At 41.1% G+C, this 143671-nt stretch overlaps 4 protein-coding genes across 12 annotated transcripts; 2 read left to right on the forward strand and 2 right to left on the reverse strand.

Annotated features, from left to right (window-relative positions):
* Positions 1 to 14607: 14607 nt before the first annotated feature.
* Positions 14608 to 26027, reverse strand: MRPL39 (mitochondrial ribosomal protein L39). Its single transcript, XM_038147237.1, has 10 exons — positions 25746 to 26027; positions 24278 to 24484; positions 23916 to 24055; positions 23173 to 23272; positions 21828 to 21895; positions 20442 to 20554; positions 18857 to 18922; positions 17498 to 17651; positions 16443 to 16490; positions 14608 to 15785 (listed from the first exon to the last, which is right to left on the reverse strand). The coding sequence occupies exons 1-10, from the start codon at positions 26023 to 26025 to the stop codon at positions 15699 to 15701; spliced, it is 1263 nt and encodes a 420-aa protein (XP_038003165.1). The 5' UTR covers positions 26026 to 26027; the 3' UTR covers positions 14608 to 15698.
* Positions 26028 to 39627: 13600 nt separating this feature from the next.
* Positions 39628 to 85475, forward strand: JAM2 (junctional adhesion molecule 2). 2 transcript variants are annotated; one of them, XM_038128884.1, is made up of 10 exons: positions 39630 to 39831; positions 66540 to 66605; positions 69284 to 69397; positions 70906 to 71058; positions 74083 to 74288; positions 76463 to 76565; positions 78000 to 78107; positions 79081 to 79096; positions 79841 to 79874; positions 80796 to 85475. In XM_038128884.1, the coding sequence occupies exons 1-10, from the start codon at positions 39777 to 39779 to the stop codon at positions 80826 to 80828; spliced, it is 888 nt and encodes a 295-aa protein (XP_037984812.1). In that variant the 5' UTR covers positions 39630 to 39776; the 3' UTR covers positions 80829 to 85475. The 2 variants fall into 2 exon arrangements, with proteins under 2 accessions (XP_037984802.1, XP_037984812.1); XM_038128874.1 differs by lacking the exon at positions 80796 to 85475 and having other exon boundaries at positions 39628 to 39831; positions 79841 to 80767.
* A 196-nt stretch (positions 85476 to 85671) lies between these two features.
* ATP5PF (ATP synthase peripheral stalk subunit F6) lies at positions 85672 to 89724 on the reverse strand. 7 transcript variants are annotated; one of them, XM_038128917.1, is made up of 4 exons: positions 89586 to 89724; positions 88800 to 88979; positions 87377 to 87501; positions 85672 to 85800 (listed from the first exon to the last, which is right to left on the reverse strand). In XM_038128917.1, exons 2-4 carry the CDS (start codon positions 88967 to 88969, stop codon positions 85772 to 85774), a joined length of 324 nt encoding a protein of 107 aa, XP_037984845.1. In that variant the 5' UTR covers positions 88970 to 88979; positions 89586 to 89724; the 3' UTR covers positions 85672 to 85771. The 7 variants fall into 7 exon arrangements, with proteins under 7 accessions (XP_037984845.1, XP_037984851.1, XP_037984872.1 ...); XM_038128923.1 differs by having other exon boundaries at positions 88800 to 88982; positions 89586 to 89723; XM_038128944.1 differs by having other exon boundaries at positions 89581 to 89713.
* On the forward strand, positions 89660 to 120305 carry GABPA (GA binding protein transcription factor subunit alpha). Of its 2 annotated transcripts, none has more exons than XM_038128848.1 (10): positions 89660 to 89859; positions 93742 to 93842; positions 102060 to 102204; positions 103074 to 103158; positions 108523 to 108768; positions 112345 to 112539; positions 113288 to 113344; positions 114385 to 114525; positions 115840 to 116032; positions 117456 to 120305. In XM_038128848.1, the coding sequence occupies exons 2-10, from the start codon at positions 93766 to 93768 to the stop codon at positions 117682 to 117684; spliced, it is 1368 nt and encodes a 455-aa protein (XP_037984776.1). In that variant the 5' UTR covers positions 89660 to 89859; positions 93742 to 93765; the 3' UTR covers positions 117685 to 120305. The 2 variants fall into 2 exon arrangements, with proteins under 2 accessions (XP_037984776.1, XP_037984787.1); XM_038128859.1 differs by having other exon boundaries at positions 89813 to 90154.
* The last annotated feature ends 23366 nt before the right edge of the window (positions 120306 to 143671 follow it).

The following is a 143671-nucleotide window of genomic DNA, read 5'->3' on the forward strand; positions in this document are numbered from 1 at the left end:
TCAATAATCTATAGAAATGTTCTTCTGATTCCCAAACATTTAATTCTGACTTTTCAGAAGGAAGTGAGAACTGAAGGATTTGATACCTGGTCTGCCCTCGGGGGCATTTACCTGTGACCTACACATTTTTCTGTGTAACTTGTATAAAAATCATGCAACTACTGTTCTGACTACTCAGGGTACTTATTCTCAAATGCCACACAAGGAAGGCATACAGTAGTAAATGGCCTACAGATAGAAGGAGGTCCCACAGCAGTGAAGGCAGTCAGAGTTTTCTGATTTCCTCTCCACTGTGAAAGTACAAGTGCAACAGTTGGGCTAGAATGAGAGAAAAAATTCTCTTTTAATTTTTGGTTGAAGCTTAGCTGTGATTCCTACTAAGACACATACCAGATGTTTTAGCTTAGTGAGTTACCTAAGGGGTTTGTAAAGGTCATTTCTCCAAGCTGGTGTCGTGGTGTCCCATGCCTACCAACACCAAGGGTAAAAAAAGCAATAGAAACATAAGACGTCCTTGCTTAAGTTTACGTACATATTTTTGTGGTCGCAGCTTGAACTAAACACATTTTGGGGTGATTAACTTCCTCAGTCATATTTTCAATGCCTAATGCAATTGTAGACTACATTATACAGCTGAACAGGAAAGCTCCAGTAAGTTCTTTATGAGGAGACACATGGAAATTCAACTTTTATTAACTCTGCTACAAAAGTATCTTTTGCTATTTCATTACACAGGCAGCACTTCCCTCTCCTTTCTCCTTGTTCCTCCTGCCAAGCCCAGCAGGGATTTCTCTTCTACCTGTACTATATTGTCCCTTCCTTCCTAGAAACAAAGTGGAAAAAGCATGGATGATAAGCATAATGAAAAATAAAGGACTGCAACACAGTCTGATAGAAATTAAAATTACTGAATGCCTGGTTCTCCTTTAAGAATGAAGGTCTGTAATAAAGAGAACATCCAGAAACTATGCAAGCTCCAACTGTAAGTTGAGGACTCCGTTAGGAAAAATGACATTATATAAATGCAAACATTATTCTTTGATGTCTGGATACAATTCAAAGCACTTAAAAATTACACAGAGTATTTAGGCATTAAAAAACATCTTTTTAATTATACCTGAATTCTATTCAGTCACATTTAAACTTATCCAGGATGCATTAAAATGTGTGTTTTATGACCATAGCCCATTCTGTCATGTAAAGTTAATCTCAAAAGCAATTCACATTAATATCCATTTCCTTCTTGTAATAAAAACTGCTTACTAGTTCCAGTTTTCATTGCTTCCTGGTACTGGGCCTTTCCTTTCCTTTCCTTTCCTTTCCTTTCCTTTCCTTTCCTTTCCTTTCCTTTCCTTTCCTTTCCTTTCCTTTCCTTTCCTTTCCTTTCCTTTCCTTTCCTTTCCTTTCCTTTCCTTTCCTTTCCTTTCCTTTCCTATTAAACCATATAGAATACTTTTTGACTAACTGAAATGCAATTGTAGACTACATTTATGGAACTTTTGTTCAAAAATATCTTGTCTAATAAATGTCAACATTTCCATGAAAATATTAAAAGGGTACTGAAAATAAAAATTTACAGGCAGCTTTTATTGCAAAGACAAGTTTTAGCAATTTTGAAATTTTTCAATGGAAAAGGCCTCATTAAGGAAAAAATCTTATTTCAAAAGGAAGAAGATCCGTCCAGACAGCCTGAAAAAAATTGCAGCCAATTAAAAGAGAAGCTTGCAACAGGTAGATTTCTATTACCTTTCCCAGTGACCCATATTTTAAAACTCTGCAGTTACTCATGAAGAAATTTTGTTTGAAAATAGTACTTCTGTCATCAAGCAACTTAAATTAAACCTAACATTTCCACCTCCTCCATTGTCTAATAGAGCCCAAAATGTGATTTGCTCCTGTCCCTGGTAAGTTGTTTTAAGCCTTAACCACTACCTCAAGTGAAGTTAGTGCTGAGTGTTATGGGTCCGACCAGTGTCATACTCAGCTCAAACTCACCTTGAATCCCATCGGTTTTGGATTGGAGTCTATTCCTTGTATGAATATATTGCTCATAGAAGACAGGAAACATAAGCATCTTTGCCTTGTTGGCCAGGAGATTTATGTTTCTATGTTAGCTGGGCAACTTGAAAGATTCCAGGGCTTTATTACATTCCTGCAAGGTGATACTGCTTTGGGCCTCAGAGTAGCCCCTGGAATTATATGAACACACTTGAAAATACAAATAGTGTTTATCCCTGGAAATTATGCTGCACCATACTCCAGTGCAGAACCATGTTGATAATTGCTGAAAGGTGCAAAATAGAGTTTAGGGAGGGAAACCCAGAGGAGCAGGAAGAGACCTTGGGACAGCCTCAGCATCGCCCCAGACCACAGGAATGCCACCAGACCACCTCACAGCATCTGTGGCCTGAGCATTTGGAGCTGCTTTTCTACCTGCCTTCAAACAAATGCACATACAGAACCCTAAACAGTCTAACCCTAAGTAGGCATCAATACCTAGTTGACAGTTATCCTGCTAAATTACCTGTGCATATTGTTCTTAGCAACATTAGGATTTTATATGTTGTTTAACCCAAAATTATGTATCAATCAATGTATCAAGTGGGGTTTTCATGCATTTAAAATAATCCCTTACAAACCTGGTCATTTTTTGAGTGGAAAAATAAACAAAATCTTCTTGCTTATAAAATTGCAAAATTGTGATATTTAATAAGAGTTGAACTCCAATTACATTCTTGCCAAAAAAGGGAATTTTAATAACATTTTGTCTAATCTACATATTTGTTTTCACAGAAATTACAGGAGCTTCATAGCCTTGAAATACCCCTTCATCGTGAAATGTGTTCAAATTAATTCCTGATTTCAAGTTACTAGAGAGGAGACCAACAGATATGCTCACAGACATACAAAAATAATTCCCTAAGTCTCATCTTCTTAGGGATATAGGTTTTCCATTTATACTGAAATCAAGCAAATCAAGCAAGTTAAAAAAAAAAAAGAATATGTGGTAAAAATTAAGAAATTGTCTTGCAATATGATCAGGTTGGAGACAATCTCAGTGTCTAATCTCACACTTCCTTCCCATAAAATCTGCCCCCAAGTTTTGGCCCTACATCAAGTACCACATAGGAGATCATCGGGGAAGAGAATCAAGTAGCTCAGGATTTTTTCTTTTTCCTGAGTAAGTGCCAAAGAGAAATCTGGCCTTGTTTCAAGTCACAGGTGCAGGAAGAACACAGAGAGGTGTGTGCCATAGCCTCCCCACCTATCCAGAGGCATGAGTACTAGAGCTCAGCCCAGCTGACCACCCTCCTCTCCTCCAGTGGCATGGGCAGCAGCACCGTGCCCAAAGAAGGGGCCCTGGGAGACAAAATTGTTTGTGTTTCCAAGAGCTGCTTTGCCTGGGATGTGGCAGGGAAACATCACTGCTCCAGCCACAGTTTCAAACTCGTCTCTATGGAAGCCAAACCCTATCCCATTGTTAATGAGCAATGGGGGTCTGATGGAAGCATGGAAGTGCAGATCTGAGAACAAACACCAGAAACTTATGTGGGCTTACTGGGGAAAATGAAGACATTTGTAATTACACATCTAAAACAAAGAGAACAATAGTATGTTTAAGATAGGATTTGACGGATTTTTTTCCTTATATTTCAGTGGTTGGTAAATGGAGCTATTGTATTACAGCCATCTTAGTGAGATCTGAAAGAAAATATTATTAAAAGCATCACAGAACTTCCAGAACTCAAGGCAAAATTATCCTGTATTCACAGTGAAAATGTATTAATTTTGAAAAGATACAAGCCTCAGTGTTTGAGAAAAATCGGGCGGTAGCAGCCACCATTTTTGCTGCTGGAAATTAAAATAAACTAGATTTTTCAGGGAATATATTCAAAACCTAAGGACTATATAATACTGTATCTCCTGTCCATTTAGACCATCCTGTCTTTCCAGTCATCTGCAGTGGTTTTTCAATGGTGTTAAAAAATGCTATATAATTTCAGTATCAGGTTTCCACAACCCACTGGTTTTCAGTCCTCCACATACACCCTAATTTCACTAAAGTATATCCTGGGTTTTAGAGGTTTTGCAGCTGTTCCAGCTACATCTGTCCAGTGTCTCTGAACATTTCTTGAGTTGGTTTGTTTGTTGTTGGTTTTTTTGCCTAGATCTGCCAGAGTTAATTGTTACACAAAAATTCCATGCAGAAGAGCCCTGGATGCAAAAGGAATATAGAGAAAAGTAGGAAACACCTCACCGCAGTGAACTCCCTCTTCAGTCAGAAGATACTGGCATGAACTCTCTCTCACACACAACATACCCGCAACCTGTTAAAGAGTACCAGCACCACTAAACAATCATTTGCATTTATTGTTATTATTACTCAATTCAAAGACTGATGTCAAGATGTCTGAGGCAAGGAAAGTACATGGTGCATTTTTAAAAAGTCCTCAATTTGATTGGAGTTTTCTGTTTTCCTTGGGGTTTCTCTACTTTTTTTCTTCTTTTTATTTTTTTAAGCTCTGTTCTAAGAAAAGGAAAGCGGGGGATTTACTAAAAGCAAGGCAAGTCGGTTAGTTATGAGTCACCTTCATGACTTATAAAGGGTCTCAAGTTGTTTGGAGCGGGCTTTCTTCACCTAAATCATGCTGAAGGGATATCAGGAGACCAGCCAGACCAACACATCTCTGTGGCAACTGTTCCTGCCTCATTTTTCATTTACCTTCTTTCTCTGTCTCTCTCTTTTGCTCTCTCTCTCTTCTTAAAAGGAAAAAAAAAAAGCCAAGCTGAGTGATCATGGTTAACCTGTGAGATGGAACAAAGGAAGTCTGTGGCCTTCTTGCTGCATTGGTTTTGCTTGTATCTCTGTGTAAAGACACTGACTCAAAGCAGGTAGGTTTTTCAGCTTGGTTCTTTGGTGTTTGTTTATTTTTGCATGCACTCTTTTTTAAAAACGAGAAGCGCGTGTGCTAAAGGAGACGGGACCAGGCCAAGGGAGGGGCCCCCGGGGCAGAGCTTAGAGGACTCAAGAGACAGGGAGGCTGAACTTCAAACTTTTGCACACATGCAGAAATACTCTAGTAGGCATCCTTATGGAATATTCCTCCAGCCATCCAGAGTCACACAGCCTCCAGAGAATGCAAAGGCAGTTCCCTTGCTGTTTTTGAATTCACCTTCATGGTGACCTCATTTATCTGGTGGGACAGCACACACAGGAAAGGTGCCCACATGCTGCTTGCTAGCTCATGCACTCCTCCTTTTGTTCTGAGGTCAATAGTTTAGAACACCATGCAACATGGAATAGAATTTCTACAGCATTTCAATTGCCTACTTGGAAGAGTTTCATTATGTATCTGCAGTTACCGTCTTGCCTACAGCTTGTCATAGGCATTTTGAGGCGTGGAAAACTAACTGTGTGATTTTTTTATATTTTGACCAAAGAAAAAGTTTTGGATAATATGTCAAGTTTTTGTCCTCATTTCATAAATAAGCAGCAAAGAAATGCCTTCTTTAAAATATAGACATTAGACTTGCATCATTTACTATGGTTTGTTTTAATTATTTTTAAAATTAACATGATTCAAATGCTGATATAAGAACTCGACATGGCTTTCTTGAAATCCCTAATCATATCAATAAAATAGGATCTCCATGCTCATCATTAATACCCATCTGGCAAAAACTCTCAGGTTTTATTTGATGATAAAAATTTGCTCTGGATTCAAATTTTGGCAGCAAATATCTAGGATCAATAATTTATTCTACTGTTTTTTCAATATGGCAATTCCTAATTTTACAAAGGAGCAAGCAAAGTAGCTGAAAGTAAGTATTAAAAAACCAGATTATTCAGCTACTGAGCCAAAAAGTGGAGGCATGTTTTATTACACAGGAACATTTTTGGCAGAGAAAAGTTTTTTCTATCTACATACACATCTTTGGAGCTCTTCCAGCATCTTAAAAACTTGAATTAAATATTTTTTAATGTTTTTAAAAGACTAGCTTTATTTTCTGAGAAATTAGATGAGAAGATTTAAAACCTCCTGAAAATGTAAACACGGTATCTGAAAATGGATGGTTGTATACTGTTCATATGTAACAGCCTTTTGTAGGTGATTAAAACATTCATAGAATTGTTAATTGTATTAACTCTAATTCTCTTTCAGTCAAAATTAGATTTCTGCTATTCAAAGCTAAAAACACCTCTGAAACTGGTACATTCCATTTTGGTCTTTTTTTTTTTTTTTACAAAAAATGGGGTTTTCCATGACTGCAGAACAATGAAGATTCAAAAGACACTCTCACACTACCAAAGCATCAGGCTTGGGGTCTATCACAGTCCGATTCTTCTAACACAACTGTGAGTTCACACACTTACACATGAGCACTGCAGATTTCTAGCCTTTGTGAACTGCCTTTCCTCCCACCAGAAAAGGGCTTGGTAGATGTGATAGCACAGCCCTAAGCATCGGCAGATAAGGCTTCCCAAAAGGCAAGTTCTAAATTATTTTTGCTGTTTGGAGAACACCTTTTATCTTTCTAGACTGACTACTGAATTTTGCAGAGTTGGCATTACTTTCCTAAGCTGCACATGCTTTTCATAAAAAAAAAAATATATATATATTTTGGGAAGTACTACCAAAGCTTGCATGTCTTCCTATCAACCCAGGGACAAAAAGTTGAATTTTATTCCAGAGTTGTGACAAAGAAGCCCCTGCAGTTGGGCAATAAGTATATAAGAATTTGGTCATTGGAACTAAAGAGGCAAAACTGGCTAAGATTCACATAACCTGACTAATGAGCTAGTTGCCTCTAATTCTTCAGTGGACTACTGTTAAGTCCCCTCAGAACCTTTAGGTACCATACAAAAATGTCCAAATAAAGGTAGAGATAGGGAAAGAAGCATTTGTCACAGTTTAAGTACTTTGAACTATACTTTTGATGATACTTCTGAAGGAAATCTGACTTTTAATTGGACAGCTTCCATGGAGGCAGTAGCAGTGAAAGCAGATATGAAGTCTGAAAATGAAAATAAAACACACACCTATCTGAGGTCGCTGCAACAGATGAAGGAACAGAGAATCAGATGAGTGGATGGGACCTAATGACCAGGGGTCAGCAGATAAGATAGGGATACATGTTTTATTCTGATTACAGGGGTCAGAGATAAGATAGGGATACATGTTTTATTCTGATTACAGAGGAAGAAAGACAGTGCTGGAAAAGGGAAGAAGAAAGTCACACCAGATCTTATGAGCTTTTTCTTTATTAATGTTGCAAGGGAAATAACAGGGGATTTTATTTTATTATATTTAAACCTGAGGAGATGGTCACTGTTTCCACTGATGTCAAGGCCACATTTTTAGAGCTGTTTGAGAAGACAGCAGGGAGTAATACAAGTATTTGTTCATGTAAGGGAAACCTGACAGCTGTACAAAAGGCTGTTACAAAGGTTCAGCAAGAGGAAACACGTGTCATTTCTCGCCACTTCCTGATAAAGCATGATTTGTATTTCTGCCTTTAGCACACAGAAGCTAGTTTGCAGTGTTGGAGGTGCTATGCAGCTTTTAAAGCCAAAACTGAAATACAAGTATAGCAGCCTAGGCAAAACTATTCCTTTACATAAATCCAAGATCATGGTAGTAGAAAAGCCCCAAAGTAAATTATCATCTGTGGTTATGGCCTTGTGCTTTTGCCAGGAAGGGCTGGCTCTGGAGTAAATCTGCAGAGACCAAGTGCTGCCCAATCTATCACTGCTCAACAATACTGCTAGAAGATGGCATGGGCAAGTACAGCACTCATGTAGCTTCTAGAGAAATAATTCTTAGATTATTTAAGTGGTCAGTTTCTAAACTATCCCTTCTCCAAGTCTGAGCTCAAGCAGACTGTGTTCAGAAGAGAAAAGTACTGTCAATCACAAATGGCTGCTGCAAACCACAGATAAAAACATTTGCTTTTTAGCAAAACCCATTTAAGACATTAAATGATTAGAATTTGGAAGTATGGTATAAAGAATAGCAACCTGGAGTACATTTAAGAGAGTTCAAATTAACAAACAAACATATTTTACAAATATTCTAGGGGCAGTAGACTCGAAGGTGACAGAAGCTTTTGGTATGAAAGCTCTTGTCCTGTTGCCTAAAGTGATCCTTATGCAAAGCTTGATGAAGACAAATTTAGTGTTTCCACAGTAGGAACTGATGTTTTGCATTGAGCCCTTCATACACACCTTTGCCCACTGGGTGACATCAGTGAATAAGGACTTAGGGGCCTAGAGACATTAAAAGCACAATATTTGAATTTAAGAATAATTTAGGTTAAAAAGATTCTCTGAAGATCATAAAATTCAAAGCCCTACTCAAAGAAGGTTCAATGCACAATGAATTTAGGTAAGACAATAACCTTTTGTTGACAGAAATTACAGGTTTGCCTTCTTCATTAAAAACAAACAAACAAACAAACAAAAACCAAAACAAAACAAAAAAAACCCCACCAAACATTAATACCTTAACTTGGATCTTTTATCCTTCTCCCCTGGCCTTTGTCCCTCATCTTACAAACACATACCACAAATAGACACACAACATTTTATCACAGGTTTAAAAACTGTTCACTTTACTGCCCACAAATTCAAATCCTACACCACAGCTCTCTGCGCCCAGCTTTAGTGGGAGTTTACTCTGAACACTCACCAGAGCTCTGAATCATCACTTTAAACCTGAGGTTTGGAAATTTCTGAACCGCTTTTTTTCTGCCTACCAAAATTTTATACTCACCTTGGAATTTTTGCTTGCCACTCACATATTGCAGCCATGTACGAGGCTGGTTTCACTTAGTGTGGCACAAAGTGAAAGGTAATTTCCCTAAAATCTCTAAATTAGATCACACTCTTACTATGACATTTTAACTTCCTCTTAAAACATGTGTTAGTAACAGTAAGGAAGTTATAAAAGTACATCAGTTTCTTTAAATTTACATACACAAAAAGATCTCCAAAACTGCCTCATATAAATGTCTCATTTCTCATACAAGCTTTCTTGCTACTTTTTGATTAAACAACAAAGAAGTGGTTGTTGTTTTTTTAAACGGTTACTGGGAAACCAAAGAGAAAACAAACAAGATTCAACTATTTATGCACTCTGCACAGGAGCTGATACTTTATTTCAGAAGGATAGATAAAGAAAAATATATTTCAATCAAGACATACTTAGCAGAGAACTGAATGGGCACTACTTAGGCCTTTTTAAAACTGCTTGGAAAGACTGTCTCAACAATTCAACCCTTATTACTGATGTAAGTAACTGAAAATTGTAAAAATAAATCAGGTAGTTTCATATATAATGATGATTCTCAACCCTTGTTTTTACTGAGTGTATTTCTCTTTCATTATGTGATTTCTTTGCAGATTTTTGAAATTGCTGTTTTCTAAAACTCTATCTCCTTGTTTGTTTCCAGAGGAGAACTGATAATAGGCTGAAAGAAGTAAAAAAGTGTTAAACTTTGGTCAAAAAATTCAGCACATTAATTTTATGGTAAAGGCATCAGTTAATAGACTGGTTTATATTATGAAGCAATTAGCAAATGGTTCAACACAGACAATTATATTAATTAATCTCATTCTAACGTACTGGTTAGAGGTAGGTATGAGGGTGTAGGAGCCCTGCATATGGATTCTAGACCAGCAACTAAATCTGTCCAAAAGGTTTTCTTTCTGCTCATTTATACCAGAATCCAAAGGAATATTTGTTGCCTAATCATCCACCTTGTATACTGATGAAACTATGATTGTGTTTTAGCTCTGTGTCACACATCCTGTTAAAGAGTCAGCTCTCCTGAGAGGCATTTTTTCTTAGTTAAACCAGAATAGATCATGTAATCTATTGGTTTTGCTTTTCTGGGGAGCTTAAAACATTCTGAGGAACTAAGCTTATATTAGAAATCTTCATTAACTGATATCTAAAGGGATACAAAATTAAGCAAGACATGTTGCAATGTGTATTCTGCCTGCTCACAGCAAGCTCAATGCACTTACTGCTCAATGCACTCGGGTTCTCTCTCTAACTAAAACAATGGCAAGTTTGACTGGGTTTAAATGTACAGTAGATGGTTCCTGTGTATTTAACTGCAATAATTCCCTCTCTGATATTTCTCCATCCTCTGCCATAATTTCTTGAAATGTATTTTTTTCTTTTTTTTTCTTTTTTTTTTCTTTAGGTATGTCAAGGGGAAAACCCAGTGCTTTGAGTTCTTTATGTCTCATACTCCAGTCTCTGGAGTTCTGTTGGCTGTATGTTGTTAATGCTAATCGTGATAGGGGTTTTTACCTATAACTGACTCCTACACGTTAGCATTAACACTGTACCATGCCTCTTACCAGAATTCACACGGAAAAAACTGTTGCTGTGGGAGGAGAACAGAAATCATGAATCAGTCAGTGCTATGCTGGGAAAACCTCTGCTCTACCTGTAAAAAGACAAGTTGTTCTGCATACAGGCAGGCTTGCTAGAAGGCTTGCTAGGTATGGAGTCTGGAAAAGCAGCAAAAAAATAGCAGCTCTGTGTATTAGGAAGTCCTTACTAGGATGTCAAACGTGTAACATTTTGAACGCAATCTGTGTTTTACTTTATCCTTTTTTAGCTCTTTTGGTTTTACTTCCTACACAAATATTTCATTTCTTCATTTTTATTTAGGAAAGAAAAATTATGGATTAAACTCTTGGTGTGTACAACTTCTATTAATTTCTATAGAATTTGATTATACATAAGAGAAAAACTGACAGAAAATGTTTCTTTGAGATTCCATTTTCAGTTCTTTAGGAGAAATGGGTCAATGGGTCATTAGGAGAAAATGAAAGTATCTGTAGTTTACTTTAGGATTACCCGGGCATTACAAACTTCAAGAAGTCTTAGAAAATTGTAGCGAAACAGGAAAATATTGTTATATTTATTTTGTGTAAGGTCAAAATAGTTCCTGAATATTCACAGTCACAAAACCTGAGTGGCAGAGTCAGTCCTTGAAACTCTCTCCCCTCTCTATTTAAATCTGCTTGGGGAATAGTTGAGCTATGAAACATTAATTTGATGGGAGAACAAAAGGGAAAACTAAAAATTCAAAGTATTCACCATAGATTAAGAAATATGGATAATGTTTGTGATGTATCACTATGAACACCTCTTTCTGTTAGCAGTGTTCTGCCTGTGAATCCCCAGTTCAAGGAATGATCACAGAGCACTCAAGACCACAGAAACTTACAAATCAGTCTCATAAAAAAAATGTCCCATACAAAGAGTCTCTCTGAATGTGATTTCTACACTCAGACAAAACTGCTGCAGGGCATAAATGTTTTCCAAATCAGGCTCTAGGTTAAGTGGCTCCCCCAGTATGCATACAGCTGGGGGGCCATAACCACCAAAAAGGAAATGCTACTTTTATCCCCTCCAAAGTCATCGCTGTAGCTCTTAGAGGGAATTCTCAAAGTGGGGCAGCATATTTTGGTAAAGAAAAGCATACTCCTATTAACTTTCCAGAGAAAATGGCTTTAAAAGCAGGAAGAAAACTGTGGCAAAAGAGAGGAGAGTCCAGAGATAATCTCATTTCTTGGGTGACACTGAATCTCAGTTTGATCTCCCTGTCCATTTGAAGCCACATTCAGCAGCACTGGTTTGCTAAAGCAAAGATGATCCTAGAGTGTCTGTCCTGTATAGACACATGTCAATAGAAGGTGTCCTAAGGAATAAAACAGGTCTTTCCCCTCACCATCCTGATTCATAGTCATGTCATAAAAATCACGTATTTTTCCCTCACATTTTCTCTCTTTAAAATGTGAGCAACTTGCAAACTTAAGAAATAGATAGCTATTGTATATATGGTCAAATGTTAGACCAATTATGTGTATTGTTTCTGCATAGCTGGTTCCCCAGGAAAGTGGATATAGTTAGGTTGTGGATATTATATTAGCAGATACTAAAATAATAGATTTTCTTTTCACTCTGAAAAAATGTTAATGCTGTCCATGACTGGGGTTAATTCTTGTGAAAAACCACAGCATGATAGCATTACCATTTTCAGATGTTTGGTGTTCTTCAAGAAATATCCACTGTCAACTCTCCCCATCAAACACCTTTATGCTGCCAAGTTCCTGTGTCTGTAAAAACTAATAAAATAAATGTAGCAAGTTCACTGTCTTCAAACATAACAAAGTACTGTGCTGAGTGGAATAGTGCTAGAGAAGTTACCAAAAAAGCAGTAGAAGATTACTCCTTGACAGAAGTTAAAATGGAAAGGGAAACTTGTTCTGGCTGCTGTCATGCAAGGACTTTATATCCACTGATGACTGTTTTCATCACTTGCATGTGTTCAATTTCCCAGGAAAGACCTTTACTGCCTGTAAGATTAAAAAAAAAAACAACTCTTACTTAGCATCTAACTCCTTCTGTTATGAAATAAGTCATACTATATCCCAATTGCCTTTTCTATCTCCAATATCCATGTTAACATGAAATACAGAATATTTCTTTGGGAAAAAATTTCTCAGTTGGCTATATGTGTCAGCTGATACCGCTCAACCTTCCTACTGCCACCTCTTAAGATTAAGACACCATGTAGCTTTAACCTTAATATAGGCTTTTCTTTTTTTGGATAAAACCAGTAAAGAAAAGGGAAAAAATAAAATTTCAATTCTTTCAAACAAGTTGCAGAAGGAGGAACAACTTGAATGTGAGAAGCCATGAAACTACTGCTGAGATGTGCAACAAGGAAGAAGGCTTCAGGCCTTTTGCCCTGTCACTATAGAATCCTGGAACGGGTTGAGTTCAAAGAGACCCTAAAGATCATCCTGTTCCAAGGCAGGGACACTTTCCACTAGTTCAGGATGCACCAAGCTCCATCCAGTATGACCTTGAACCAAGGCTGAGGTACTCACAAGTTCTTTGAACAACATGTTCCAGTGTCACACCACTTTCACCATTAAAAAAATTCTTATTTATTCCTTATCAGAATCTGGCCAGTATCAGCTTCTGCTCGTGTATGTTGGCCTATGCGACCCTGCCCTCCCCTTTCACCACTTTGCAGCATTGTGTCCCCCTAGGTACTTCCTTACTTTTAGCTGGTTCTGCAGTTCTTTTGCTGAGTAAAAATAGCCTCTTTACACAGAAATTTAATAAAAAGAAATAGCCAAGAAGGGGACTTGGCTAAATTCTGCAGTCTCTTTTGCCCATCTATCCACCTTTAATCCCTGCAGTTTCCTATAGGGTTCAGTATAGAAAATAACATCTACTTGTCTCTTTTTAAACTGATCAATGATGGTGTCTTCTGACTATTTCCAATAGAGAAGATTGGGCCAGGCCCGGCAGGAGAGTGCACAAACATCCAGAATCCACACTCAGTCAGAGCTTTGCCACACCCATTTTGTTATTTTATATAACCCCATATCTTTAAGTTTAGTATACAGTGAGTTTGGAACCACCCTGCAGTTCTGCTTAAGTTCAGAAAACCTAAGTCAAAAAGAGAAAGGAAGCATCACTCTAGCTCAGCTGCTGCAACAGCCTTCTCAGCAGACAATTTCGGCATTTTATGCACCAACAGTCAATGGTAAAATAAATGGCCTGGAGCTCAGGGACCTATCTCCCGGCTGCTCTGTGGTTGCCAGGGCAACTGAGCACTGCTTCCATTTGTTCTCAAGCTCGTTTAAGAAACGTTCAGGACTTTTCTAGCAGTGCCATCACTTCATACAGATCAGGCAGGGAGTACTCAAAACACTCTATGAGCCATCCCCCCCAAAAACCACAGATGTTCTTCTCATTCACATATGTGAATACCCTATTGGCAGAAGACTTCAATCTACATTCCTATTTCAAAATGTGCTATGGTGAGAAAGAAATTAACACCATTGCCCAGTTCTCTTAATTGTTGCTGTGCTTTGTGAGGATCCTGGTGCTTTTCAAAGGCATCCTCCAGCTACATCTCTCCCTAAAGACATGTCTTCTGGACCCCATGGAAGTCAAGGTGTGAGACAGCACAGAGTTCTACAGAAGTTTACGCTTCCATTTTATATACAACCTCCAGGGAAGGGTCTGCTACCGACGTCAATGTTTTCAGTATTGTAGTCACACACTTGCAAAAGTCCCTTTTGTGGGGATTCACCTGTGGGGCGACTTTCCTGCTGCTCCAACCAAAAAAACTCAAACCCCAAACATAACAACAACAACAACAAAAAAAAAAAACCTGTCTCCAGACGCCCAAAAAAGAACATGCCAGAAAAACTCTGAAATTCCAGACAGGGTTAAAAAAGGTATATGCCTAAGTGATAGCAGCCATCTCACCTTCCTCTGCAGCTGGTGGAATCCAGGAGGAATTCTGGATGCCCAAAATAGCAAGCAGACATCATAGCAAGCAGGGGGCTTTCTGGGTTGTAATAGAACAAGCTTAAGATTTAAAACAGACCACCTGGATTGGATCCCAAAATTCAGACAGCAAAATTTCACCAGTCTTGGGTCAATCAAAGATGGCAAGTACTGCATTAAACAACAAACAAAAGCCAACCAACCATGCAAGCAAAACTAAAATAAAACCACAACAAAACCCAATAAAACACCACAATGAGCGATCTTTTGTGTTTCTTAAGACAAGAAACAATGCCTTCTTCTTCAACAGCACCAGAACAACAGGTTCAAAACCAAAGTACACGCCAGCAAGTTCAATTTAATGAAAATATACAGAATGTGTAAATGCATATATGTGCATTGAAGGTAAACTTTGAATCAACAGTTTTATTTAAAAAAATAAGCATCTGATGCCATTATAAACAGTCCTCTGCAACATTAATCAAGAGGAAAAAAACCCATCTGTTTTCCAAGTATCCTGAGAAAACATGGGTTATACCTAAATGTATTTTACTGAACTACTACCCTGCTCTCACAAAACTGTGGTGTCAACTGATTAGGAACCATGTAAAAACAATAACTGGGATGAAATTCAGAGAAAATATTTGCACTTCAAAAAGTAATAAAAACTTCCTCTGGTATAATGAGAACAGTTCTAATGAGTTAGGGATGAAAATACAAACCATCAGAAAACATCATCTAACAAAACCCCCTTGCAAAATTTAATTGAAGTCACCATATTTAAATATCAAACAAAGAAAATGCATAATAAATCTTAGCACACTAGGGATCCAAGTAAGGAACTAAATTCTTGGTATTATTCTGGAAAATTATCTTTAACAGCACTTGTGCATCAGAAAGAAATCAGTAAACTCCAAGAACTTTCTGGCTTCTACATTCTACTATTTTTGTATTGATTTTGTATTTTTGTATTGATATCAATTTGTATTGATAAAACAATGGCAATTACACCTTTAGATACTTCTCAGGGTATCTTTTTAAGATACTATTTGTCTCAACTTTCGGTTGCAGTAGACAACAATATATGGATGGGTACATACAATTAGTGCTGTCACGGTAAGGACGGGGGCAACTTGAAAGTTATTGCAGATAAAAAATTAACTTCCCTCCACCCGCCCTTTTTTTCTTTAAGGAAACCTTTAAAGTGGACTGAAACATTTGTGTACACCTGTGTCTATACTTAGCTATGATTTATGTCACAGAATTCAAATTAATTACCCAAGACATTTTTGTAAGAGGTACAAATGAGTCATGTAAAAATACATGGTTTATTATGTACATTTAGAGGTTCAACTTAATTTAAATTGATACATGTTTTCCTTCTTCAGTTCCATCTTTTTCCTCAAGACATTGTGCTGCTGTTTCCAAATATTCTTCTTCAGTGACCTGCAGAAAGATATCAATTCTGTTATATTTTTAAAAATTATTTCACTCTCCTTGATCCTGAAAATCTTCCCCTCATACTGTCACTGTAACAAGAAAGGACAATCTACAAAGACTATTATCTTCTCGAAAATTAAACAACCTGAAGGACAAGAATAATCAAACTAAGTTCAGGGAAGATGCCACGGGGCAGGCTCAGAACATATCCATGGCTAACAAGTTTCAGAAGACATTAAGTACATTTTTTTCTGTCTCTTGCCAAACAAGCAAGTAAAATTGTTGATCGAAAGGCTCTACAACAGCTGCTTATCAATTCTTACAATGACTTCCTATGTTTAAATATATCTTGATAGTGGTTATTTGGTTACATGTGGGTTATAATATCTTATAGTTCCATTTACCTTGAAGTATTTTTTAATTGGACAAATCATATCAATCAAATAGTATATGTTTTTTAATTGGCACAATGCTTTTTAATAACAGACCTCAGAAACAGTACTACCACATCCTCTAATAAACAAGAAATATTCATCTGTGAATATTTCCATTCCCAAAGATATGTTCTTGAGTATACTACATACCTCTAATCATTCAAAGTGTCCTCTATCAGAGCATACCTCTGTATGTGGTAACCTGTACTGCACCTCTAGTGAAACTTACCAGCCTCTTTGATCTTTCCAGCAGTTTGTGCCACACAGTGTGGTGAGCCTGTGTGAAATGTCATTAAATGATGTTAGCAGAGGTAAAAGATAAGATTATCATAGAATAGATTTGACAAATGTATAGAAATGATGGCACAAAACTATAATAATGCCCAGTTCAAATGTTCCATTTTAACAACTTAAAATTTTGTAGTCCAATTTGCCCATATTCATGTGGAGGACTTGAATAAATGTCTACCCATCACATGCCCCACCCCTGAAGTGCTCATGACCAGGCTGAATGGAGCTCTGAGCAACCCAGTCAAGTAGAATGTGCCCCTCCCCATGGAAAGGGAATTGGAACAGTATGAACTTTAGGGTTCCTTCTAACCCAAACCATTTTATGATTCTATGATTCATCCACTGTGTGGAATCCTTGAGAAATTAATTGGCAAAAAAGGGAATTATGCTTAAGAAGCAGAGATCAGCTGAGGAACTCTTGAAAACTTCCCCAACTAAGACAATAGTACATGTGCTAGATCACAAGGTCAAAACCATGTAAGTCAACACAAATGGGAATAAAGACTCCTGCATCCACCTTCAGTTCTTTGCTAAATACTCGTTAGAGCTAGGACATTTTTTGTTGTTGCTACTTTTTACTTCAGTGTCATAAAATTCTTTGAATGGTATATTTATCATGAGTATAAATACAAAGTTCTCCTCTTTGAAGCACGGTCAGTAGCCTAGATGTCAGAATACTGGCATGCACAACTTAGGCAAGCAGAATGAAATATCCATGCAGGAATTATACAACCAAAACAACACCTTCCACACTGAAAAATAACATCATCGGACCTCTCATGCAAACTTTTCTAGTTCTGACTGCACATCCACAACTGTTTCAGGAAAATGAACCCCAAATATCCAACGTAGTCACCATCAGGAGCCCTCCCTTTCTATGGCTCTCAACTATGAATTCTGTTTAGCTACCAACACAGCACCTAACAAAAACAGAAACAAAGGTAAAATGCTCTAATTTAAAGAAGGAAAACCTGTGCAAAATTGATTACTTACCTTCAAATGGACTGGCAAGGACACACCCTGGAATCTCCTTATCAATTCAGACTGGTCAGTCTGAAGATTATGGGCTGCTGTTATCTCATACTGGAAACAAAAACTTGTCCTTGGAATATGAGGACCTTCACTAACATCTACAAAGTCACCAAACCTAGGGGGGACAAAAAAATTGAGTTTATATGCCAAATATATTTGGAGCGAAATACAAGGAGATTAGGTTTTATTTTTGATTAGCAAATTCCAATCAACAGCAAGAAAATCCAAACAAATCCCAAACCAAACCTAAACAAATCTCCAGCTCAGCATTTTTAAGCTTCCTAAACCAAAAGTACAGGTCACACAATTTCCTTAAATGAACTTAGAAAATTTAAACCTCATGTCTAGGAAAGGATCTTACGTTTAAAAAGTCTTTGATGCCATGTTGGCTCTAGAACTGGAGTAACTGTCATTCACTAGAAAAAGACTTGTCTCCAAGATTACCTGTTTTCCATAGTACAGTGTTTACAACCTGCAGAGTTATTTCCCTTTCTAGTTCTTGGAAAACTGGAAATCAATTAAGAAAAGAGAGACAGCATAGTACAGCAAAAAAATACTGAAAATGAACCTCTCCCAGAAAGCAATAGGTAAGCCCATTTTCCCCTTTATTGAGCAAATCAGAGTGGGAGGAAGGAAAGAATGACACAACATTGTTCTAACATTTCAAGAACCACCACTGCAAAGACATCTCTTCCTTTAGATAAATGATGCTCCTTAAGATAGAACAAAAACAAATTAGGAATTCTTTAGACATCTACACAACTGAATATCCTACAACAGCCTAAGACAGAGAACTGCCTGAGATACATTATCCTTCTTCCAGACTAAGAACTCTGTATCTTACACTGTATTCCCAGGATGCTGTTCTATTCTCATCTCCACCACTACAAAGCAGTAGATTGCAAGTTAGGAAGATTTCGACAACTTTGAAAGAAAAATACATTATACAATGCTAACTCTTGTTTTCAAACCAGTATTCAGTTTGGATTTTATTTAGCCTGTCAAGCTCCACAAATTTATTTAGTATTCATGTAAAAGTACTAAAAACAGTAAGACTTCTCTGGCACTTACCACCCTCAACACAGTAAGAAAGAGAAACGTAGTATCACAAAGTATCACAAAATAACAGTTATATTAAAAAAACCAAGCAGGCAAACCACACCAACAACTTAAGACAGACCACAGACAGTAATGAATACAAGTGACCTTCAAATTTAAAACCATCCCAAGTAACTTGCTCTTTTCCATTGCAGAGAGTACTTGAAATATACTCAAATGTTCCAGTGAATCATTACAGAATGGGAGTTCAGTTTTGCTTACCTATGTAATGGTACAATTCCTTCCATATTCTGAGCAGCTTTTCTTTCTATCATCTCCATTTTGTATCTGGACAAGAAAAAAAAATATTTTAAAAATCCTCACCTCTAACACCTTGTTCTTATAAGAGCACTTCAGAAACTAATTTAAGTCATTTAAAATTCCTAAAAATTGTGCTTGTATTAATGTGAGCTTTGAGGCTGGTTTAAATTCCTAATGAGAACACATAATGATATGCTTCATTAACAGACCTGTTAGTTAACCTCAGTTCATGGAAAAATTACAGGGATTTTACTGAACACTACTGAAAGGCACTTTAAAAATAGTGCAATCATCAGGCACAGCCAACATGGGATCCTGAGACAGGATGTTTGGGAATGGATTCATACTGTGCTGGGAGGCGGTCCAAACTGGACACTAGGAAGCATTTCCTTAGAAGACAGTGCTCAAACACTGAACAGGCTTCTTGGAGAGGTGGTTGATGCCCCAAGCCTGGTCACTGATTAAGAGGCATCTGGGCAATGCTTTTAATAACTTGCTGTAACTTGTCAGCCCCACATCAGTTAGGCAGCTGAACTAGGTGGTTGTTGTAGGTCCCTTCCTATAGAAACATCTATTCCAGTCTATTCTGTGCATATTTTATAGGAGGGCTATGCTCCCACAGCAGTTTTATTCAGAAAGATACAATGGACCTACTATTACAAATAAGAGTTTTTCAGGTCACCTGTAAGACTAGAAGACACCACGACACCACCTAAACTGACTTGATGCAATGTGTAGCCCTTAACAGCTGGTTGCTGCAATGCAGGGAAGTGTTCTCTGTGCTTTCTATACACAATATCTAAAGGGACCATCAAAAGTCAGCTCCCATCTGCTGTCAATGCAGCCAACAAAGTGGAGATGATGATCCATATGTCACATTAAAATGACCTTCAGCGTTAAGCTAAAAAATTTGCTATTTTGCAACTAACTAACTTTAGTTTAATTTTGGTTCACAAAATAATAAATTATTTCTCATTTTCTCCTACATCTCTCCAACTGCCAAAAAGCTGTGGACCAGAAACATGGCTGAGGTATTTTTTCCAGCAAAGAAGACAGGAGGTTTTGAACAAACCTTTTTTTGTATAGCACAGACCAAAGTATTTTAGCCATTTTCCCCTGCACAATTCAAAAACTGCATTTCATTAAACCTTCATTTGAAGATACGAGGTCATGAAAAATACACATTTCTTTAAATATGGAAGCATTTCAGAAAAGGCTACCATGTCAAGGCTAACCACCAGAGTTTCAACTTAATAGCTGTGGAATCTTGAAGCTCACTAGTGAACAAAAGAAGTCTTTCAGTTTGTCACAAAACTGCATCCAGTAAATGTGCCTGGTGTTAGCCTCTGAAGAGAACAACAAGAACTAAGTAAATTGGTGTGAGTAAGTTGGTGGGAAGAGAATGGAGGCAGGCTCATTCAGAGCAGCGGGAGAAGTACCTTCTTACTTCACCCATTACATCTAATTTTAGATTTATAAAACCAAGCAGAGATTTGACTTGATTTCTAATTGCCTCTTTGAAAGAAAAGCAAATTCAGACACTCACTTATTATGCTGAAACATTTCACATGCTACTTTTGCTTCAACATGCAGTGTTTCAAAGGGCAGGTCTTGATGGATTAGCTTTTTGGCATCCCTTGTAAGAGAACAGAAGTTGTCCTAATAAAAGAACATAAAAACTATAACCACCTTTTCACAGCTGTAGTAAACAGATAAAGCACAGCAAACACTAAATATTAGTAGAAGCAACAAAGATCATCTACTATAAACCCTAAATACAGTAATTTTGCTGTCGGAGTGTCTTACTATTATCATAAGAGCACTACAGATCATCACTGTTTTAATGGACAGACTCAATGGCCAGTCATTTCAATGAGAAATAGGCATTTTTTTCCATCAAAAACAATATATATTAATTAAACTTCCCATGTAGGCAGTTTAATAGTAGGTTTTCCCTACATGGTACTACATACACAGTCTTGCTACTGTTGAATACCCATCTATAAATCTTGTTTCCCAGAGTAGTGTCTTCACTTATAAACAAGCTCTATTATGATAGATCAAAGCAAAAAAAAGGTACTGAATATTTAATAAATAAAAATTTGTCAGCTTGGACCAGAATCTGAGGTTCTGCATAATTCAAATTTACTCGTAAATAAGAAATTGTTATGAGGTGGAATTACATTTAAATGTCATGTAGAAAATATTTCTAACTAAATTACTTCAGCTACAAGATCATACTGAAGAAAAATTCTGCATTGTACCAGTACCGCTTTGCTAGCCATACAGCCCTCTGCTGGTTTTTGGGCACAAGAACAAGAATGGGCCCTAGATGGGTAAAATCTGTGATCACAAATGGTTCTGAGATTTAGAGCATTCAGATTATTAGATTTACTGCAGAGCATGAAACATAAGCAAGCTATTAAGGAGAGCTGCAGCTGAATGTGCTCACAGGTTTTATTCAACAACAAACCGATTCTGCAAACTACCAGAAAATATGCCTTATACACACTTTCATTTTCAGAGACTCTACTCACACAACGACTGTGGCTGCATCTACATTACCAGGCAAGAGCAGCTGAGAAGGAACAGATCTGTACAATAACAAATGACACTGAGATCCCAACGGCCCCATCAACTGTTTCTGAACTTGTACTTCAGACTAGAATTTTCTCTAGCTCCACAGACCTAAAGCCTGAAAGCATGTGGAAGACAGCACAAGGTTTATTTTTGCCTGAAAGGAAATGTGAGAGCACTCCGCCACAGCACCAGTGTGTGGTAAATGCAGAGATCAGCTCCCAAAGACTACTCCAAATGTGTACTAACAAAAAAAAGAAAAAAAGCTCTGTCTCTTCTCCCCTATCAAAAAATAGCAAGTGGACAAGGACACAAGCTCTAGAACTTTTTGGGCTTATGCCTGAAAAGTGCTTACCTTTGTTGGTTTCCAGTCATTCAGTTTATTGTCCAAAACCACATCATAACAGAAAGCTCCAGAGATCACTGCAATTCCAATCCAAAGATAAAAATATTCATGTTTGTAACAAAGTATGCATTTCACAATCATACCATATTCTTACAACAAAACAAATTAGAAGAAAAACATAATTACTTCTATAAATTCATCATAAAACATAAGTCTTCAGCTCTGATTATACTATAAAATGACAGATTGAACTTGTGTTGTTTTATTTTCATTACATTGAATGAGAAAGTAATTTGAAAGGAGTTTTAATGCAATGTCAGTATAATCGAATCCCAAAAAAGATTGGAAAAAAGAAATTGCTTCACAAAACTGCATCTAACACTGCAGAAAAAAACCAAAACCACTTACTTTAAAAATACTTCACCATTTTTCCATTGTATGCCTCACACAATAAGTGTGAGCTATTAAATTATAATGAGGAATTTTTTGCATAGAGAAATCAGACCATATTAGAGCTGTTTATCCATGACACAGGCAATGCACAAACTTCTGGTAAAGGCAACACAAATTTATTTGACAGCTGTTAGGACATAGCTTTGTGTATATTGAGTTATGGCTATTTAGAAATCAAATCTATGAACCCAGTATCACACTATATCTATACATGCAGTATAATGATATAGTTGAGTATATCCAAGATTATTCCAAATTCTGGTAGAACTGAAATATTTACCTGTACTTATAAATCACAACAAATGCTAAAATTGCTAAAAAGAGAAGCAGTTATACCACTCCACATGACCAGCAATCAACATTCTCATATATTAAATGCATAATTACACAGGTTTTGTTATTGAAACAACCTCTTCTCTTGTGCATTTTCTCACTTTCCTAAATCTTAAATCAGATCGCAGATGAGCAGAAGTTGTTACTAAGTTTGTTTGTACCTCAATAATCTTCCAGTTTGGTGCAGACATTGTCATTTTTAGAAACTCAAGTGATGGACAAGGTTATGCAGTTATTAGAGCAAATTCCACAGAAACATATCTGTCTCATCACATCTAGAAACCTTGCTCATGTCACTTCACAATACAGAGGTTTAGTTACTAATTTCAGCTATGAAATCCTAAATGGTCTGAAACCCAGTGGCCACACATACCTATTTTTCTGAACATTGATAACAAAATTGTTTTCAGTGTGGTTATTATAAATTAAAGGCAACTACAACAGCATATAATACACATATCAATGCTAAGTACCATTCATCATTGGAAATAATTTTTTTCTAAGTTTGGTTATTAAACACACACTTGAGAAGCAGCAAAAGACAATCAATATAAAACACTTTTATCACCTGGCACTTCTGGAGCTTTAACTAGCTTGACTGAGTACTCATCCTTGAATGCTCGCTTTAGCACACAAGCCATGATCATGGCACAGGAACGCCAATATGCCTGCAATGAGAATTTCAGAACTGGAATTTAATGCCTAGAAGCTAATTATTCCAAAAAAAATCCCCCAAAACTTAACTGGATCATGCACAAACCTAGCTGCCAACCCAAGCATTCCACTTCTGGAAGTGTTCAAGGCTAGGCTGGACAGGGCTGTGAGCGACCTGGTCTAGTGGAAAGCATCCCTGCCCATGGCAGGGGGTGAAACTGGATGAGCTTCTAATGTCCCTTCCAACCCAAGCTTTTCCATGATTCCATGATTACTTTCTTTAGTATTTAAACTTCTATTCAGAGATGATTCTCCAAACAGAATCAAATAAAAAAAAAATCAAAACTGCACTTAGAATGCAAGTCAGATGCAACCCTGGAGATATTTAAATCTGAAATCCCAGAATAATACAACAGTTGAAAGGAAAGCCAACAATTCACCTAGCCCACACACTAGTCCAGCTAATGATAGCCATGGTGCACCATTAAAAAGACATTAAAAATGTCTGAACTTTAATGACAACAAAGTTCAAGAAAGCAGACAGGCATGGAACTGAAAGGTGCACACAGAACCAAGAGGTCATAATTAGGGCCACCTGCAATGAGACAAGGTACAGAGAACCAGGGTCACCTACAATGGAACAAAATAAGAACTTACCTTGTTTACTTCCTCTGGATCTTCATCTTTGAAGGTAAGGAATTGAATTTCACATGATTTGGTCAGGGGTCTGTACATGTCCCAGATTTCACCATCCACAAAAGCCAGAACAGAGTTTTTGCAATGCCATTCGCTTAAATCTAAAGAAAATTAAAAAACCCTAAAGTATTAGTTAGTTATTAACCATATTTTTCAGGATCAGCAGTTCAGACTGCTGCATTTCTAACAAGTGCAAGTTTCATATTTGTAAATGACCTGAAAGGATGAACTGTGAAATAAACCTCCAAAAATTAACCGCTTCTATTTCAATTGGCAGCACTACATTCACCGTGAGGGGCTAGTTCAGAAGTCTATCCACTTACGCATGGCACAGTTATACGGCGTAGACAGAGCCTTGTTCATGACAAACACACTGCCAGGGTGCAACTTCCCAGTGTATTTCACCTCAATTTTCTCAATCCGTGGGTGAAGAGACAGTTGTCTCTCTTTCTCTTTGGTGAAGAGCTCATTACGCATCCGAACCACCTCATCAGGCGTCAGCTGAGAGAAAGCTGGTGTGGAGATGTACCCTGGTGATGGGAGAGACACTGAGTGAGCAATAATCCTGGAGTAAGCAATCCTGGAGTGAGTCCAGCAGAGCAACCCTCTTATGAGGAAAGCCCAAGGGAACTGGGGCTGTTCAGCCTCAAAAAGAGATGAGCGAGAGGGGACCTCATCAGTGTCCGTCAGTGTCTGCAAGGAAGGGTCAGAGCAGGGACCAAGCTCTGCCCAGCAATAGGACAAGAAGCAAGGGGCAGAAACAGATGCACAGAAGTTCCACATGAACACGAGGAACTTTCCTGTTCAGTGACCAAGAACTGGAACAGATTGCCCAGAGAGGGTGTGGAGTCTCCCTAACTGGAGGTATTTCAGAACCATCTGGATGCAATCCTGTGCCATGTGCTCTGATGATCCTACCTGAGCAGAGAGGTTGGACCAGATGACCCACTGTAGTCCCTTCCAACCTCAACCATTCTGTGACCCATTCTGAGGTTTCAAAGCCTCTTTATAAGGTTTTGGTTTCTACAACACTACCTATCACCCACCTGTCTGTCTCAATATGCACAAGGTAGCACTCCTACAGCTCCAGCAAGTGGCCATGCTGGGCCCCTGCACTGCCTGCCCAAAGTCACAACAGGAGACTCTGAGGCAACAAAAGGGGTCAAAAAGATGATGAGGTGTCTCAAGCATCTCTCTTATGAGGAAGGACCGTGGGAACTGGGTCTCTTTAGTTTGGAGAGGAGAAGACTGAAATGGAATCTCATTAATGCATATAAATATCTGAAAGGCAGGTACCAAGAAGTTGGTGCCAGACTCCTTTCAGTGGCAACCAGTGGTCACCAGTGGTGACCAGTGATGAGAAGCAATGGCCATAAACTAAAACACAAGAAGTTTCATTTCAACATGAGGAAGGAATTCTTTCCCTGGAGAGGGGCAGAGCACTGGAATAAGCTGCCCGGGGAGGGTGTGGAGTATTTCCTGGAGACATTCCAAATCCACCTGGACATATTCCTGTGTCACCTGCTCGTGGTGACCCTGCCCTGGCAGGACTGGATGATCTCCAGAAGTCTCTTCCAGCCCTAACTATCCTGGGTAGCTGGTCCTATGCAAAGGTTAATGTCGCTCCCTGGCTGCAAAGGCCTTTCCCTCAGACAGGCCAACTTCCTCGGGGCCTAACAAGGGCACCTCAGCCCCTGAAAGCACGGCCGTAGTACGAGCCTGAACTCGGCCCGGCCCCGCACTCACGGCTCCCGGCTCCCTCCCTCAGTACCGGCTCCCTCCCGCACTCACGGCTCCCGGCCCGCAGCCCGCGGGCGGCCCACGGCGCAGCCATGCTGTCGCAGCCCCGGTGCCACCGCCCCGGGCTCGGCCAGAAACACCGGCCGCAGCCGCGCGGTTCCGCCGCCGTTCCGCGCGCGGCCGCCGGGCGGCGGGAGCCTGCCGGGTGCCGGCTGTCACCGCCGCCTTCAGCAGCCCCACCACAACCCGAGCAACAGAACGTACTCTGCGCTGGAAGGGACCCGCAACGATCATCGGACGATCTCGTCCTGGTGGGTGAGAGGCTGGACATCCCTCAGCCGTGTGCTCTGGGAGCCCAGAGCCCCCCGTGTGCTGGAATCATCCAAAGCCCCCTGGGCAGCAGGGCAGGGAGGGGATTCTGCCCCTCTGCCCCCTCTGCTGAGACCCCACCTGCAGGGCTGCATCCAGCTCTGGGGTCCCAGCTCAGGAAGGATACGGACCTGCTGGAGCCAGGCCAGAGAAGGCCACCAAGTTTATCAGAGGGATGGAGAACCTCCGCTATAAGGAAAGGCTGAGAGAACTGGGACTGTTCAGCCTGGAAAAGAGAAAGCTTTAGGGTGTCTTAGCTGTGGCCTTCCAGCACCTGAAGAAAACTTACAGAAAAGAGAGGCAAGACTATTTACCAGAGCTTGTAGTGTCAGAAGAAGGAAAAATGGCCTGAATTGAAAAAGAGTAGGTTTAGATTAGATATAAGGAAAACATTCTTCCCTGTGAGGGTGGTGAGGCCCTGGCACAGGTCGCTCAGAGAAGCTGTGGCTGCCTCATCCCTGGAATTGTTCATAGCCAGGTTGTATGGGGCTTGGAGCAACCTGGTTTAGTGAATGGTGTCCCTGTCCATGGCAAGGGGTTGAAAGTAGATGACCTTCAAGGTCCTTCCCGACCCCAACCATTCTGTGAATCTGCAACTGTGGTTGCAGTCCAGCTCCTGGCCCTGCACAGGACAACCCCAAGAGTCCCACCACCATGTGCCTGAGACAGAGGTTGTGGAGTCACACCATGTTTGCCCAGAGAAATTCTGGAGTCTCCCTCACTGGAGATATTCCACAACCATCTGGACATAATCCTGTGCCATGTGCTCTGGGATGACCCTGCTTAAGCAGGGTGGTTGGACCAGGTAGTGTCTTCCAATTCCATTCTATGATTCTGAGAGCATTGTCCAAACACTGTGTGAGCTCTGACAGTCTTGGTGCTGTTTTCAGTGTCCTTTCAGTGTCCAGAGAGTAGTTCTGGGCATTACTCTAGGCAGGAACATAATAGAGAATGTTGTACCTTCACCATTGGCCGCCTGCTCCCCTTCACTAACACTGCCCACCTGCACTGGGTTTGCATGGCTAGGCTTTGGGAAGATGTGGCAGTTTCAGTTCGAAATTGGGCAGAAACACCAATTTCGTGTAGTGGTTTTGGTTTGCTAATTTGAGATTTTTCGGCCAATGCACTTATTAGTGTGGTGGGTTCAGTGCTGGCCAATCACTAGTGCACTCACTAGAATGTACTTACTCGTCTCCTTCTGTGAAGTAGGATTAGGAGAATGGCAAAGCAGGCTCAAAACTTTAAAAGGGTATAAAGAAAAAATTATTAACAGCAACTAAAAGAAAGAGCAGTAACAATCAGAACAAAACCTTCAGGACACTTCTCCTCCCCCTACAACCTTTTCTTTCCCACTGACAATGTAAAGAGACAACCTTAAAATTTTCAGTCAGTTTACCACCTCTAGAATAGTCTTTTTTTGGTTCATTTAGGGAGAGAAGTCCCTCATGTTAATGTTATGGAGACTTCTCTACAAGAAAACAGTTATTTCATGGCTCTCAATTTGTCATGAATAGCAGTTGCCCGGGGAACTCTGCAGTTGTAAAATTGCTCCCATGTTCCACAAGCTTTTCCTACAGCTGCATTTACGGGCCATGTGAAATTATGGGGTACTGATTTTAAGGTGAGCTGTTCAAATACAAAGGTTCTCATTATCTATCTCTGAAATCATCCTCATCTCTAGGAACAGAGATCTTCTTCTTCTCTCCCTGGGGGTACAGAATCTTCATCACTCTTCTCTCTCTGTTCAAACTTCTTACAGGATCACAGCTACTTTAACATCTACTTACTTTAGCATGAGGGCCTTTGCTCGATATCTACAATTTGAACAATTTCATCTCCCCTTACCTTCATGCATTATAGCTTTACAAGAGGATTTCAGCTTAAAACTAAAGGCATCTCCTCATCCCTCCCATCTGGGACTTGACATCTTCTTCCCTGACATCAGTGTTTTCATGTTGTTTCTTTACGTGTCTGCACTTTGTCTTGTTCTCTCACTTGAGGGAGGATTGAAGCACTGAAAGAGATAATATCCTGCCCGGGGCCTGTAGATGGTCACTAACCCCAGCTGGGCTCACCTTGGCAGGAACTGCAGCTGGGGCAGGGGAGCAACTTCGATCTCAGCAGCCAACACATGTGGGCTTCTCCTTTCCCCCTGCCTGGCAGCCAATAGCGGGGCCCAGCGAGTGCCCTGCAGCAGGAGCCGCCTGGCCCAGCCTGGCTGAGACAAGGGCAGGGCCAGCCATGTTAGCTCCTTGCTGGCCAGGAGAGAAAAGAGAAAGTTCACGGCTTTCTTTCATCTTTAAATGTGTTTTTCACAGAGGGGTGTATAGCTTTCCAGTGGTTCAATAGATCGTCAATTCCCAAAACCAACCACTGATTAACTTTCTATCAGACACGAAAGAAGCTGCCAGCAGCCTCTCCCAAAACATCACTTCCATGATGCAAAACTAACACATAAGCAGAACGGCGGAGCTACAGGGGAGCACCCCTCTATTTTTATGTGAGAAGATACCAGAAGCTTTCCTGGTGTCCAGCAGAGCCAATGCCAGCTGAATCTAAGGCAGACCCACTGCTGGCCAAAATTAACCTTCAGTGATAATGGTAGTGCTCATGGATAACAGATTTAAGAAGGGAAAAGAGTTACTCTTCAGCAGCAATTGTAGGCAGATAAGGAATGACTGAGAATGCATGAGAGGAACAGCCCTGCAGATATCAAGGTCAGTGCAGATGTGTTGTGGTGCGTGGTTTCTTTCATATAAGTAGAGATTGGTATGTTCTGTTCTCCCCCATTGTATGGTTCTGCCCTGGTTCCTCCTCCTTATCTGTTTGCTGTCAATCTTCCTGCCTCCTCCCCAATTGTCATGTTGTTGCTGAATCATTGTTATAACCCCTCCCCGGGTTCCCATCCATCACTCAGCAGCTCCACCTCATGCTCTAGAAGTTTCTATCAAATCTGTCGAGTGCTTGGATGGAGAGCCAAAGTCCCACCTTCTGAGTGACTTCATTTGCTAGCCGCATAATCTATCATTTGTGACCCTCCGTCCCCTTGCTTCCCCATTGGACATTGAGTTGTCTCTGCCCATGTTTCCACCCCTGTTCATATACCCATGTCAATCCCTCCCCTGGGTCTTTGTTCAGCTGGCCCCCCTGGAGTTGCAATAAACTGCACTTGCCCTTGAACAGAGTCCCTCTTTTCCTTTCACCTTGTCTCCGCTGCCTCGCTAGCGAATCCCAGCTAGGCGCCCTCTGGACGCCCCTGGCACATCTGGAGAGTGCCCCCCCGCTGCTACCTGCATGTGGAGCTAGCTGGAGCTGGATCTCCTCCCCTGCCAGGGGAGTAGAGAAGACGCAGCGTAGCACAGATGGAGAGGGAGAACGTGCTTCAGGCACCAGAGCAGAGGATCCACTGCCCACACTGGAAAGGTGTGGGTCCTCCTTATGAGGAGCAAGCAGCAGCAGAGACAACGTGTAGACTGACTGCAGCCCTCGTTCACCATCCTCCTGCGCCACTGAGGAGGGAAGGAGGTAAAGTTGGGAAATCAGGAGTAAAGTTGAACCCAGGGAAGAAGGGAGAGATAAGGGAAGACTTGTTTTTATTTCTCAGTTCCCTACTCTGATTTGTCAGTAAATTAAATTAACTTTCCTCAGTTTAGTCTGGTTTGCTGCTGATGGTCATTTGTATGTGATCTCTCAACCCGCAAGCCTTTCACTATATTTTCTCTTCCCTGTCCATTTGAGGAGGGGAGTGATAAAGTGGTTTGGGGAGCACTTGGTGTCCAGCCAAGGCCAACCCCTCACACCTCCCAGCAGTCCTTCCTCCCCAAAAGATTGAATGCAAGTAGAAACTAGCTGCTGCCCATGTAGGAAAACCATGGTTCACATAAAAAAATAAATTTATGAAATAACTGAAGAGTTCATTTTGATGCTTTACAGTTTAGCTGATGATGGTCTTCATTGCAGTCCTCAGCTGGCAGTGACATAAGTAGCCATCATGAAGCCAATGTCAGACTGTTACACTGAATTAGTGCCACTAAGAGCTAAAGCATGTAATTAAACTCAGCATCAAAAAAATAAAAGACATGGCATTTTCCACTGTGGGAAACACATCTGTGGAGCAGTGGGAAAGCTGGGTCCCCTTGGTTTGGTACCTGGCACTGTCTTCCCTCTTTACCTGGTGTCCTGGGTTGACTATATGATGCTTTTATCCCCATTCATCTTGTTCTGTTTATGCTGAATAATAAGTTTTGCACCTTTAAGACTTGTTCTGAGAGTGAAGTGGGGAGAGAAGAAGCACGCTGTTTGTTTTCAGACACTGCACTCACTCCTCCACATTCCTTCTCCTGGACTGTGTTGTCTGCAGATGGACAGACAGCGGGGCAGAGCTCTCCTTTGTTATAGTTAGTTTTAGCTAGCTGAGGCAGAGAAGTTCCCTGGACTGCTTTTTTTCCCTTTTCTTTGGACCTGTTTAAACCTGCTCCAGACTGAAAGCTCAGAAGAGCACCGGCAGCTCACACCTGTGGCCCACCGGGCAGGGCCTGGGCTGCAGAATTTCCAGCACTGGAGGGACTGATAAGAAAGAGACTGAGTGAGCCAAGCTGTAACCTGGGGAGGGGACTTTTCTGAGTTTGTCATCTCTTGGAGCAGCAAGAGGTTTTATTGTTTAATATTGTTTAGGTTTTATTGTTTAATAAACAGGTTTTTTTCCACTTTTCTCCAAGGACGTATTTTCTCCCAAACCAGTTGGGGGGAGGGGTCAATTGAATCTGCTTTTCTAGAGGAGCCCTTTGGGGGTTCTCTCCCAAATTTGCCCTGAACCAGGACACCTGGGCTCTCGTCCATAAAACCACGGGTGTGAGTAAGGTAGCTATTTGTGCCCTTGGTTACATTATTTGATAGGTTAAGAATTTCAGCAACTCAATCATCCTGGTTCCTCATTTTTAAAATGAGTTCAATACAAGTTACATAGAATGATGCCAATATTTGTGTAATTACACCTTAACTATACCATTTCTCCTATCAACTCAAGGAATCACATGCAGTCAATGGTCACATGACATAATCATGTGGTTTAATAATTTTGGTTTGAATGGTTAAAAAAACATAAAACATAACATAAAAGGTTACTAGAGTAGGGTATAAAAAGAACACTTTTATCCTATAAGGAGATAATTCAGAATGTTCAGAGAATCAGAGACAGAAACAACCCTGTTTTGTCACTCTGAGGGAGTATTGAATGACAGGAGTAAAGTCCTGCTTAATACTGCACACTTTATTTTACATATCTATATTAAACTGGCACTTTCTAATCTCTACAAGTATTTGCAACTTTTTTTTCAGCTGAATCTTCAGAAAAAATGATGGTAGGATATCTGCTCTGTCCTTTTACTTGTTTGGTGTAGCTCTGGAAGCACAATGTAGATTTTAAAAAATGTGGGATTGGTAACACACTCAAGACTATAAAGAGGAACAAGGTTATCTGCCTTTTGGTAACCCTCAGCCAACAGAATGACAGTGCAAAGCTGTACCACCCAGAGAAAATCAAAATGCATGCAAAATTGCTGGAAATTTCACCCAGGGTTCATTGAGAGCAGCTTTGTGTAGAAGGACTTAGGGTTGATGGTTGATGACAAACTGAAGACAAGCCAGCAGTGAGTGCTCATAGCCCAGAAAGCAAATTCTGTCCTGGGCTGCATCCAAAGGAGCTTGGGCAGCCCACTCTCAATGACTAAAGAAAAACAAAAAAGAGATCATTTAACAGAACTGTCCAAGAACAATTACAACCTACCAGTCTTCATAAAGCCCTTTAACTTCCAGGAAAACCATGTCTGTTATTTTATAATGGTCAGAAAATATGGGGTTTCCCTCTGAAGCAGCAGGAACCCTGTAATTGCTCTTATGCCATGGTATGTGACCCAACAGAAGTGTGTAAGCAACAAACCATGATTGTTTATCACCCTCATAGTCCCAAAGCCAGCTCTGAGCTCACTTAAAGATTGCTTCAAAAGTAAAATTGGCTTAAAAATTCCTGTGCCTCCCACTGCCATTCTTGCCTGTTTCTCACTGCTCATCCTCTAGGTAAACAACTGTAGCAGCACTGTACAAGGCACTGAATGCAAGGTCGCTGAAGTGATACAATTTGCAGGATGAATACTGCTGAAAGATAATGTTTTATTCATATGATTAACATTATTTCTTATAGTAATTTTCCTGCACAAGCAAAGTGAGAGCAGTAATCCATGGCCACAAGCAGCAACAGCCTTGTAAGACAACATGCAGTGTAACTACATCTTAAGAGGTGTGTTCTTCATAACACCATAGAATTACAGAATCATGGAATCACTGAAGTTGGAAAATACCTCCAAGACCATCAAGTCCAATCTTTAACTGAATTCTACTACATCTACTAAACCGTATGACAAAGTACCACATCTACTTCTCTTCTGATCACTTCTACCACTTCCCTGTGCAGCCTGTTTCAATGCTTTACAACCCCTTCTGTGACAAAATTTTTCCTAATATCCAACTTGAACCTCCCCTGGCATGACTTAAGACCATTTTCTCCTGTCCTATCACTTGTTACTTGGGAGTAAAGACCAGCCTGGCTACACCGTTCTGGGAGGTAGTTGTAGAGAATGATAAGATCTCCCAGACTTCTTTTCTCCAGGCCAAACAACTCCAGGTTCCTCAGCCGTCCCTCATCAGACTTGAGCTCCAGATCCTTCCCCAGCTTCATTGCCCTTCTGGACATGGTCCAGCACATCAATGTCCTTCCTGAATTAAAGGGCCCAGAACTGGACACAGGTTTTGAGATGGGGCTCACCAGTCGTGAGTGCAGGGAGTGGTCGCTGCCCTGGTCCTGCTGGCCATACTTTTTCTGACACAAGCCAGGTGCCATTGGCTTTCTTGGCCACCAGGTGCTGCCTCATGTTCAGCTGCTGTAACCAGCGCTCCCATGTCCTTTTCCTGCTTTCCAGCCACTCTGCCCTAGCCTGTCCTGCAGGGGGTTGTTGTGACCTAAGGGCAGGACGTGGTAATTGGCTTGGTTGAACTTCAGACCACTGGCCTCAGCTCATTGATCTAGCCTGTCGTGTTTCCTCTTGCAGACCCTTCCTGCTCTCTAGCAGATCGACATTCCCACCCAGCTTGGTGTTTTCTGCAACTGACTGGGGATGCACTTGCTCCCCTCATCCAGATCAATACAAAGATATGAAACAGGGTTATCCCCAATAGTGAGCACTGGGGACACCACTGGTGAGCAGTTGCCAACTGGATTTAACACCACTCACCAGAATTCTGGGCTCTGCTATCCTGGCAGAGCATTCTTTTACCCAGTGACCAGTAAAGCATTATTAACATTGTGATAATAATTCTGAATTCTCCACCAGCAGCATTGTGGCCAATGCATTGTCCACTGTTGCTTAGGCTGAATTGTGTCCAGCAATGCCATCCTATGTGATGGATCTTTTTTGGAAATGGACCTTTAATTGCTACTGAGCTGCCTACTCAGTGGCAGTAATCTTGCAAATTCAGTTCAAAAAAAATAAAAAGGCATTGATTCTGTACTTTGCAAGTAAAATATAAAATCGTACAAGACATTCCAGAAAATGAAGGTGGGCTATAGGGGGTTTCACTGAAAAACACTACTGAGAACAAGTAATTTGTATTGCTCTTTACTTGTTCTACCCTTCTTGGTTCAAGTTTGGCAGTCCCATTAGGCATGAAATATTTTAACAGTCTAATAGCATTACAGGGTTCTATCACTACCCTAGTCCATTGCATTATAGCCAGGCAACTAATCCATGGCATGCTCTGTCTTTAAACAGCCATCAATGACAGCTTGGAGGAAAAAATAAAGTATCTGAAAATACTTTTTTGCTTCTTTTCTCAAAAATATACTTGCTCAAAAGCTTTGAAACTTTTTCATTTCAAATTATAAAACAAGCAGATAATCTGTCAGAAAAATCAGGTTTTTTTCCCCAGATATGAGTTAAAACAATTCACATGAATCAGCTATAAAAAATAATAAAAAGCCACAGAACTCAAAAGGAGACAAGGTCTTCTGTAACCAGGGGAGTGGACAGACATTAAAGCAATACCCCAGGACATTGTAAGAAACCTAGTGTGGTGATAACTAAAATTGCAAAAGAAAAAAGTGTCCCTTAAATTGGAAATATCAGCCAGTCTACACACTTACATATGGCTGCTGATTATTCTTTACACTAAAGGGCAAGGCTTTCAAGGTGATAAATTCAATGTACTACAGGCTGGCAGTCAAAGCTGCGCAAAAAAATGCATAGCATATCAATCAATGGATTTTAGAAAAAAAAATTGTGATACGGATTGTAAAATATGCACATTGGCAGTTGAGCTAATTTAAATGGAGTCTGTTTTAGCAGTTTTACAAAATAGTTTTCCATTAGCTTGTCCCATAGCTATGCCTAGGATCACATCAGAATGGTCACTTCACAGCTGTGTGCTACTGTATTTAGCATTTATTAGAGCAAATATATGTGACAACAATTTGGTGTGCTTAGAAAAAAAGATGTGCACAGAGATCTTACGCACAGGCTATGCACCAAATCTCAAATGGCATATCTGACCATCTCAAACATAACATTTCTCTTTTTAGAAATATGAAAAAATCTGTTTCTTCTTCATTAAATATGGAAAAATATTCAAAGGTGTCTTCTTGATCAAAACCTGAACCACGTGAGTTCCAACAACAGTAAGCTCTCGACTGTCCATACAAAGAATGACAGGCATGCTTATGCACAGGAACACTTTTTTTTCTGTGTCTTTCATTTTCTCCCCTTGTGGCTCCATATTCTACGTCTTCCCCACTGCTACACTTATCATTGTCAGGCACTGTTATCAGCAAACTTGCTGGGTTGTCTTCTATTACAGATGAACCAAGAGACACTAAAACATTTAAAGAGCAATCATGGTAGGAAAGCACAGGAAGAAAAAGGAAAAGCGGCACAGAACTGTAATCCTTTATGCTTTGACTGGCATTTCAGTCTGCAAACAAGAGAACAGCTACTCCCAGTTCATCAGACATCTATAATACCTTCTTATCAACAGGATAAAAATATGTGCTTTCCTACATGGTATGAGGGTTGCATTATTTAATCTATTTAAATTCAATGAGTAAACTTGAGATATGCCTGACTGACTAGGGAAACATTGTCTTTCATTAAACTTTTTTCTGAAGTTATTTTTAATGGCAATGCAGGGATGAACATTCATTATCTCTCCTGCAGCTATCTTCTAGTCTGGCATATGTGAGTCATAACAGAGAAGAGATTACATAGAAATTAGCATCTTACCCTTCAAGGTGGTAATTAAACAGCCAGTTCTCTTCATGTACTGCATTGCTTTTGCTCCTCTTGTATGCAGGTTTTTGAGAAGAAGAATAAGTCATCTTCCTTGGTAATCTATCTGTGATAGGTGTTTGAATATCTACATTGCAACCAAATATAGCAGTGCTAATTTATTATACTGATTTTTTGTTGTTGTTGTTTTACATTAAGGCTATTCTAGAAATCAGCGTGCAAATTGTAGAAGAATAAATCTAGAGAGATTTTGTTCCCTCTGCAAAATAAAATATATTTGGAGTGGACAAATCACCAAAAGGAGGATTCTCTTAATATAACTTAATTTCTCTTTATTCAGTTTTAGCTAGGAAAGATGAAATGTTTCCCAAGTGAAGAGCCAGAGGCTTATGGTCTTTCACAGAATTTTTACAAATTATTTTTCAAAAAGTTTTTCTGTTAGGTGAGGAGAACAGAACTCTTCGACAATGTGTCACAGACTGAAGTGGTTCATGCCTGAAACATTGTTATGAAGCAGTTTTGCCCGTTATAGCAAAAACTATATAAAGATGCTACAACCTCAGAAGCCCATCCCTCCTTGAAGATGCCTGACTGGAACTTTGCACTGTGAGTTAAGCAGCCTAGATAAGATGAATGCAACGTTATTTTCAATCATCTCAAGTCTGGGGAGAAACAAACAAGGCTGAGGGAAATGAATGCATCCACAAGAAAGCCAAACCCAGCAGAGAAACATCCCTGGCTGGTTTTGGGGTGGGGGATACCACAGAGGCCAGGTTAGCACAGACTCCCTCCAGCTGAGGGGTGAGGAGGAAATTTCGGAAGTGTGGTGTAACTTCTGGTCAGAGGCAGTGAACACCCACACTCCCTTACACAAACTGGCCCAGCTGTGAAACCCTTAACCCCACAGGCCACATCCACAGGACATTCACATGGGAGGCAGCTGAGTGGGTGTCATAACTGATCAAAGATCCTGAAAGCGCTCCCCAGAGGCCTTGCACCACAGGACTGCATGGATTCAAAATGATGCAACAGATCCAGAGTCTGCTCCAAGAGACTGCCTCCTTCCTGGGGAGGTACCTGGGCATTCTCAGCTGGCCTGGCCTGAGTGTATATTAATCCATCCTATGCTTTTCCGGGGGGAACCTTCACCACCAAGAAGAACAGCTGGAGAGGATCAACAGAACATCATCGGGATTCACACAGTTGTGATTTTTTTTTCATCTGTCTCTGTCACTCTTTCTGTCCCCCTGCCTCCTTTCTATGTCGTTTTTTCTCCTTCTGTATCTCATTCTATCTCTGTCTCTCTCATATTTATAATTAAATAAAACCCATATTATTGACTTTGGCATATGGTCTTGTTTGCACCTCATTTCAAGCAGAGGCATTTCTAATAACTCTAAAAATTGGACCATAACACAGTGATGGTGCAATAATAAAAGAGGCAAACTCATTATTAGAACAGATTATCATCAGCACTTCACGTTTCCAATAGAAAGTTTCATTAAAAAGAGGAAGAATTCCATTGCAATGTAAGAATGTAGATTTATCTGAAACATTGCCTAATAAAATGAGGAGGGCACTCTTTCATTTTATTAATTCCTGGGATTGTTACAAAACATCCAAATCTTGAAATTATGCTGCAATTACACTCAATTTTTCAAGGCTTTTCTATTCAAAGAAAGTAGAACAGCTATCACAAAATAAGAGAGCTATTCTTAACTAGCATTTTGTGTGCAGATGTTAATTATAGACTATTTTTATTATTCTAAAAAGGAATGTCTATGGAAAGTTCTCCAATAATAACTGTTAAACTGAGCATCTCAAACAAATTCTTCCATTTTGGGCTCTATGTGTTATTTAATGAAAACTTTTCTACTTCAACTTTAAAAGGTAAAAAATATGGATAGCAGTCTTGTGTCCTTCTAACAAAGTACTTAACAGTATTTTTAAGAATACAGTTGTTGAGCAAAGTACATAGAGAAAAACTGTATATATTGAATGAACTATATGTATTACAACCACTTTTCCAGTAATTCTGTAAATGCCTTCAAAATACTAACATTTAATTGCTGGTGTTTCCTGTAGTTATGTAAAGCAAGTGGAGAAACCATGATCTAGTAATTGCTGAAATAAAAGAAGGGAATGGAAAGAAAATATGAACTGTACTAGAAAAAAACAGAGAAATGTGGGGGAAACACTAGGAATTTGCTTCACTTGCAAGAGAAATGAAACAGTGAACAGAAGAAAGGAACTTTAGTCTGTCCTCATGCTTGTATAAAACCTTTTCATTTAAGTGGATTTACTATAGTATAAGAGCAGTGTTAATGAATCACAGAAATTGCAGAAAGCTTTAGGTTGGAAGGGACCTTAGAGTGCATCTCATACCACTCCCTGCCATGGGCAGGGACATCTTTCATTAGACCAGGTTGCTCAGAGCCCCATCCAGCCTGGCCTTGAACACTTCCAGGGATGAGGCAGCCACAGCTGCTCTGGGCAATCCATGCCATCATGCTCTTCCATATGTGTAAACCTAAATTTTCCCTCTTTCATTTTGAACCCATTATTCCTTGTCCTGTCACTACATTTTCTGATGAAGAGTCCCTCTCCTGCCTCCCTTCAAATATTAGAAAGCTGCTGTGAGTTGTCCATGCAACTTTCTCTTTTCCAGGCTGAACAGCCCCAAATCTCTTAGCCTGTCTTCACTGGGGAGGTTCTCCAGCCCCCCCATCACCTTGGTGGTCTCCTCTGGACTCACTCCAACAGGTCCATGTGCTTTCTGTGCTGGGACCTCAGAGCTGGATGCCGCACTCTGGGTGGGGTCTCACCAGAGTGGGGTGGAAGGGCAGAATCCCCTCCCTTCCCTACTGCCCATGGGGCTTTGGATGCAGCACAAGGGGGGAGGGGGGGGTTTGGGCTTCCAGCACACACAGCCAGGGCATGTCAGTTTTTCATGAACCATCAGTATTAATAACATCCTATTGCCTATCCTTTAATTTAATTCCATACTGCCATTTCTTAACATTCCCCATGTTTATAACTTTTCCCCCAGACTCTTGCTGTATTTAAATGTTATATCAAGACAACATTTCCATCATTGTCTGACTAAATAGTAAAACAGTCCTACTGAAATCAATGAACCTTTGTACTTGCCTAAAGCTATGATGTGCTGGGACACACAAAAAAAACTTTTCTGTTTTTAATGGGACAGTTTTGATTTTATTAAATGCATGTCATGATGCCAGTAATATATACTGGGCATACATACATACATACATATATGTATGCAGATTTTTTTTAAAGGAGTATTACTTGTATTCTGTACATATTTTTTCCATGTGAAAAATAAACTAAGAAGATTTTGCCACAAAGAGCATCATGGCATCCTACTTCCTTGCTCTCCCATTAAAATAGCTGTTAGAGATTTTATTTATAAATGATCTTTCTTCATTTTGTTGCCCTCTAACAAAATATAGCCGACATTGCTGTTCTGATTTCCAAAAAAATACTTGTGATACTTTTCTTGTTATAGAGCTGCTTTACATCAGTGGTAATGCATTTCTAAGATGTCATTGGAAACTACTCAGATACACAATTAACTGTCAAGATGAGTAATTTTCCTTGATTCATAAATTTAAAGAACCATTACACCACCTGTATATTTAACAAAAACCACTCCTGGTCTGGTATAAAATAACAACATTATAAAAATGTTTTGAAGGTCACCGTGTGACCCATCTCCTGCTGTAGGTGGGATTCTGTCCAATCCAGCTGTACAGAGAGGCACAAGGAGTCACTGTGACTTCTTTCGCCTTAAAACAGCGCCTCGCCCTCACATGGCTTTTTTGTTAGCCGGAATATCCAAATGTTTGTTCCGTGATTTCAGCCCGTTATCCCTACTTCCTCCCCGGGGGGATTTGCCTGAGAGAAACACACCGACAGGGACAACGCTCTTCTTTGAGATATCAAATCTTTTTCTAACGAAAAGTTTATTCTGTTGCAACAAATGTCCTTGAGTTTATGAACATGTCGCCGCTTAAAAAATAAATTAATTAACAAAACGGAGAGAACTTCTGAATTCAACACAACACAGTCCCCGGGATACGCGGGGGCATTGCGGGGGCGGTAGACGAGAGGGATGCTCTCGGAACCGCAGCCCGCCACGGCTCCCCGCTCCAGGGCGGGCGGGCGGGCGGGCTGGCGGCCAGGGCACATCCCCGCGTCAAGCCCCGGCTCCTGCGCTCGGAGCGGGGAGACGCCTCCTCGGACACGTTAAAAGTTTGGGGCGGCTCCGTCTTCGGAGGAGGCAGAGCACGGCCGGGTACTGAAAGAGCTCCGCGGGCGCTGAGCCCCGGGCACCGCCCCACGCCGCCGCCGCGGGAAGATGGCGAGCTGCAGTGTGCGCCTGCTGCTCCTCGTTTGCGTGGGGCTCTTGAGCTGTAAGTGGCCGCGTCCCTGTCCCGCGGGGCTGTCGCGAACCGCCGCCTCGGGAGCTCCCCGGGCTTCCCGACCCGCTACGGCGCGGGGCTGGGGGGGGACGGTCCCCGCGAAATCTCTGTGTGCATGTTGAGGGGGATGGCTCCTAAAGGTGCCGCTTCCCCTCCCTCATCCCGGAGCGAGAAGAGTCAAGTCGTGTCTCCAAGAACGAAACACAAACGAGCGCGTCCCCCGCCACAGCCGGGGCGGTATACGCTGATTCTTTCCATGTTTTCGCGCAGATGTAACCTGTTTAAGGCCGGCCTGGTTAAGTGCGAGTCAGCGGCCGTCTGCCGCCGTGCAAACTTTAGGATGCGGGCTGCCTAGTTTGTTTTTCTGATGGCCTTTGCAAGGTGAATGAACAAGGGACGGGAGCACATTTTCTGTTGCCAGCACTGGATGCTACGTCTTCGGAACAGACTTGAGTTTCCAGTATTGTTAAGGTCCTAACTCCTTAAAAACAAAAGGGTAAGGTTGGAATAAGATGAGCAAAGATTCCTCAGCTGGAAAGCACGCATAAATAATAGGGAAAAGGAGATATGTGCAGCACATATCTGCAGAGAAACACCGAATTAAAACTACTGTTAGTAGTGCCAGTTGTGATAAGGCTGTCACTTTCAGATCATGTTTTACAGTGCTTCTGTTCTATTCTTTTTGTGTCTTACTGATGTTTGGGGAAAGAGCTGTACATGAAAATAGTGCTTTGAAAATACTTATGTAGCACTGTCTTCCAATAAAATGACCACCTAGGACCAGCCCAGGATGGGTTCTCAATCCATTGTAGATGCGGAACATCCATGGTACTGATGCTGAGTATATTTTGAGGTTTACCTTTCATTCCTCTTAACATTACGTTACCTAAGAGAAAGCTCTGTGTGTGTAAGCTCCCTTTTTTTTTTTTTTTCATAGTCCTGCAGTGGAGATGCTTGAAGTTATGCATGTCTGATAGGTCTTTGGCTAGGAAAATTTTTTTTCCTCTCTTTTTTCTCCTACAAGACCTTACGGAAGTTGGGCTGTTAAATGAACAGCTAGAGCAGAAATTCTCGTTCACATAGTAACTAATAATAATAATAGACATGGTTTTCTTTTCTTTTTTTTCTAACTTCATTTCTTCTTAATTGCATGATATATCTGAGCAGGTGAAACTGCTGTGATTTTTTTTTTTTTTTTGGTGACAGGTTTCAGTGTGTTCAGGCTGCTCAGCCTTCTGGTTAGTCATCTGTTGGCAGTGCTGGCTTTGACTGCTGAGGAAATGATAGTGCATCAGAGTCTGGTGCCTACATTGTTACCAGACTTGGAGGTTTCTTCTTGGTGGGCTTTTTTTCCCTTCCTCTCCCAATTCCAAAGAAACCTTCGGTGGAAAGCAAGTTTACAAGCAAGGTGCTGATGAGAAGTCTTTTCGTGAAGAAAGTGATTGTAGGTGCATGGGTGTGCAAATTCCTGCTGTTTGTGGGAGCCAGAGGAAACCCAGGAAGAAATCCAGGCAACCAGAAGTCTGCTGCTGCTCCTGTGGCTGTAGTGTGTTTACATGAAAGTAAGGCTGAGTAATTCAGGTGTCCAGGTCAGGCATATGGGCTGAGCAGTCTCTTATGTGGGACCCATGTGCTCTGGAGATGGTAGGGAATGGGCAGAAACTAATGAGGAAAAGGAAGTAGTGGTTGATACCTCACAAGCAGCATAGGTGTTGGCCTCTTCTTCCAGGCAACCAGCAACATGGCAAGAGGACACAGCCTCAGGCTGAGTCAGGGGAGGACATCAGGAAGAACATGGAAAAGGTTGTTAAGCATTGGAATGGGCTGTCAGGGAGGTGGTAGGGTCACCATCCCTGGAGGTGTTCAAGAAACAACTGGACATTACACTCAGTGCCCTGGTGTAGTTGTGAAGGTGGTGATTGGTCAAAAGTTGGACTCAATGATCTTAGAGATCTTTTCCAGCCTAAATGGTTCTGCAATTCTGTGGTTAAATTGTGGAGCAGGTATAGAGAACTTTCTTGGTAGCTGAGCTGCCGAAATCAAAAGCTGTGTAACTTGGTCACAGGGCATCAGCATAGCCAAGGCAGATGATGTTTGAATTGCTTTACATTGAGAACTTGCTAAGAAATATTCATGACCTGCAGAAATTGCAGTTTCTGTGAGCTAATCTTCCCTTCCACCTTTAATTTAGGGAAGGTAAGGGAGTTGGGAGTCTTTAATCATGTTCTCTCTCAGCACAAGCTTCTGGAATTGACATTTCAAAGTTGTAAAAGGTGCCACAGCATAAGACTTATGAGCTCTGTTGGCAAGACAGAATGTGTACAGAAATTGTTATTAACCATCATGCCTTCATGGGAGGAGATGGCATGTACTGACCAAATGGTCTTTCTGGGAAGCATCTAGGTGTGATTTTTCTTAATATTAGTGCACATTGAAATTATACTTCAGGTGGTGATGCTGGAAGCAAATGCAGTACAGTATGTGTGTGTGAGGACAATGCAGAGGCAATAAATAGTAGTCTTACCTAAATATTTGATGGAGCTCACTGGGGTAGTTTGAGCAGTAAGTAAGGTGATATTTTGTTTATTTGTTTTGGCTCAAGAAAACCCTACTCCTTATTTCTCAGAAATCTTTCACTCAGATACAGAGATTCTAGACCAAAGAAGCCTTTTGTTTCTTTTCCCCCTCAACCCTGACAAAAAAAATCATAAAGCATGACTGCATTGCTGTAGGAATTGTCAGTGGAAGTGTTTAAACTATGCTTTCTTGACTATATGTGATACACAATTGATGTATTCAAAATTGAAACTACTGTCAACCCTCAGCCTTTTGTGGAACCCTCTTTGTTTGCTGGATGAGCTTGGTAGGAACTGATTTCTAAATTAGGCCATATTCAGGTGAGATGGGATTTCTTAAATTTGTAAGACTGCATACTTCTCTAGTAATACCTGTTCAACATAATGCTATAAAGCAGACAGCCTGGTTTTGGAGGAGGAGTGGGGGAAGAGACATCAACTGAATGTTCATTCTCTTGCTGGTTTAGGTGAGAAGTAGTATTTCTTTGCTAAAGGCTGCTCAAGGTTTAGAAACACGCACAGACTCTTAAACACTACAACATAACTTGTAGCAGGATAATAAGCTGCTAATATATAAACAAACAAGTGAAAACTAAGTACAAAAAAGCAATGTTTTTTTCTAGCTTTCAGCCTAACATTTTCCATTTATGACTGTGGTGAGACTGCACAAGATACCCATATGCTTCTAAAACTGACACAAATTGACATGGTAGGAAAGACTATTTCTGTCTTTAAATGGGATACATGCTTCTCTCCAGCTTATTTAATAACCTTTACAATTTTCCCCTCTTGCTTAGATCCTCACGCCTCAGAAGAAACTGGCTGTGAGTTACTGGCATGTCTCTCAGAAATCATGGCTTTTGCTGCATTTCAGCAAGTCATGCTGTTTTCCTTAAACCTGGGCATGCTGCTTAGAAGGGGCTCTGTATTCCAGAGAGGGCTCAGCCAGAAGTGTTGCTGTTCTGTCTCACTCCTGTCTCTCTCCAGCAGAGAGGAGGCAGAGAGAGCTCTTCCTTAGTTGGCCCCATGCTATCATTCTTCTAGGTTGCTGGCCCCACAGACTACTATTCAATGTGCAAAAGAGTAAATGAGGGTGGCTGTCTTCCCTTACTGTATAGAGGAGACAAGAAACCTGCCTGAAAATGTTACATCAAGACAGTTGCAATTCCCTGTTTCTTTTTTAAGGCGGACAAATGCAAGAGGAGGACTTGCTTTTGTTATTGTTTGGCCTCTGAGGTCCTGTTTCCATAGCTTTAAAGTTGCAACAATTCTTTGTTTATGTTGTAGGATACATATTCTGGTAATTGTGAATATCATAGGGCATCTGGCATTAATAATGACAGTTAAAACTACCACTGTGATTTGCAGATCTAATTAGGCCTGGATGAGGTCTTCCCATTGGCTATTTAACTGAATTACACAAAGATATTTATGTGATTATTTCCTGTATTACACCTGTAATTCCTGCTGCAGCCTGTTTTGGTAGCTGCCAGCCTCTGTTTCAGAAACTGGCTGATGCCAGTGCAAATGATTTGGTGAGAATACAGAAGTAGCTGAATTTTGATACCATCTTTTCAGTTGATTGATTTAACAGAACACCTGGTTTCATCTTTCATGACCTAGAGCAACCAAACTTGTCTGTGTTCACTGACTAACTCCAAATATTATTTGGGGTGTGTGCAGATCTGTTTTTAAAGAAGTGAACTAAGAACATTACGGGACAGCAGACACCCTTCCTCCAAGGGTGCCCCAGGTGCTTTAATTTCTTCTCAAGTGCTGGTGGTCACTAAGGAGAAGTCCTTTTGTGAAGTATGGGAGAATCTTCTTGTACATCTGATATTAAGAAAATTCAGTTTCCTCATAAATTCACATGAGTAAATAATAGTAGTATTTCTTCACTGAAGGTAGACAGTGGCATGCATGTGAACCTTCTGCAGTAGCAGTAAGCAAGCTCCCTTTGTTTGAGGGGGAAGAGATTTGAGTTGGTGGAGCTTTTAGAGAGCCAGGAACAGCTAGCAATATAGTTCTGCAGTTGGGATGTAGAAGTTTCCATCTGGTATGATCTTAGATCTTAGAATCCATCAACAACCAAAATGTAATCCTCGTGTTGGAGCACTTCTGAAGACACTTGCTTCCTGCATATGGTGAACCCTTTTAGGAACACTTTTCTTAAAGTAAGGCTTAGTGTCATAAACTTTCTCTTAGAAATGCTAGACGTGACTCCAGTACAAATGCTTATGTAAAGGAAGGTTACTTAGAAAATAAATATCTTGTACATTAAAGCAATTGAAGTACAAGGCAGACATATGTATTTGTCCTTCCAGACTGTTTGCCAGGGCCATATGGAATGGCTTGAAGTTATATAACAATATCAAGCAAAACAAAATTTGCATAAAATAGTGTCCTTGTGGATGTGTACAATGAGCTGTCTTACTGCTGTTTTTTCTTGTTTTTCTGAGTTTTTTTCTCCACCATGTTAACTTTGTGGCAGTTTTGCGTATATGTAGGAAAAGAGATGGTTTACAAGTTCTTACTGTCTAGTTCAGGGGCTAGTTTAGTTCTAGTTCAGTACCATGGGGAGAGCACTTTAATGAAAACTGAGGGAAGTGTTATGTGGAAGCTGTTTATTTTATTTCAAGTCATTCATTCTATTCTGGTTAGCTCAACCCCTCTCCCACCCTACTTTTGTTAAGCTCACTTTGCTACAGTTTTACTTTCTAGCATGTCTTCTCCCATCCCCAGTACTTTTGAAAGAACCATCAGTTTCAGCAAAACATTTCTGCAGAAAAGCCTGTCACATCTTCCTCAAAGCACTGTGATTGTTCTGTAATTCAACTTCAGGAAGCTTAAAGCAAATATTATGGTGTCTTGTAATCAAGACAAATTATTTGTTTCCTTCATCTAAATGCTGTTTTTTTTAAGAGAATGGAATGTGTATTTCAAAGGATGAGACAGCAGATGAGGCTGGAGAAGCATTTGGCTGATTGCCATTGCTTGTGCTCACCTATATTTCCACAGTCAGTTTTTTTCCTGGAGGACTCCAACTAGTTTTGTGACCTCTATGCTCACAATATATCATCAAGCACTCAAGTGCTTACATAAAATTTCTTAAACTGGGCATAAAGTAAGCTTGGCAGCTGAACATCTGGTCCTGTTCACTTGTTGGTTTCTAACACAGTGGGAGGTGGAGGAGCTTTTGGAGAAATAAGAAGAGGAAAATGGCAGTTTCTGAAAAGAGCAAGTCATAACAGTCATAGTTGTTGAGCCACTAGTACGTCTGTAAACCTTTCTGGTTAATAAAAATTAAAGCAGACATCCAATTTCTCCCAAAGATTATTTGCAGGGGAAAATATGAAAAAAAAAAAAAAAACTGGTACTGAACCTTTTTGAATTATTCCTCTTTAGAAGTTCAAAACTTAGCAGTTTTCAGTAAGAGATGGAAAAATAAAACTTGAATTGAAATAGCTACAATTTGATTCTGATTGTTTAAAGAGGTACAAAATGGTGAGATTTGAGCTGGAAAGAACAGACCCTACAAGTATGAAGTTTCAATACATATATTTCATAGCTCTTAGGTGGATTAACATCTTAAGGATTGAAAATGCTTTTGACCCCATCCAAACTACTGGATCAGATTCAAAGGGGAACAAAACATATTATTGTCTGGATGGAAAAATGATGTATTATATGTTTTTTTGATACTAGATAGTTGTAACAAAACAGGCTATATTTGTTGTTCACAAACTTCTAATATACTACTTGGAGGTAATGATGGCAAATTCCTGAGAAATTACATTTGCTCAAATTAATATAATATACAAACTATAATTATTGTATCTCAGCCTGTAGAAACTGCCCAGTGTGAACTGGCAGACAGTCTTGGGGGTGCTATGAGGACTTGTGTATGTTTGTTAGAGTTGGACAAGTGTGGGGTTTCACCCCCGGATTGGGGTGACCCCAAAAGATGGAAAAGTCCCTCCTCCAACCCGTGCCTTCGAAGAAAGACTCAGTAGTCTTCTGTTGTCTGTTCTCAAGGTAGTTTATTGTTGGTTATCTAAAAGATTCTTCTCCTGAACTGCTGTGGCCCGTTCAGCAGGTCAGACAAAGGCACACTGCCCTCCCAGGGGGCTGGTGCCATCTTTTATATCATATATTACGTACTACATGTTTATACTTTTTCCCCAATACCTACTATCTATATTGAATGGTGACTTTCTACTCTAGACCAATCTGTGAGTGCCAACATCACCAAAGACATGGAGGCTAGGAAGGAGAAAGAAAGAGGACAGGGCACACCCAAATCCCTCCATCTTAGAATCCCTGACCCCCATGTACAAAACTTGAACCCCTGCGTACAAGGCTTAAAACCCCCCTGTACAGCACTCAGAAATCATACCCTTCACTTCGTGACTACTTCTACTACAATATCTAAACTTTTGTGACTTCTTGTTCTTCCTGCAAAGTTGGTAAACTGTTCCATGGGTCAGATTCAAAGCCACAGGGGTCTCTGGCTGCATGCCAGGGTCTCAGATGCTTTTGACCTGGGTCTGGAATGTCCGAGAATGTCTGTGGGACATTCTGAGTTCTGACAGACAAGCGTTTGTGTTTGGCATACTTGTAAAAATTTGAGGAAAATATATGCAGTATGAGAAACAACCTCTCACTTTGAAATTTCAAAGGTTTACTAACCCTTAACAAATACAACAAATGACTGAATAAGGAGAAAGTGCAGCACTGGGAGCATAGAACTAAACCTCCACGTGCTCAACCACAAAATGGCTGCTCCACCTTTTGTACTGCTGGTGTTGCAGCAGGTAACCCCAGCCCCTCCCAAAGTCCATCAGTCAATTCTTCTTCAGTGTCCATTGGTGGAGACTCCTTTCTTGCAGTTTGATTGAAGGTCAGGTGTTGCCATGCCACGCCTCCTAGCAACAAGCCTGCCCTCCCCCCAAATGCCCTGACTACCAAGGCCATCCCATGACAATACGAGAGGGAGGGGAAGAAGACTATGGGGAGAATATATCACAATAACGTAACTATACATAAATAAAACTTCTCTTAGCATACACATAATATTCATCCCTTAATTGCGAAAGCCAACCATCGTGTTACCCATCTATAACATGCAGAAAAAACGCATTTTAATGCCTGTTATGTGAGGCAGACAGCAGTTTGCCACTAGAATGTATAGACAATACTTGTCTCTGGAGGCCCTGTCTCATAACTGAAGCCTTCTAGTAGCTAGCAAAAATGAGTAGAAAAATGTTGGAAGTTAGGATTTTTCATTTTTTATTCTTCTTTCTTTCAGGGAATTATCCTCCATTTGTTGCCTAAGAGATGATAATTATGATACTTATGAGACAAAAGATGTGGCTGAGAGGAGGAAGAGGAGGAGGGGGAAGGGTGCATCTGGCCACCCTCTTAGTTGGGTGGCTTTCTCTTGGGAAGTACAGAGATACCATGTGATTTTGGCTGAGAGGAGGATGGTCACTGGAGGTAGGCTCAGCTCCTTGCTCACTCTTGGGACAGAGAAGAATGGGCAGGCTGGTGCTGCTGGGAGGAGAATTTGCTACCTCCATGGAGTTCTGCCCTCCACTGCTTCTCTGACTGGGGGTGAGCGTTTGATCGTAAGAGGGGCCGTTGTACTGGTACCTTTTCAACACCCGACCTCGCTGGAAAGGATCCTCACCACCAGGTCGGGTGCCTTAGGAGAAAACCTGGGACCTCGGCCCATTGCGGAGGAAGCATCTCCTGGCTGCCACTGCGCAGCTCCACTGTCTTCTACGGCTTTTTGCTATACTTTAACCTAACAGCCCCTGCCCGCCCAGACATGCCGCAGCTCCAGAGTTTTTGCTACACCTTGTTTTGTCACCCCACTTGTGCTGGCCTCTGCTGTTCCAGCCTTCTGCTCTGAGGTTCCTGCTATAGTCCATATTGCCATCTGGAAGGGCCCCAGGACTGGCTGCCCCTACTCCTGCCATGAGTTTTTAAAGGAAGCCACTTTTCTATCTCTCCCGCCAGCCCACCCGCCATTGCCGCTCAGCGAGGCGGCGGAGCTCGCGCAGCGCCCCCTGCAGCTGTGGGGGAATCATCGCACCTGCCCGGCCAGGGGCCACCAGTGCCCCTGCTGGCTGTGACCGGAACTGCACAGAAGGGGAGATAGCTGTTATTGGGTCTTGAGGGTTTTTTTCTGTTTGTTGCTGCTGATGTTGTTGTTTGTTAGCATTTGTGAGAAACGACTGCTCACTTTAAAAATTTTTAAAGGTTTATTTCAACCTAAACAAAAAATACAACAAAAGGACTAAATAAGGAAAAACAGAGCTGGAAGCCTCCCTGTGGCTGGCTACCACGTGGCTAGCTCATCTTCAAGATGGATGCTTTGTCTTTTATATCTCTAGCCCCTCCTAGAGCCTTGTCAGTCAACTCCTTCCTTGCTGTCCAGTGGTGGAGATCACTTTCTTACATTCTGATTGGAGGTCAGGTGCCGCCATAGTAACAAGTCAAACTTCCCAAATGCCCAGATTGCCAAGACCGTCCCATGATAACACATGCTGGGGGGGGGGACGACACGACGACGACACATTGCAGTAACATAACTATACATTTATTAAACTTCTTTAACATACATATAATGTTCACCCCTTAATTGTGAGAGCAAACCATCTCATTGCTTATCTATAACATGTTGTGTTATATATATTTTTTATTTTATTTTTATATATATATATATATATATATATATATATATATATATATATATATAGTTATTCCTTTTCCCATATCTTTACCTGAAAGCCCTGTAATTTCTAAGTTATAATAATTTGGAGGGATAGGGGTCATATTTTCCATTCCAAGGGAGGCTCCTACCTTGCTTGGCAGGCACCTGTCTTTCAAACCAAGACAAAAAACATCTCTAAAACTATATCTGTAGAATGTATTGATGTGTTTAGGTGCATGCTCTAGGTGGCTCTTATGCTCTAGTACCCTTACTGTTTCCATAAAATGGTCTTAGCAGTAAATATCGATTCTTTGCACTTTAGACTTTTGGGCCACCTCAGCTGATTTTTCTGCCCTTTTTTCCAGTCTTTGAGCAGGTCACCGACAAAGGAGAAAAATTCTCTTAAACTGCTGGCTTTTTTGTGTCTCTTGTTTAATGTACCCCTGAGCCAGATTGACTGGGATTTTGGGAAGTGTGACAGGACTTTGATTCAGCTTTGATACTGTCCAAAACAGTGGTGCTGAGGACTTTTGAAACTAGGATTCAAGCAAGCTGCCTAAGTTATTTAATAACAAAAGGCAATACTCTGTATTTGGGCAGTCTGGTTCCCTGCGTAAATAGAGAGAAGTCTGGGAGGGGGATGAGAAGTGATGGCTTTGGTGTGGCAGGACATAGGAGCACTGCTAGCCAGGAATCCCTGCAGTGCTTCCCTCTGAGGATGGTGAGGCCCTGGCACAGGTTGCTCAGAGAAGCTGTGGCTGCCTCATCCCTGGAAGAGTCCAAGGCCAGCTTAGGTGGGGCTTGGAGCAACCTGGTCTAGTGGAACGTGTCCGTGCTCATGGCAGAGGGGGTGGAACAAGTTCTGGAAGAAGGTATATTCTTTAATAACTTCCACCAGGTAAATGCCTATTGTTTAATTGCTTGAAATATACAAGTTTCCAGTCAGGCATTTATACTGCACATGAACAACTCCATCTTGTTTGAGATGTTTGCAATACTTGTAGGAATGATTAAATAGAAGAGGATTATCCCTAAACTCAAAGTATTAGATTATCAAAGAGAGACATCTCTGATGTAAAGTAGGGAGTTGCATCTGTAGTGGAAATATGGTTAAATATCAAAAAGTGGCCTTTTGGGCTGAAGTAGTTCATGGTTTTCTTACTTGCCAGTCTTAGAAGCCTTCACATCATTCCACTTCTAAGTCAATTGCCTTTTTTTTTTTTCCTCCCCTTCATAAAGAAGATCTATGTCCTGGATATCAGCTAGTTCTGTTTGAATCACATGATACAGAGGTTTTCTGAAATGTTTTAGGCATAAAGAGTAAATGGAATTATTCTCTATGTGTTCAATGAAGTGTTGTTGAAATGATGGCTCAGGGGTATTTGCAGAAGTTAATGTACTTGTCTTCTATAGCAGCTGTCTTCAGACTCTTTCAGTTGTCTTCAGACTCTAGTTTTGGGGGATAAAAACTTATCTGGGGAAGCTCTGTCAACAGGGAATCAGCAATATTTGTAGAGACTGACTAAAGATTTTTTCAGCTCTGCTTTTTCCCTGGCACTGCACACTGTTTCTTATTTCATTTATGTTCCAATTGTACCTGTAGCTGTGTTGTCAAAACAGGAACAATCCACATGCAGTTACTACTCGCTTTCCAGTTGTGTTTAAATTCTTAGCCACCTTTCTAAGGGATAAGAAGGGAGGGAAAACAGTGCTGGCTTAGCCCAGTTGCTGAAAGACAGTGGCTTTCTAACATAAGTAGCTGTTGGGGGGACTGATTTTTGTAAGAGAAGAATGAAGTGATGCTTCTGTAAGCATTTGCACATATTTGAAGTTTATTCAAAGCTTTTGAAAGCTATGTGAACAGAGAAAGAGGAGGGGGACAGCCAGTTCTTTTGTGGGTATGAACTTTCAGGTGCAGAACATATTTCCTGAACTAACTCTCTTTCAAGGCCCACTATTTAAATGGTATGTTCAGTGTAGATATATTAGTAACTTAAACACTCTCAGTTTTGGAATGGGACCAATCAGTTTTTAAATGGGAAAAATTATCTACTGCTTTGTGTTGCTGTTAAAGCTGCAATCCTGTGTCTGCTGTGTTTGAATCCCCTGTACCTTTATGGGCCCTGCTGAAATCTTGCATGTAAAAAAAAATCTGGTTATTTTAGATTGTCAGTTGTGTTGACTGAAGGGTAGACAGTTCATTCTTAAGCTGCCTCTGCTGTGGGATGGGATACATGTGCTGGGTGGACACATAATCTCCAAGGAAGTTTTATGGCTAAATGGGACAAGAGGCATTGTTATAAAATTAGACTGTTTTAGTAGAAGATATGTGTAGACTTGGTTATGAAGAGTTGCATTACATATCTGTAAACTCTGAAGTGGATAATCTTTCCTGTATAAGAGTAATTAATTTTGTCCTGTAAAGAACCTATTCCGTTTCTGCCTTAAAATAACACCTAATGCTCATAAACATAAACAATAAAAATGTACGGGCTTATTTTTCAAAGGTTCTTTCAGCAAAACTGTTGAACTTTGACTGAGTTGGCAATGAGTTTCTCTTTGGGAAGAGAAATGCTGGTAGCAATGTATTATTCAACAAGCCATCTTGTTCCCTTTCTTGATTTCTTGGCCACTTATAGAACTGCTGATGCTCTGTACCATCCAGCCTCATTGCAATAAGTTCAGCCCTGCAACCACAGTGGGAATGAATCTGTGAATGTGCCTAGATCCTGTTACAAAAACACAACAGTTCTGTGAATTTAGAGCTGAACTCTGAAGACCTTATTTTGGGATCACAGTGTTTATGTTGATGTGCACCTGCTTGAATAAGTTGTTTCCCAGTATAGTCCTTGGACTGTTCTTCAGTCAAAGGGGTATTATTTTGTCTTGATGTAATGAGGACCAGAGCAATGATTGTCCTCCTGTGCTGGGCACTGGTGAGGCCACCCCTCAAATCCTGTGTCCAGTTCTGGGCCCTCACTGCAAGAAAGACATGGAAGTGCTGGAGCATGTCCAGAGAAGGGCAACAGAGCTTGGGAAGAGTCTGGAGCACAAGTCTGATGAGGAGCAGCTGAGGGAGCTGGGAATTTTCAGCCTGGAGAAAAGGAGGCTTGGGGGTAACTTCTCACTCTCTACAACTCCCTGAAAGGAAGGTGTAGCCAGGTGGGGCCATGCTCTTCTCCCAGGGAACAAGTGACAACAGGACAACAGGAAATGGCCTCAAGTTGTGTCAGGGAACGTTCAGGTTGGACATTGGGAAGAAATTCTTCTTGAGAAGTGATCTCAAGCATTGGAATGGGCTGCCCAGGGAGTTGGTGGAATCCCCACCCCTGGAGATGTCCAGTGAATGACTGGACATGGCACTCAGTGCTCTAGTCTGAGAGACAAGATGGGGATTGGTCACAGGATGGACTTGATGGTCTTGGAGGTCTTTTCCAACCTTAATGATTCTGTGACTTCTAAAGGAAACTTTAAGCAATTATTATGTCACCCAAGTTTCTAGAGCATCAATGTGCCATGAGCAGTTGGTTTTAAAGGGAATACAGGCAGAAGTAGGCAAAGTACATGACAAAACATTAGCTTAAAGCAGCATATATGCTTATATGGCAGGCATGGCTTAGTAAAACATGTTGATCTATTGATTCTAACAAGTATTCTAGAAATGTAATGTTGATTTCTTCTAATCAACTTTCTCCTTTGAGTATGAAAAACATCTTCTGTTTGTTCTAGCTTCTCTAGGTATGTGTTAGCCTTAATGGAATTAGAGTGACTTCAGTCTTGTTCAAATGTGCCCGAAGATGTTTCTATAAAATTTGGTATTAAACAACTAAATTGATGATATTATATGTGTTATTGAGGTATTGCAGACAGACACTTTAACCACCAGACTTTTAAGCACAGAAGTTGTGCTGGAAATAGTAGTGACGCAGGGGGTACAATCCTTAATTACATGTGGTTTACTCCAAAAAAAAAAAAAAAATCATGGCTTTAAAAAATATTTTAATTATGTTTTTGCAGGATTGCTGACATCTTTTTTTAATTTTTGTCTCAGTTTGAGACAATTTAAAGGAGAACACTCTGGAATGAGTTGCCTCCTCTGAAGGGTTCCAACAATTCCTTTCCAGCAATAGGAAATGAATACTAATAGAAGAAAATGAAAAAACTGCACAACAGTTTATTAACAAACAGAATGCCCACAAGGCAGGGGAAAAACATAAATAACTGTTAGATATCAAACTGTTACATTTCACCCCCCATACACTGGAACAAAGACCCAAAATGCCAGAGATTACCTGCTCTCAACATGCAATATGGATGGTGTCAGCTTCCGTCTTGAGAAGGCAGAAGCTTTCACAGAGCAGTTCCTGCAGCAGACGGAGGCCCAGTGGCTCATCTGGCATCAACCTCCTCCCCAGGACAAAGTACAGCAGATCACGGCAGGTAAAGCAGCTGGGCTGGAGCCTCTCAGTGTGTTTTCTTCCCAGCTTGGCGTGGTTCACAGAGTGTGGGTTGCATCAGAGTAGGGCAGCTCTACTCCTGCTGACACAATGTCTCTGGTCTCTGACAAGGAGCTGCTCAGTTCACGTTAAGGCAGCCCAAAGACTGCTACTGCAGCATCTCCTAGCCAAGGAAAGGAAAAGCTTTTTGCCTGGGCCAAAAACCAAACCAGCCCAGGAAAATGCACAGAACCGTGAAAATGCTGGGCAGGGAGCTTTTAAAAGTGCTCATGCAAAAGTGAAACTCTTCATCCCCCTGGTCCCCCACACACCAGGTCTTGGGCTAGAGGGTCTTAAAGATACAATACCCATTTTTGGGCACAGAGCTGAGGATCATGATACACTATCATAATAAATCACTCTAAGACAATTTTTGCGACAGTGAAACAGCTTAGTGTAAGTACCTGCAGACAAGATCATCAAATCCCATTACATGAAGGAACAAACCATGGAATTGTGAATATTGGCTCGTGTACTGAGCTTTCCCTTCTTCTGATGCAAAGCTGCAAAGTGTTTCATCAGGGAAATACTTTAGAGGATGTGGCTCCCAAAACATCTTTCCTGTGGAAAGCTGTGATGATCACTGAGTTAAAATTTATGCTTGATTTAAAAACAGATAAGGCATAGAGTTTGTTTATTCCTGTTTCCTGTGTAACTTTCCAGTTCTTATATTTTCTAATCTGAATACCTGTATGTTGCTTTGCTTGTGTAGCTTTTACTGTGATGAAGATTGTAGTGTTTGGTAGTTGTTTTTTTTTAATTTTCTTTGTCCCCTTTAAGGAAAACTTGGCACCTCTTATACTGTGACCTATTGTTCCTAGCTCTACCTTCCGGAGGATTTCTTCTAATCAACCTTCTCCTTAGGGTGTGAAAAACATCTGTTTGCTGTAGCTTCTCTTGGTATGTGTTAGCCTTAATGGAATTAGAGTAGCTTGTCTTGTTCAAATATGCCAGAAGATGTTTCTATAAAATTTGTCATTAAACAACTAAATTATCTGTTAAAGGCCTGTAGAATTAAAGTTTAAAATATGCATTCATACTGTAAACTACAAAGCTGATTGAAGGTACTGGTCATCAAGCATGGCTGTTAGTTGCTTCTGCCAAGAAAGGACTATTGAGCAACCTTGGCAATGTAAAAGAACTTGCGAATGAAAATGGGATGAGCAATTTTTCCATTGCATTTGGATTTTAGGAAGGGTTCACCATATTCTTTTAGCTGAGAACTGTAAGAACTGGTAATCATGTTCCCTGCTCATATTGGCAAAGAACCTGGTCTTTAGTCTGGAGGACAAAAAGCTCTAAAACTAAATTCAGTGCTGTCCAATAGGATGCAGTCCTAAAATTCATGGTTCAAGTCACATTTACACAAGTGAAACCACCCTCCCACCCCCAGTTACTGGAAAAATCTCAGAAATCCTAAATTCACAAAGCATTACACAAGACCCTTGCTGAATATTTAGAGAGCAGCCTACCAGTGTTGGAAGGACCTTTTTTTTTTTTTTTCTTTTAAATGGGCATGCTAAATAGAATGAAGTCACAGTAGTGTGTCCCAAAGTCAGAAAAATTTGAACGATAAAAAGCATATGTAACACCCTTTTTAAAAACTCACCTCAAGGAGTTACACATATTGCATATAGAAGTATATTCTAGGCCAATATTTGCTTCAGAAAGAATGGGTTTTTTAAAATTTAAACTATTTCAGATGTTTTATCTCCTTCATTAGTGGAACATAGTGGGATATAAGGTGGCAATGCTGGCTTGGTCATTATACTTGGCTGCAAATGAGACATGTGTCTGTAGTTGGCAAAGTTAGCTATCCTGCCTGCTATTTGAGATGTTTGTGCACAATTCTGGTTAGGTAGTTACTCCTATACCTTTAGAAGCCACAACTTAAGACAGTGTTGTATGTACTCATCCTCTGTAGTGTGTTTTGTAGAAATATTGAGATTAATCAAAAAGGTGTTGAGAAGATCCATTTGAGAGGGACTGAGGGTGGCAGGAAGGTTGAAACTGCATGATCTTTAAGGTTTTTTCCAACCCAAATCATTATATGATTCTGTGATGCAAAAGAAATTTGGTTCCAGCTTAAATTAATAGGACTAACTACAGGATGAGACACCTCCTTACTTTACCAATGTATTTACTTAGAACAGTTTTAAATTATACTGTCAAGGTGTTCCTCCTAAACATCTGGAAACATGCTCCAACAGTAAGGGAACTTGTCTGACTTCACTGGTTCTGAAAGAGCAAGGACTCCAGTTTCATATGGAGTATACTGGAATTGCAAGCCACACTGGTTGATACAGTTTGAAAGAAAACGAAATCTGTTTTCAGGATTTTAAGATAAATACTGGGTGTATTTATAGGTTTATAAATGAGGTGACTTCATGAAAGTGTTTATTCTTTCCAAATTGTTTGGCAATTCCAGCAGAAGTCACTTAAAGGTTGTAGGAGACTTCAGAAGTCTTTATCACAAATTGGGGGCCAGAATGGTTGTGTTCATTTGGGTAGTGGTGGGGTAGTGTTTGTTTCTTCTGGTTTTCCAACTCTCTTGTGTTTCAGAGCTGATTTTACAGTTGATGTAAATCAATCTTGGTACTATTGACTTCAGAAAACACACTCGTTTGCACTGGGTACCAAGCTTTATTTTGCAAATTCAATAACATTATGCAGTTTCACTAGGTGTTTGCACAGGGAAGTGTTTCTGCTGTATTGTTACTCCTAGAAATGCAAAGGGAAATCTGTTTGTTCAGCTTCAACTTTGCACTGTATGATATGAGGGGGGTGGGACAGCAGTGGTAAAGGGCTTCTACACCAATGGCCTAGTCACATAGTCTTTTGAAAAATGGTGGCACTAGACACATGTTCTCAGCATCTTGATGCATCTTAAAATAAGCAACAGCTGAGTCAGCTATAGGCTCTCACTGCATTTACAAGCTGTCTTTGAGCTGCCAATGAGTTGCTGTGGAAACCATTGCTGAGCAGGACCAGGAGATTGCTGGAAAAGAGGCTTTTTCCAAGAGCCTGACTAGTTTAAACCCCCATCCCCCATTTGCAGAAGCTCCCTCTGAATTGCCATGGAGACAAGAGGAGTACGTGTTTTGAGACTTGTAAAAGTGCGAGCTATAAATATTTATTTGGCTAACAGTATATGCTTTCTGTGATGTCTCTCTGTTGGAATAAACTCCATGTTACATTGAACCTTTGCAAGTTGCACTTTCTGTGCATTCAAACCCTTCTTCTCTTCTGTGTGAGTAGAAAAGAAGGAAGCAATATAAACCCTGGAGGGAATTAAATTTTACATTTTGATTATTAATTATAAAACATTAAATTATAATTATTTCCTCAGTATTACCCCCTCTCGCGCAGTACTCTTTGAGTACTGAAAGCACTTAGGAGGCTGTTGAGTTTATCTAAAATTGCTGTACTTCTGTGTTCAGTTTTTCCAAAAGGCTGACCTAAATAATCTCTTGCTTTCTTGCCCTGTGCCACTTGACTTCTTTTTTCCCCTTCCACTTTCTTCTCTACACGCACTTCAAGTTTTGTGTTTCTAGAGCCAACTGTCCTTGGGGCTCTGAAATGAAATTAACCATTAACACAACCTTAAATTCTTAGGACTCCCACTGATAACTAGATAATTGGCTCTGAAAACTTCAAAAGTCTTAACAAAAGTCTTTTGTTACTTTTACTTTGAAGATTTTTTTTTTCTTTTTTTCTCCTTTTTCTTAACTTGAAAACTAAGACTTAAAACGAATGTGCTGGCTTTCCAGATTTCACTTAACGGTCCCCAGAAAGCTGAGGATTAAGGTAACTGAGTGACTGAAATTGAGTTTCTTTTGCCTATTTTCCCCCCACTGATGTGGGATAACTTCCTCTAGCTTTTGTTCAAAATTTGAGGTCTTAATGCTGTGTTTATGTTGTTAACTTAATCACAGGGTCACAGAATGGTTTGGATTGAAGGGACTTTGTTGGAGACTCAAATGTTACGGTTTATGGCTTAAACATCTTTATGAAAGACTTTTGCCTATCATAGCAAAGGTGTATAACAACACCGCACCAGCAAAGCCCTGGATGGGCCTCCTGACTGAAAACCCTGAACTGTGGGTTAAACCACCTAAGGCAAATTGAGACAAAATGCCACTATTGTGTGAAGCATCTGGAAGAGCATCCACAACAGGGCCCAGCTGAGCACCTTTGGGGTGGAGACCACAGCCCCAGGTTTTTCTGCTGCCAGGCTCCCACAGATCCCTGCACCAAAGCAGGGAAGGAGGAGAGGTTTTGGGTGTGTGCCATGGCCTCTGGCCACATGCAGTGAACACTCATCCTCCACCAGGCAGACTGGCCCAGCTGTGGGGCCTTCCACCCCTGGAAGGCCAGATCTATGTGAGGGACAACTATGTCAGGGACAACTGAGGGGGTGTCATGGCTCATCAAAGGCCCTCCACCAAAGGGGTCCCCAGACCCTGCACTGCATGTGATACTACATGATGCAACAGATCTGCAGTCTTGCAAGGGACAGTGACAAACTTGCCACCCCGGCGGGAGGTACCTGTGTGTTCCCACCTGCCCAAACATATATTAATCCACTGGATTCTATACTTTTTGTTGGGCGACCCTCACCACCAAGAAGACCAGATGGAGGGAAGCAGTGAGACATCACTGGGGACCTTAGAAGGGATGATACATTTCTACTTAATCTCTGTCACTCTCCCTGTCCCAATATTCCTTCCCTCCCTCCCTCCCTCCCTCCTTCCCTCCCTCCCTCCCTCCCTCCCTCCCTCCCTCCCTCCCTCCCTCCCTCCCTTCCTCCCTTCCTCCTTCCTTCCTTCCTTCCTTCCTTCCTTCCTTCCTTCCTTCCTTCCTTCCTTCCTTCCTTCCTTCCTTCCTTCCTTCCTTCCTTCCTTCCTTCCTTCCTTCCTTCCTTCCTTCCTTCCTTCCTTCCTTCCTTCCTTCCTTCCTTCCTTCCTTCCTTCCTTCCTTCCTTCCTTCCTTCCTTCCTTCCTTCCTTCCTTCCTTCCTTCCTTCCTTCCTTCCTTCCTTCCTTCCTTCCTCCTTCCTTCCTTCCTTCCTCCTTCCTTCCTTCCTTCCTTCCTCCCTTCCTCCCTTCCTCCCTCCCTCCCTTCCTCCCTCCCTCCCTCCCTCCCTCCCTCCCTCTTTTACTATTAAATAAAATATATCAAGTTTTTGGTATCAACACCTAACCCTTATTTGGTTTTAATTACACTTTTTTGTGTATTCAAACTTTTCTGCCTTTGATCCATTTTATTCACAAGGAATTAGTTCCCTTTCTTCTTCTCTGCTTAGAGTGGATTGCAACGACTCTAAAGCTCATCTAGTTTCAATCCCCTTGCCATGGGCAAGGACATCTTCCACTAAACCAGGTTGCTCAGAGCTCCATCCAGCCTGGCTTTAAACACTTCTAGGAATGGAGCATCCAAAACTTCTCTGAACAACCTGTTCCCGGGCCTCACCACCCTCACCTCAAGGAAGAATTTCTTCCCAGTATTTAATTTAAACCTGCCCTCTTCCGCTTTAGAGACATTCCTCCTTGTCCTGTTGCTACATACCCGTGTAAAATGTCCCTATCCATGGGTCTTGTAAGCCCTTTAGGTACTGAGAGGCTGCAATAAGGCTCCTTTCCAGGCTGAATAATCCCAATTCTCTTAGTCTTTCCTCATAGCAGAGGTGTTCCATCCCTCTGATCACCTCTGGACTGGCTCTAACAGGTCCATGTCCTTCCCATGCTGGGGACCCCAGAGCTGGAGGACACACTGCAGGTGCGGTCTCACCACAGCGGAGCAGAGGGCCAGAATCCCCTCCCTCCTCTGCCGCCCAGAGGGCTTTGGATGCAGCCCAGGACATGGATCACCATACTGACATGTGATTGACTTCATACAATGAAGCTGAGTTTATTCCACAGAATCACAGAATAATGAGTCTGGAAAAGACCTCTAAGACCATCGAGTCCAACCTATGCCCTTAACACCTCAGCTAGACTAAAGCACCAAGTGCCATGTCCTGTCCTTTTTTAAACACATCCAGAGATGGTGATTCTACTGCCTCCCTGGGAAGACAATTCCAGTACTTTATTATTCTTTTGGTGAAAAACTTTTTCCTAATATCCAACCTATACCTGCCCTGACATAGCTTGAGACTGTGTCCTCATGTTCTGTCACTTGCTGCCCGGTGGAAGAGACAGACCCCCACCTGTCTACAACCTCCTTTCAGGAAGTTGTAGAGAGCAATAAGGTCACCTCTAAGCCTCCTCTTCTCCAGGCTAAACAACCCCAGTTCCTTCAAGCGTTCCTCACAGGGCTTGTGTTCCAAGCCCCTCACTAGCCTTGTTGCCCGCCTCTGGACACGCTCAAGCATCTCAACATCCTTCCCAAACTGAGGGGCCCAGAATTGAGAGACGTTGAGATGCTTGAGTGCATCCAGAGGAGGCAACAAGGCTGGTGAGGGGCTTGGAACACAAGCCCTGTGAGGAATGACTGAGGGAGCTGGGGTTGTTTAGCCTGGAGAAAAGGAGACTCAGGGGTGACCTTATTGCTCTCTACAGCTACATGAAGGGTGGTTGTAGTCAGGTGGGGGTTGATCTCTTTCTCCAAGCAGCAACTGACAGAACAATAGGACACAGTCTCAAGCTGCATCAAGGGAAATATAGGTAGGATATTAGGAAATTTTTTTTTTACTGTAAGAGTGATAAAGTATTGGAATGGCCTGCCCGGGGAGGTGGTGGAGTCACCATCCCTGGATGTGTTTTTAAAAAAGACTGGATATGGCTCTCGATGGCATGGTTTAGTTGAGGTGTTAGGGTACGGGTTGGACTCGATGATCTTGAAGGTCTCTTCCAACCTTGTCATTCTGTGAATTCTGTGAAGTATGGCAAAAAGGGAGCCAAAACAGGTGTGCTTAAATGATGTGACAATTGGCAAAACTCCAGGTATCATTTGAGTGCCTTGTGGTAGGTAATTCCATGGCTGAGAAGTTTGCATTAGAACCTAATCGTGTAGCTGAGGCTTTACCCTAAAGTGGTCATGTCTGAAGGATGCTAACACCAAACAGATGTCTGGTTTCCTATTCTCTTTCAGGGACTTCAGTAAGAGAATTGGTTTATTCTTGAGATGCTGGACTTCCTAAATTTACAGAATCCTCAGAAACCCATTGTTAAACTTTGTTTTAGACCACCTGTTGTTTAGAACTTGGCAAAACAAATGCAAGACTCTTTTTTCTCTTGTACTTATAACTTTGTTTTGATTCTGTTCTCATGTAATTTCTTCCAGGCACACTGTTTCTTTTGATTTGATTTGACTAATATGTTTTTCCTTTAAGATTCGTCTAGCTAGTAGTTTCAGTTTACAGCTGTGAGTGTTTATCAAATGGAAAGTGTGGGGTTTTTTGAGTTTACTTCTAAACAAACATAGCTACTAACATGTAAAAGCAGGGTGGTTTTTTTTTTTGGTTTTTTTTTTTTGTTTGTTTGTTTGTTTTCTGGTCTTTAAAAAGCAGCCTGAATAATTACTGGTACAGTAATATGTCATGTTTTCACTATTGCTCTTCATATGGTGAATTAAATCCAAAGCTGAAGACTTGGATTCTGAGTATTTAGCACAGACATTTCTCGAAGGATGTCTAAGGGAAGAGTTGCTCTAGCTTTAAGGACCTCTCCTATCTTTCTGCTTGATCAGAATATATAATGGTTTTAATATTAAAAATATTAAACCATAAATATAAACCATTTTATTTTATTATTTAATATTAAAGTGGTGCAGCTGTCTCTGCACCACTTTACATTACTGTTGGAACTCTACAGCTTCTTGGAAAGGGTCATGTATATGGGTGGTTTGTGAGTGTGAGGAGGAGGGCTGTGTGTATGTTGAACTTCTTTCTCTCCCTTTCTCCCCCTCTTTCTCATATTTTCTACTTAATTGTATTGTATAATAGAATCTTCCTGTAAAATGTAAGTGTAAATATGGAGACTTTGTGCAGTTGCAAGCTCCCAATAAAAAGCATGCAAAGTAATTCTGTAATGACTTCCATAGTGGAAGGTAAGTACCATGGTCCTGCCCCAGAAGTCATAAAATGTGTTTTCCTTTTGTGGCTTCATATTCTGTGAATATTTTGATCATGACAGTGAGCTGCATGACACCTTCATTAATGAGGAGGACAGAAATTTCCAGGCCAATGAAACAGAGAATGTAATACAGTGGTGGATTGCATGTACTAGAGCTGTTTTGCGTCCAAACAGAAGCTGATGAGACAATAATTTATAAATTATTTTATCCACACATTGGACACCTAGAAAGGCTTCCTTTTGAAATGTTATCAAGTGTTAGCTGTTGTCAGTCTCAGAATAAAATGCTTCTCCCCATCAAGAAGGAAGATGTTATTTCAACAGATAAATGTGATTTGTTAACTAATGGCATCTAGAATATGGAGGAAGAGGGGGCAAGAGGGGTATTGTTCTAGAAATATGGTTTGGGTAAAAGTTACGTGTTAATTTTTTTCCCATAAATCTAAATAGGACCTAATAGGTTGAAAAGAAAATTACTTACAGATTCCAGGCTATTCTAGACCTAGCCTGAACAAAAAAGGAGCTGGGCTGTGGACTTGCAGGAGAAATGATTGCTTTGGGAGGAATTGGAGAAATGGTTTCCTCCTCCAGTTTCAGCAGGATGTGAGGGGACTTATACAGAGGATTTTTAAAATTTCTTTCTTCAAAGTTCAATAGGAAAGTTTTCTTTCTTGGAGGGATGGAAAAAATTTCTAAGTGCTATTTGCAGTGCAAATTTTTTTTGCTATTTCAGTATTCTCAGAGTATGTAAATGTCATTGCTAGAATTCTTCATGTCTTATTTATTTCATATTATAAACTTCTGATTATAACTTTTGGGGTAACATAAAGTGGATAAAATTGAAACACATTACAGACAGGATAGCTATACAAAATCTGGATCTTTTGGTATTGTACACACATGAAAATTCACTTTACACTGTCAGGTGAGGCTGTGTTCTTTTAGACACAAGAATTGTTGGACATGTATTTGGAAGGGGATGTGAGATAGTGAGAAAGCACCACAGAGAATCCATGTTGGAGCAGGCTCTGGCAGTAACTGTGACCTATAGAAAGCAGCCCATGCTGTAGTAGGGGAGAGCATGCAGAGGAAGGAGCAGCAGAGAAGAGCACATTCCCACAACTACTGTTTTAAACTGGCAGTAAATTTAACTATTTTTTTCCTAAATTTAGTCTGTTTTGCCTGTCATGGTAACTGCTAACTAAACTCCCTGACTCCCCATCTTTCTCTTGACCTATGAGCTTTTTAATCTTATTTTCTCCCCGGTCATGTTGAGGAGGAGGAGTGAAAGAGCAGCTGTATGGGTGTCCGTCCGGCAGCCACCCAAGGTCAACCCACCACAATATACAGTGCATGAATAACTGAACTCTTGCTACAGTGCCAGGGCCTCAGATACCATTTCTGAGTGTTGCTCCATGACTCAGAGGCAGTGGTTATAGATACCTGTAGAACTGTAATTTTTATTTTTAAAGGATCGAAAAAAAACTCTAGAAAATTAAGGAGAAAAAAGGCCATAGGAACAGAATGAATGAAGAATTTCCTCTGTTGTGTTGGACTTAAACCATAAGGAATGATTTTTAATTGAGAAGAAAACTATGATAATGTACTATGGTGTATGGGATCAGTGCTGTTTAATGTCTTCATTATTGACATAGACAAAGGGATCGAGTGCACCCTTGGCAGATTTGCTGATGACGCCAAGATGAGTGGTGCTGTTGCCGCACTTGAAGGATTTAATTGTCATCCAGAAGGACCTGGACTAGCTCAAGAAGTGCCCCATGGGAATGTCATGAGGTTTAAAAAGACTGAATTCAAGGTGCTCCACCTGGGTCAGGCCAACCCCTGGTATCAGTCTAGGCTGGGGGATGAACAGAGCAGCCCTACAAGAAGGACATGGGGGTGCTGGTGGGTGAGAGGCTGGACATGCTCTGGCCATGTGCACTGGGAGCCCAGGAACCCCTTGTGTGCTGGGCTGCCTCCGAAACCTCATGGGCAGCAGGGAAGAGAGGGGATTCTGTCCCTCTGCCCAACTCTGGTGAGACCCCACCTGCAGGGCTGCATCCAGCACTGGGTTCCCAGCATAGAAAGCACATGGACCTCTTGGAGCAAGCCCAGAGGGCCACTAAAATGATCATGGGGATATGGCATGCCTCCTGTGAAAACAGTCTGAGAAAATTTGGGTTGGTCACCCTGTGAAAGAGAAGGCTCTGGGAACACTTTATTGCAGCCTTTCAGTACTTACAGAGGACTTGTAGGAAAGATGTGGACAAACTTTTTAATAGGGCCTGTTGTGGGTTAGGACAAGGGGTAATGGCTTAAACTAAAAGAGGGTTGATTCAGACTAGATACAAGGAAGAAAGGTTTTACAGTGAGAGTGGTGAAACACTGACACGCATTACCCAAAGATAGAGTTGATGCCCCATCCACTCTATGTGGAATGGAAACATTCAAGGTCAGGCTGGATAGGGCTCTGAGCAACCTACTCATGTTGAAGATGTTCCTGCTCATTTGCAGGGAGCTTGAGCTAGATGACCTTTCAAGATCCCTTCCAACACAAACCATTCTGAGATTCTATGATGATATCTTCAAACAAACAAAACTTTGAGCACTGAAAGCCCAAATGGACTCACTCGAGGCAGAAGTGAGGTACTAACTTCAACAAGTAGTAATCAACTGTTAAAGTGTTAAAAACTGTAATCAAAGTAATCAACTGTTAAAAGAAAGCCATAAGAATCAAGAGATTTATAATTTGTTTGTTTCTTCCGGTCAAGACTAGATATTCATCTGCTAGGGTGTGTGCAACTCTTCCCCCATTAAGCAGGGGAAAAGGAAATTAATTCGAGATGGACGAAGGAAGTCTGTGTGCTTAAGAACATCTAATCTTGCTATTTTCCTAGTTTCTATCAGTCCAAAGAAGATTGTTTTAAACCAAATCAAGTTTCTAAACATTGATGGAAACAGGTTCTCAGTTCTTGTCCATACCTGCTATAGCAATTGTTTAGTCGGCTGATGCAGACAGAGGAAATTGACTGCATTAAAAGTGTCCGTGCTGTCTTCAAAACTAGTACTAAGCCAAGAGAACTTGAGATGCTTTTGGGAGAAAAGAAAAAAAAAAAGTAGACCTGTGTAAAGAACTGCGTTCAGTTGTTGTTAAGCACTGGCGTTAATTGTAATACCTGTGCCCAACTCCTGGTAGCTGGGTGGGGGTTGATGTAGGTCTAGTGATTATTTCACTTGTTCTTTCTGGAAATGCTCCCAATACATGAGTGTGAGGAATCAATTTAATTTTGAGTTCTGTCTCAATATTGTTTGAAATTACCAGAGGTGTGGGCGGGAGGAGCTGTACAAGTGCTTTTTGCAGGAGGTAGCTAGGAGAAGATGAAAAGCCCTGACTTTCTGGAGACTGCCTGGCAGCCATCTCACAGCTCACATATAATAGGCAGTCAGTAGGAGATCACTAAGGACACTGACCTCCAGAGAGGTTCTCCACTCAGATGGTGAAAGGACAATGGGCTGCAGTGGAATGTTGGACTGGGCCAATGATCTCCTCTCAGCATTGCAGACCTTGGGAGGAGCCAGGGGTATAAAAGTAACTGTGTCACAAGCTTCGGAGCTTTTTGTCATTTTGCCCAGACTGCCTGGTTCTTTTACCCCCATTTTTGCCTTCACTGGCCCTTGCTTGCCCTCGCTCTCTTGCTGTCCCCCTTCCTGGCTGGACACTTGCTTACCATTTCCTGTGTCCAGCCCTACCATTTCATCTCCCTCATGTACTCAAGCTGTCGCCTGTCCTGCCTACCTGCATTCCTGCCTGCTTCGTCTCCGTGCCTGCCTTGTTCCTGCCTGAGCCACCTGCTTCCAACTCTGCGTCACCGATCTAGCCTGTCGCCACGGCCTCCACCATGACCCTATCCGGGTTGCTGCATCTCCTGCCCAAGCGCCCACTCACCTCGTGTCTGGCTGCCAGTTTGTGCAGGAGCCGTGCCTTTGCTCCAGGAGCTGCAAAGGCTTCCCCCAGCAGGGCACATGCCCACACCCCCTGCCAGCTGGATGTTGACAGCCCACTCTGAGGTTCTGGTGATAATGCCCACTTTTTCTCTCAGTCACGCCCCCCCTTTCTCTGCCCATTCTCTTTCCTTCTCCTTGTTCATTTTCTGTCCTTTCTATGCTTCCTTAATAGGGTAACATCCTTTTCACTACCAATAAATGGTTCTCAGATAGAATACTTGCCTCGTTTCACATAATTCCATCCTCAGCCGTCTGTTTTAGAAGAACCCCCTGCAGTTCCCCCTTAGTGGAATGTAACACTGACATATCCAAGAGTCTATGGGGATTTTTTCCTCTCTTTGAGTTAAAACTAGATAAATCTTGATTATCTTCCTTCCCATTTCAAGAAGAATTTGAGATAACTGCCAATTACTGTACATATTTTTTACCCTGTATAATCTGTAAGTGGTATTCTTCAGAAAATATGCATGCCTTGTAATAGGAATGTTATGGAAGATACACTTAAGGATTAATAGATGTCTCCCCAGTTATAAACAGACATTACCATAGCATAAAATGTTTACTGTTTATGTAGAACTTCTTACATGTTAATATCATTACGCCATTGTAAAAAGGAATTACTTATTTTTACAGATGCCAGAACCTGGAGAAAAAAGATGAACTGTTCAAGGCCAGCCCTGGTCTAGCTCTTAGTTTGTACTCTTTCTCATAGGCAATGTCTCTTGTACAGTGTGAGGAGGTCTCGAAAAATATTGCTTGTAGCTGCCAAAGCACATGTGAAATCACAAATGTTTATTGCTGAATTGTCTTTTTTTGCTGTCCCCTTGCAGATCCTGATGTGTCTGGAATCTCCATTGAAACAGATAACAAAAATGTAAAAGCAGAGGAGTTTAAAGGTACAGTATGGGCATTGTTGTGATAATTTTTAGTATAGATACAATACATGCAAACTATGTATACAGAAGCTGTGCAGCTACTGAGTTTTTCTTCCTCTTTCCTGAGGGGTCTTGTGTCTACTCTCTCCACTGATTCTGCATTATCTTGGTCTTGTCCCCATTTTCTCTTACTCGAGGTGGGGTTGACCTAGGTGCTCCCCAGAGATCCTTTTCAACCTCACCTGTTCTGTGGTTCTACGACTTGTCATTCCTGTAACTTCTGCCTGGTTTCCTTCCACACAATATCATGGGAGCTGATGGAAAGGAAAAACATTAAATATCTTATAAGACAGAGAAGTGAGGGACTAGAGAGAACAGATATAAGTTAGTTAATTCTAAGTAACAATAATTTAATGGCTATTTTTACTTGTCAGTAGCTGTAATGGCTATTTACATAGTTATATATGTATATATATGCGTGTCATATATAAAATAGCAAATTACTTCCAATAATGGGGCGGAGAACTTATGGAGGCAAAGAGGAAAACCTGTTTGCTGGGTAGATGAGAAAGGGGAGTACTGTAGTGTGATGTTTGTGGGTTATGTGGGTTTGTTTTCTGAATTTGCTTGGGTGGAGAGAGGTGGGAATTTGGGATCAAAACCTGTTTTCTGAGCTTTAAACCTTATTCAGCTTCTTAGGGGTCTCTAAAACTGTCATCTGGACTTCTGTTAAGTATTCTTCTCTTGACAGAAAGCATTTAGAGCTTCAGCTAATATTAAAGCTTGATTAGGTTCTGTCTTTTTATATGGTATATGGCTTGCATTTTCTCTTTTGTCATTTGTACATTGAATGGAATCAGTTTCGCACAGCCCAGATGCCAAGCCAAGTTCTTCATGTGCAGCAGCATTAAGGGATGGTAGGGCCAATAGACAGTTATTCCACTGAGTGCAGCTGGTCAGAAATGCATTTTCCTTTTCTCCTCTAACTCCTCTTACTGTAGAGGAGGATGGTCAGGCACTGGGACAGGCTCCCCAGTGGAGTGATCATGGTACCAAGCCTGACAGAGCTCAAGGAGCATCTAGGTGACACTTCTAGTCATGGTTTTGTTTTAGGTAGTTCTGCAAGGAGCGGGGAGTTGGGCTCACTGATTCTTAGTGTTCCTTCCAACTTGAGATATTCTGTAATTCTATCACCAATGACAGCCTCCAGACCAGATGTAAATCCAAATTAAATATTGTGCAGATCTCTCCAAGATTCCAGAGGGCTTTTGCAGGCCTAGCAGTACCAGTGCTGATGCACAGTATCCTGTGGACCTATCTTAATGCAAGTCTGGAAAATACCTCTCCCTGACTCCATTACTATGGGAAAAAGCAGGAGAGGGGAGTTATAACTAAGAACAATTTTATTATGTTGTCTCTGTTCTGTGCACACTCCCTTTCTTCCAACCATTCCTTTTCTCTGAATAAGATCATGTGGGTGGGCATCAGTGCTAGGGTTTTTTCTGAAACAAAAACATGTGACATGCAAGAAAGGGGCAGCTCATTTGAGACAGAGGTGACTTATTCAGCTGAGAACACTTCAGCTGAGCTGTCTCTGTGTCAGCTAATAGAGACCAGCTCATTTGACAAGCCAACTGTCACAAGGCCAGTAGCAAAAGCAAGCTGAGCTTGAATGATGGTTTTTCTTTGTTAGAAGGATACAAAAACAAAATGGGAAGGAAACTAGCAAATCTTAAGATTCAGGAAGCCTCCACCCATACACTCAACCTGAAGTCAGGAACCTCAGACTTCCTGAGTGCACAGTATGTTTTTCAAAACAGCCAGTGCACGTGTAACATGTTTCTGGCAAGGAATGCCCTCCTGCCTCGATTTTTCTTTCAAGTCTGGATATTTTTTTCCCTGTGAGGTATCACCAAGGCTACCAGTCTGGGTTTTTGTTTTTTTTTCAGAGCAGACCTAGGAAATCAGACTCTGAAGGGCAAGGGAGTAGATCTGTCTGTAGCTCTTAATTACCTTCCAACCTCATTTGTTTAGACTGGAAAGGAGGATGATGGTTGATTGTGTTTGAACAGTGCTTGTTGGCATTATGAAAGCTGGACAGGCCTTGTCAAAACTATAAAGGCTTTTCCTCCGGATATTGTGGCCTGTATTGGAAAATTAGTAGCTTACAGGTAGCAAGGTCTATATTGCATTTGTTTCTTTAACCATCTTATTGGAATATTTTTCATCTCCATTAAGTTATACATTTAAACAGAAAAGCTATTGATACTGAATTCAGAATGGTAATTCAAACAATATGTTTATAACAGGGTCAGAGTCCCCTTTTTTAGGGGAGATCTGCTCAGAAATGTTTAAACTAAAATGAGGGTAGTAATAAAGAATGTAATTGATAAAGTAGATACTCCCATGTTAGATGGGGAAAGTAATAAACCCTATCTAGCATGGGAATCCCCAGCTTCTGAAGTTTGACCCAAAAGCCTTTTCTGTTATACTGAAGTATAAGAAAATTACTGATTTCTTTTTTCCCCACTGTGTTTGTAAATCTGGAGAAGCATCACATTGAGAAGTAGATCTGGCCATTGCTGACTGTACAAGTTCTTTTGAAGGAGGAACATGAATTTCATGGAGTTTGAATGTATACCAACACAATACTAAAATCTCTAATTTTCCCTTTTGTCTTTTTTTTTTCTTCCCTCTAGAGGCAATTCTTAGTTGCAAACACAAATTTTCGAAAGGGATGAGTTTAAGAATAGAGTGGAAGAAAATCCAATCTCAGGGAGTGTCATTTGTCTACTACAACAGTGAATTTACAGGTACAGTACTGCAAATGGATGGTTTAACATGTCATTCTCTAGCATACCTATTGACTCTTTCTTGGGGAACAGCACCAAGAATAAGACAGAACAAGAAGGCTCTTGACTTCATATAGAAGAGCTGTCATTTTGAGAAAGAGAATTCTTCTCTGGGGAAAAGAAAAGGCATTTCTTTATAAATTCATCAATTATTAGTTATCTTTTAATTAAGATAAATATAATAAAATTAAAGACTAAGAAAAATGGTACTGCAGATTCCTTGGGATTTTTCAACAGTGAAATTACATGCGGATGTAAACTCCCCTAAACTACTGCAGGCTCTGCACTCCTATCCTAAAAAGAGGTTTCTGAAGCCTCCTGTAAAGCAGGAGGCTTAGATATGAATAATGCAGTATTTTTTATATACATAAAATATAAACTCAGCTGTATATTATAAATTATTTGTATTCTTTTCAGAAGTAGAATTTCTCTTTGTATGTTTTGAAAAGGACTTAGTTAAGCTTTGTGTGTTGGAGAACCTATGGGTCTCTGTTACATTGAACACAATAAACAAGGTTGAGAAGTAAAATAAAAGCACAGAGATTTTGTTAGTTTGTAGAGCTTGCAGATGCAAGACCTTGATGAACTTGGTTTTTTTCTGCATATATTTAATTTAGAGAAGCACTGGAACTCATGCCTCTGTGTGTGCATGTAACTTCCATAATAAGTTATAGAATTAAAAAAACTTCTTCATTGTTAGAAGTCTGATGGAAGTATTTTTGCCAAATCCATCAAGTTTTTCTTGCCAAGTTAAAATGTCAAATACTCTGCTGTGGTCTCCCTCACAACTTTTTCTTTAAGGTAATTAAGTTAGTGATTGCCATGTCTCTAGTGGAGAGGGATCTCTTTCAGTCACCTCACTACTGCCATGCATATTTTCCTGAAACACCTGCAGAAAAATGCATTCCATCTTCCAAGTGGATAATGTATGGCAGATGGAGGTGTTTTGAATTGACGGTGGTTTTTTGGACTAAATTGAAGGTTCATACTGTTTGAGAAGGGGATTACATTTTTTTTTGTTGATAGATTTTTTTGCATATCTCTTTGCTGATAGATAACTAACACTGAACAAATGAGCAATAGTTTAATGTACAATATGACATAAAATATCAATAAATTGTACGTGATTTCAGAATAAGCAATGAGCCATAGATATTTGCTTCAGACTGAAAGAGGGGAAATTTAGGTTAGATAGGCAGAGGAAATATGCAAAGGAAATTCTTCCCTGTGAGGGTGGTGAGGCACTGGCACAGGCTGGCCAGAGAAGCTGTGGCTGCCCCATCCCTGGAAGTGTTCCAGTTCAGGTTGGATGGGGCTTGGAACAACCTGGTCTAGTGGAACGTGTCCCTGCCCATGGCAGTGGGGATGGAACAAGATGATCGTCAAGGTCCCTTCCAATCCAAACCATTCTGTGATTCTATGATTCTTTAAGCAAAGAGCAGAAACCTCTTTGTCTGTTCTCCCTAAAGGTGATCTTCGAGGCCGAGCAGAGATGCTGAATACAGGAATCCGAATTAGGAACGTGACTAGAAGGGATTCTGGGACCTACCGCTGTGAAATCAGTGCCAAGAGTGAAGAGGGGCAACGCCTGGGCGAGGCTACTATTACTCTCACAGTATTGGGTACTAACTTTATTACTTAGGCTTTTTAAAGAAACTGGGTGATGGGGTGGTGGGATATTGAAGGTAGGGTTGTCCACACAGTGTGTGGCTGCTGGGCTTTTGGGTGTTCTTCGGGCTGGGTTTATAAAACACACCTGCACCGGAACAACATCACAAAACAGCTTGGCACAAGTCACACTTGCATTAGAAAGGGACATAACTAGGGTTTTATTAAATCAAAATGAGTTTCAGTTCTCAAAACTGAAATCACTCAGTGGCTGAGAATCTGGATATGATGATCATAGTGTTTGGCAATGGAATGTCAGCATCTGTCAACTCTTATCAAATATTCATAAGCATAAGTTCATTCTAATATGCTACAGTCTCGTCCTGGTTTTGGAAGAAGAGAGTTTTTGTGCAATGACAGCCAGAGAGCTGGCAATCAGTGGACTTTATTTACAGGAGAGATGGTGGTGCCTACTGGGGAGCAGTTGTTCTTTGTGGGTCTTTGTTTTCTTTCCTAGTTAAGGAATTGATGGAAAAGTGAATACTGAGCACATTGTTCTCATATTGGGTTTGGTATTTGTTGCACTGGATGAGTGGTAGAGGCCAATAATTTTCCTTTTTTACCTGTACAGGGACAAAAGAAAATACTTGCTTTTGTAGATTCTATATTTGTCCTATTAAAACTACTAATAATTGATCATTGAAAATTACACATAAAGTTTCTAAGTTCTTCATAAAAGATGATAAATGCATGAACTTCTGATTAGCATCAACCATGAGGTAACCCCACTTTCTTCTACTTTCTCAACAGCTTTCCTCTTTTAAATGTGGCTTCTTAATTTAAAGTTGAAGTCTTCGAGGCCAAGGGAGAAAGGGTGTGGGGGGGGCAGCATGTGTTGTTTACAAACCTTTTTGAAAGTTAATGTGAATTAGTATTTCATTTGGTTTTATTTCTGCTTTTTATCTTAAAATCAACCAAGAAAAATCTATCAATAGTTAAGATGTCAGTTGTTCTTTTAATGTTCCATGGATGCCTCTTCACCATTATTTTTCTTCTATATAATGTTAAGTACCAAAAAATAAAAAATTAGGTTTCTTTTCTGTTCACATATTAGAAATCAAAAAAGAGATGTTCATCTTCATAGGAGAAAGAACAAACAGTTCTTCTGCATCTGTATGGGGGAATGTTCATTTTTGATTTAAACTGGAATGTAGTAACCAGTTGGTTTTGGTCCTCAGACTGTGGTTTATAAAGTGCCTGTGATGACTGCTGATGTCTTGGCAAATCTTACTGACATTCACTTCTCTAAAATGTACTCCTTTTAATACAAAAACTCTTTTTCCTCTTCCTCACTTCTGTTTTAAAATACTAGGGTAGGGAAGGGGCCAGTTGCTGGACTACAGATTCCAAGTTATCCCATCTCAGTCTGTGAACAAGAGGTTGCATACAAGAAAAAAAAAAGAAACAAACTCTCTGGGATTGGATGAAAGTGAACAGATTGGAGAGAGAATGACACAGCATATGGTGGGGGGAGGCTGGCAGTAAGCACCTCTTTCATTTTTAGCAACTCATAAATTTTACTCTACTCTTAGTAGTGGGATTGTGCCTTCCAGCCCTTCTCCTACCCTTCATTTCATTGATGTGGTAGTTATCAAACATGCACAAGTGCTCACCTCCTCACAATGACTGTCAGCCTGCTGTCATGTTGTCATGATCCCATTACTAATGGGATCATGACAACATGATCATTGTCATGATCATGTTGTCATGATCCCATTAGTAAAGTAGTAATTATAAGAGAGAAGGAGAGAGAGAGAAATAAGAAATAGGTGGGAGGGACAGAGAGTAACAGGGACAGAATAAGGAAAATACCACCACTCTGTGGATCCCAGTGATGTTTCACTGATCCTCTCCAGCTGGTCTTCTTGATGGTGAAGGTCCTCCCTGAAAGCATAGAATCTGATTGGTTAATATACACTCAGGCTAGGTAGGAAAATCCAGGCACCTCCCTTGGGGGGCAAGGGGAGTTTGCTACTCTCTCTTAAAACAGACTCTGGGTTTGTTGCATCACATGCAGTTTTGTGGTGCAAAGGCTTCAGGAATGACACTGGGTAGCACTTTAGGGGGCCTTTGAAAGATTAAGGCACCCCCTCAGCTGCCTCTCTCTCATCATGTCCCATGGATGTGGCCTTCCCAAGGCTGGGGGTTCCACAGCCAGTTTGTATAAGGGAGGATGGGTTCCCTGCCCCTTAGCAGAGGTTACAAGACACTGAAACTTCCTCCCCACACCTTGGCTGAGGGCGGGAAATCTGTGCAAACCTGCTCCTAACAAATGGGTTAGTGGGCTACTGTGACAGCTATAGCTAGTCTATATCTGCACAGATAATTAGACCATAAGAGATACCAACTTGAGCAGCCTACCTCATTAGAGAATAAGGAGTAAACAAGCCCCAGGTTCTAAGTTGATAGGCTGAATTCAAGTTCAAACAAGGCAACCCCAGCCAATCCCTTTGAACCAGGAATACACCTGTATCATTGGCCAGTGAGCTAGGCAGAGTTAATATCTGTAAGCACAGGAAATTCAAAGCCCACACAAAGACGGCACACATCAATAAACTCTGGCTGTTGCTGCACAAACCTTGGTGTGTATATGTCGCATTCCTGTCTCCACCATCAGTGACAGGCTACGCCTCCCTCACCCCAAAGCAAGCCCGAGATGATTCTTAGAATGGCTGCTGGGTTTGGTTCACATTCTTTTCCTTGTTTACTTGCTTGTTTCAGGTGATTGAAGAATGAGTTTTCACTTTAATCTCATTGAAGAATGAGTTTTCACTTTATTTAATCTCAGCACTTTGACTTTTAGTCTGAAGTCCCAGTCAGGTATCTTCAGGGAGGTTTCTTTGGTTGTAGCTTCTTTATACAGTTTTTGCTATAATGGGCAAAACTTTATATAAATGTTTGAGGCATGAACTATTTCAGACTCTGACACATGTGGACAGTATAAGTACACGTGTAACAAGTTCAATTTCACTGTCCAGTTGCTCCGACTACTCCAGTGTGTGAGGTACCCAGCTCCGCAATGACAGGAACGGTCGTGCAGATGAGTTGTAAGGAAACTGAGGGCTCCCCTCCATCTGAGTATCAGTGGTACAAGAATGGTGTTGCCTTGCTGGAGAAGACAGGAACAGGCAGTGCCAGAGCAGCAAACATAACTTACACCATGAATAAAAAGTCTGGCACTCTGGTAAGTGTAATAACCAACTTTGTCATAGACAGCTATCAAGGAGACCAAATTTACTGTTCAGTAAAATTATGCATGGGGATCTAAATCAAAAAATTCACAACGTCTTTGTTGCAGGTCAGTGTCATGCTGAAATGTGCTGAGAAATATAGAAGGTAGTTTCTGCCTCAAACCAGTGACAAGCCATAGACATTGAATGATACACACAAACTGGGTGAGGTGCGGGGCTGCAGTAGTGATAACTGAGAATCTAGACATATATGACAAATTTTACCTTGTCAGTTGGTAAATTAATGCCAGGTGAGAATGAGGTTTTGGTATGGCAACAGAGATATATTTGACAAAACCTTAAAATTTGGAATAGTAGCTTCATACACTTCAAGGGGAGTGCAGCACTCGGGGCAGTACAGAATCTCTGCAATCCAGTGCCATTTGCAAGTTCCCATCCAGCCCCTGTGAAGTCAGGGGGAATGAGTTGGGATTGTAAGTAAGCTTAGTTCTTCATTTTAGTTTGTAGTTTGTCTTGTGGGTTGTAGTGTTGGGTTTTATTTTCCTTCAGAGCTGGCTGTCTCTCTCATTCTTCCCCCATTAGCTGATCCTTCAAAAGAACTTGGTGCTACTTAGGGAGCTGAGATTTTTCAGAAGTAAAGCATTGTTCTAAGAACACTACTCTTGTGCAAAATCAAACATGGAAACTGAAGTATGACTAAGCATTCAGATGTTCTGAATGCTCATCACAGAAATCAGGTGGACTACTCAAACTTACTAATCACTTCTGAAAATACCGAAGTATGGCACATTAAAAAGGAACAGTTAACAAGTCTAATAATTAAGAAAATAGAAATGCTGGAATTGACATGAGGTCAGTTTCTATCCATCTCTGTTGTAGATCAAGTGAGAGCTTTAGAAAAGCCCTGCCTAGGCTCAGATTTTTTGCAGCAGCTCTACTTAGGTGACCTGCACCTAAATCGCTCTGGCTCATAAGTTCTTAAGAGTGGACAGTGAGGTCTATTATAAAATGAGTTACTTATTGAATTGGCAGAAAGTAACAGACAAGAGGCCTTAAACGTTATTTATTACACACCGTAAAATATAAGAACTACTAGTAGATTGTGTAAAAGAGTGCATGACATTAAGGTACGTATATTACAGCTAGCAAGGAAATAGTATAGGTTAGGAGTCAATGTAACTTTAACCACTGAATTGCTGATAGTGTACACAGAGTCCTTACACTCAGATCCCAGGAGAGTAACCTCAAAGTGGGGTCCTGACTTTGGGGGGGACCCCACACATTTCCAGGGAATGTGCAGAAGATTTCTACTTTGTGAAAATATGGTGTAGTTTTTATAATTTCTAAAGTGAAGTATATGTCAGAATATTTCAGTCAGAAGTTCCAGCTTGTCTTTCCATATCTGCTTCCACAGCAAGATGTTTACTGTCCACTGAAAGCATCAATACCATGGCAATGAAATAATTCACTACAAGATAAACTGTCCTGATTGAATTACTTCACCAAGGCTCATGTGAGAGCAAGATGCTCTGAGTTATTACACCAACTAACAAGCAACAGATAAGCTCTTCTGTGGTGGGGGGAGATGTCCTGCCACAGTCTCATTTTCATTTCATTTTCATTTTAACAGTAGTAGTATTTGATAAATATTATGGTTTAGCATTTCTCTGTTGGAAGAAGACAAAGTGCATTTTTGATGGGTTGAGAACCACCCAAACAACTCTTTACTTCTGAAAAATTTCAGTTGACAATGCATCGTAAGTAGTATGTATCAAGTTTTTTGAAGGTTCAGTTAGTGGGGTTGTTGTTTTGATAAAATGAAGAAACTGTTTGATTTCAGGTATTCTGAAATTAAAGCATATCTAAAAAAGTGGATATTATTGGAAAGTTCTGGTCCACTGAAAATTATTTTCTTGTAGATACACTCCACTGAGTTAAATGTCCATCTAAAGGAACCTCTTAGGCAACAAGCAGAAGTTGAAGGGCCAGGGAATGTGACTAGGGAGCAGTTACGAGATTGAAATGGACCAGAAATTCTTACTTGCCTTCAGGGTTTTTTCGGTTTCATTTGTTTAAAACAAACAAATCTACATTGACATGTCAAAATTTCTATGCTACATGATTTTTTCCCCCGTTCTGATAATGGTTTTGGACTCTTTCTTAACAGCTGTTTAATACAGTTACAAAGAATGACACTGGAGAGTATTTCTGTGAAGCCTCCAATGGGATTGGATTATCTCAGAAATGTTCAGTGAAGCGAATGCAAGTTGGTATGTGTTAAAGAAAATAATGGCGGAAAACAGTCTTGCAGTAGGATTTATGTAATTGCATGGTATAACTAGGAATCCAAGAACAGATTGAATTAAATCTTTTTATTTGATTATGGCATTTGGGTGGGGGGGGGGGGGGGATAATAAGTTCCTTATTGGAGTAATTAGCTTTTAGATTGCTAAACACTGAACTTCACAGAGAAGCATCAGCCATATGAGAGCTTTATATTTCCAAATGCTTTTGTGGAAGGCTTAAAGAAGAGTGTGCCACTCCACTGGGGTGTTCTCTTCACATAAAGCCACCCTTTTGGGATGCATTCATGAGAAATCTTAATGTAACAGTCTGTAATAACCCAGAATGTGTGAGGCGCTTTTTTTTGCAAAATATACAACTGGTTCTTGCAGATATCATAGGAAAGTAAATGGTAACAAATCCTAATAACTACTGCAGGGAAGATACTGTCCAAGCGTTCCATAAAGCAGCACATGGAACTGCTAAGTTCCATATGGTGCTTTCATGGAACTTAGCTGAAAATCACTTGTGTCATGGGTTTTAATGCATTCGTGGTGGGTTATGAGCAAATGTTCCTCAAGCTACTGAGATAGAATCACTTTGTGAAAATATGCACTAAGTCCTAAATTGCTGTCAGCATAAATTGTACAAAAATTTTTTAGATTTTGGGGTAAAAATCTCAACCATATATTGAAATATGCTTGGGATCCAAATAATTGGAAACATAACAAAAACCTATCAAAATGTTTCTGCTTCTTGATAATTTTGGTTTTCCTAAAATGAATGATAGTCTAAAGCTCTTAGTGAGTTTATCAGGATATGCGTGTGGTCTTTGTCATGGTTGAAGTCAAGCCATCACCTTCAAAATAAAAATGGCCAGATGTTTCAGTAGCCTGGTGTAGAGTTTAACTTCAGGCAACTCAGCTTATTGTGTTGTATTTTAAAAGCCTTGCTATTTAAAATTTTAAAAATAATTGTGTTTCAATAAACTCATTTGAAGAGTTCTTTAGAAGTGGAACTCAATTGCCATTAGCTGTTTCAGTTGTTTTAAGCAAATTAACTATATGAAAAAACTTGCTTTAACACTTACAAAGATGTTTTTCCTCAGAGACATATGACTTGGGTAATACTTATCTGGGGTAGATATGATAAGGAATATGTATCCCTTGGTCCTTCTTATTCTTTCCTTACTTTTGACCCAATCTAAGCAGTTGATGTGTACCAAGCACTTCTGTTAAAGTGGCTGTGGCACATTAGTGCTTTTTTACTGCTTAAATACATCTAACTGTTACTAATTAACTTAGGCATCTTGGGCCAAAGCCCACCTATAGATACAAAAATGCCTGTGGTAATTTGGGAAAAATGCAGCCAGTGGAAATTTTTACGATTTAGAACAAAAGAGTTCTGCTTTATAATTACAGATGACCTTAATGTAAGCGGTATCATTCTGGCTGTAGTATTTGTAGCTCTGGTGATGGTGCTGTGTGGCCTTGGAGTATTCTATGCCCAAAAAAAGGGCTACTTTGCAAGTAAGTAGAATAAAATCACTCCTTCCTTGAATCAAAAAATGTTTTTATTTAGCAGTCTTTCCATGACACTCTCTCTTGCCTAGAGAAACTGTGGATGGATGCCCCATCCCCAGAAGTGTTCAAGGACAGGTTGGAGGGAGTCCTGAGCAACCAGAACTAGTGGAAGGTGTCCGTGCTTATAGCAGGGAGTTGGAACCAGATGATCTTTAAGGTCCCTTCCTACCCAAACCATTCCATGATTTTATGATTCTGTTGATGTCCTCCTTTCCATGAAGGTTCTAACTCCATGGTACTAAAGCTAGAGAGCATTAAACCAGCAACATTTTGTGCAGATATTTTTATTCTGCCAACATATACTGCAAAAGGTACTTTGAAAATGACATGGAGATGTTCGCTCAGTTGCTTAATGCTACCAAATAACAACCTACAGAAAGCAATAAGTCTGACTCTGCTTCTTGGAACCTCTCCACCCTAGTTTTGATAAGGAATGTCTAAGAAAGACAAAAGAAAATTAAACCTTTTTTAGTCAACAGTGCCTGACCAACTAAGTTGTGATGAAAGGGAAACTAAATTAACTGTCTACTTCCTCTGGGTCATGGAAAAAGTTTGCTTTTAGGGATTGCTGCATAAAGCTTGACATCCAGCAACCCTCTCTTCACATTGTAGCCTTTACATTGGCACCTATAGGCTTGAGCACAGCACATGCCAGACAGTGGGGGCTGAAAAGGTCAGCTGCCTGAGATTACCAGAGGCTACAGAGCTGCTCCTTAGAGTTCACTTGGAGCTTCATTTACCCTTGAAACCTAATCTTTCTTCTACCTACACTCACTACACCAAAAAGAGACATTTGGTTCAGAAACTCCTTCTAGAAACTGAAGAGCTGAATATTCTAGAAATAACTATTTCAAAGAACTTTAAAACAGCTAAGGAAACTGTTCTTGTGCTGATTCTTTTTTTTTCCTTTCTTTTTCAGAGGAAAGTTCTTCCCAGTAAGTATGCAAGTAGTACATAAATCACTGCAAACCTCATTTACATTTCAGATGATTTAGTAACTATAATGATTTTTATAGCCTTTCTAACATGATTTTTGTGCAATAGCTTTTTTGACGCTGAGATAAACCTGATCCTACTCACTAGCTGGTTTGCTTAATAGAAACCAGTGTGCTGGTCAGAAAGTGAATCATTACATTACTTTTGTAAATACACAGAGATGTATCTTTTTACATAGTTACAGCTTACACTTCTAACTCAGCTATTCATGTGTCTCCTCTTCCAACTAGACAAAAGACAATCAGAACCAAATTTAACTGCTCTCATATCCGGATCTACAAGTTATTTCAGGAAGTGTTTTGTAAAAATATAACTGCTGGAAACTTTCTGACAGTGCCTGGTCTATTCCTTTCATATGGATTTATTTCACGCAAATTTCTTAGTAGCAAGTCAGAATTCCTCAAGCCATTTTAGTTCTGGCCATGAGCTAGACAAAAAGTGTAACTGGAAGACTTGGAAAGACAAGCTAGAGGTGTTTGGCAGTGGTTTATGAGATAATGACTGGTATCTAAAACCATTCAATGGATTTGTTATTTTAAGTTTTTTCTAAGAGGAGGGGAAAAATCCCTGAGGATTGCTGGAAATCTGGAAAAATGCATTCATACAAAAGGCTCCCAAGGGGGTAAACCCAACACCAGAAAAGTCGTTATTTAACCTGTATTCCTTTCCTGCTTTGTTAACAGAAAGAAGACAAACTACCAATCTACAAGTGAAAAGGCAAGTATTTTGTGTTCACTAGTGTGTTTTAATAGCTTTAGACATCTTCAAAGTTCCTTAGATCTGTAATGTCTTTCCACATGTACACAAACTCCTCACTCCTGCTGTGCCCATTGCTGGCGACACTTTATCTGTCTGCATTTACAGCTTCCTATTGCATTGTCTTAAGTGCAACACAGCTGCAGCACTTTGCTCCATACTTTGCATCTTCTTGTACATTTTGATTAAGTAACTGAGACACAGTCCAAGACAGCAATGAGAGAAAAATTCTTCTAAGAATAATGTGGGTCAAAAGACTTGACTAAATATGGAAGCTGAATTTACTACTTCCACCCCCACTTCCTTGAGTCACCTCAAAGGGCTTTAACTACATCTACATCGTTCCAGCTTTTCAGATTGGTGCAAAAGGAATAGAGTTCTAAGTAAAACTTCAACTGGGAGTGACTATCACAGTTTAAGGACAAGAGGAGTTAAAGTTGCATGAGTAATACTGATGTAACCTTAAAAGATCCCTGAACACCACCCATTTTCTTAATCAAAACAAAACATACTAAATTGCGTAGGCTTAATTCTTGACCTAGTATGTATATAAGAAACTTCCTGAAACCAACTATCTCTTTGCTCTGAGTGAGAAAGATAAAGCTTTGAAGAGTTATGGTATCTTATTATCATTGTTAATGCACTTAAAAATCAGATGCTCTGAAAGAGCTGTTAGATACTTGTATTTACGAATAGGTTGCTACTCCGGTGTAGAGTGCATTTTGTAGACCTCCTGTCTCAGAAAAGAACATTTACTAACAGTACATCAGACACGTTTCTTGTTGAGCCAGTGCCTTAGTTTCTTCTGAAATGTACACTAAATACTAACCTGCTTAAAATCTTTGAACTATTATTTATTGTAATCTTGTTTGCTTAATTTAGGATTTCAAGCATACCAAGTCCTTTGTTATTTAGAAGATTCAGCCTCTGTGAGGGACATCAAATTACTACTTGTTATACAAAAGTATCAATGTCCTGGTTTCAGCTGGGATATTTTTCTTCATAGTAGCTGTGTTTTGGATTTAATATGAGAATAAAGTTGATAACACACTGATGTTTTAGTTGCTGCTGAGTAGTGCTTACTCCAAGTCAAGGAGTCCTCAGATTCCCATGGTCTTCCAGTGAAGAGGTGCAAAAGAAGCGGGGCCAGGGCACAGCTGAGACAGCTGATCTGAGTTGTCCAAAGAGATATGCACAGAATCACAAAATCATTGAATAAGCTGAGTTGGAAGGGACCCATCAGGATCATGAAGTCCAACTCCTGGCCCTGCACAGGACACCCCAAGAATCACACCAGGTGCCTGTCACATTGTCCAAACACTTCTGGAACTCAGACAGGCTTGGTGCTTGGTGACTGCCTCCACGCCAGAATATCACGCCCAGTAATTTAAACTGGGGAAGTTGGCCAGGAGGAGCCAACTGGGAGACAGGCTGGTCATCAGTCAGTGGATGGTGAGAAACTGTTGTGCATCACTTGCCTTTCTTGGGCTTTACTCCTCCCTCTCCTTTTCAATACAATTCATATTATTGTTGTTATTATTATCATTAGTACTACTAGTATATTATTTTACTTTGTTTCAGTTATTAAACTGTTGTTCTCTCAACCCACCAGTTTTACTTTTTTTTTCCTAGTTCCCAGTTCTCCCACTGGGCTGAGGTGGGGACAGTGAGCAAGCAGCCACATGTGGCTGAGCTGCTGGCTGAGCTGCTGACTGAGCTGCTGGCAGTTCTTTTTGGCGCCCAAGACTCAAAAGTTGAGATAAAAACAGATCTGACTAGAGCATGTTAAAACAAGTTTGTTATAAGCCTTTACTGTATTGGTTTAATACTGGTTTAATAGTTGCTGGTCACCATATTGATTCATTTGCTCTAGGCCTCGGCTAAGGTTATCATTGTGTTGTTCTGTGTTGTACTGCCTTTTGATATGATAGAATGGCTGGTCATGAGCCTGTCTGGTGTGTGTCCCCACTGTCCTTTGGGAGCCATCTGGTGGAAACTATCCACAGTTACATCTACTGCCTTTTACCCTCAGAGAGCCAACACATGAGAAAAACACCTTCCTTCCCCTCCAGGATGATTACAATAGCATTTGAGAATTTTAAAGACTGCATATCCTGTAACGACCCTTGAAACCAACCTGGTCCTTTTGGTAACAATCAGTATGTTGTTGCATATGGTTCAGGCCTTCTTTAGGGTTAAGAAACAATCTGTGGCAACCGTAACCCCACTAACGCATACTGTACCTACACAAACTTCAGTAACAGGCCAACAAGTGGCAACCACTCAATCTTTATTCCTGAGTGAGCTGCAGGATATACATAAATATTTCAGCTGTTGTCCTGATGAACATACTTCCACCTAGCTGTTCCAATGCTGGGATAATGGGACTAACGGATTGGAATTAGAGGGTAAGAATCACTTTCTAAGAAAGCAAGCCTTGACAAAGTGATTGCAAGAGAGACACAAGTCCCCAGCCTCTGGAAGCAACTCCTGTCAAGCCTGAAGGAAAGGTATCCTTATAAGAATGATACTACATGTCACCATACAAGTGGAAAGATATCCAATACTTGAAGGAATTAGTCATGCTAGAGATTTATTTTGACCTGGACAATACAAGGTTCCCCACAGATCCAGACCAATTCCTCTGCACAAGACCCATGTGGTGGCAGTTTGTAGAGCGTACCAAGAGTACACACCAACTCACTGGCAATGTTAATCTGAAAAGACATCACACCACCATCTGTGGATACAGTGGCTTGACATCTCTGGGAATTTGAAGGCAACCTAACCTCTCTTCCTCTATCATCTGTGGAGAAACTGTGAGATAACCTGTTCCAGGAGTTTCACCACTTCAAAGAGGTTATGTTCTATTCCTCACCTCTACAAACCCATGCTAATGACAGTAAGCATTGGCTCAAGAGGGAGGATATGGAAGGTACACGCCATGGAATACTCTGTAGGTTTAGCTGACAGACCACAGAGAAGGCATGAAGAATTGGGATGGGAGGCCTACCTTGACCCTAGAGACATGAATTGTTAGGAAAACAATCCCAAATTTTCCCAAACCAGGAAACCAGGAAAGCTGCTACTCCCATCTCCAGTGGATGGTCTCCCAGGCAGAGTAGAAGGGCTAAATTTACTCCTGATCCTATGGAAAGAAATTCTAATCAATTTCTTCAAAAAGTAAGCTTAGATGTGGGTTTTTTGAAAATACATATTCCGAACTAGTCTGATTGTAAGCCTTCTTTATCAAGTGATTCAGAAGAATGATTTCACATGGGGCCCTAAGCAACACCAAACTTTAGAACAGAATAAACTAGAAATACTTGGAAAGCACTCACAGACATTTGGGACAAGGAACATGGCATTTAGTGGGTATATTGTATCATGCACCAGCTGAGAAAACCACATAATCCAATGACTGTTAGACTACACTGACAAGCAATGGCCAGGGGGAACCTTCAAACATTGGGATGCATATTGGCAAAGGCCACCTGGTGAGTCAGCACGAGATCTGTCAAGTGGGCTGGCCCTGCCCAATCAAAACTTTTACCATAGAAGAGAATGAAGTTCCCGTAGTGCATATGAAAACTGTGCTGCAGACGACAGTCGGAATTATTCCTGCCTTGGGCAAAGGCAAACTCATCTGTGGAATTGTTTTTGCTCAAGGACTTGGGCACACCTGTTAAGACGGAAGGATGGGCAAGTCTGGTTTGTGCATTGAGTGGATTTCATTGAATAGGCAGTGCATTGTGTGATGTTAATTGCTGTGTAATGCTATGTATTAGCACTTCTACATCAGCTGCATGCCCACAATTGCACCAGGCACCTCGTGGTGCCTGTCTCCACCCCTCCAGCTTTGGGGATCTGAACCCAGCTCCCCTTCAACTGCTGTATTAAGAATGAACTTTGATGTAACTGGACAAGCAGAGCAGTGACGGAATCAGAACAGGCTTCCAACACACAACAATCCAACACCAGACACCCTCTTTCCTGCCCTGAAAGACTGTTTATGACACTCACAAATCTGGACTGTGATAAGCCAAAAGTCATGGACAGAATGAATTCAACAGACTTCTATGGGGATTGTCTGTAGATTAAGGAAATGGTATCTGTGTGTGCACCTATAAAAAGACAAGAAAGGTGCTGCTATATCGGGAAGTGTGGGATCCAGTGTGACGTAAATAGTATGGAGTAAGCAGCTGATACTTTTCTGGTTTCAGCTGGGAGTTAATTTTCTTCCTAGTAGCTAGCACAGAACTGGTTTTTTTAAATTAGTATTAGAATAATATCAATAACACAATCATGTTTCAGTTGTTACTCAGCAGTACCTACCCCGAGTCAAAGACTTTTCAGTGTCTGATGCTCTGCCACTGAGAAGGTGCTCAAGCCATGAGGGAACAGGGCCAGGACCCTGACCTGAACTGGGCAAAGGGATTAACATCATGTCCAGTATTTAAACTGGGGGGAAGTTGGCTGGGAGGGGCCATTTGCTGCTGGGGAACAGGCTGGGCATCAGTCAGCGAGTGGTGATGAGCACTTGTGCTCTGCATCACTTGTGCTTCTCAGGTTTTCTCTTTCTCTCTTTTTCCCATATTATTACTTTGATTCAATTATTTAAGTGCTTTATCTCAACCCACAAATTTTGTTTCTAATTCTTTTCCCTACAGTAGGGGGAGGGGACAGGAAGTGAGCCAGAGGCTATGGGATGCTTAGCTGCTGGCTGGGGTTAAACCATGATATCAAGGGATCTTTTTGCCTCTGCTCTGTAACCATTGTTTCCATGTCTTACATGCTGAAAATAGAAACGGCCAATATTTAGTCAACCTAGCTGTGATGGCATTTCAAAAAAAAACCAACCCCCAAATAAACTTTAAGACAAATTAACTTGTATATTCAATTTAGTTCTGTGTGAAAGCTTCTCATTTTGTTCATTTGTACATGCAGCAATACAAGATTCACTCTTGCAGCTTGGAACAATCAATTCAAATAACTTTCACAGATGACCTCACCACTTGTGTCTCAACCATTGTCAAGGGCTCAATTTCTCCTGCAATTCTGATTTACTAGGACTTAGAGATGATTTTGGCAAATCTGATACAATTTCAAAGTGTGTAGAAGTAAACTCACTATGCTGACAAAATAAATCTTCCTGTAATAAAAGCTGTTTTAGTGTTTAATGTGGAAGTCTCTCTCTCTGTAGACTGCGTATGTAGTTTCATTCTGAAGAAAAATCATGTCAATACAATTCAAACTGTAGTATGAAGACTCTGTCAAAGTGTTAATGTAGTTTCTCAGATATAATTATTATAAATAAATAGCTCCTCAGAAGCTAAAGTGTTTGTGTCAATAGTTCAGTCGCAGAAATTCAAACCTTACAACCTCTTTAGCAAATTTCATTTTCTTCTGAAGATTAACTTCATCACCTTTGTGTTCATTGATGCCATGTAGAATTAGGGCATTTGTGCCTAAGCTTTTGACTGTGCACCTCCATCACTACTGTGGGGCTTTGCTACAGACTTAAGGTTCATGGAGATTTTTTTTTTCTGCAGAAGCTTTTTGGATAAACACAACAGAACAAATAGTTCCTTCCTGGTATATCATTACAAGTGTTATAATATGTAAGCATTAAAACATAGCACACAAAGGAGTTTTGCAGTTAACACTGAGCAGCACTACTCAGCTGCCTCTGTCATGTAAGAGTTGATGATCACAGCTAGCTACACTGACCACGCAATTAAGAGCTTCTTCACACCACTGAAATCAAATTGAAGAACTACATTTATTAAATTACAACTGGTGCCATGTTCAGCAACTCCATGGCCGTACATTGCTGTTTGGTGTACAAGCTGCAGAGATCACTTTGGAGTCTCCTCAAACTTGGGCTCTACAGGAGGAATGGGAGAGAGAAAATTCCTATTAGTCTCTTTGTACTCCATCTTCAAACACCACAATTAATTTGTAATTCAAAGAAAACTAACCCATTACATTGGCAAGCTAAAGCAGTACATTGCAGTCTACACCCCCACTGACTGATTAAATGTGGGCAGCAGTAAACATAACTAGGCTAGAGACAGGTCTTTTTCACCTTGTGGGAGTTATGTATAAAGGCTAACCTCAGTAATATTCTGCCTAAACAGCTTTTAGTGACACCTGGGATAGGGGAGAAGACAGCAGAGAAACTGAAGGAGTCAACCAGAACGTTACTGGACAACTATTTCCAACATAGCTCTAAGAACAAGTAATCTCTCTTTCAACTCAACTCAACAAGATACTCTCCACATTCAAACACTGACCAAGGAGTTCTTGATGTCAAAGGTACAGGCTCACAAAGGTTAGGGCTTTGGGCACTTGGGCTACTAATGCCTGCAGTCATCAATACAAAGTCTGAGAGGCAAGAGCCAGCTTATATTAGGCATCCCTAAGGTAAAAAAAATTGATGTTCCTACTCATATAATTACTCATATTAATTACAATTTGAAACCTAATTGAAATTAGATCAAGGATAGGCAACAGTGGCACAAGAACAGAGTTATGTTGTATCTGTGTTTTATTCTGTTCCTATGGTCACACAAATTCTTTTTCCTTACAAAAACAAGTAAAATTTTAATATGCATAGTTTCACATATAACACAGAAATAAAACTGAATGTAGAGAAACTACATCCCTGAAGTTGTGGAAAAATAAAACAGAAAAACCACAGATCGGATTTACAGGTACTCTGTATTACCTGCACCAGTAGCAACCTCACACCAACTTTACCCAACTGAAATACTACCAAAACCCAAAACATTTTCAGATGTGTTCCAAGTCTAAATTAGAATTCCCAGACAGTCTGATCAGAACTACAAGTTGCTGACTAAGGTTGTTTGGCCTTGGCTGGCTGCCAGATACCCACCAAGCCTCATGCTGTCTGCCCTTTCCCTTCCACATTAAAACAAACTTAGAGCAGTTAAACAGAAGTCATATCCGAATAGCTAAAGAAAAAGGTTTAATATAATTTAGCCACAAAATATTCATAAGTAAGGAAGTTAAGTCCTATGTTAATTTTCTGAAATCAGTGGCTTCCCAGAGGAGCTTACAAAATCAAAAAAGTCACAGTTTGGATGATGTTAAGACTAACTGATATTCACATTATAGTCTGCTGATCTTTTTGGCAAGACCCTAGGCTATTTCTATTTGAGCTCTTTCTTCAGGGTGTCTGAAGGACAATTAAGATAGCCTGATCTGACTGCAAGTTTTGTTAATCATTAGTATAATGAAGACCACATCTCTGCTGGAAAAGGCAAATAATAAAAATAGAAGTCACATGGAAACAGATGTGAACTGTGCAAAAGCATAAGATTCCCAGAGGGCATTTTATACAAAATTAATGGTACAAATATAAACTAAAGGGGAATTTAAGAAACCTGTGAGTGAACATGTCTACTTGCAATTAGAATTCAGTAAGATTGTTAACTTACCCTCAAATTTAAATTCTGGAAACTTGGTGAGATCTCCCTCACCATATGCCCGTTGGAGTCTTGCAAGGGATTCATTCATATCTTTCTGAAAGTCAGGTCCTGCATCAACAGGCCCTCCAGCTTGCCTAATAAACATTAAAAGTTGTGATTAACAACTCAGTTCTAATATTTCACATGGAAAATTCTACGTTTTCAAGCCCATTTATAAATTAAAACCTTTCTAACAGCCAGCCAAAGTAAATAATTTTAAAATATTTCCAAAACTCAAGATATGACACCTTAGGGCCTCCTTACCTTACACACAAACAAGATTCTAAGGGTAAAGGTTTTCTGCTGTCAGTGATGAAAATTCAACTATCAGGGATGAAAATCCAAGCCTTTTGAGACAAAAGGTGGTCTTATGAGGCAAAACCACTGAAGAGCATGGAAGCTCTCCTGGCTTTTAGTTTTGTTTGTTTCAGGTGTGAATACTTAACAAAACTGTGATTTGCACCTCTTCTGTCTGTGAACTAGTTATCTCAGTTAGTAAAGCTTAACTGTTCTTGCCAAGAGAATGCATTTTGAATGCTAAAGAAGCAAAAATCCCCTCCTCAACAGGAGCTCCTTGGCATTCAAGCATCAGATAAATAAAACAGTAACTCTTTAGATTGCCAGCACTCAGTTGTACCAGCACAGGATCCATGCTTAGAATTGGTAAAACCACCAAATATCTGCCTCCTTATACATATGGGGTTGTAGGTAGGGATAGACACATCTTCTACCAGTAGAGCTAAGGAGCATCTTAATTCCTTCCCAGGAATACTTCCCAAGAATAAATTACACAGAATTACTATAGCTTTCGTTTCCTGGTCATTCAAACATTACAAGAATCTAAGATTGCATTTGAAGGAACTGCTTATTAACTTAAGATGCTAAATGGACCATCCTGATAATTCCATTAATTCTCAATTGGTTTTGAAAGCTATTTCCATACAACTTCTGGAAACAAGACTACAAAATAACTGTTTTCCCCAGCCAAAAAACAAACAAACAAAAACCAACCACAAAAGAAAGGGTTTGTTTAGCTTTTTCCCCCTATTGATAGAGCATGTAGATGGGTAAAAATTAACATACCAGTATATTCATGCAGTGTGCAAGAGACCTTAACTGTGTGGCTTAAGTGCCCAAGAAGAAAAGCATCTGATTTTTTTCTTTTTTAGGGAAAAAAATTGGTATTTTCTATTAGATATGCAAAAACAACCTTTCCCACTAGTGAAACCATAAGTGTTGCAGGAAAACACACCTTAAATATTTACAGACCAGGCTACAGAAGTATCAGCCTGTGAAAAATCAAACACTTCAGGTCTGATGTTTTTATGTCAAAATCAACAGATTTTCCCCTTTTGCCATCAGCCCCCTCCTTAAGACAATTTCCTTTACTTACTTGCTCTTCGTGTTGTACTCTCTGATCTTGTCCACGAAGAGCTTCTGGACTGGGTCGAGTTCTTTTGCCTTGTTGAAGACAATCGCAGAGAGCCCAATGTTCCTGCGCAGGTGAATGGACACAGCGGAGTGGAAAAGGGAGGAAAGCCGCAAGATCTGTCGCAGGATCATGATGGCACTACTACTTTAACCATTAACAAAACACGAAAGGAGGAATAAAAAAATTACTCACAGCGATATAATAACTGCATTAAAAAAGCAGGGGAAAAAATAGCTTAGAGCTGAAACCAGGAAAGTATTTAAAAGATATTTCCTTTGAGATATTATTAAGATAAATGCATGAGAAGAAAGAAAAATGTACTTTGGAGCTAAACTTTAAAGCAGAGAGGTATTCAAAGGTTATTTAAAACAGCATGGGGGGAGGGGAAATTCCAGCAACCATTGAACCCGAGGGCACCGTGATCCCATGGCTGCAGCTCCGCGACCCATTCCGTACGCAACCGCGACAGAACAACCCAGACAAACCGTGAATTCCTCTCTTCGCGTTGTTTAAGTAGGAAAAGAGGTGACAGTTCCAACCCGAGAGTCACCTTGGCCGAACCACTGCCTCCGCTCGGCCCCGCCGCCCTCGCAGTGCGCGCCGGGAACCACCATCCCCCCCCCGGCCGCCGCCCCCCGCGCACGCCCGGGGCTCCCCCATCCGCACACACGGTCTGCCCCGCTCAGCGCCCGCTGGGACCTGGCGTAGCGCGGGGAGAGCCGCGGGAGAGCCCAGCACGCACCGTACCCGCACAGAGCCACTTGCAGCTGAGGGAAAGAGGCTCAGGGCCTTCCGGAGCCGCGGGAGCTGCCGGGAGTCGTAGTTCGTGCGGGGGCGCGGCGGTGTCGCGCGTTTCCCCGCGCTGGGCCTGCGCGCCGCCCCGATTCTGGCGCAGCCCGCTCCTGGACCCGCTCCCGGGGCCGGTCCTGGGCCCGGAGCTGGGGGAGTTCCCGGACGCGGACGGACGGCGGGACGTGTCGGTGCGGCGGGCGAGCGGACGGACGGACGGTGGCGGCGGCGGGTGAGCGCGGCCCGGCCCGTGTTTTGTTTCCGTTTCTCTCCCGGCGGCTCCGCGGTCCCATTTCCGTTTCGGGTTCAAACAACGACACGGAGGCGCCGCGGGAAGCGGGGCCCACGGGGAGGTGGCGCCTTGGCGGCCGCGGGGAAGAGCCCCTAGGATCAAGAATCGAGTGCTCCCGCCGCGGGGATCGCGAGGCCTCCCCGGCGCGTGCAAACTTATCCCCGCTTGTAAAAACCTTGTTTTGGCTGAAAACGTAACAGGATGTGTGGCGTCCTGTGGTTCTCCCCTTGCAGTGGTGAGAAGCCCCTCGAGTGATGTGTCCAGTTTTGCGCCTCTCTTTCCGAGAAGGACATTACAGGGGCTGGAGGGAGTCGAGAGAAAGGCAGCGGAGGTGGGAAAGGGTCTGGAGCGCAAGTCTGATGAGGAGGAGCTGAGGGGACTCACCCCGGGGAAAAGGAGGCCCGGGGAGGACCCTGTATCTCTTTACAATTCCCAGACAGGAGGTTGCAGCCAGCTTGGAGTCGGGCTCCGCTCCTCCGCAAACCAGTAAAAAAGAGTCTGTTCCAGGGGAGGTTTAGGTTGAGACAATAAGAGTACAGGCAGCCCAGGGAGGTGGTGGAATCACCATCCCTGGAGATGTTAAAGGAAAGACTGGATGTGGCATTTAGTGTCATGGTCTAGTTGATTTTGAAGGTCTTTTCCAACCTAATTGATCCCATCATCTTGCATAGTTTGCTTCCTAATGTTTGACCAGGTACATGCAGCACAGCCACAGCTCCCAGTTTGACTTTATTTTCTCACTTCAGGCTGTTGATAGGGAAGTTAAACACATCAAATCTGGTGTGATTTTCCCCCACCCTGTTCAGTGCTCCTCTATCTCCATCATAGAACTGAACTGGCTCATGAGTTGTAAAAGCTGATCTGTAAAGGACGGGCTATCTGCTTTGTTACCTGCTTTGTGTTGGCATCTATAATTTGGATAATATGGATGGAGAGGAACCATGTGCTGCACACACCAGAGCTTCTTTGGGGCACAAATAACTCCAGTGACTGGGCTTCAGTATCAGCTGATTATGGGTATGAGCTCCAGAACTGGACCCCATCTCACAATTACCTGGTGGGATAGCAAACAATTCTACTCATAGAGTTTGTGCCCATTTCACAGTGGGCTCATTCCCATTTCACAGTGGGCTCATTCACAGTGGGCTCATTTCACAGTGGGCTCATTCCTTGCTTAACTCCTTGTGTTCCAGGGAAAAGATAGATCTTAAACAGAACAGGGGGACTACTCTCCTTACTGTAAAAGATACTGGAGTAGCACTGGGCTGCCACATGGGAAAAAGGCTCTGTTGACAGATGCTTTCTTGTATGTTAGGGGAGGTCAGCTTTCTTCTTGGCTGACAGGGAAGTCTTAGGGCTTGTTAAGTTGAAGGAAAAAGCAGAAACAAGCACAAATCAGTCGGCTGAACCTTTCAGGAATCAGCCACAGATTTTAGGTTCCTTTGAACAAATGCAGTTGTTGAAGTGTTCTTGCCACATGAACCCTCCATGCAAGCCAGGCTCTTTGAGCCTTTTTGTCTCTCGGTAGCCTTCAGGGAAGGGGCAGGCAGTTCAGTCCCATCTGAACCTCTATTCACTTTCAAACTGCATCATCCTGTAGGAACAAATTGCTAGACTTCAGGTGAAATGTTTATATTGTAAGAAATCTCTTTATGCTAGTATAGGGAAGACTGAATAATTTCCCCCTTTAGGCTTCTATGAATTTTAAAGAGTTTACGTGTTTACATTATATTGTTATTCTTTATACGCATCTCCCTTCTTTGTATCTGTACTCACTGGAACATCTTTCTTCCTCTTTGTGTACCTGCTCTTTGTGCACCTGCTTTTTGTGCCTGGATTCCTCTTTCCTGCCCCTCCAGGGATCTGGAAATATAGCAAAGCCTGTCAGATTCAACCATGAGCTGCCTTTGAGGAGGGAGTGAGCAGTTACTAGTCCCAGCTGCCAGTTTGGAGTCCAATGCATAGGGACTACTAAATGCCTTAACTAATACTGTACTGCTACTGTGGGCAGTAATATCTTCTCATTCTGCATCACTCTGCATTTAGCTGTATTGAATAATTTCTGCCAGAAATCTGTCAAGGTGGTGAGTTCTTTCTGTAAGTTTGCACTGTTTTCTCAGTAAATAATGTATGAATATGTCAAAGAACAGAAATCCCAGCCTAACCCCTTTGTGACCTTGCTGGTAAACACCCTTCATCACAAAAAAGACAATTCACCTTTGTTTTGTGTTTTTAATCTGATTGCTAATACAGAAAAGACATTCACCCCTTTTTATCATATCAGTTTGCTTCTTTGGGAGTTTTCAGCAAGAGACATTGCTCAAATCTTGGATTTGAAATATTTTTTTACCAGTCTGACAGATCACCTGTAGCCATGAGGGTGTCAGTGCATTCAGATATTTAAGCCTGTCTGCATTCTTCAGAAGTTGTGTTTCAGTCTTTCCCATTTATCATGAGAATAATACACAACATTAAGTGATAGAGGAATTGGATTCCCCGGGCCCTGTTCAGTGGACACTACACTGGCCCTTTGGAGATTTTCACGGAGCCAGATGTTTAAACAGGTTCTGGGTTTGCTTCTAGTGGTGAGATGTTAATAAGGTGATTTTTTACTTCCTAACCTTGGTAGTTTCTTACAGAATGAACCACATGGAGCACTTGATTTCTTGACAGCTGATCTTACAAAATAGTTTTTGAAGGAGATGATGAGTAGTTTGAATTTCTTTAGACAGTTTATGTAGCAACTGTAAAATAAAATATTGTTGGTTACTATTGCTTCTGAGAAGTTTTAAAGATGAATGCATATCTTTATTATCTTGTCTTCAATGGATACTCTTGCTAACAGTTGGGTTTGGGATAGAGTAGTAACTGGGAAAGGATGATTCCAGGATGGAAATCTTGGTAACCTCTTCTATTTTGGATATTTAAAATGTTTTGCTTTTTCTCCAGTGTTTTTTCCCTTTCTCTGTACTTCTAATTCCTACTTTTTTTGCTATGAATTCATGATGTTATCTGTTGTAAACTGTTGATATAATTTGGCTGGGTTTATAGTTCATAGTTATGGTATATGTGCTGGTTAGTGAAAAACAGTAATACCAGACTATGTCTTTACAGACCAAGTGCTGTAATTCTTTGTTTCCCACTTATGTTCCCAACAGATTCCAGTGTTCTACAGGGCATGAAAATCTGCAGTGTTAGCGAGAATGTCGTCACAGAATATCTTTTTATTTCATTACTAACATCCTGCTTTAGTTTGGGACTTCACAAGATACGTTCATTGTGCTCATGTCATCAGCTGCTCACCTCTGGGAGGCATGGGTGGAAAGATGAGATACTCAACAAACACTTTGTTGTTGACTTTATTTGCCTATGAAGAAATCATGCACCTTCTCCCTAACTGCCTCCTGCAGCATTACATGTAAAATGCTGCTTAAATTTATTAGCATCTTTCAGCCATGCTAGGAAGGTAGTTTGGATTTTCAGATGTGCTTTGCTGTAGGTGGCCTGTAGCAATACCAAAAAAAATCCATAAATTTGGGTGCCTCCAAGAGAGTCAGGCTCTGGGCTCTGTGCAAATATCTTAATAGTCCCATGTTTGCTTCTAGAACATTTATTTGAGAACAGGTATGGTAATATCACACATTTTTAAAATCAAACACCAGATTAGCCTTTTAAAGCCAAAATATGAATTAGCTTTTGGATTTATTTTTGGCTTTAAAAGGCTATTCTGGTGTTTGATTTTAAAAATGTGTGATAGGACACAAAATATTGTCTAGTCTTGTTGGTCTGTGACTTACACAAAAAATTGTTTTCTGTTCATAGCTCTGTTCTTAAGACATTGCAGCCATGACTAAGAGAGAGGCAGAGGAGCTGATAGAAATTGAGATTGATGGAACTGAGAAACAGGAATGTACTGAAGAAAGGTATGTACTGTCTTTGCTTTTTGGGATCTTTAGGCATCAGTTAATTGACTAATTCGTTTTTCTGTTTCTTGTGTAATTAAACGGCGGTTTTCCAGAAGTTGAGATGTAGCCACTATAGGAAATCAGTATAGTGCTGCCATGTTGCTCAACCTTAATTATCTAAATTCCAAACTGTTTTGGTTATCTCTTGGTATGTCATCAGTACTTTACTTTTCCTGTTTTCATGTCTATAGTAGTATGTCTGTGTGTATGCTGGAAACCTTTCAGCTTCAGTGGATCCTTCTGTAATTAAGATGGACCTTTCTGTATCTCCAGTCCTCTGCTTTATGGTTATACAGGATTTGAACAGGATGATTTGTTTTTAACAGAACAGAAATTATGTTTGGTGTGAACTATACTATTGTAAGGGCCATTGAAACTGTACATACTGAAGTAGGATACCCTCTGATTTAATTACCTCAACCTGGATTTTTAGTTTCAAATGCTTCCCTTCTCATTTTCACTACTGTGTTTGGAAGCTCAGAGCATCAGTTAATGTGTAGGATAGTGCTGCAATCCGGTTTAAGCACAGAAGAGCAAAGTAAACTAATTCTCTCTGAATAAAAGAGATCGAACACAGAAAGGTATGAAATATAACCCAAAACTTGATTAAAACCATATGAGGTTAGATGCTGATACCAAAAGAATTGATGTATTTTATTTAATACTAAAAAAGGTAAAGAGAAAGAGAGAAGAAAGGAAAAATGAAATAGAAAAATAGGTGGAAGGTGGGGTCAGGGAGAGTGACAAATATTAATTAGAAGCATATCACCCTTCCAAGGGTCCCAGCAATATCTTGTTGCTTCCCTCCATCTCGTCTTCTTGGCGGTGAGGGTCCCTGCTAAAAATTATAGAATCCAATGGATTAATATACATTTGGGCAGGTGGGAACACACAGGTACCTCCCGCCGGGGTGGCAAGTTTGTCACTGTCCCTTGCAAGACTGCGGATCTGTTGCATCATGTAGTATCACATGCAGTGCAGGGTCTGGGGACCCCTTTGGTGGGGGGCCTTTGATGAGCCATGACACCCCCTCAGTTGTCCCTGACATGGTTGTCCCTCACGTAGATGTTGCCTTCCAGGGGTGGAAGGCTCCACAGCTGGGCCAGTCTGCCTGGTGGAGGATGAGTGTTCACTGCATGTGGCCAGAGGCCATGGCACACACCCAAAACCTCTCCTCCTTCCCTGCTTTGGTTCAGGGATCTGTGGGAGCTTGGCAGCAGAAAAACCTGGGGCTGTGGCTTCTACCCCAAAGGTGCCGGGCTTAATCCTTTTGTGATAGATAAGTAATGCGATGGTTGACTCTCACAATTAAAAGGCAAATATTATGTATATGTTAAGAGAAGTTTTATAGTTATGTTTTACCCCCCCTTGCATTGTTATCACAGGGTGACTTGAGTAGTCAGGACATTTGGGAGGGTCACCTTGTTACTATGGCAGCACCTGACCTCCAATCAAGATGTAAAGAAGTGAATTCCACCACTGGACAGCAAAAAAGGAATCAATAGACAGAACTTTGGGTGGGGCTAAAGGGTTAAAAGGCAAAACATCCATAGTGTAGATGAGCACATGGTAGGAAAAATCCTTTGCTCCTGGTGCTGTAATATTTTCTCTATTCAGTCTTCTGTTGTATTTTTGATAAGGTTTTAATAAACCTTTTAAAATTTTTAGAAGTGAGTATCATTTATCACAGTCTTGTGAATGTATTCTTTTCCCCCAGCCCAGACTTAGGTCACTTTATCTTATCTCTATTAGCTTGCAGTTGAGGGCCTCAAGTCAAGAGGCCCATTCAGGGTGCCATGGTGCAGTTCTTGTTACCCACTTTTGCTATAATAGGCAAAAGTCCTTCATAAAGATGTTTAAGCCATATACCATAATATTTCAGGTATCCAACAGGAATTGAGGCTGGTTAGGTTAACTATTTTTTAAGAACCTATTCTGGAGAACTGATTTAAAGCCACTTACTAGTTTCTTACAGTTCTAAGTTCCTTGCGTATTTTTACCACTGTGTACATTCTAGTTTCCTTCTGTGTAAATGAAGAGACTGTGTAAGGTCACTGTTATATGTCCCATAACAATGACCTTTCTGAATGCTTGTGCCAATACTGTCATTGTTGTTGTGTGGGACAACCATGTCATGTGACTAATAGTTCCTTCAAGGCTCCATGTTGCTGTACTTCTTCTGGTTGTCCCTTTTATGTGTTAAGCTTATTATTCTTGTACTGACCAGTGAAAAGACATGGAAAGTTGCTGTGTACAAGTGTGAGCATTTTCCCCTTCTGTTTTCCCTGTCTTTGTTTCTGTGTTTGCTTTTAACTTGAATATCTTTTAAATACAGTCTAGGCAAAGCAAATAAAATTAGTTTACTCTACATGCAAGTTAACAATATGCGAACCATGTCTTACTGTCTTGAAAAATGTGATTTGAATCTTGGTATTTACCTGAGCTTTTTAGTGGTGACAGGGCAGGGTGAAAGAAGAATTACACAACTGTAAAATTAATGAGACCAAATTTAGTAATTGACTCTACTCAAACAAAGAGTACTCAAACTGCATTGTCGGTTTTCACCTCGTAGTTTGGCTAGCTCTGGACCCTGGCAACACTGACAAGGACAAAAGCAAAAGACAAGAGGTGCTCTTTCGTCTCAGGACCAAAGTCCCACAGCTTTAATGTAGAGCAACTCCAGGAGAGAAAAGAGGGAGCCTGGGAGAGGAAATGGTGTCTGGGAGAGGGAAGAGACCGGGTACCTCGTGGTGGGAGATTTTAAACCCAGGGGGAGGGGGAAGAAAAGGAACTACAGCCAGTGGGATACAACTGATGGGAGGGGAAAAGGGAGGAACCAACCCGGGGTTCAAAGACCCACACAGAGAATGGAGATCCTCTAGGGTCATGGGATGACTATCAGTTTCCAATTTCTGAAGAACAACGGTCCACATAGTGATCTCCAAGCCCAGTTACTTCCAAAGTTGACACCCTTTGAACTTTGTCTTCCTGCAGTTGGAATCCAGCAGAGGTTAAAACTTTAACCACTAGGTCAAGTGTGTGTTGGAATATAGTGTCATCCGGGGCGCACACAAGCACATCATCCATGTAGTGGAGGATGACGGCTTCCCTTTTTTGGGTGTGCACCGAGGACAGCAATGAAGCCACGTACCACTGGCGGATGGAAGGAGAGCATTTCATGCCTTGAGGCAATACTTTCCAGTGGTAGCGCTTCATTGGGGCTTCTTGATTGATGGTAGGAACCAAGAAGGCAAACTGTGGGGCATCTTCTGGGTATAGAGGAATTTGGAAGAAACAGTCCTTGATGTCTAGGACAGCCAATTGTCAGTTTCAGGGAAGCATTGCTGGGAAAGGCATCGCTGGTTGGAGTAACCCCATGTCCTCAATTACTTTGTTTATTTCCCAGAGGTCATGGAGGAGCTGCCACTTATCCTTCCCTGGTTTTTTATCACAAAGACTGGGGAATTCCAAGGGCTGGTTGTCTCTTCTTTGTGGCCTTTGACCAATTGCTCTTCTACAAGCTTCTCAAGTGCCTTAGGCTTTTCCTTGCTGAGTGAACACTGACTTACGCAGATTGGGATATCATCCAGCCATGTTAACTTGTGGGTAGGGTGCTCCACAGTGGCTGCCTCTAAAAATCCTGGGGTGTCTTAGGGATAACTAACTTGACCCTCCACTGGAACATGGTGTCTCTCCCCCACAGAGGAGCTTTGTAGTTGGCGACAAACGGACGGACGCTGGCCAGTTTCCCATCTGGCCCCTCAATTTGTACGATGCTTTTTGAGATTTTTGCCAATGTGACTCCTCCTATACCTTGGATTTTGCCAGCCATGGGTTGCAAGTCCCAATGTGACGGCCACAACCTTTCGGGTATGATTGTCATATCTGCCCCTGTGTCAAGCAACCCTTTCACGTGGAGATGGTCTGCTCCATGGGTTAGGCTGCATCCCATAATGGGTTTGTCCTCACCAACCATTTCTGCCCAGTAGATGCCAGGTGCTTTGTCATCTACTGGCATTTCTGCTGAAACAGGAATGGCCTGGGTGATGATTTTCCCCTTGGCCAAATAGAAGGGTGGCTGAGGGCAGTGCGGAGAATGAGGTTGTGTATGTCTCCCTTGATGGTTGTGGGAGCCACCTCAATCTCCATAAGTGTGTGTGCAGTGTCCCCAGAAACAAAGTACTCACTGTCCTGTCCTGTGTGATCTATCATCAAGTCTCATGAGTCCTCTGGCAGGTCCACTCCAATGACTGTCCAATGGGTAGACCTGAAAAAAAAGGCTTTAGTGGTCACAAGTTTGAAACACTTGTGAGGCCCCCAGATTTTGTTAGGCAAACATTTCTTTTGCTGTCCTGCACCCCACCTCCCTTCCTCCCCCTTTTCTGTTTTGAGAGAGGATTTTCCCTACTGTACAGCCCGCTACATTTATATTGTGGCGTGGGGCGGGCTCGTGCTCTGGTCCTAGATTTTTTGTTTGTTGGTTGCACCATTTTTCTGATTTTTCTTCTTCTCCTGGCTTTGAGGGCAGTCTCTGGTGAAGTGTCCTGGTTTCTTACACTGGAAGCAGATGATGAAGCTGTTCTGGCGACATGTGTTGCCTCCTTACTCCTGGTGATAGAGCTGCTGCAGTCTTTGGGTTTGCTGATCTTGGCTTTGTCTCCTGTACACTGAACAGCTCTGCTTTCTTGGCACACGCTTCTATCATCTACGCCAGTGTAGGTGAAGGATCGATAGGCAGTCCTAGGATCACCCTGTGGGAAACTTCATTGGCATTTCTCTGAGCCATCTCCTTAATTAATTCTGCCTGTGCTACAGGGTCTTCTACTTGTCTTTCTATTTGTGCGCAAAGCTGGTCAACAAACTGCAAGAAATTTTCTGAGGCATACTGTTTAATATTAGTATAACTACCCCTAGCTTCAACTATTGGTAACTAGTTAAAAACCTCTTCTGCAGCTCCCCAGATTTTATCTAGAGTGAATTTGGATAACATCTAAGCTTGGTCCTCGGGGTTAGCCCATTGCCCCTTGCCACACAGATGTTCATGGGTGACATCATTCCCTTCTATATCTTTTGCACCCTGGATCCTCCTCCAGGAGTCCACTCAGGGATCTCTTCCAGGTGCTTTCCCATATATCGAACTCTGAGGGGGTAAGGAGACACTGGAAGAGATCTCAGAGGTCGGCCGGAACAAATTCAAGGGATAATAAAGTAGCTTTCATCATGCCTTTGAAGATCTCAGTGTCTCAGCCAAATTCTTTTTGGGCCTTGCATAATTCTCTTTTGCTTTGGTAGGAGAAAGGCTGAGAGCTTCTAATTCCACTTCCCTTATGAGACAGGAGCGGCTAAGATCCTGGTTTTGATCCCCAGGGCTTCCTCCTTCCTCTCCACCCCAGTGGGACCTGGCGGGAGGACACTCCCCCTGTGGGAACCAGGAAGGGTACCACCCCCTCCCTTGGCCCCACCCCCATGGGAACTGAGTGGGGGACATGGGAAACGGGAACAGGAAGGGGGGTGGAGCTGTCTGGGGAGGTGGAGCAACCGTGGGAACCAGGATTGCAACATCCAGAGGTGGAGTTGCAGGATGATGTCATGCAGGACAGGAACATGGAGGAAGGGGAAGGGGTGTCCGAGGGAAGGAAGGGGTTGTGGGACTGGAAAGGGTAGGAGGAGGGGATAGGCGGGCAAAAGGGATTGTGGGAAGAAGCAAGGTAAGATAGAGGGCCCGCCACGTGGCCGCCGCTATCCTGGATCACTACCAAGTGGTTGGCACCATCTTGGATCCTGGCCACGTGGCCGCCGCCATTTTGGGAATTGGGGGATCGTCTTTGAAACTCACAGAACGCGAAATTCAAGCAGTAGCAACGGGGTTAAAGGGGTGCAGGGAAGGTTGTCTGTCAGCCTGTGCACAACTGCCAGAGCCAGGGTGCTGAGTGGGAGGTGGGAAGCCAGAGAAACAATGGCTGTGCCAGGAACCCTGCATTTCTTGGGATGCCTTGCATGTTCCTCTCAGTTCAGGGGCAGAGGGTCTGGGAGGAGGGGTAGGGGAAACCACGGGAGGGGGGGACTTGCTGTGGCTGTCCCCTTATTTCCCTCTTAATCAATTCTTTTCAAATTAAAAGGAACAGCGGGAGAAATTTGGATACTGTTTTGTCTCCCTGTTCTACTCTGGATGTTAGCAATTCTCCAGTTTTGTCCCAGGTAGATATAGAATTTACATTCTGCTGGGTAAACTGAGGGAAATGGAAAAACAACCAGCAAACAAACCTTTTTAACTGTCCTTTAGAAACTTTAATGTTTCCACTACCTAAGGTTTTTTTATCTGGGGTATAAATGCCCCTCTCTTGTGCAGAAAACTGAGAGCCCATTCTGATGTAAATGTAGTCTGTGCAATTTTAATCTACCTTCCTTCGCAACAGAGCACAAACAAAAACTGAAAGTGCTATAATGTTCACAGCAACCTAGGGAAGTGTCTGTAGTTTTTCCCTCTCCCCAGCCCTGAGGTAGGAGGCAAAAGCCACGTGTGAGGAAAACCACGTGGCTTCTAAATTGCTGCCGCAGCTACACAGGTGCTGCCACGGCACGCAGCTGTCCAAGCTGGGGAAGCCTGCAGGTCAGCACCTCACACACGCCCGCAGTTTGCTGCCACCTGCATGTGTCGCAAGTTACGAGCTGCTCATGGCAAAAGGCACGAGCCGTGGTTTCTCCACCCACCGCACTTCAGAAGCCACTCGCAGCCCGGAGCTGGTGCCGCGCCACCGCGCCTGCACACACAAACCCCTCCAACAATGCGGCTACACGCATCTCTAATGCCAGAGATAACCCCCACCGCAACCAAGGGTTACTTTGGGGTCTCCACTAACACTTGTGGGGGTTACTTAACCATCCTGGGGACCTCGGTTGGCTGGAACGGTTGCAAGGAAGTCCTTTGTTTGGAACCAACCCATCTGTGGGCTTGGGATGGGCTTGCTGGTCCCTCCCTCATGAGTGCCACTGTACAAAAGATGGCAGCAAACTCTGAGGAAGCTGACTGTTGCAGCGTGCTCGGTGTTAGGCACACTTGACGGGGGGCAACACTCCCCCAGGACCCCGAGCCTCTCAAGCAGTCACCAATAGATCAACGCAAAATGACAAGATGGGCCTTGTTTGCTTATCCGAGGATTGTTTATTATGACAAAAGGGTGAAATTAAAAGCGTCCATAACTGGAATAGAGAGCAGGGGCAAGGACCATGACACAGGCAGGACAGTGGGTTTTAAGGGACAGGACTAGGGTGGAGCTTAGGACTGGGAACCAATAACAAAGTGGCAGGGGAGGAACATAAGGCAGGGATTACACTGGGAGTTCTTGGGGAGGGGAACAGTTTAACTAAACCAATGGGGCATTGAGGATGCATAAATGACAGGGAATTATCTGGAACAAGGGGTAGGAATGAAGTAGTACTGACAGCAGGGACCGAACCAATGCCTCGGGTGATGCGGGGGGTACAAAACCACTTATGGAAGACAATAATATAATAAAAACACACACCACAACAGCTGATGGTCCAAAAGGCTGGTAAAATCTACACATGGATATCCAACGGCTGTGTGGGTTCTTTGACCTTACGGGAGGCCCCATGGTTGGACGCCAGCTGTCAGTTTTCACCTCGTGGGGGATCAGTTTGGCTAGCTCTGGACCCTGGCAACAGCGACAAGGACAAAAGCAAAAGACAAGAGGCTCTCTTTCTCCTCAGGACCAAAGTCCCACAGCTTTAATGTAGAACAACTCTGGGAGAAAAAAGAGAGCCCAGGAGAGGAAATGGCATCTGGGAGAGGAAAGAGACCGGGTACCTCGCGGTGGGAGATTTTAAACCCAGGGGGAGGGGGAAGAAAAGGAACTACAGCCAGTGGGATACAACTGATGGGAGGGGCGAAGGGAGGAACCAACCTGGGGGAAAACAACACTACAGGACTTGGCGGGGGAGGTGTATGGAGCAAACCATGTGATACAAAACAAACCACTCAGTGAAAAATAATAACTGAATAAACGACTCAGTTCAATACAACACTGCCTGATATTAAGATTTCAGAGTCAGTATTAACTTTTATCTAGTTTACTTCCAACTTTTATTAAGCTTTCCTATACCTGCTCTATTAACATGTAAGTAATGATTTATTATATTAATTTGCTATTTAAGCATTGTCGAGCAAAGCTACACCACCGCAGAATTTGTGAGTCAGGCTATTGACATCAGTGAACCCATTGGAAATCTTAAGAAGTTGCTGGAACCCAGATTGCAGTGTTCCTTGGATGCACACGAGATTTGTCTGCAAGATATCCAGGTAAATTGAAAGGTTATGAAAGATTTAACTTCGTAATGGAGAAGTGTTTTACATACTTTTTTACTTTTTTCCATTCTCTATGGAATTCATGCTTCATGTGGAATATTAACTACAGTTAAGAGTTTTAATTTCATGTCAGGTTTATTATCATCAGACCCTTTAATATATGCACACTAATTCAGTGTGAATACAGTCAAAATATTCTTGGAGTTCCTGGTGTGAGGTTAAGAAACCACCTTACAAGTGAAAGAAGAATGAGGGTGATGACCATACTGCTTTCTCTTGAGGTAGCCCACCTCATTTGTTACTACCAGAACTTCCATAATTCTGATCTTGTTTTTAATCTAAATGAGAAGGTTTCTATATTATTGAGGTAATAGATGTAGCAAGGCATTACTCAAGAAACCCCCCCCTGCCTTCTCCCTTGGTTTTTACAGGCATTGGCATGTGTTAGACAATGTAACTGTTGTGTGTTTTATTTGAAATTACAATCAGGCATCTGTAGCTTTTCCAGAAACAACAGGAAAATATTGTTATAAAGATAAGAACTTTTTTAGATGTTAAAAACTCAGAGAAGGAACTGTAGATAGTTTTCAGACAGTGAAGGTACCTCCTCGTATTGCATTACTTCTTTTTAGTCAAAAAATGTTCCTGTAGGCAAAAATATCTTAAACAGAACAGAGTGGCAAGTTTCAAATACAATCAAATTTTTTCTGTTATATACTATGTCTAAACAGTACTAAAAATATTTGCATGCTTCTTCGGAAAATTTGCTGCAGGTGCCCAATGTTTCTAAAATTCAAAGGAGAGTAAGTTTATTGTATCTATGAGACTAATACATATTTTTAATTTTTAATGCTTTTATCAAGCTGGACCCAGATCGAAGCCTTTTTGATCAAGGAGTGAAAACAGATGGAACAGTGCAACTCAGTGTACAAGTAATATCTAGGCAAGGTAAGCAGTTATATTTGTCTGTTGTACAGACAAACTAATATTGCATGAATATTTGTGAGCAAACCTAATCTCCTATTCCTAACTGTAAAATTGAGATCATCAATGAATGGTCACAGAGCTTCAGAATGTGTTTTTCATTGTGTACTGCAGTTCTAAGTAGTAAAATGAAAATAAATATCATGTACTAATGCTTTTTCAAATGTTTTTTAAAGGAATTTCATATCATTTTTATAAGTAACAAAATTAAACACAAATCCAGAACCCACACAAATCCAGAACCCAAACAAACTCTTAGTCAAGTAGTATCAGTTACCATATGAGGTTTTCCTCAAGGTTGAGTAGTTACTCATATCAGACCAAATATCGACGCAGGCAAAAGATTTTTGTGTAGGTAGGTGGCAGTTTCATCCCTGTGAGGTGAGTGAGCTTGTGTGCTTTAGGAACAATTTAATTTTGAAAGTAAATGTAGGTAACTGAAAATCCTTATCAAGGTCCATGATCACGGTCTATTGTCTGTTTTCTTTGGATGAGAACCATCTCTTTGGAGATGGTTCATTGTGTAAGAATTAACCGGTTGGATACAGATTTGTTAAGGCATAGTTTTTATTTGTATTGTCTGGTATGACAGGATTTCTTCTTGTCAAATACTCAAGAAGTAGCAGCTTCATTTATTTTTTGTTCTAGTTTTCTGCTTTACCCCCTCCATATGTCTTGAGTGGAAGGACAGCCAGACAGCCACCACTCTTTATAGACAATGCGCATATTGGGCTGTGGGAACAGCTACAGGTGTTTATTTCTGTATTTTTAAACAGAGACAAGTTCCTACAGGAGTAGATTAGTTAATCTGTTTTGAGTTACATGAGCAAAGCAAATAAGCAAAATTTGGGGTGCACTTTTTGTTTCCTTTTGGCTTCATTGTAGATAAACAGAAGAAAACTTTTCTGCTTTGTATTAACGGTCTTCAGTGAGACATAGTTTACATTTAATGCTGAGTGTCAGGTGGCTAGTGCGAGGTTGAGTTCTCAGTTCCCCATATGTAATGGGAAGTGTACTACCTTTCCACTTATAAAATAGAATGGAAATATCCTTCAGGGAACTAGAATAACTGCTCTTAATTCATGCCCAGTAACTTCTAGTATTCAGTGCTCAGACTTCCATTTTCAAAAGCATGTGAGGGATGAATATCTTCACTATTATCTGTCATAATTGTCGTAGTTTTGCATGGGAGACTTTTAGAGAAGTGATGCAAAGCTTCCAGCCACTGGAAAGCTGAATGCGCATCTGTGAAAAACACATGTTAAAGACGAAAGAAGTGCAGGAACTTCCTCTTTGTCGTCCGGTCTGCAAAGAGGTAACACGCCTCGGCCCCCTGTCTCAGCCAAGCTGGGGCTGGGTGGTCCTGGCTGAGGGGCTGGGCCCCTTCCCTCTGGGGCGCCTGCCGCCCCGCCATGGGCTGCCAGGTAGGGGAGGGAGTGCCATGGGCCAGGCCAGGCAGCTTCTGCCGTGGGGCAGGCTCTTCTCCAGGGGTCCTGTGGGGCTCACCAAGCCTCGTCCTGCCCGGGCCGGCCCCCCAGCAGCTGCCAGGCAGAGAGACAGGGAAGGCTGCGGAGCCCTGGCTGAAGCAGGGCCAGGCCATGGCTGTAAACATCTTGCCAGCAGCTCCCCTTCCCCCAGCGTGGCCACCGCACAAGATCAAGCGGCTGAGACCAGGGGCAGCCCAGCAGCCTGTGCAGAGCGGCCCTGCGGCTGCAATTAAATGCAGAGAAACCCAAAGACCAACCATGCAGCTGATCCTGACATAGCCTCAGCCACAGTTCCTGCCTCTGGCACCGAGTGATCATCTGCAGGCCCTGGGCAAGATGTTAAGTCTTTCAGTGCTTCAATCCTCCCTTGAGTGAGAGAAAGGAACAAAATGCAAGAATGTAAATAAGCAACATGAAGACTCCAAGGTCAGTGAAGAAGTAGTCAAGTCCCAGATGGGAGGGATGAGGAGATGCCTTGATCTTGGAGCTGAAATACTTTGTAAAGCTGTGGAGAAAAGACTCTGTTTCCCTGTAACACATGAAAGCCGTGGGGAGATGAAGGGTGCCATTTGATATCGAGCAAAGGCTTCCATGCTGAAGTAAGCAGATGTGAAAGTAGCAGTGATCCCATGAGAAGTTTGAACAGAGAAGGAGAGAAGAGTGGTCCTGTACCCCCAGGAGAAGAAGAAGATCTCTGTTCCCAGAGATGAAGATGATTTTAGAGATAGATAATGAGAATTTTTGACTTTTAATAGCTCATCTTTGAAACAATACCCCATAATTTGACATGGTCCATAAACACAGCTGTGGGAAAAGCTTGTGGAAAATGGGAGGGACTTCACGATTGCAGATTTCCCTGGGTGGCTGCTATTTGTGATAAAACAAGAGGGACTTCTGTCTCTAAGTGAACTGAAGAAAGACTATTCTAGAGGTGGTAAACTGACTGAAATTTTAAGTTTTGTTTCTTTACATTGTCAGTGGGAAAGAAAAGGTTGTGGGGGAGGAGGAGACGTGTTCTGAAGGTTTTGTTCTGATTCTTACTACTCTTTCTTTTAGTTATTGTTAATAATTTTTTCTTTATGCCCGTTTAAGGTTTTGAGCCTGCTTTGCCTTTCTCCTAATCCTGTCTCACAGCAGGAAGTGAGTGCATTGGTGTTGGCCAGTGCTGAACCCCCCACACTCCTTGGTGTGCCACCCAGGAAATCTCAAAATTGGCAAAATCTCAAATTGGTGAACCAAAACCACTAAATGAAATTGGTTTTTCCACCCGGTTTCAAACTGAAACTGCCACAATGTTCTTCCTGTGTTTTGTTCTTTCCTTTTAATGTAAAACTGAGGTTCATGATCACATAATACAAGGAGCTTCTTGTTCCATGCCTCCATCACACCTTGTCTCTCTCCCTCTCTCCTCCCCCTCCCTGCCTCCCATCTTAAAAGAAACTTTTGAATATGAGGTACTTCTGTATCACTTTGGAACACTCCTCAGTGTTGTTTTTCAGGCCTTGATACTTTAGCAACTCATAAGATACGTTTGTTGAAGGCATGTAAAATATGGCAGGGCAGAATATCAGAAAACAAATAGCATGCATATAAACAAAAGGAAGATAACTTGGATCACTAACAGGAAAATGGACTTGTTACTTTTGACCACAGTACCCCTTTGAGCCAGATGGGAAAAAACAGCTTCTTACTCCGTCCTCATAATTTTACCTGCATGAATGAGGTTTTGAGAGACTCTCAGTTCACTTATGTTTATTTTGCCCTCACTTATGTAATGTATAGAATTTAACTAAGAGTAATAGTGATGCTAATCCTTGTGGTGGATTTGACTCTTATTTCTTGAAAGAAAAGCTGCTATGTCAGTTCAAATGTTCTACCAAATTTTGATGAGCTGGCTTTAAATTCAAAGACAACAGGTGAAACATAGTTCTTCTTCTATAGTTGAACTTGAGTGTAGTTCTTCTATAGCATTTCATTCTACAGCAGATAAAATACCATTCTTTTTTTTTCATTTTACTAATAAGGCTCTTACGGTGCTCTACCTTGCCCTAACTCATTTCCTCTGATTGGAGAAATGGGAATCTGGAACTGGTCATCTCTTATGCAATAGGTAAAGGGAGAAGAGATGTGAGGAGAGATGCAGGCAAACCCAGGGAATTAATGTTGTTCTACTGTTGCAGTAAGTTAGATGGCAGATTGCTAATTCACATTTTTACTTACAAGGTGTTTCCTCTACAGAGACTCATTGCTTTGATCTCCATGTTTGTACTGTGGATGAAGCACAAAGTTCTTTTGACATGTAGTTGTATGATACACAGTGAATTATTTTGTTGAGCAATAATGAGCTGTACCTCTTTTTTCTTTACTTTCTTTTTTGAGGATCAAAAATAGAATCTTAACCCTTAGTAGCTTCCCTTACCCATTTTCATATGATTTTTAAAGAAGCCTGTGTTGTGCATATTTATTTTTCATTGCCTAGATAAAACACTCTCCTAAGTAAGAAGAAAGAAGTAATGAAGAATTTCTTCATATTTGCTTCTTCATCTAATCAACCACTTACTGGTTGTCAACATCCATGTTTTCACGTCTTTGATTTCACATTGCTGAGTTTTGTACTCTAGGGTCTTTATAGTGTTTGTTCCCTTTCTAATATTTTTTTCAAGTTGAATGCCTATTAAAATCTAGAGGAATATTTGTCTGAAAAAGTCTTGTTTTTTCCTACTTGTAATACAGGTATATACTCCATTTGTTTTCCCTTACAAACTATGACTGGATGGTGGATTTAGCATTTAAGGCTGTTATCTGCAGAACCATCTCATGCTGTGCTTTAATATAGATTAGACAGGAAGGACACAAAGTAATATCTTTACAGTACAAGATACTGAAGTTACTCTGGTCATATGATAGTCTGTGAATCCGACTTTCATCAGCCTAACCATAGTCAAGGTTTTCCAACTCATGATAAAATAGAATTGTAAGGATTCTTTTTTTATGTGAAAATATGTTTGATTAAAATCTCTTAAGTGTGGTTGTTGGCATTACAATGAAAAATTGTATGTTACAAAAATTGAAATAACTTTGAAAAATCTTCTGTACAATGTATGAAAATTGGTGAGGCACCAGCTGGACAAAACACTTCAGAAGACAACAAAGAAGGTGGTGATACAAAGCATTAGTGAATGTGTTCTTTCTTGCTGCAGAATAGATACAGACATATCTTGTTAGTTCTGTGATCTAATATCTGAAATGACAGACAAAAAGCCAAAACATTAATAGCTGATGAAGCCTAAAATGAGAAGAATTTTTTTGGGTTTCTTTTAACTTGCTGTTTAACACAGTGCCTGCTTCAGAGTACTGAAAGAAAATGTTAACTACTTTGTGTAGACCCCAGAGATATCAGGGAAGTATTGTAAAGGCTGAAAGAAATGCCTTATGGTTGGAGTAAAGCTGGATACTTGTTCCGGGTCCTTTTGGAGGCTGCTTTTTCTGCTTGTTTTGGGGTTTTTTATATGGTATATTTCTTACAGACCGAAATACTGTACTTTATGCTCACATGCTGACCATTCTGTTCAAGATCTGTGAAATAGATCACTTATACAGAACAGGAAGCTGAAATACTGGGGAAAGACAGAGGGACAGCTTTGTTATTCACCTTTCTAAAGTATATGCTCTATAATAGAGTATGCCATTTTAATTTAGGACACTCACAGAAATTTGATGACACTCCTGTGTCCTGCTTCTTTCCTGAGTTTGCTAGCCCTACTAATCAGAAAGCTTTAAAACAATGTTTTTGTCATATTTGCATTACTGTCTTTAAGTTTTGTGATATTTCCTTGCTTAGGGATAGAGCCCAAGTTGAACATCCTGGAAATTGTGAAGCCTGTGGAGACCGTGGAGGTTGTGATTGATCCAGATGCTCATCATGCAGAGGCTGAAGCTCACCTTGTTGAGGAAGCTCAAGTGATTACCTTGGATGGAACAAAACATATTGCAACAATTTCAGATGAAACGTCTGAGCAAGTGACGCGATGGGCTGCAGCACTGGAAGGCTACCGGAAGGAGCAGGAGCGCCTTGGAATACCTTACGGTAATAGTGCACAGTTATGGGTGTATGCAGCTGGGGGCTGGTCTCTTGTGCTCTGTGTTGGTGCTCAAGGACCTCAGAGGAGGAAACCTGTGGTATGGGTGAGTTCAATGCAAATAATCTGCGTAAGGGAATGATAGAATCATGGAATGGATTGGCTTGGAAGGGACCTTAAAGACCATCTGGTTCCAATCCCCTGCCATTGGCAGGAACAACTTCCACTAGATGAAGTTGCTCCAAGCACTGTCTAGCTTAGCCTCTAACACATCCAGGAATGGGACATCCACAGCTTCTCTGGGCGCTGTGCCAGGGCCTCACCCCTGTTACAGGGAAGAATTTTTTCCTAATACCTAATCTAAAAACCAAGGAGAAGTAAAATGATTGCTCATAATAGTTTCATTAAATAAGTGCTTTTGTGCCATAACTACCTTGTCAATGCAGTTTTTAGAAAACACTTTTCTTCCTGCCCTCCTTAAAAATGTGTGTGTTGGTGAAAAAGCTCTTCGGGTGTGTGTGGAATTGAACAGACTTGGTATTGGGGCATTGCCTGAAAAGTTGTTGAAACAAATTGTTCATGGACTGGAGGATGCTAAATATTCTGTTAAATTAGATTTTGTATGAGGAGCTGTGCTGGACTTCATCATACTGGAGGAAGATGATTCAGAACTGAAAAGAAATATTCTTCTAGATGATCATCTTTTTTTGAGTTAATGTTGTTACTTAGCAGGTTGCTCTTTTACTGTTAGCTTAAAAACCATCTCTGAATGTCTGTTTAAGATTGAACTGGAACTGTGGGATGTAGACCTAGATCATATTTGGGAGATTATCCAGCTGAATTGCTTCTTATGACTGGCAGATATGTACTGTCAAGACATATTCAGGAAGCTGTTCTATATGAGCAGACCTGTAAAACTGGAATATATTTGGCTAGGGGGAAGTTTGGAAGGATTTAAGAATTCCAGTCAAGTCACAGGTATTTGCAGGACATGCAGCTTGCCAATATTTTGAGCATATTTTTGACAACTAAAGCAAAGGCTTTTTCATGGCTTTTTAGTTTTCTCATTGGTAAGCACTTCAAAAATAGTTTTCCTCATGTTATGTCTGTTGATAATCAGAGATTTGATGTGTAATGTTTGGAAAAAAAAAGTGAGGGATTATCAGAAGCAGACTAATACTTTTCATCATAAATACTTTTCATCATAATACTTTTCATCATTTTCGTCACAATAATATTAGAAGAAAATTACTTAAACCAATGTTGTTATGTTGGATAATATTTTTCATAAACTTTAATAATGTTGATGCTTTAAGAAAGCTCTATAACTCACAACTGTGGCTTCAAAAGTTCAGTGATTTTTGGGCCATAGGAGTGCAGATTTTTCAGGAAAATCATATTAGTTCATTATGACAGAGGTCGGTAGATCATGAAAAATAGTGTTCTCTTGATATCAAAAAAAGGGCTAAATTACACTCCTGAAAAGAATAACATTTTAAATGTTTTCTGAGTAGACATTACAGGGACTTGGGCTGAAATAAGGTGCCCCTAGGTTCTACATTATAGTACAAAATTATTTATTAAATCTTTTCAGAAGACAGGATGCGTTGATGTTAAGAGTCAAGGCTTGTCAATAAATAATCATCCAGAAAAGTAGTGTTTCATTGTCTTCATCTTTACAGGCTTCTCTGGTTTGCTGCAAATGGAAAACTAGCATTTAGCTGGTCTTTAAAATGTTGGTTTATTTTTATGTTATGGTTTGGGTGGATTTTATTTGAGATCATAAATATTTTTCTGTTACAAGTATTTCTGCTATTAGAATCCAAATATTTGGTACCTAGAAGGAGGGAAAATATTAATTGTTATGAGAAATAAATGCAGAAAACAGAGCAGCAGAAAGCTTGGAAGCCACAGAAGTGGTTAGAGAAAGTAATGATATTTGTTTGGTTGCAGATTGTGTTCTCTCAATGAGAACAAATTAGCAGCTTTTTGATGGAAGCTCACTGCTGCTGATGTTTGGTAGATCAACTCTCTTGTGGTGTGTCTTTTGCCACAGGATTACATTGCATTGTTTGAGGTAGCATTAGTGAAAAATGATACCATGTAGCTGTTCTTTGTTAACCAAAATTAGATTTGTAGCTCCTAGATAAATGTTTATAGATTTAGGATACTTTGCTTTCTCTAAATCTTAATTTTCTTAATTTTTCTTAATGCTTAAATTGATTTGTTTTAAATCTTAAAACAAAAAAATGTCAAGGTGACATCTGCTTGGGATATCAGAATTTAAAAATACATAATCAGTCTGCTCCAGGGAAAAGTAGATGTCCCTACTTTAGTTTCTTCTTCTTACCTGTTGACATATTTAATATGCTGTATACAATGTTAACATCCCAGAACTTGATGGTTTGGCTGAAAAGGTCTTGCAGAAGCAATCACTCACCTCCAGTAGGCCAATGCTCAGACAGGCTCTGTGCAAGGGATACTTGAAAAAAACCTAGTCCTCAGTTTTATTGCTCAGTATTCCCTGTAGTGTGGAATATGCCTTTGGTCAGTTAAGGTCAGCTGTCCCTCCTCAGTTTTGTGTGCACCCCCTGTCTGCTTGCTGGGTGGCTGAATGAGAAACAGAGAAGGCCTTGCATTGGAGTCCAATAGTCTGACGAGACAGTCTGTTCTTCTGGATATTCCATGTGTGCAGGGTGTAATACTGAATATCAGATTTACTTGAAAGTCACTGGTATTATATTGGATTTCTGGTTTAGTAGAGTGATACAAGGTACATTAAAACCCAGCACAGAGGTACAATACACTTGAATGAATAACAGCGGTTTCAGAACATTGCACAATCCCAATCCCAAAAGAATTCCTGGTACAGGTGTCTGTAATATACTCACCATCACAAGGTTAGGTGTTCCTAGTGGCCAGGAAGGAGAACATGGGTTGCAGCCAACTCAAGCCGATTGTTCTCTTCAAAATTCTCCTGCTAGTTTTGTGGTTTGTGTTCTCTGTGTTGGGTTGAGCCACATCTTCGTGGCCTCTGCAAGCGCTGCTCAGCAATGGACAGAACATCTGTGTTATTAATAGTGGTTTGGTCACCAGCCTAAAGTACAACACAATAGGGGCTTCTGGGAAGAAAATTAATCCATCCCAGACATACCCAGTGGTGGTGTTTGTCAGCAGAAACTGAGATGATGTGAATGAGTTTAGAATGTAGTATTTTGTCATAATCACATACTGATCAATATTTTTGAAGGAGAGTATCCGTCTGTGAGAGAGGGTATTCTTTTCTTGAAGCTAAAGACCTGTGGAAGAAGAAAATTCCTTTATTTTTTTTGTGTTTGAGATATGTCAGGCATAGATCTGATGTAAAAACTTTCTGTAAAGAAAATTTTTCTTTCACCCTTTTTGTCACCCCGCCAACCCACACCATTCCATCACCATTTTAAGTGCAGTCACCAACTTTCGAGGTAGATTTGGTCTCATTAACTCTGCTTCTTGATGTTATGCTTTTATTCTTATGGAAGTTATTATACAATAACCTTGCAGTGTATGATGAGGTGATTTGCAGTTTCATCCATCTTTTCCAGACCCAGTTCAGTGGTCAACAGACCAGGTGCTCCACTGGGTGGTGTGGGTGATGAAGGAGTTCAGCATGACTGACATCGACCTCAATGCACTCAGCATTCCTGGGCGGGACCTCTGCAATCTCAGCCAAGAAGATTTCTTCCAGCGTGTCCCACGGGGAGAAATCCTGTGGAGCCACCTAGAACTTCTTCGAAAGTGTATGGCAGTTTGGTTTTTTTTTAGCCTTTTTTCTTGAACTTGTGAAACCAATTATGAGCAGTCATTTTTCCTTTACTTGCTGTTGATGGTAAAAACGAAGGTATCAATACAAGATAAGAGAAGGTATTAGAATGTCTGCTGCCATGAAACATTTTCAGCATACTAAACACTGCCTGTCTTTTATCAAACCTCATAACTGGTAGAAGGTAGTGAATGATTATTCCACCTTTGTTTTTTATAAAGCTTCATAGTGTGTGCATCCACTGAATTTGTTAGTTCTATAATTAAATATTTGATTTTGAGTTATTTAATGTACATTTCTCTGTCATATTGAAGTAGAGATTTTTAAGCACAGGAAGTGAAATCCTTAGATGGTACACAACACCGCTGCTAAGTGATGCATTGTATGTGCATAATACAGTAACATAATAAATATATGTGCATTTCAGATGTACCATGCTTGGAGGTAGCTTGCCAGACTAATAACTAATTCTGTCTTTATTTACATAATATAGCAGAAGGTTTTTGGGGATGGAGCTAGTGGAAATTTGCCCTGTACACCCTTCTAAAAATGAATGACAGATGTTAAATTTCTCCACTTGTAAGACCATGAACTGTGCATATCTCTTGCAAACTGATACCAAATTTTATTTCTTCTGTCTATGAAATAAGAAAGTTTTTGATCTTCAGGTGACTTACTATTTGTGGGTTCAATATAAGCCAGTTGGTTTCTTTTCCAATTTGTAGATGTGTTGGCTAGCCAAGAACACTCCGGAGAAATAGCAACTGTTACAATTGATCAGCGTAAGTACTTCTGTCATCATTAATTCACACAATTCACTGTGTGCAGGTTTAGCACTGTACTGTGGTTCAGAATTATGACAGTACAACTTTTAGAAAATCACTTGAGAGAGTATTTTTCCTTGGAAATGGGAGGAGGACATATTTTAAACTTCAAAACATAACATTGAGTTTCTCTATTTTTTTTATTGGCTGAAAGGTAGTGTTTGACCTGAACTATGGAAGTTTATAACTTTCATTTTGGATGGTAGATTTTTTCACTTTCTTGAAATAAGCTTTCTAGGATACATATTTGAGGGTTTTAGTTGTTTCAGAGCTTTAGGTTATATATTGCATTAATGAATGGATCTATTTAAATATTAATTTCAAGTTAAAAAGTGTTTCCAAAAACTGAAGGGTTCTGTGGAAGAGATGACTTGCTTAGAAACCAATATTAGAAATAATATATTAAAGTAACTTTCCAGTTATTTGAAACTCATTCTTTCAGCTAAGCAGTGTCATCAATTATTAAAATGAATCAATTTTCAGATGATTTATAAGCATCTTATATGTTAAATAGACATACTGCTTATTACATCCTGTGGTTGTGTCTAGTTAAAGCCAGCTTGAGTGGGGCATCTGTGTCTTCCTACACCATTGCAATAGAAGGTGTTTGCTGTTCGAATATCAGGTATGAAGGTTGTGCAGTGACTCTAGAGAAAAGGGCATTAGGGCAGATCACGTGGAAACAGCATGAAGATAAAACAAGGGCTTGAGAGAGTTTGTATTCTTTTTGTGGAAGCATGTAATACGATAATGAACTAAAACTGGTGTTTTGTCTGTAATGTGACACTTCTTCAATGAGTCTAAAACTGCAATTTTCATATAAGAGGTAAAAAGGTCTTTAAATTATACTTAGCATTGTGACTTAACACAGTGTGCCTTTTTATCAAAGGAAAAAACTAGCTTCTAGATGTTATGATAATACAGGTAATAAATAAAATATGCCTATTTCTGTGCAAGCAATTTATAGTTGATGTTCTGCAACATTCTCTGCTCTACAGCTGTGCAGATTATACCAGCATCTGTACAGCCTGCTACCCCAACCACCATCAAAGTGATAAACAGCGGTGCAAAAGCAGCCAAAGTACAGAGAGCTCCAAGGATCTCCGGGGAAGACAGGAGTTCCCCTGGGAACAGAACAGGTATTGCCTCCATTATTTTTACATGCTAATGCACTGAACACTGACCCATTAATTTGAATTACACTTTGGTGAGGTGCATCTTTGTAGCTCCAAATGTGGGGTTTGTAGGGGTCTGTGTGAACGGAGTGCTGTGAAAGGAGCCATAGGTAAAAAAATCTGTGGTAAGCACAGGCAGCCCTGCCAGGTTGGTCAGCTCACACAGGCACCATGTCAACATGATGCTGCAGTTTTTCCATCCTGCAGCAAATAAAATGGATGTATTTCCCCATCACTTAACAATCTGTCCTCTCAAACCATCGCATAGCATTTATTCAAGCTTTTAACTTCTTTCTATTTGTAGAAAAGAAAGAAAATAAACTTTATGTTGTAAAATGTAGCCTAGCTGCTACTTGCGCTGTCTGTTGTGCTCCTCCTCCATTTTTCCCCAATCTGGTGACTTCAAAATTTATAAAGTTTCATATTTCTTTTTTAGCTAAATGAATGCATGTCTGGAAAACTGCGCACTAAATTTGCAGTTTCATTTTGGAATTACTGTTATTTGTACATACTCTTTGATTATTAATTTTTTTTTCTTGCTGTCATTTTTGTTTTGCTTCTCTTTAATGTTGTTGAAATCCTTCCTTCTCTTCCTCCTTGAGTATTTATCTGTTTTAGACTCTATAAAGGCCTCTAATGATGTCATTCAGAATTTTAAGGCCAAGGTTTTATTGGCTGACATTAGTGAGGAATACTGTCTATTTCTCTCTTTAGTCAACAGGTCTGCTCTCTTTATCTTGTTGAGAATATAGGAATTTTACTGCAGGTACTTGAGTTAGGAAAAAATCTTAATGATTGGATGTGAAAGATGCGACATTGATATAAACTGAAATTTGGGGGTTTCTTTTGTGTTTCTTGTATTTCATGTTGAAAATTTGAGACCAAATTTTTTTTTAAAAAACAGCTATTACACGTATATGTGTGTGTGTCAAGAGGAATTAGCAGCTCTTGATAAATCTGTTCTATTTTAAAGACAGATAATGCTTCTAAATTATTATGTTGGGGGAGTTGTGTTTTTTTAAGTTCTAGGGGAAGATTTATGTGAAATCTTGATTAATTTTTTCCTTTATTCATAATTTTTTCAATAAAAATGGGTACCAATGACTGCAGGAAAATGTTTGCGAAAGAATCATTAGAAGGGTTTAATTAAGTAAAAGTTTTCCTTCCATCATATAGTCTATGCTGGTCTGCTTTAATATGTTGGTTGCAAGTTTTTAGCCATGAATGGAACATGAAAAGGACAAGTTGAAGCGAAACTTGTTATTCCTGTTTTAACAGGGAACAATGGCCAGATCCAGCTGTGGCAGTTTTTATTAGAACTTCTCACAGACAAAGATGCTCGGGACTGTATTTCTTGGGTTGGTGATGAAGGAGAGTTTAAATTGAATCAGCCTGAACTGGTTGCACAAAAATGGGGACAGCGCAAGAACAAGCCCACAATGAACTACGAGAAGCTTAGTCGGGCTTTGAGGTAAGAAACTTCAGGAACTCACAGGGTATGATTTGCTTTCATTTGGCTACCTCTTTTTTAATTAACATAATGCAAAACTTGCCTTTTTTAGTAAAGGCAAATCTTCTGAAGCTGGTCCTTGCAATGAGATCCTGCTAATCTTAGGGGAGAGGTAATTGCTGGGCAGATTTACCAACATTGTTTTCTACAATGCCTGTCTCATCTGTCTTTGGTCCTGCTGCTTAGGTCCTGACCCTCAAAAGTAAGACATTAAAAGGCTTTTTTCCCCAGAACTTGAGATGTCTGAAGAATTTGCTGGGATTCTTAGTTACCTCTTTTCCACTAGAGGTGGGAGTCAGAAGTTTGTGTTTTAATTGACTTAATTTTGCTACTGAACAAGAATCATCTTTGCTTTATGAAAATGTCACAGGATTGAGTTGTAGACAGTCAAGAAATCTGGGTTCATTTGTTCTATATTTGGGTGATGGTTTTGAGGAAATTATATTGTGTGAGTTGTGTTGGTTGAGTTTTTATTATTTACCACATTTATCATAAGCTTTCAAGTTCATCAAATTCAAGTTACATCCCAGTCACTTAAGTTTCCTTAATGAGAAATGTGATACATATTCTATTAAAGCTTGTAGTAAGAATAGAACAGCAACAAAACTGCAGAATTCTAACTTCTGTTTTATTGGTGTGACCTAAACTGTCTTGGGGGTGGGGGGCGCCATGTAGACCTTGTTATCTCACTATATTTCTGCCCAATCTGATAATTCTTTTGTCATGCAGCATAAAAGATATTTATAGTTAGAGAACTCACTTTTAGTTGTAAATAAAGGCAAAGATATAGTTTTGACAGCATATGAATTATAACAAAAAACCGCAACCCAACAAAAAACAAACAAAACAAAAAAACTAAACCAACAAAACCCCACAAATCCAACCCATGACTTTATAGTTTTATTTCCATCTTTGAAGACAGTATGGAGAGAATAGCTGCTTTCATATCATAGAAACTGCTTGGTAATTTTCAACCTGTTTCCAGCATTATTTTTTTTCTTCAGAAAAGCAAAACAAAGGACCATAATAAGGGGAAAGACAGTATTTTCTTATTAAGGCAAAGCACTATATATAAGACATCTTCCCTGAAAAGCTGTTTTTAAACTGCTCTAAGCCTTATGCCTGAACTGGTGCTTCCAGTAGCCTGTAAAGTAATTACTGTGTTTTATTTCTCCTTAATATACCTTAAGGTACAGAGACAATTTTCAACACTTCCCTTTTCTCATATAAGAAAATGCCTAAGCAATATCTTGGAATATGAAATTATGAGATTCTCAGTGAGAAAAAAAATAATATTTTAGCCTCTGGTGACCTTAAGTAAGTAATGGATGCATATGAAAATTGCAGATACTAAAATTCTCTGCTGCTGATTTCTATTTTGCAGGTATTACTATGATGGAGACATGATCTGCAAGGTGCAAGGCAAGAGGTTTGTGTACAAATTTGTATGTGACCTGAAGACTCTGATTGGGTACAGTGCAGCAGAGCTGAACCGCTTGGTCACGGAGTGCGAGCAGAAGAAATTGGCCAAGATGCAGCTCCATGGCATTGCACAGCCAGTTACAGCAGTGGCACTGGCTACAGCATCCCTACAAGCAGAGAAAGATAATTAAGCACTGGGACCTGTAAGTGGGAACCTGAGGCCTTTCCTCTATAACCAGAGCAGTTGGTGCTCTTACCTTGATCAAAATTGGAAACGTCTTTTGTTTCTTGATTGTACAATATAGAGCATGAATTTCTATAAAGAACTCAGACATGCATAAATTTGGATCTTTTAACAGCATATATTTTAATGTAATTTAAGGGATCACCCCAACTTCTGCAGCTAGTGAGAGGTGGAGCCTGTGACCACAGCTGTGCAAAGTAATTTCTGCAACACTTTCAACAAAAATTAAGTCCCTGTAGTCCCCAGGCTGATCGGTTGTGTGAATGCAGCCTTTTCCAGTCTTTTGTTCTCTGCTGAACTACCAAATGGCATTTGATGCTTTCAAAGTTTACAGTATATTCATTATTCTGTTAATCAAGTGGAGCTGAAAGACATGTTAAATGTTACAAAGCATCAAGTTCTTAAAATAGCTTCTGTGTTTAAAAGCAAAGGAAACTCAAGACTAGACTTAACTGGAGATCAGTGCTGAAGAAGAAGATCCAGGTTTAGATATGGCTTAGGGGAAAAGCCAATTATGAGTATTTCATTGTAGTATGCACATAATATACATATATGAGGGCAAATACTTGTTTTGAAATACATACTTGATATTAGTCATTTCGCAGAAAGCAAATGACATGCCATTCCCCATCAGGTAATTCAAAAACCTGCAAAAACAGCCCTCACCCAAAGAGTAGATTGTTTTGGTGGGAAGTATTTATGCTGTGTTCTGCAAGGTGCTTATACCTGCATGGTAGTCAACCTTAGTATCCAAAGACTTAAGTTAATCACAGTCAGTAGTCCCTGGTTAGGAACAGAAAGCAAATTAAAAATTGTTTTCCAGAGAACTGTGGTTTAATTTCCCAATCATTGTACAGTCTAACGTATATTAACTGCAAAGAGGTACTTTTTATTTAAAATTAAATTCTCTTTGAACTTCAAGTGATATTTTGAAGCTTCTTAAGCCAAATGCATTCTCCAGAGCTGAGTGCAATTTGAAGTCTGGATGATGAATCAGAAATAGTTGGGATGTATCCTGAATTCTGAGCTACTCAGTGCTTCTTGCAAACTTACACATGCAGTAAAAAGTAGGCTTCAGCTTTTGAGTTTCCGTACTGGTGTCTGTTAGACTGCTTCTTTTGATGTCTGAGAATGGTATGATTTGGGGGTTGCTTTTGCCTCTTCCCTCTAATAAACAGCATTTATTATGTCAGCATTGATGTTCACCAACTTCTTATAAATTAAACCCCCTCTGGAAACACTTAACAATTACAAGGGAAGACCTTTAATTCTGTTGGGGATTGAGCTACTCTTAAACCTTAAATCTGAAGTCCTTGAACAGTGAGATTCTGAACAAAGTGTGTTTGTACTGAGCAGTGAGAGCACTGGGCTACTGCTTTTGAGCTGAGCAGGATTGCGGGCAGAAGGCAGAGAGTACGAAGACTTGTGTGTATCCTAAAGATGTGTTGAGGACAAGGTTTTTTGTAGGTGGATGCTCATCTGCAGATAGTTTTTGCTTGACTAGAAGGTTTGCATATAGTTCTTACTTGTGTTTTTTCCTCATTGACATGATTATAAAATCAAAGGTTTTTTGCTGGATTCTTTTGGTTACTTTTACTGTTGTTTTCATCCTTGAGTTCTTACAGCACTCCATCTGCTGAGCATGCTGATGTCATTTTGCTTTTAAAAAAATTGTAAGCCCTGAGCAAAAAATGAAAATGTATCTGTCATGAAAGGTCAACATCACCCCTTTTCTTGCTGTTAGAGTTGGTGTCACTGGTTGGCAGGTGTTGGAGGTGTCTTGTGTTGGAGATGCAGGTTTGCTTAACCAAGAATTATGTGAAGTTGATGTTTGAGGGCAGCAGCTCTGCTTGTAACAACATTCTGTGACTAAACACAAGTCCAGTACAAGTCACAAGTTCTAGATAGCAGAGTTCTTGAGAGGCCTTTGTAGGTAAAATACAGGATAAAAAGAAAAGAAGCTTAAAATACCAGCTTTCTATATCAAACTGGACTGTGGGTAAACACACAGCAAAATTGAAAAGTAGTATCAATACTTCATTCCCCTGCCTCTTCTTGTTACATGGTAAGTCCAGTGGGGGAAACTTCTGCTCCCATCCCTTTTTTTGTGATTACATCCTGTTGTTGCTTTGCAGCCTTTCAGTAGGAGTTATGGTCCTTGGGGTTCTTTGTTGTGGCTCCATCTGCTTTTCCACCATGTTCTAATCAGTAAAGAAAGAACCTTTCAAGTGGTATAAAATTATTATCACGCTGTCTGTAGTTGAGGGAGAAATCTGTCACTAACTTGATGTCTTCAGTAAAACAAAAGATGTAGAATATATTGTCAGAGGATTTTCTGTTACTGCCAGAAGGAAAACATAGAATATTCCCAATTTTTGTAAAACAGAAGGGGTTTTGCATACTTTTTACTCTTTAAATAAAGACACTTATACTCTGCTAATTATTACAAATTTCTTTTGTGTTTTGCTTTTTTTTTTGTAATTTTCCATGAAACAATTATTTTCTATTTTTACTCTTATAAAGTATTTGTGGATAAAATGTCAATATAGTAAAATAAAAATGTTATACAGCTAATTTGTCTTCTTTTCAGACATTTGTAATGAAATTTTTCAGACATTTATAATGTCTTTCAGGGACAAGCAGTTCAAAGATGTATACCTGCCCTTTATTCTCTTTTCTCTTAAAGTCAGAAGCTCAGTACAGAAAGAAGGCAAGCTCAGCTTATATTCTGAAAATGCATCTTCTTTGACTCAATATTTGGCTATGTGTTTCTACTTTTTAAGTGTGACTCAGTGTCCTTTATTTCTGTAGCAGCTTTCTTTAACATCTTAATTGTAAATCTCAGAATGGTGCTTAGGTTAAACAAATGATGAAAACTCAGTAGTAGGACAGAATGGAGCCCTGTGAAATTATTCCACTTATGCTTTTATCAGTGTTTAAATCAGAAAGGTTCATGTTGACCTATAAATTTTGGACTTTTTCATTCCTGCAGATGGCCCCATTTAATTCATGTGGCTCTGCTAGCAAAACTGCTAGTACTGTCCATGTTAAAAACAAGATAAAATTCTGATTGTACTGGTCTTACTTTATTTCTACTGAGACACAATTTAAGAATATTCTCATTATACTTCTGAACTCCTCCATCTGGACTGCCAAATTCAAGACTGAAATATTTTGTCATCTTTAAAGCTACCACATCACTTGATGTTAAAATGTTTATGTTTAGCTTAGCAGCAACAACATGTAATTGACAGAAAATACTGGTTTTCAGACATTTCAGTAACTTGTTGGACCTGATGATCTTAGAAGTCTTTTCCAACCAAAATTAATTTATGATTTTAAAGTTCACTTACAAGTGCTCTGGTATCATATTAATGGAGGACCTACTATTTGGGTTTATAGCTATTAGTACATTTATCCAGTGTGAGTTTCTTTTGGGATTCCTACCATACAGAAATTGTTATTGAAACAATGTAGGGAATGACAACTAACAGCTTGCAATGTCTTTCTTAATCAAGATAAGCTGATGTGACTCTACTGCCCGATCAAGAAACTGTTATATGGTCCATTAACACAGGTTTGTGGGGAATATTTTTACTGACTGGACTGGGGTGTCTTGTTCTTCAAGGTCATACGTATTCTTAAAGGTTGTGGATTTAATATTGCTATGTCAGGGCTGTTACAGTATATTCGGGTTGATAATGTTTAGTTATTTCCCTTTGGAAAAGTAATTCTTAATATGAATAATGCTAAACAAGAAATTAATTAAAGGAAAGGAATTAATGATTGACTGGTTTTGAGGGTTGTAGCATGGAACCCCATGCATTAGATACATTATTGCACCATTACATTTTGCCTCATTATTTCATGATTGGAGCCCACAAAATCTGATCATGCACCAAACTGAAATTTTACCATCTTGCAATTTTAGAGTATTGACATCTCACCCATTAATAACTTGAAATGAAAGTTAAAAAAAGCTGAAGAGGGAGAAACAAATATTGTCTGATATTGAGGGGGTCTAATTTTAATTAAAATTGCCTTTATTTGTGAAACTGGGCTTCTGAAAACCAAAATGACATGCTTCTTGGGCAGTTGTATCAGAAGATGGGTCTGGGGGCCACAGAACAGTTCTCATTTACTTTGAAAAGACAGAGGAATCAGTTGTTGTGTTTGTGGTTTGTGGCACACAATGTCCATTTAACTTCTTTTTGTAGGTGGTGTCACTGTAACCAGCTGTGATGAGAGAAAAGAATCCAAAGAAGTAATTGATCGTGGTTTTAAGCAACTTACTTGTGCAGCTACTTAATAAAAATGAAGTCAGTTTAAAAGAGAATATAACTATAAAAAAAATAATTGGAATCCTCATGTAAGTAGTTACCAGCAAAAGCTAAAAACTAAGCTGAATAGAACATTGGGTTTTCATAGTCCAGCAGTTCTTGACTTATAAAACAACTACTAGACATAAAATATTTTAAAAGATCCATTTTTAGTAATTTTCATGTTGCAGGAGTTGAAATATTTGTTCAGAAAAAAACAGAGAAAATGCTCGTTTAGTTTAGCACAACTTGGGGGAGACTGAAAATTTGTCAAAATCTTCCATTTTGTCTACTGAATTGCTTCAAGTATTTGTTACTAATTATCTAAGTGGGCTTACATAATAAAAACCTTACACTGTCCATCCATAATAGGTCTGAAATCTTTAGACTTTATTTTTCTTGCCTCTTCCAACTGCCTTTTAACCTAAATGTATGAAATAAGCATTTAGGAGCTGTATTTCTAGTACTATGGCACCCACCTCTCAAAATTCACTAATCAAGGTAGAATTCCCCCATCTCAGTAGACGAAAAGCAAATTATAGGAATTATATATGAATATAATCAATTCCTGATTGTAATGGGAGCAAACATGGATGGTACTAAAAAATCTGTTTCTTAGAAGACTTATTGTTTATTTGAAATTTCTCCTAGTTAGGGAAACATAATTTAGGATGAAATAATGTGAATTAGCTGCTTCCCCTTTCATCCTGATAAGATTTTGTTTTTCAATATTCTCATTTTCAAGGACTCTGCAGGACGTGCTTCATATGAACTGGTTTGCATAAACCTTTGGCTACAGAAGACAATGAGAAACCAGTGTGTTTTATACAAATCTCGTCAGGGTGAAAGCTGGAAACCATGCATGGAGAAAAAAATTAGTCTGGAAGAGTGAGAATGCAAGAGATGAGATTTAATGAGATTACCTAGACATTAATTAGACACCTGCAGGGTGCAGTTCTTTAAACTTCAGGGTTAGGATAGAAAACAGATTGATTTTTTTTTCCTCCATGAAAGCAATGTTTTATTCCAGAAACTCAGAGCTGTGTTATTCCCACATCCTATGGCAAGCCAGCCTGTAGGGCTTTTGCAAAAGTGCTCTGTGTTGAAATCTGTAGTACCCACTTTGATGTCCCCAGTGAGAGCAGTGAGAGGAAGTTAGGAACAGTTGGGATGCATAATTCACTGTGACACTTTACTTGTTCCTGTAAAAAGAGCTGAGGGAAGCAGAACCAATGGGAAGCAATTTGGCCAACAACCATAAATTAATAAGATAACCTTAACTGTACCCAAAAAGGAACTAGAAGCTGTAACAGGAGCTTGAACTTGTCCTCAGGCATAATTCACCAAGCCTGAAGTGACATTAGTACAACTGAAAAGAGAAATAAACATCTGGGCAATAGCTGCAGAGTAGAGGAGTTTTTATAGAGAAGTTTGTGTCTTCCTTGCTCAACTAATGGGTCAGTTACATCTAAAGAGTTATGAGCAGTAAACACAAGATCTGTGAAACTGAAGAGCTGGGCCAGTGCAACCATGCCCAAATTAGTGTGCTCGGCTAAGAAAATGAAGTGTAGTAATTCAGCCTTTTTGCAACAGACAGCATGACATTATAGACTGGCCACTTGCTGAACATTGCTCAGCTGCAGAAGCAGGAAAAAACCAGGGAGCTGTTATTCCTGGGCCTGCTTGTGTCAGGATGGAAAAGCCTCAATTATTTCAGAAAGCAGGTTTCAACAGTTAGTTTAATTGTTACTCCTGTAATATTTTGTCAAAAGGAGGGTAGTTCTTCAAGGAGAGGCAGTAACCAGACAGCACAGTATCATACCAATAGCTGGTTTAGGGTACTAAACTGGCATTAAACTGGAAATAGCAATATGAATTCATTTTATTAAAACCAGACAGGTGGCAATAGAGTTTTGCCTTAGACCAGAAGGCAAACTAGACCACATTAGTCGGTACAAAGACAATAGATGACCTTTGCCTGGGTGTTCTGCTGAGGTAATCAAGGGATGTTGTCCAAGACTGATTAGTGTTGAGGGACCAAACATGTCCTGACAGAAAAATGCCGTTGCAAGTTTATAAAAATACATAAATACATACATATACAGGGCAAGGGGTGTGCCTCCAAATTTGCTTGGTCAGATAATATTACGTGCTTTGGACTTCACCATGCAGTAGAGAAAGCAGAAATGGATGAGTGTTTTAATTTTTTGTTTATTCTTAAGACAGACCTGGCTGAAGACAGCAAATGGAGGGAAGAAATAAAAACTTTCTTAGAGGTGCAAAGCTGCTCAGAAAGGCCACCTGTCAGGATGGAGGGGTTATTAAATAGACTGCATATAAATGCAGGTAGAGCAATGATGTTGGCTGGATCTCTGCATCCCCCATGGATCCATGGCCTGCAGGAGGACAACCTGCTTCACCATGGTCCTCACCATGGCCTGCAAAGGAGGTTGGGCTTCGGCACCTGGAATATCTCCTCTCCCTCCTTTTCCACTGACCTTGGTGTCTCCATGTTGTTTCATCACATGTTCTCGCCTCCTCCCCTCCTCTAACTAGAAGCAAGAACTTGTGACTTTGTTTTGATTTTCTTCGTAAATATGTTATCACAGAGGTGTTACCAACCTCTCTCATTGCCCCAGTTTTGGCCAGCAGCATGTCCATCTTCAGAGCCATCAGCCATAGGCTTTGCCAGACATGGTGGGAAGCTTCCAGCAGCTTTTCACAGAAGCTATCATTGTGGCCCCCCTGCTGCCAAAAACCAGAGCCAAACCAATATGTAAGAGCTCTCACTATAAGTGTATGCTGGTAATGCTCTACACTTTCCCATTGCTTGAGCTACTGATGACAATTTTGTTTCAACCAGGAACCGAATAAAAGTTTGTTCACTGCAGAGAAACCCACAAATTTCATACCAGCTCAATATGACTTTCACAAATAATTTGGGAATTACTGGAGCTATTTACTTTATTTAAGCATTTTGCTCCTTCCTTTTACTTATACGACCTTTGAAAGTCTTCAGTGAAGTGAAAGTACAGCAGGCAAAGTATTCCTTTTTCCTGACAGTGGTCCCAGGGAGTGTGCTAGCTCAGCACCTGACTTTTTGCCAAGGAACATTGGTGCCAAAATAAGTCCAGGAGTCAGTCTCTCCTGGGAAGCTTGGCTTTTTCCTTTCTTCCAAAAGACATGCTGTGTGTGCAGACTGGTTTTCAGGAGATATTTTCAACATCTTTTAAACTAGCTTGTGTCTAGAAAATGCATTTTTTCCCCATGACCTTCAAGGCAATCAGTTTCCTGTATGGAAAAAGAGGCAATTTCCCTTTGCAAGGCTTAACTTAGACAATGAAAAAATGCCTGTCACTTGCTGGAACTGTAAATCTTTAGTCATTAAACCAAATCTTAATTGAAATCCTGGTTGTAGTTGTTCAGCAAACCAATAATAGGCGTAAAAGAAGCATAGATATTACCAAGTAAGATCTCATACAGCTTCTTTCCCAAAAGATGAGCTCAGCTGTACCTATAGAGATTTTTGGCTAATAAAAAAATTAATAAATAGTCTCCTGCCCCAAGGAAAAGAAAGCTTTTTTCAGTGCTGATCTGAGTCTCTGAGAATTTCTTTATCTATCTTCCTCTTTGAGAAGGATTTCTCCACCCACACCTTTCACACCTTCAGAAATACAATATGCATTCTTTCTTGTCAAAGAAGAAGTCCTGATATATTTCCCACTTGTCTGTGTATTTTAGAATTTTCCATGGCACTCTACAGCAATTCTGGATAGCTTTCAGAAAGAAATACAATTGTGCTTTATGCCTTGATTATATGAAATCCATTAGGTTCTTGCATAGTAATACATGGTGGCAGCCTGTGACAACAATTATTATAAACATGTTGACACAGTGTTGTGTTGTAACTGCTTTGCCTTTTAATGAGGAGCCTGTAGTCTTAATAGTAAATTAAAATACAATTACTATCACCAGAAGGACTAGGAAAGAAACACTCTCAGCAGCCCGCCCTTCAGTATGACCGCTGTCACCTCCAGCCCCCATAAGAGCTGATGCTGAAGCTTCATTTTTGTATGACTAAAAGAGAAAACTGCTGAGCTCTGTCCCTCAGCTGTGCTGCTGTGCTCCACTCTTTCTCATTTCATCTATGAAGAATTTACAGTGACAAGAAGTAATTAAAACACAACTTCATTGGATATTAATCTTGGTAATACTCTTGAAGAGGGAGGTCATTGCTTGCTTTCAGAATATGGAAAGTTACAATTTTCTTAGGATTTTTTGATTTCAAAAGAACTGAGGTGATTTTCTATGTACTGTAGGGGGGAACTTAGAATTGGGTGGAAAGTAACTTCTTAAAAAGAAGTCCTGCTCCATCCACTACCAGCATTTCCCAGCTGATGTCACTCTGACAACAGATTCAAGCACAGCAGAGATCACCAGCACTTTATAAAATCTAGTGATGCTCCTGAACAGAGACAGCATGTCCCGGGTTTGCAGGAGGGTGGTGCATTAACACACACAGCAGAGCGGAAGGCTGAGCATGGGCACCAGCTGAGCCCCACTGGGAGGGAGCAGAACAGGTGTGGGGAGGGGGCTGGTGCAAGGACATATCCCAGCAGCCTGACAGCCCAGCCCTTCTGCAAGAAACAGGAGGCCTGGGACTCCCAGTCTGAATTTGCAGTGAGTCTGGCACAACTTTGCTGAGAAGTATCAATAGCTCGTTCATTTTTACCGGATCTTTGTAATGCCCCTTCACACTGTTTTGTCCCAAAGCCCAGCACAGAGCTTCCCATTTGCTACTGCTGCACTTTCACCCTTCCAAAGCTGCCTGGTCGGGTTCCACCTTTCTGGGCAAGTGAACATCTCTCCTCCTCCTTTCCATCAGCTCCAGCTGCTGGCTGTAAGCACAGAGCTTTTGCCTTCTTTGCTGGAGGCAAGATGTGTCTCCTGGAGCAGCAGGAAGTGAATTAAATTATTCAGTTGAAAATGGCTATTTTCAATCCAGGATTTTTCCAAGTGTATCAAAATTACTCCCATGCTTCCCAAATAAGTACTTTGGTTGCATTGCAAGCTGAACATTAATCCAGTTATGATTAACAAATCCAGCCCACCTCCACAAACCAGCCTGTGGGTTGACTGACAGATGCTTCGACAAATAACAACTCTCCTAAAATACAAGCATTTGACTGGTTAAGAGTCTGTGGGGCGCGGACTTTAGACCAATGTCTGTGTAGCACTGGAATTTTTTGAATTGCCTATGAAAGGGTGTTGGATACAATAAACCGGGCTGTTGGCTGATGACCAACGGGAGTTTTGTCATGTGTTATGTCTCAGACACACAAACATCATTATTAATATATTATACATAGTGACCCCTGATGTGAGGACAAGCAGTCCAAGGACCTGCAGAAATTGCAGAGAGAGATGGAGTGAAAACCTGAAAAAGAAAGGCCAGGAAGAGCCGAAAATAGGCAGCAAAGGCTGCGGGAGCTAGCTTCGCGACAAAGGTCACAGCCAAAGGGCTGTGTGGAAAAGAAACCACGGAGGTTGAAAAAGCTAAAAAGAAAGAGACTGGAAAGAGCCCAAAAATAGGCAGCAAAGGCTGCAAGGATACAAATAGTAACAAGGATTGCAAGAAGTCAAAGCCAAAGGGCTGTGTGGAAAAGAAACTAGAGAAGTTGAAAATAGAAGAAAAACACCCCACAGGAGACCATGGGCGCCTGGATTTCAACATCAGAAAACCCCGCAGTGCTGGTATGGAAAATTTTCTTTAAGGAATGGGACATAGACTATGATGAAGAAATGTTATTTAGATTAATTACATGGGCAAAAACCCACAGATTTGACACAACAAAAGAAACTGCTTTTGACCTTAATACCTGGGAACGAACTGGCCACTTTATATTAAAAGCAGCCTCAAAGGGGTAGTGTCACCATCTGCTCAAACAAGTGGAGGTCATGATGGTTTGTTAACTGATCTCAAAACAGTGCAAAAAACACAGTGGGGATTTCAGTATTAATCAAAACAAATGCACCTTTTATTGAGTGCCCACAGCAAATGCAGTAGAAGGATTAGAAAGGAGATAAAGGAGAGAGAGAGAGAAAGAGGGGGAGGGGAATATAGCTACCAATGGAGAGACAAAATCCTCGTGGTCCAGCCAATAGATCCGTCCCGTCACATCGGGGAGAATCTCAAAGTCTTTGGTTAACTCAGGGGTCTGTTACAGTCCTCTGCTGAGAGGAGAAATGCGTAAAAGACAATGGAGAATAAGTCTATTGAAAATGGGTACAGACAGTCCAGTTCCGAAGCAGGGCAAGGCAATTTCAGCAGTGAGCGGGACCCATTGTTCTTGGTCCAGCGAACACATCTGCAGGCAACACTTGGCAAATATCCCACTTCAGCCAGCCCAGCACCCCCGTGTTAGAATTATAAGGGTCTCAGTCCTTGGGAGGGGGCTTCAGTCTCTGTCCATCACAGTGGTCATGAGGCAGATGAGGTATTTTCCATAGGGAATCACCAAAGTTACCCCAGAAAGTTGGACTTTCTCCAAAGCAGGTGGCATTTGGCCAGAAGGTGGGGAAATTCATGGGTGTGAAAAACGCCAATCACTTGTTTTAAAATTTTAAAAGTTTAATAGCAATAAAATGGTTATAAAAATAGTAATAAAAATTATAGTAATAAGAATTTGGACAATCAGAGTTAGGACAATAAAGTACAATAAAATAGCAAAGAATTTTGAACATGCGGATGCTCTCCTCTTGAAAGCATGGGTCGCTAACAAAGGATTCATTCTTAAAAGCAATAGCCTGTTGCATATTTATATATCTCATACATGATTCAAAAATTCTTTTCAAATAAAGGGTGTTTTCTGGTTATTGTCAACTCCCCCCCCCATCTTGTAAATCAGTCATCTCGGTCCCCACCAAGTCTGGTCCTTCCTGTTATAGGTAAAATGCCAATTAAGCCAAATCAATAATTTGCGGGAGCCAAATTATTATAATAATAAAAAGATAAAATTTATTTGGTGTTCGGATGACAATTTATGCCAGCCACAAATAAAAAGGACAGAGCCAAGCCCGGGACTTCGGCTCTGGGTGCCCCATACACAGCTCTGAGCCCCTTCACGCATCAGAGTGGTGGGTACATGATTTACTTGAGTTTGAGTCCAGTTCTTATACTCTTTTTCTTGCCTGGTGCTATGGTTTTCTTTGTCTTTTTCTCGATCTGATGGGCTTTCAATGTTTCTCTGGTCCAAGAATAATTCTGTCAGATGGATAAACAGTCCAGTCTCCAGAGTCTCTTGTCTTTTCTCTGGCGAGCGCAGAATCTCATCTCCTTTGGGACAAAAACTGCTCTGCAATACACATACTGAGTCTGGGAATACATGTTGAATAGTGGTTCCCGGCATAGGCTCTCAAGTGTTTAGTGAGTTTCCCAGAACTGTCTATTCATGTTAAGTTGGTTATTGGTAGGCTGTCTTTTAGACATCAGTGGCCAGGTGGGCAGCTGATGTCAGGTACCTTGATTAAGATCTCCAGTTCCTGCAGGCTCCCCTTCTTCACATGTAAATTTAGTACGTCTGTAGGTAGTATGTATGAGGAACCTGGATTCCCAATCCTGGCAGATGTAAGCCCCTTTCAGTTTGGGAAATATGTCTGGACATGTCCTGTGTTATACCTTCTATAAGTGTAACTATATTTTATTCAACCATGAATTTTGATATATCTATAACATTCCCAATAAGGAGGCAATATTTCTTCTCTTGGTAATTTTGGTGTCTTGTTGCTGTTATCTCTGTGCAAAGAATTTCTTGAGCTAATTAGAAAAAGTATCTTACATTGCATAATTTCTATTTTAATATTATGTTATAGCCTAAAACTATATTTAACACACTATTGAAAAGGATTAATACAGTATAACTTTCCAACATAACACATATAATATTCATTTTAATATTTGCAAAAAGCCAATCATATAATACGCATTATGTTTATATTAATGGGCTATTGTGATGAGAGGGTATCATGAAGCAGGTGTAAGACTGTGATGACAGCAAGCACACCTGCAAACAATCACTTGGCGAGCATCCACCCACCTCAACCAGGCTGGAACTCCAGTCAGGGTCTTCAGGGCCTGAGTCACTGTCCTTGCGACAGTCGTGAGGCAAATGAGGGAAACTTGGGACCATCTCTTACAGGGAGGAAAATGCAATAAGAGATATGAAACTGTGGAGGCTCGTTTTGGATTTAATTAGACTATTAAATACTGAACTATATGGGGAGGAAAACACACCAGATGAGTTTTCGGGGAAAATGTGAGCCTACGCCCAAAAAGCATGTGGCCAAACACAATGGCGAGCCATGCTGCCTCACCTGGCCGAAATGCACTGAACTACCCCCCACATCAGCATAGTTCCCAAGAGATGCATGCCCCGGAGGCCCCCTGCAGGGAGAGGCCCTGCAGTGCAGGCAGCCTGTGACAGAAGTTAGGGCAGGAGATCTTTCTCCTTCTTAAAGCCTTTATTAAAAAGATATCAGCTCGGGTAGGGAGAACCAATGGATGGCGTACACGCCACCGCTGCTCCCAGGAGTGGCACCGAGGAGGAGGATGATTGCAGCTTTGTCTGCTGGTATGCAGGCAGAGCCGGAACTCCGGTCGCTACAGGAGCATCAAACGAGCCTAATTATCTAGTCCGACATTCAAGTTCGTCTTTCTAGCTGACATCCTTTTGGGTGAGGGGTAAAAAGGATCTTAACAGACACTAGATTCAGTTGCTCACCTTTAGATATCACTTAGATCCCTTATTTCCATGTTAGCTCGTTGTTTTAGGGGGTTTTTGCAGGATTTGGTATGGTGTTTACACCTTTGCATGCTGGTTCCTCACATTTGCATGTCAGCTCCGATTTCACCTTTTCAGTCCCAGGTGTCATCTCCGAGGAAGCAGCAGGTGGGGGAGGGGATACTCGATGGGAGAGGCATTTCTAACCATCAACAACAGGTAATTAAAGAAAAACTATTAACAACAGGTGATTACGACTTGAAATTATTAACAACAAATAGTTAAAACTCCAACTTAGCAGCAATTGATTTAACCTGTTAACTCTGCAACCTTTTTAAAAAAACGGACAACTTTTCTACTCATAACCAAGTGACCACGACTCAGCCAGCGCAGGCGGGGCAGCTCCTCACGGCCGCAGGAAAGGGCACAGCCCCGGGGGTTAGGGAAATCCCCCAGAGCAGAGATCAGCCGCGTTTGCCTGCGCCGTGGCTGCGGGCATCGTTCAGGGAGGCGGCGGGATGGAACCGCCACGGTCCCGGCAAGCTCTGTAGCCCCGGCAGCCCCGAGACATCAAGCGGGCACTGGGACCGCCCCGCCACCACGTGCAACGGGACCGCCGGTGCCCAGAGGGCCCCTCGCGGCTGTGGAAACGCCCGGCCCGGAGCGGGCGGGCTCAGCGCACAGAGCGCGGCCGCAGCCCCGGCCCCGCTGCAACGCCGGGGGGAGCCCGAGGTGACGTCCCGCAAATGCTCGGATGTTGGCACTCGTCACACCCGGAAGCAGGAAGCTCCAATGCAGAGCCCGGTCCCGGCACAGACCGCAGCCATGCCGCTGTCACTGTCACAACACCGCGGCATTATCAGGCAAGGTCCAACAAGCTGAGGAACTCCCTACAACCCTGCCAAGACCAGCTCCAGCCCCTTCGATGTTCCGAGCAGCAAACGCTTCCCCCCCCCCCCCCCGAGACCCAGTAACCTTCTGGATATAGGTAAAACATAAGGCTGTAGGCTGTGGAGGTATAGAAGGGGCTGAACTCGCTTCTACATCCATGGGTGCACCATCATCAGAGAACTGGCAACAGGGCGGGGGAATGATTACAGCATTCCCAGTGGTGTGAGGTGTTATGAATAGATGTCAAAATTCATATTTATTAGAATGGAGGAATAGATTTAGAATAATATAAAATAAAAAAGTAGATAGATATTAAAGTAAAAGGGGATACAAGGAGAGTTACGTCTGGACATGTTCTCAGAGAAAATCCCAAGAAAAGTCAGTCTGCAGTAAAACACCAACACATACCATACCAATAGACTCCAATTTACATGTGAAACCCAACAAGGACCCTTGATTTCAAGATTGCAACCACACAGGGAATTACACCATCAGCAGCACACCTGGATACCCCCGACTGGGGGGGGGGTGGGGGTGGGAACACACTGCTTAGAATTTTAAAACAGTTCTGGGAAACCTCTCGGCTTGCAAAAAAGATTTCCAGTAAGAACTGAGTATCGGAATTCAGGGTGATAACAAGGATATCTCTCTCGGGATGTGACTGTGTATTGTTAAGATTAATCCTGTCTAGCACAAGACCAGAAGTCAATGAATTATTCCCGGAGACATCGAGGACAGGACCACCTTCCATCAGATACCATTCTACTGGACCGGAGAAACCTTTGGAACTTGTTTGGTTATGAAAAGGACAATGGACTTCCTAGCCCGCGGCAAGAAAAATAGAATAAAAGACCTGCGTGGAGAAAACTCAGTGTGCTCGCCGCACTCCGAAGCTGCCAGTGCTTGGAGTTGCTCAGGGCGTCACCCAGAGTCTATTCCCGGGCTAGACTGTGTCCGATCCGTGGCTTACCGAAATTTTGTCAATTTGCGCAAAATAAATTTTGTACTTTGTTTTTATATCATAATTTGGCTCTGGCAAATTATTGATAAAATTAAATTGGCAATTTCATGCATAACAGAGGTAATGGGCCAACACCTGAAAAATACGTAGCCTTTAATTGGACAGAGCCTCTCAGAGCTACGAGAGCTAGCTGCTAAACATGGGCTAGGGTCGCCTGCTGTTGCAAATATGCTTCGATTTATAACTACCAGTGAATTAACCCCATATGATATGAAGCAGATTGCAGAACTGCTTGGTACTCCAGTGCAATATATACTGTTTGAATAGAGCAGGAGCACTAATGCAGAAGAACAGGGACTAAAAAAATCAAGAGCTTCGCAGCACGACCCATGTTTCGTTCCATATTTCAAAACCTCTAATAAACTAATAACTTATGATGAAGGTAAAAATACTAAAAAGGTATCACACAAGAATTGCAAAAATGTACAATTGCTTGTTAAATATGCTTTAGAGTTCATAGTACAATATTTACCACTGCTGTTTACATTTATTGAAATCAGAATCGTTAAGCATATGGTATCTGATTTTACTAAAGTAATTAAGAAAGTATTACATTCCTCTCTCAAGCATGGACTGCTGAGTATCAGCGATGGTAGGATATATATTAATAATTTGTCTCTCAGTATTCCTAACAGCTCTGCTTGCATTATTACTAGATCAAGCCTGAAGATTCAAAGGATATAATCATCTTAACATTCTAGGTCCATTGACACATAGAACATTAATTTACTAACTTCATAGGCAAATTTCAACTACAAAGTCTTTAACTAAGAATTTACCATCTATCATCATTTTAAAACCTAAAGTCAACTGTTAATGTCAAAAACAAAATTTCTAACTCCTAACAAAAGGAAAAAAGACTGCTTGCACTGTTATTCATGTTAACAAAATTTTCTTGCACTAGAATACTGTTTAAAACCAATGTTTTGTTCCTATTCTTATTTACTATACAAAATAAAAAGGGGGGGAAAAGGTTGGGGTGAATGCATACCCCCTTTTGAGTCTTAAGTAATATCATTTTCTCATGTTTTACAATAAATCATGTAACAGTACAATGTTCCTATGATAATTCAGCTGCCTATACCCAAGATAAATGCATTACAATGGACACTGGAAACCACAGACACCAGCCCAGTGTCCCTTCATCAGATATCATGGAGCCATGCAACCAAAACAACTGATAACTGCCTCATAGAAATCTGGGACTTTTGAAATAACAGTTCACATAAAGACTCTGTTTGTTTACAAATTGCCTCTTCTGATAAGTTTGCTTTTTCTTACAGTCCTAAAGTTGAATGTTTCAAAGTTTTCTAGTTTCAGTTCAGAGTAAAGATATAATTTTGCTTACAAACTATTTTTCATGTTTGCAAACTGTTTTTCTGTTTACAAATTGTTTTTACTAGTTTTATACTTACAAATTGTTTTTTGTAGTAGGTGGACTTTCTTTAACAGTTTTAGGAGTTAAGTAGCTTGTTGTTGCTAAAATAAGCTATGATTTGTAACCTAAACATTAAGGAATTCTTACCTACAGACTCTAAACCAAAATGCTTCACTAATAGATAATTCATGCAAATTGAAACCACACTGTTTTCTGTCATCCTGTTTGCTTGGGACTCCTACAAATAGAGAACAAGTCAAAAATTTTAGTAAAGAAAAATTTTAGGGTGAGACGTTGCATTGCAAGCTGAACATGAATGCAGATATAAATAACAAATCCAGCCCACCTCCACAAACCAGCCTGTGGGCTGACTGACAGAGGCTTCGACAAATTACAACTCTCCTAAAATACAAGCATTTGACTGGTTAAGAGTCTGTGGGGCACGGACTTTAGACCGATGTCTGTGTAGCACTGGGAGTTTTTGAATTGCCTATGAAAGGGTGTCGGATACAATAAACCAGGCTGTTGGCTGATGACCAATGGGAGTTTTGTCGTGTGTTACGTCTCAGACACATGAACATCACAAGTATTATTAATGTAATAGTTGCCTGCTATGACACACTCTGGAAATGGTTTGTCGTGGTTTCTGAGCTTTGAATTACAGTAAGATGGTCATCTAAAGTAAGACTAAAATGATTGCTCTCCTCTCTTCCTTTGGACAAAAGTGTCAGGCTACAGCATTCATAGCAGCAAAGCCTCAGCAGACAGGACTTCTCTCTGTGGTTTCTGTGAGCCTATCAGGGAAAGGTTGGAAGGGCAAACCACAGACTCCAGGCACTCCTCCAACTCATGGTGAGAAAAAAGGCTTCCCCCATGATGCTTTGCAATGACATGTTAATTATCCCCAGTTGTGTCCTCCCCATTGGCCTTCCCTACCTCTTTTACCCTAATATATTCACATTCTAGCAAGTTCTTTATTCCCTGTTTCCCCATTGGTTCTTGTATCCCTGCCTGTCCACCCTGGCACTCCCTATTGGTTCCTACCCTTTGTACCACCCCTGTACCCTCAGTTCATTGGTCCCTGATGCTCTTCTCCACTCCCTCGTACCCATACTTAAACCTGGACCCTCCTTTACTCCTGGTCTTTTGTCCCTGGACCCCTTCAGTGTGTGGCTTCAATAAACCCCATGGAAATTCCATACAGAAGACCCTTCCTGCGCTTTGTTGATCGGGAGCTGTCTGTGGTTGTGTGTGTGTGGACTGTGTGGTTGTCTGCCTGCCTGCTGAACGCCTTCAATAGAAGATGCTTCCAGGGAGGTAGCAGTGACTCACCACCTTGCTAAAATGTGATACAGCAGTGCATCAGCAGCACCCTTCCCTCCATGGTACTGATTTGTGCTCTGGCATTTTCAGTGGCGTGACTGAAGCACACCTACTGAATAAATATGGGGGAAAAGGGGGAGTCGGAGGGAAGCTGTGAAGCTGTAAGGTCTGTGTGCCTCCTGTGTCACAGAACCCTGCTCCCATGTATTTGCTGGAGAAGCACTCAGAATTCCCTGTGACCATGGGTGTTGCTGCAGCTTTCTCTCTACTAACCTTGGGCTCTCATAGTCTCTTGCTGGTAAAATCCTGGGTGCATGTGCCTGACAAAATGGATGAAGAGTATATGTTCTCTTAAGTGCATATACAAATAACAGGGAGATTAATAGAAGATTGCAGTATTAATAATTTGAATTAAAATTGTAACATAATCTTTAAAATTCCTACTAATTTGCGCATAATTCCAGCTTCGTAATGAGCTGTGTCAAAAGATTTATGATCTTCTTACCTCTTCAAAAGCAGGGCCATTTTTATTAAAAAAACATTCCAGTTATGTTATGGCACAAGTCAATGTTTTAGCTAATGGGGGAAGCGGGGGGACCCCTTCAGCTGCTGCTCCCATAGCAGCAGAGATGCCCTGGCCTGGCTGGGCTGCAGCTCTACTGGGCTGCAGCTTCTGCTGAGAGAGGCAAGACCCCTGCCAAGGGCACAACCTTGCTGCCTTCAGCAGCTCTGTTTTGGGGAGGCTGAGAAGAAATCACTTCCTGCTTTGCCCCTCTGCCTACCTGCAGCCACAGAGCTGAGCAGGAGTGCGAGCACCACCCGGTTTTGCAGGGAACCTCCCCACACCTTATGTGTCCCCATCACCAGGTCCCACAACCAGCCAGCAGCACTGACTCAAATGGTGCCACTGTTCTCAACACCTAGATTTTGGGCTTGCCTGGGAAGAGAAATGATGTGTCCTGGCTACTGGGCTGTGCAGTTGTGAGGCAGCAGGATCCAGCCTGGAGTCCCAGCAGGAATACCATGCCAGAGGACAATCAGAACTAGCAACAGTGCATGGCAGAGTCTTTGGGAAATATGAATGTGTTAGATATGCTGTGCTTCACAGGAAGGTTAGCCACAGCAATAAACTTTCCTGGGTTAAAAATTGCAAGTTTTGATATTGGGGCAGATATAGTAAAAAAATAAAGATTTCCTTGTAGGAAAACATGTAGCAATTATACATGACATAATATATAATTACACTTTTCTAATATTTGACTCGAATATATGCATTTTTTAAAACAATCCTTTCAGTTGTTTTGCTGTGTTTATTTTCAGGATCAATTCAGTGTTGTGTCCCATAAGCTGCTGTACAAACTCAGCAGAGAAGATTGCACAGGGACAGAAATATGCACCTGCGTTTGACAAGCCATTCTCAGTGTGGGTTTGGCACCAGTAGCAATGTTCCTGGGACCAGTGCCTGAGAGGCTCAGGGCTGAGGCCTTGAGGCACTCACAGCTCTTAGCCCTGGTCCCTAAAACTTTCCTTTCTCAGTTTACTCAAAATGCAGTCTAAAAAGAGAAATTAGGGATCAGTCAATACCAGTATGTGTCACTGGTAGGTCACCACTGCCCATGTCTCTGGAATGCCAGCAGTTGCTTAAATTACACTTGGACTGCAATAACTGGACCAGTGGTGTTGTTTGACAAGTGGAGGGAAATCTTCTCACCTCTGGTTTCATGAGAAGTGGTAGGTGGCTTGACCCAGTGTGTTGGCACCAAGTCTGCTCACACAGCATTGGAGGGTGCCATGCTGTCACATGTACAACAATTGGAAGGGAAAAAACCTCCTTCCCTCCTCAGATGTTTTCTCCTTCCCCCACCCTCCCCCTCTCAATTTAAACAGAGGCTGACTTTTGTCATCATGAAATGTCACTGTGATGATGCTGGAGCCTACAATTCAGAAGCCAGTGGCAGCTGCTTTCTGCATTCAGAGTCAGAGCAGGAGGCTGGGTTGGTAGGTGCCTAGACAGAAGTTAAAATGGGGCACTTATTTGCAGAAATGGTTGCACTGAAGTGCCTCAATAAGCAGTAATTTAGAGACACAGGAGTCTAACATTCTGTAACCATTATTGTTTAACGAGACAGAAAGTCTCCCCCCTTCCTTCAAGCACCATATGAGTCCTCAATTCTGTAAAAACTATGGTATTTTCCATTTTCAGAGGCTTCCCACCAGTGCCTGCAATCATGCTGAACCTCAAGACAGAACATCCTGGGTTTTAAGGATCTCAAGACAAACAAACCCAAACAGATGACTGTGTGCATAACTTACACTGCTGCTTCCCAACTGGCTCACATCAGAGCCTGCTCCAGGCTCCAATGTCAAACACTACTGACAGACTGAGCCCATGGCATGGAAAAACTGATACTCGGACAAGTTCCCACAGCATCTGTAGGCTTCAGCTGCTGGTGTCAAGGTGAAGCTTACTTCCTGTTCAACTGTGACTGGGCAGAGGCAGCCACAGAGGCAGTAGAGAGGTGTGAAACACCAGTCTCCTTCTGCTTAAAAAATAGTGCACTACAGTAGTGATTATAGTTACCTATACTGTGTAATAAATTATTTTGATTAAAATCTTGTCGGCTAATAATAATCATTATAATGATACATTTAAATAATTTATTCTATTTATATAAATACATTTGAGTTGCTATCCTTTGACATGTGGAACAAAGTAATATAAAGGTTCAAGTGCGTCTGTATAATCTTTTTGATCCTTTTGGGACTAGAATTGGATCAAGCTGCATCCAGGCTCTTCTTTGAAGACTTTAACAAGCAAGAGGGCACCTTGTGACTCAGTGGGAGGGTATCCCTGATAACCTCTGTCTGAAGTTCCCATTCTGCCCACAACAATAACAATTCTATTCAACCCTAAAAGCGAAAGCAATATCCAGACAAGGTTATCCTGTTTTTCTACAAGTCCATTATTTCTGACAAGTTTGATTCATGGATGAAAGTCAGCGAGTCCCTGAAGCCTTCTGAGCCTTCACCTGCCTATGCTAAGAAGGGAAACCCAAATATTTTGTCTTAGCAACCTACTGTCATATGCCTGAGTAGAGGCTTCTCAGCAAAATCTTTGCTGATGCCTCCTAAAGGACATTGGGATAGCCAGATCCCTTCATCTTTTGTCTTAAGCATAAAAAGAAGCTAAAGGCATAATGAAATATTCTCTTACACACACAAGCAGCCTATGTAATAATAATTATTATGCTGTGATACCTGCTTTGAAATTTGTTTATATTAGTGAAAAGAAAAATGTAATTATTTAGATGTAAAGGTTTGTAAACAAGATGAAATTAGCATTGATTGAATAATGCTTAAAAGATGGTAAATCGCATGAACACAGGAGAATAAATACAGTTTGCCACAGAAATAACCCCTAACAACATTTCCTCCAACTTGTATAGGAGAGCCCTGCAGTGGTCTCAGGCAGCAGCCAGGAAATGTGTAGCCAGGGAACATTTCTGCAGACTGCCAACAGAGCAGGTTTTCAGGCAGTGCCAAGGCTAATGGATGGAGGGATCTCAGCCTAAGAAGGGATTCTGCATCTGGGCAATGCAAATGCCCTTGGGCTGCTTCTGTGACTCTGTTAATAGGTTAGAAACTGCTGTAAAATAGTTGATAATTGTTAAGCATGTACTGTTAGTTTGGTTATCGTATAAGGGGTTAAAAGGGTCCTTATAAGAAATAGGGTACATTGAGTATTACACCTCAGTAAAGCGCACCACCCCAAGCAACAGGAGCCAGCCTGGACAGAACTGTAATGGGCCAATCAAGAGCCTTAAAGCTTCATGCAAATGAAGGATCCAAAAAGAAACCAATCCAGAGGGACAAAAAACAGGACAAAAAGGGGCATCTGACCTGCTGAATTTGTGCCACTCCACCTGGAACATCAGGGACATCGCTGCTCAAGAGGACCCAGCGCCGGCGCTGCAGCATCCTCGACGGGAACGCTCCTGCTCGGCCCCTGGGCTCCCTTGCTTTAGGCCTTTCTTTTTCTTATAATAAATGCTGGAATCACTTTGGTACCGGCAGCCTGCTCTCGTTTTTAACAGCTGGGTGCCCTGTGAAAGCTGGGTACTGCCTTCATACGTATCTCTCAGCCCCACTAGAAGGGATGTGGTGTGTGAAGATGTCAGGAGTGTGTCCTGGCTTTGCAGTAATTGAATTTCTGGTGAAAAGGAATAAATCAGCTACAGAAATAATTCTCTGAGAGAAGCTGCTTAACAGGTTCCGCTGTGCCTGGCAAAAGCCAATTGATGGCTAACTCTGAGAACTGGCACACTGCTAAGCCAATTAGAAAGAACACGCCTCTATGAACCATATTTAAGAATGAAAAAACTTGAGAAGTTCCAAAGGAAGCGTCCGCGGGAGCGGCCCCGCTGGGCCCCGGTGCGGCAGCCGAGATCGTGCTGCTGGAAAAGCTATTCTGTGCCGCTAGCAGCCGTGCCGTGATGAGCACCGGGAGCAACCCGCCCGGCAGGGATCACAACAGCAATTCCCCCATGCAAAGCCCAGGTGAGATTAACCTTTTCAGCGCTGCAGAATTCTGTAAAGTCTTTGAATTAATAGAGCTTGAAAACAGACAAACCTACAGACAACAATTCTCTCCCAAATCAGAGAAAAGAAAAAGGTAAAGATATGTGAGGAGAACAATTCGGAAACACCAAAGTCAGTGAAGAGGGAGGAGGAAGAAATGATGATCCAGGCTTCGGGGCTGAAATTCTTCTGCAAACTATGGTGAAGACTGTAATACACCAGACTATTTCCCTGTAATTCATAAAGTGTATGATGGAGCATTCACCTGCAGCCAGTGAGAACTGGAGAATGTAGATGCTGAAAAAGCTGTGGTCTGACTTAAACAGAGAGAGAGAGAGAAAGAGAAAGAGAACTTTTGCTTTCAGAGATAGAAGAGGATCTTTGCTTCCATATTATAACAGCTCATCCTTAAAAATTGTACCCCATAATCCAAAATGGTCACAAATGGTAGTTGTGGGAAGACTACCAGACCATGGGAGGGATTTCAAGTGCAAGCGGGTGCCAGGTGGACTGCTTAGCCATGAAATTAAAACCAGGAGAAACTGGTTCCTGTGGCAAGGCAGGAGAGACTCCTCTCCCTAAGTGAACTGAAGAAATACTTATTTTTAGAAGTATTAAATTGACTCTACATCCCAAGTTTTGTCTCTTTATGTCGGTGGGAAGGAAAGAGGGCTGGGGGAAGGAAAGGTGTTCTAAAGGTTAATTTTAGTTCTTATCATTCTTCTCAATTCTGTTAATAAAGTTTTCTTTATACCTGTCATGGTTTTGAGCAAGAGACATTGAGGGAAGCAATTCAAAGCTTCCAGCCACTGGAAGCTAGATACGCCTGTTAAACATGTGAAAAACACATGTTAAAAGACCAGAGAAACCCGGGAACTTCCTCTTTTGCTTCCAGCCTGAGGACAGGTAACATGGCTTGGCCAGGCTGGGGCTGGTCCCCCTTCCCCCGGGTCGCCTGCCGGGCCTCCCACGCCTCCCCCATCGGCTCCCGGGCAGGGAGAGGGGGTTGGGGCCGGATGGAGCCGGCCTTGCTAACATCTGGCTACAGCCCCCCAGGCTGGGGAGCAGCCCCGGGTCGGTGCCGGGATTTTACCCCCATGAGAGTTGTCCGCAACCGTCGGGCGCAGGGAAGGAGAGGGCTACCCCTCTCATCCCGGCGTGCTGCTGCTGAGTTTTGGCCCGGCTGATTAGATCCCAGCCACTTCCCCAGTCACAGCTCCCGCCTTCTGTAGCACCCAACCCGACTGGGGTCAGGCTCCAGGTGGGATGTTAACCCTTTCAATGCTTCAATCCTCCCGCAAGTGAAAGGAAGGAGCAACATGAAGACATCATGGTCAGTGAGGAAGAAGTTAAGTCCCACAGGGGAGAGATGAGGAGATGCCTTGGTTTTGGAGCTGGAATCCTTTTGTAAGCTATGGAGAAAAAGACTCTTTTTCCTTTTCCTCTGCATGAAATTATAGGGAGATGAAGGGTTCAAATTGATATTGAGCAAGGCCTCCATGCTGAAGTAAGCAGATGTGAAAGTAGTTGTGATCCCATGAGAAGTTTGAACAGAGAAAGAGGTAAGAGTAGTCGCTCCCAGGAAAAGAAGATCTCTGTTCTCAGGGATGAAGATGATTTTAGAGATAGATAATGAGAACTTTTGCCTTTGAATAGCTCATCTTTTAAACAATACCATAAGTCAACATGGCCCATCAAGAAGCTGTGGGAAGGCTTGTGGAAATGGGAAGGACTTCACCATGACAGGGTTCCCTGGGTGGCTGCTAGGAAATTGAGAGCCATGAGAGAACTGTTTTCTTCCTCTGGTGGAGCAGTCTCCATAACATTAACAAGAGGGACTTCTCTCCCTAAGTGAACTGAAGAAAGATTACTTTAGAGGTGGTAAACTGACTGGGAATTTTAGATTTTGTTTCTTTACATTGTCAGTGGGAAAGGTTGTGGGGGGAGGAGAAGTGTTCTGAAGGATGTGTTTTGATTCCTACTACTTTTTTTCTTTTATTTACTATTAATAAAACTTTCTTTATGCCCTTTTTGAAGTTTTGAGCCTGCTTTGCCTTTCTCCTAATCCTACCTCACAGCAGGAAGTGGAGTGCACTGGTGTTGGCCAGCGCTGAAACCCCCCACACTCATTAACACATTGGTTGGGAAAATCTCAAAATTGGGGAAATCTTAAATTTGCGAACCAAAATCACTGCACAAAATTGATGTTTCTGCCTGGTTTCAAACTGAAACCGCCACAATACCTTTTAAGGTTTTTAGCTTGTCTTGCCCCAAAAGCATTTGCTTCTAATCCTTATCTGAACCCCATGAGCTTTATTTTAACTGGATTTTTTTTCTCCTCCTCTACTCAATTATAGCAGAGGAAGATGAGTAGATGATTTTCATGAGTGCACTGGCATTTGGCCAGCAATCAACCCCCTGTGGAGTGTTTTTATATATCTACCTCCCATTGCAAGCATCAAGGAGAAAGAAAAATCAGTTGATTTGTAAATAAAGAGATGCCGTCAGAAATATCTTGACCACAGCAATGCACAGATGACTGAGCTTACCTGGCTATTCCTTTTCTCTTTTCTCCTTATTCTCATGTGAAACTTGGCAATTCCATGGGTCACCTTGATGGTACACAAAACAAGCCTTGGCTTGAACTCTGACTTACAATTTAATCTCCTCCTGGAGCTGTGCATGCAATTTGACAAAAGACATTAAAGAGTTGCTAGTGAAAATAACAGCCTCAAGTGTGTGTTTGTTTGGTTAGTAAAATTGCAATGCAGTTTGTTGCAACTGCTCTTTTCTGGTCAGGTAAGCCCCAAAATCACCATTTTGACGCAACAGGTAAAGGACCACTGTGTGCTTCCCTTATCAAAGGAAATTAATGCCTGATCATAACACAAGCACTTGTCTTCCCCTGCTTGTGACCTCCAAATTCCCCTGCAGTTATTAAGATCCAGTGCAATTTTTTTTCTTAAATGTGCATTTTAAATTCAAGTGGGTATTATGGACTTCCTGTGAAACTGATGAATTCCACATGCTCACTTGGCTGTAGAAACATCTGAAGCGCAAAAGGGTCTGCTAAATAAACATCATTATACATATACCTGGTATTTATTCAAGCCATACAAAGTGAGAGACGTTTTATACCTCATTCTTCTGAGTTAGAGGATAAAAGGACATGACCAAAATGCAAAGAAGAAGCTTTTCTATGTCAGCATCAATACTGGCAGAGCTTTTGGTCATAATTAGGGTTTTGCTAACAGAAGTTTTGTTTTCTGAAAAAAAATACATGGATTTGGGCTTCTTGTCTTTCCCAATAATATCTCTTTCTTGTTTTCTAATAATGGAAATAGTTTACCAAGAAAACCTTAATCCAGACTTCTCAGTGGCTTTTGTCACCTCTCTGAAGTGCTCTGAGATAAAAGTAAATATGGAGCACCTCTTGGAGAGGAAGTGCATGTGCTGTGCTCCACACACCCAGTCACAGGTCCCCTGCAGCCATGGGAAATGCCATGCCACAGCAGGTAAGTGTTTCCTGCAGGATTGCAGCCCATGGAGAGCCCACACTGGAGCAGCAAGAGACAATACAGAGAAAGGAGTGGCAAAATGAAGCCATTAAGGACTGTCAGCAGCCCCCCATTGCCTATTCCTCT

Source organism: Motacilla alba, chromosome 1, assembly GCF_015832195.1.
Source record: "Motacilla alba alba isolate MOTALB_02 chromosome 1, Motacilla_alba_V1.0_pri, whole genome shotgun sequence".
NCBI classification, from domain to species: Eukaryota; Metazoa; Chordata; class Aves; order Passeriformes; family Motacillidae; genus Motacilla; species Motacilla alba.

What these genes read in the sequence shown, in the direction of transcription:
- GABPA (XM_038128848.1), top strand. Translation starts at nt 93,766, where the DNA reads ATGACTAAGAGAGAGGCAGAGGAGCTGATAGAAATTGAGATTGATGGA. An exon ending in GCGCCTTGGAATACCTTACG is followed by an intron (nt 108,769 to 112,344) that starts GTAATAGTGCAC and finishes CATCTTTTCCAG; the next exon opens with ACCCAGTTCAGTGGTCAACA. An exon ending in TTCCCCTGGGAACAGAACAG is followed by an intron (nt 114,526 to 115,839) that starts GTATTGCCTCCA and finishes CTGTTTTAACAG; the next exon opens with GGAACAATGGCCAGATCCAG.
- JAM2 (XM_038128874.1), top strand. Translation starts at nt 39,777, where the DNA reads ATGGCGAGCTGCAGTGTGCGCCTGCTGCTCCTCGTTTGCGTGGGGCTC. An exon ending in ATAAAAAGTCTGGCACTCTG is followed by an intron (nt 74,289 to 76,462) that starts GTAAGTGTAATA and finishes CTTTCTTAACAG; the next exon opens with CTGTTTAATACAGTTACAAA. An exon ending in AGTGAAGCGAATGCAAGTTG is followed by an intron (nt 76,566 to 77,999) that starts GTATGTGTTAAA and finishes TTATAATTACAG; the next exon opens with ATGACCTTAATGTAAGCGGT.
- ATP5PF (XM_038128898.1), bottom strand. Translation starts at nt 89,498, where the DNA reads ATGGGGGAGCCCCGGGCGTGCGCGGGGGGCGGCGGCCGGGGGGGGGAT. An exon ending in GAGTACAACACGAAGAGCAA is followed by an intron (nt 87,502 to 88,799) that starts GTAAGTAAAGGA and finishes AATGTTTATTAG; the next exon opens with GCAAGCTGGAGGGCCTGTTG. An exon ending in TCCAGAATTTAAATTTGAGG is followed by an intron (nt 85,801 to 87,376) that starts GTAAGTTAACAA and finishes TTCCTCCTGTAG; the next exon opens with AGCCCAAGTTTGAGGAGACT.
- MRPL39 (XM_038147237.1), bottom strand. Translation starts at nt 26,025, where the DNA reads ATGTCCAGCCTCTCACCCACCAGGACGAGATCGTCCGATGATCGTTGC. An exon ending in GAAATGTTTCAGCATAATAA is followed by an intron (nt 18,923 to 20,441) that starts GTGAGTGTCTGA and finishes TTTCTTGTCCAG; the next exon opens with ATACAAAATGGAGATGATAG. An exon ending in CCTTGCCAGTCCATTTGAAG is followed by an intron (nt 16,491 to 17,497) that starts GTAAGTAATCAA and finishes CATTTCACACAG; the next exon opens with GCTCACCACACTGTGTGGCA.